Consider the following 118,909-nt stretch of genomic DNA (forward strand, 5'->3'; position numbering starts at 1 on the left):
CACTCTGCTGAAAATGGGATTTAAACTGCCTCCTGATCACAGGCACAGCCTTCTAACTTGTTGAGCCGCATGCCAACCCCACACCCCCACTGACTAATGAAGTTCTGAGAAACTGCGCTGTCAACAGGGTGAGAAGTGTTATAATGTGGTTTGCTGTTGCTTCCCCCCAGTACTTCCAGGCCCAATTCTCGTGATGGACTTCATCCAGGTGACTGTCACATCCAGGCAGCACATTTTCCATCCTGCCGTAACCGAAACCTTAACCTTTTGCCCTATCATATGTAATCTGTTTACCATGTCTTTGCAACTCCCTGCATGTTATACTGTGTGATTTATCTAATCTGATCTGTGTTCCTATCTGTAGATCTCCCCCGGGCGACTGCATGTCATGAACTGCCTTATATGGAGAGACCACAATGAGGAACTCATGTGATGCACAGTGAGGGGCGTGGCCTCCAGTTAACTTAATTACTCAGGGGGTACAAAAAGTAACTGAGCGACTGTCTCTTGTTTTTCTCTTGGTAAAGATACAGCAGCAGAGGAATTCACTTTGGAGAAATGGAATGATCTGTGGATAACTGGGATTTACTGCTGACTCGTATGTACTTCAGTTCAACTATTTTTGAAAAAAAAATGTTTATGGCTGTTTATGGTGTGCTGATTCGATGTCACTGAAGATAAAAGTAATCTGAGAAGGTCACTGACAGCAATATGAAGTATGTGTAATTTCATTACAAGTTTGTATTACATGTGGGCAGCATTTCTGGTAAGGCCTACAAAAGTGGCAAATTCTGCTTTTGGTCTGTATAGATATCAATAGAGTGAATTCTGCAGCTCTCTGTGTCTCTCTCTGCTTTTCCCATCAAGCTCCTGGTGTGTATATATATACAGTACTGTGTAAAAGTCTTAGGCAGTCCAAGCTAAAGGCAGTTAAAGCTGTTTATCCGGGCAGCAAGTGTACTTTGTCTTAGGACAAAAAACACAATTCAATATTAGAACATGTGCAAATTAAGAGTAACGCAATAAAAACTAGTAATAATTTCTTCTGTTTTCTAAAAAGTTACCGATATCTAGTTGGATGGCTAGATGAACACCACTTCAGTTCCCAAACTTCTCCTCAGGGGCTCCTCAGCCATTCCATGATTTTGTTAAATTTCACCACAGCTCAATTAAATAATTAAATATATTGGTTTAAAAAGTCAGTGACAGATTGACTAGCTGTATGAGGTGTGATAGTGGCCAAGTCAAACAATACATGGCTGTACTGGACGGTCACTGCAAATACTAGGATGATTTTAGCACAGGTTCTGAAATGGCTAAGCTGACACACTTTATTGATTATGATTGTCTTGGAGAATGCATGCAGTGCTCATGCAAAAGCAGTGGAGGTAAGCTTTAAACAGATTTTTAAACATACTAGATAATCTTAAAATTGCTAGTCAAAATAAAAATGTTTTAGCGATCGGCCTGACCTTAATGTGTCTGATTAGCGATGTAAGAATTGGATGTGCATAACATGCGGTGTGGGTATTAATATCACACAACGTCTAGCCCTATAATATACTACAGTCATTTTACGAATTCAGTATAAAACTCTTTTCGTGTCATGATGCCATTCAACACCAGGACCAGTTTTTACGCCAGTGGAAAACCAACACCTGGAAGTACAGTACTTTTGGTACTTTCCTGAAGATGCTCCACAGGAAGCGACCCAGAACTGCTACTTGCTGATGAAATTAGCTCTGAATGGTGGCTGTCATTCCAGAAATTTCTGCCTAAGTAATAATGACATCCACATTCCATGCTCTTGAGGCAGGTCCGGTCCGCAAAGTGTCTGACCAGTTGGTCCGTGCCATGCGGGGTGATCTGTGTCTAATGAAGGATGTGAACATCTCCCAGGGTCAAACTGTTGTGCCGCTCAGTGAGGACTCGGGGGCTGTTGCCATTTGGCCACTGTTCACCACTGAGTTCTGCTGGATGGAGGCCATGCTGAGTTCATTATGGCAGAAGCTTCTGCTCAGCTTTTAGCTCCGTCTTTCAACAAGTGAAGACCAGAGTTTTTGTTTCCGGTCCAGGCTTTGGCTTGAGCCGGCACCCCAGCGGCTGATGGCCTTGTTTACTTCTGTTGCGATAGTTTCAGCTTCATCGTTACTGGTGGATCCCTGTGAGACGTCCGTGTTAATGCAGATCAGCCCGTTTCACAATAGTGGCCCAGTCAGGGCAAGCTGCACACTTCACTCTTGTTTTCTTCTCATTTCTTTTGGGAAGTCGGACTGACTACTGCCTCCATGGAGATGGATCTCACGGGCCCTTCAGGGGCCTCCAAGAGGTTGAGCCTGCGTGACGGCGGAGGCGCCACAGTGCCCTATGGGTCCCTGGAGAATGAAGTCCCGCCTCCACCGGTGGCAGGCGTCAGCACACCGAAACGCTCCTACATCATGGTGGTGGTGCTCTGCTATGTCAACCTGCTCAACTACATGGACCGCTACACCATTGCTGGTGAGGCCCGTGCCGACATGCCAGCCAGCCTGTAGGTGGCACCACCGCTCTGCCGTCACACCAGGCTGGCTTTCCTTTTCTTTGTTTTGAGGCATCCTTGACAGCATCCAGAAGTATTTCAACATCAACGATAGCTCTGCTGGACTTCTGCAGACAGGTGAGGCCGGTGCTGGAAAGAACCCTGTGGATCAGGGTTCGAGTTCCAGGGCTGACAGAATGACGCTGCTATTAAGCCCCTGAGCAAGGCCCTTAACCCCCAATTCCAGGGGCGCTGCATGCTGCCTGTGCTGTGACCCCCAATCTTGGTGTCTGTGTTTCTCACAGAGAGGAATACAGGGTGGGCAGAAAGACAATCTCCCTGTAGATGAATGAAATATTCAGTGTTCAGTAATCTGAGCCCTGTTTGCCCTGCCATGAAGGACTGTAAAAACAGCAATTTCTATCACTGATTGCAAACCTGTAGCTGCAGAATTGCGCCTGAACCATGGAGCAATGCCCCTGTTGCCAGCTCTGTTTTAGCAATTTGCTAATCCAACATAATTGCGACATGTAATTGCGAATGGCAGCTGCGGTGGCAAAGACTTGCCACACTCTTTGGTCTTCCTGCAGTTTTTATCTGCAGCTTCCTGGTGTTGGCACCTGTGTTCGGCTATCTTGGCGACCGTTACGACAGGAAGCTGATCATCAGTGTGGGCCAGGCACTGTGGATTCTCACCAGCCTGGGAAGCTCCTTCATTACAGAGAAGGTGAGGTGAAGCCTGCAGCCCATGAAACATGCTTCTCGTCAGACTGCAACCGCAGCATATGTTGGCTTTGCTCTCCCTTCATTTATACAGCCTTGTCACTCAGCTGGAATACTATATCTCTTTTTGTCTATGTATTAATGTCCTTGCCATGTTTATGTCAGGTGTATAGAGTATCAGTCAAAAGTTTGGACATGCCAAGCCATATAACCTGACCTGGACACCTGACCTAAACCCCTGTACAGATGTCTAACCAAAGAGTGAAGAAAAAGCAGCCAATGAGTGCTTAGCATATATGTGTGACCCCCTTCAGGACGGCTGGAATAGCATCCCAGGAGGTCACCTCATAAAACTGGCATAGAGGAGACAGTAGGGTCAGCCAGTCCCTGGCCAATTGGGGTTAAGGGCCTTGCTCAAGGGCCCAGTGGTGTCCTTTTTCTAAAATGTAGAGAATAGTACAAATTAATCTTTCTATGTGTTGGTGTGTCAAAACTTTTGGTAGGTACCATATGAGTCAACATTTATGTTCTGTTTGTTACTTTCTCATTTTTCACTATGGCCAACATTGTCAGCCATGTTCAAATACACTGTGAAACAAAATGACATTCCCATAGTGCAATATACATCACAGGACAGACATTACAGACAGAGTTATGGAATAATTTGCATAGTGAAAAAAATTCCTGTAAAATTATTCATAGTTTAACTTCTACCTGTATTTACCAATGACCTCTTTCTTGCCTCACTGAATGACTCCATGCATCATTTATTTGAAGTTGAAAAGATACTTTGCCGTGACTTTGCGGCACGATCAGGCAGTGTGTGCGCGTTAGCGTTTAGCTCCGTAATGGCAGCGGGGGTATCTTGGCAGTACTTCTGGGTGCTGCTCCTCACGCGAGCTTTCGTTGGCATCGGGGAAGCCAGTTACTGCACCATCGCTCCCACCATCATTGGGGACCTCTTCATCGGAGCTGAACGCACCCTCATGATTTCTCTTTTCTACATCTTCATTCCCGTGGGATGGTGAGTGTATTTGCCATTCTTGTCTTGTGGCAATTCTGATAATTTGTTAATGATTTGGAGCATGTGCATTGGCAGCTGTGAGCTGGGTTTTCTCTCTGTCTCCTCAGCGGTCTGGGATATATAATCGGTCATTCTATTGCCACTGCCACAGGGGACTGGCACTGGGCACTACGGGTAAGATACTCACATGGAATACTTGTTTTCTTACTTGCGTATAAGTCTTATAATTGTTTTAGCTGCAAACTTCACCTTATTATTCAGATCTTCTGATAGGTGGTATAACCTTTATTTAATGTTTAATGTAATTACAGTAAAAATATCAGTCATTTAATGCTGAAAAAGCTTTATAAATTATAGCTAAATACTTCATTGTCGCAATGATAGATTTTGCCATAATGTTTGATGATTGTAGTCTTAAGTAATTGTTAGCATTACTCAAGGTTTTGAGGCTAAAATATTTATATTTATATGCCATGCAGTTCCTTCAGTAATCTCTAATCCCTCATGCTCCCAGGCGGTAGGAAGCCTGCAGGGTGGAGGAGGGGGGGCAGCGTTACTCACCTGTCAGTCTCGTTCCAGTTGAATCCCATTCTAGGCCTGTTAGGCCTCATCCTGATCCTGGTGTTCCTCTCGAACCCGGCCCGGGGAGCTGCGGAAGCCCCGACCACGAAGATGACGCACACGTCCTATGGGGAGGACGTCAAATACCTCTTAAAGAAGTCAGTAGAGAGTCACATGCTTGTCCTGCGCTGGTCCCAGCTTCCTGATTGCTCTATTATGCCTGTACTGGGCTCAAAGCTAACTGCATGTTTTGCAGTCGCAGCTTTGTCCTCTCCTCGCTGGGGGTGACGGCCATGACCTTCGTGACCGGGGCCCTGGCCTTCTGGACTCCCATCTTTCTGCAGAGGGCACGGGAGGCAATGCATGGCGGCCAGCCCTGTGCGGAGCCCAGCTGTGTCTCCTCAGACAGGTATCCGCCACAGCCATGCCGCTCTGATGGTCCGCTTTCCGCTTCTCACTCTCACATGGCCCTCTGCTACCTCCTCAGCTACGTGTTTGGCGCCATCACCGTGGTAACGGGCATCCTGGGGGTGCTCATCGGATCCATCGCCTCCCGGAAGCTGAAAGGCCGTGTGCCGCACGTGGACCCGTTGATCTGCGCTGTGGGCTTGCTCAGCTCCTCGCCCTGCTTCTTCCTCGCCATCGTGCTGGCCTACATCAGCATCCCGGCTGCTTATGTGAGCACTGCCTGCCGACCACCATCTTGTCTTCGGCTTCACGCCAGTGTGTTTATTGCATGTGCTTACCTGCTCAGTGATTGGCCAGCATGCTGGCCGTCTGATCGTAGCTGCATTTAAGAGCCTGAAGTTGGGGTACATATAAATGTAAACATGTAAAAACTGTTGAAATCCAGCACTGGTTGGACTTGCAATCTAGAACAACGTTATCTTTACTAATAAAAGAACATTTATTCTTTGTTATTTGCAATACGTAGCAGTCTCTGTGGATCTGGGTGTGTGACGTGAGCTCTGGGATTCTGGGTTAGGGTTATGTGGTCCTGGATCTCCGCAGCTTCTTCATCTCTGCTCATCCCATCAGGTGTTCATCGCCATTGGGGAGACCTTACTTTCCCTGAGCTGGCCGATTCTGGCTGACATCCTGCTGGTACGCTCCGTTCCACTCCTCTGAGTCAGAGTGCTCTTTTTTTAATCATCCTTTCATCTGATGGACGGCAAGACCGCAGATGGTCCACTGTGAAGACTTGCCTCCCCCAAAAGCTCTGCCAAGTAGATAAATGTAGATGTGAAACTTTGCTCTTTGGCATGTCTGTCAGGCACCCAAAAGCTCCTCCATCAGTTGCCGCACCCACTGCGGTTAACTACATATCCATTATAGCGCACCATTCTGTTTCATTTATAGTACATCCCCATTTCAAATCCACTGGAAGTTACCTATTAAATGCAGTGTTGAAAATTTGCCCTTTTGCATGTTTCTCGTTCCTTGGCAGTACGTGGTGGTGCCTACGCGAAGGGCCACAGCAGAAGCCTTGCAGATCACGGTCTGCCACCTCTTCGGCGATGCAGGAAGTCCTTACCTCCTGGGACTTGTACGTTTCTGTGGTAGAATTACTGCTGTCCTATGATTTAATATAGATTGCAGCTGACGACCAGCAAACCAGTAACCAATATGCTAATACGGTCTATCTGTGCTTAGTGTAAAGCAATAAGAGCTGTACCTCAGTAATTAATGGTGCTAGGGCACACTCTGCATGCTAACCACCTGCTCTCTCCTGCCCAGCTGTCTGACTGGATAAAGATGTATCAGCCTGACTCGTTCACCTGGCGGTTCCGCAGCCTGGAGTACAGCTTCATGCTCTGTCCCTTTGTGGGTGTCTTGGGCGGCCTCTTCTTCCTGCTCACCTCTCTGCATGTCACCAAGGACCGGAAGGCTGCAGAGCTGCTGGTCACAGGTAAGGATCCCTCTGTTCCGATTGGCCAGTCCCACCTCCTACACTATCCCACACCTCACTCTGACTGGTCAGTCCCACCCACTACAAGCCCAGCTGCACAGCTCCGTTCTGTGATTGATCAGTCTCACCCACTACATCCTCACACACCCGGTTGCACAACTTCTATGCTTGTTACTGTGATTGGCCAATCCCACCCATTACACTCTTCTGCCGCGGCTGCACAGTTGCATGCCGTGATTGGCCAATCCCACCTGTTAAACCTTCCTACTCCAGCTGCACAGATACATGCTGTGATTAAATAATTCTGCCCACTACATCCTCCCACAACGAGTGCACGGATGCATGCTGTGATTGGCCAATCCTGGCCACTGCAGACTCCCACCCCCTCAAACATCTTATGTCTTTGTTCCATTTCACTATATGACTTGATGTGACCCACCCCCCCCACCACTACTCTTATGAGAAGCTCTTTATTGCAGCCCTGACTTGGGCTGCACCGTGCCCTGCTCACTGGTGCTAGCTTCGCCTTTCCATTCCGCAGTCAGCTGCTGACACACCTTCCTCTCTGCCAGCATTAGTTCTGGAGCCAGAAATTATTTTATGAGGGTCTGACAAGCCGACTGATAGGCTTCGAGGGGGGTTTAAGTTAGTAAGTTTGGTACATGGCTACATGCCTGATCGGTAGCAAATAAATCCATTATTTTATATATGCCTACATGTCTGGCTGGCTTGAGGCTCTGCTTCTTTCTTAAACTGGGGCTGCGTCTGGTATCGGGGCATCTAAACGGACATGTCTTTGTCTTTCAGGACGGACTCCTCCTCCCCCTAACCTTCAGCCTGGAGCACCCAGCTGACCAGGTGACTGCCAGACAGTGGACCTCAGACTAGTGCACCCCCGTGTGGCTTCAGTGACTGAGCTGCAGGGCAGCACTACCGTAACCCCCCCCCCCCCCCCCCCCCAGCCGATAATCAGTGTGAAACGCTGTATCACCCTTCACTTTATGGATTTCTAGTGTGTGTGTGTTTTTTTATAATGTTGGTTTAATCATATCTGTGGTGCAGGTCCATCATGCCTCAGAACTGATGGTCCTGCACCGTCTGAATGATTTTGGGAGGTTCTCAAAAAAGATGAGAGCTGTCCTCATTGCTATGTAGCATTTGTTTAACGTCTCGGTGTGAGAAATGTGAGCAGGGGCAGGAGAGCATGTCACTCCTATCCTGCTGCTCTGCAAACCACAAGTGGAGCGGAAGCATGATTTCGGTAAAAACGAGGGGCAGGTTTTGGTAACTCAAAGCTGAAACAGCCCACCTGCTCTGGCCTCTGTCCCAGGTGCTGTTCTGGCCCATTTTACCTTGCATGCTTCATCATCATTGAATATTTACCTCAGCTACAGCTTCAGCATTTAAAATGTCATTTATTCTTTTTAAAATAAACTCATACAGTGGCAGAATCCCTGCCATATTTATTGTCTTATTGCTATTTGATTTACATTTGAAGAGTATTTTATTTGCAGTATATTTCTTTAGCAGGCACTCTTATCTAAAGCAATCTGAATTTTTTTGAGAGAACAGGGCCAGTCAATTCCTGGAGCTATTGGGGGTTAAGGCCCTTCCTGACGGGCCCGATTGCAGAATCACTCTTCAGAGGCTGGGATTTGAACGCGCGCCCTTCTGATCACTGACACAGCATCCACACCCCCATACCATCCCCCATATTCAGTTATTTGTACTCTTGGTGAAAATGAACACAAAATACCACCAAGAACAAACACTGTTACTGTTATGTGTAAGCATAAGATACATTTAAAGCTCGTATTTTACTCATGATATACTGGAACTGACAAAATAACTAAAAAACTTACCCCAAAGTTTCACAATTATTAGTACCAGTTTTCTGTAGTCAGATTAGTCACTACTCCAACAGAAAAATGGAAAAATTGAATATCTAGAAAAAGTATATGATGTACAGCTAATTATATACAGTATATATTCATAGTGGCTTTTTGGGCGTCTTGGTAATCCCAGGGCAGATGGTCGATTTGCTGACCCTGTTCAACACTTTTTTATTCAAGCTGGGTGCAAAAATGACTTGTGCCAGGAAAGTAAGGTCAGCACTGCCACCGGGACCTGCATATATTACAATTAATCCTGATATCCAGGATCACACACGAGGCACAGTGATGATGGACCAAGCATCCCTACCGTTTACACGTGGAGGCACTGCTGAAGAGCAGCCACAAGGTGGCAGTGTTCTGCAGTAGAATATCACCTAGAGACAGCGTGTGTATGTTGTCGACATTTGTGCCGCCGAGCGGAAAATGACTGCAGCGTTCTATCTGCTAGCGGGACCTGCGGGCAGATAATGGTGATGTGAATCACTGACTTCCGGCTGTTTTCCTCCCACTTAAGTACACTGTTGAAAATACTGCATGCCAGGATAATGTGTAATAATCCAAATGTAAAAATTAATAAAGCTTATAATGTGGACCATATAATGATTTTAAGATGGAAGAACACTTGACGGGGTCTATTATAAGAAATGAAATGGTGTTGAAATATTAAAACGGCATAATTGTCATTTAAACATTTATAAACAGTGAGTTATTATTCATTGTGGCCCTGTGGGTGGCGCTGTTGAGTTCTGGGTTCGAGACCCCATAGTGATTGTTCATGATCTGGGATAGTCTCTGAGCTCACTGCTGCCCTGTCCTGGATTAATGTTTGTAGGAAATGTGTGGATACAATTCATATCCATTATTTTGCGGAGCGGGATTTGAGTACCAGCTACCATCACAGCTAGGGCATGGTCATTATTAGCACCTTTTTTATTCTTGCATTTGATGAGTCCACAAGGGACTTGTCTCTGAGCTTTTCATGTTAAGAATATTTCTATTTTATTCAGAATTTTTGAGAAAGCAGGGTCAGACCGAGGAACTGAACTTGAGGGTTTTGCTCGGGGGCCCAATAATGACATCACTCTGGTGATTCTGGGATTTGAATCCTAACCCCAGTCCAAACCCACTGAGCCACTGAGTCACACACCATGCAGCCTACATTACCTTCATAGGGGGCTTCAAAGTTTTTATTAAAGTTTTTTTTTTAAGAAATCGATGCCACCCACCCTTGAGATGTGTCGCGACTGGGCATGTGAAGGGGCCCATTGATGCTGGCCCAAACGGGCCCCAAACCACACTGTCGCCTGGTTGTCCGACGTGGAGCAGTTTGGAATTCCTGTAATTGTCATTCACTGACAAAAATGCTAAACTGTTCCGTCGTGGTTATGACATGTGAGGGATGCCAAGACTGATGCTGTGTTATCGTCATGTCGCCAATTGCTCTGTTTTTGTTTTCGAAGTCTTTTACAGCCCTCTCGCCCGTGTGCCTGTTTTCGTAACCTTGAGCATGGAACTTTCCAGGCCTTAAGTGAGGACCATGGAGGCCCACTGTGTATTCCCCTCCCCTCCGCCCCCCATAATGGTTTAATCCGCCATTAGCAGACAATAGGCATTGTCGCCTACTGCAAGCTATTTTACCGGCATGCATGTTTGTTTCCCCCTGGCTCTGCTGCCAGGAAGACCCCACAATGGCCAATAAATTAAAAAGGTGGACCCCTGGAAACAGCTGAGTGGCGGCTGTGAAGGCAGGCCAGTCCATGCTTTTTAAGGGTGAGGGGGTGTTGTTTCCTAGCGGACGCTGCATTCAATACCAAGATGCATGAAAGGGCTGAGAAAAAGGTGAAACTTCACGTTTACTTGGGAAGCACATTAAGGGACACAGATACACGCACACAAGGTACGTTATTGTTTTCTGTGGTAGAACATTCTGGGTTCCGCACCTCACTCAGAGGTTATCAGGGCCGATGCCCATCCTGGAATTCAAACTTAGCTTCAGACCTTCTAATTGCAGATCCAATGCCCTGAGGCAGCCCACGCTGATGGCGTGTCCAAGTGTCTTTCCAATGTGAATTTCCAAGCCATCTTTCCTATATACTTGGATGTAAACCTTCGGAAGGCCTACATCCCTTGCAGTGCGTGTTCTCCAACGCCGCCCTCCAGACGTGAGGCTGTGCACGTGTCCTCACGGGCCGCAGCCCCGCCCTCTCCTGATAATGGCCCCCCCTCCATTACGATTCCCACTATCAGCACCCCCCTCTGGCACTGGGCCTCTCCCCACCTTATCTCCGACCCACTGCGATGACGACATGTTTACATCAGAGGCTTTTTTACACCCTTTAAAGGGCCGTTTGCGTCACTGAACATATTTTCCTAGAAATGAGTATTATGGGCTGTACCAGAAAGGCTTGCTATCTCACTGCCTCTGCTGCCTCAGGAAGTGCCCGGCTCAGCCCTCCTAGACAGGCAGCTGGCACCCGTGACCCGGCAGGTCACATGCTGAAATCCCCAGTGACACCACTGTCACAGGAATTTCCTGGCTCTGCAGATGTGTGGACGGACTGGTCATTTCTATTCCTCCCTAAATAAATGCACCCACTCAAATGATATATTTTGAAAAATTTGCTTTGTAGGGGAATATTAATGGAAAAACGCATCTCCTCCTATGAACCCAAGACACCCCATTGACCCCGAGGGCACCTCTGAACTTGAGGTATTTATATCAGCCCCAGCACCATTTCAAAGGTGAGAGGAGGTGCCACCGATCTGGAGTGGCTGCCACCAGCTGCTATTCCTGTGCTGCTTAACATTTGATGCGAGCACGCTGATTAATTTGTCGCGTTACGAGTGCTAATGAGTCCCAGATTAACTAAGGGCCGCCCTGCTTGACGCTCAAGGGCCCTCAAGTGCACTTAAAATGCAAACGGTTTAGGAGAGCGGGGAATTAACGTGAGGCAGCTGCAGTGCAAAGAGCTTCCTGTCTCCTTACAGCACTCCACTATACAGCATCACACTTCCTGTCATGGTGTTTGTCCAAGAACAGCTACTTCCTTATGCAGTTTGACACTCAAAGGCCCGGAGACTTTCAGTCTAATAAACACCATAAATGGACCCCTAGCCGTCTGCTCACCAGCCAGTTGTCCAGTGTGTGTCCTTCGCAAGGTCTATGTGCTCTGTGTTATGTGCTCTGTGTTTTGTAGCTGTGGGACATGGCACTGGAGGCGTGCGAGATCCTTTTTGGATTTCTCTCTGAGGTAAACACGCATTCCTATGGAGCAAATGCTTATGAGCAGAGCCAGTTGGTTTAAGTTTTTTATGTGAACAATGTGCTGGGTGCTTGCACATGTGAGGTCACTTGCTCTTTCCCCCCGAGATGCTGGTTTGTTGCTATAGCAGTATAAAGACAAAGGTGTCCAGGTGATCACTGGAGGTCTAGCTGCTTTTCAGAGCTGTGTTCCAGGGTGCTCCATGATCATGTGACCAAAGCGTCAGCCTCCATCCAACTTGTCCTTAAAGCATTCCGGTGTCGGCCTTCCATTCCTACTCTGTCTCCCTGGGAATAGGAAAGAATGCGCACCGCAGTCGTGGCACGGCAGAAGGTCGAATATCCTGAGCGAGGGCTGAGCCGGACTGGAGCCGAGTCTGCCTGACGAGGGAGCGCGAGCACGAGCACGCCCCCTGGTGCACCATGCAGCACAGTGCCCCCAGATGTATTAACAGTAACAACCAATATCAATAATAACCTGTCAGAAGCACTTTGGATTTCATAGCAAATCTCTGTTTTGTTTCAAGGCAAATATGAATACGTGGAAAATCCTCTGTGAATGATGCTCAGAATCCAGTTCCAGATTCATATTGCTTGTTTAATAACTCATAAACTGGGTCATCTCTGCCTGCTGTCCAAATTCTGCCCTCAATAATAACTCATTCCTTAGGCCAGGATATAAATACCCAGATGAGCGCTCTGAATGGGGGAAACATCAATCCACTCCTGCTTAAGTGCCTGGCAACACAGCACCTCTACTTAGAGGATATGGTGTCTTATTCGGGGGAGGGGAACCGATCGTCATGGTGACAACTGGAAACAAGAACAGCTGACTATGTCTTGATCTTGCCCCCCTGAGACAGGAAAAATCTGGAAAATCTCTGTCTTCTAGGTGTCTTCATAAGCTCCTTGCTGCTGTCTTTATTACTGGGGCCCGTTAACTACCTGTGATGATCCGTTCCTTAAAGCTGATGGACATGCTCACTTGGGTTTACTTCGGCCGAAAGTGATCAGGCCCAAAAATAAGCCTGCTGGAGGTGGGGGGCGCAAATGACATGCACGCCTCACGGCTCCAGACACTGCCGGCTCCAATAACAGCCTTGCTATTGGGGGGGGGGCAGCTGAGGCAGGGGGTGCAGTCTGAGTCCTTTTGAGACCTTCCACAACACAGACAAACACTGCCAACTCCCCCCAAGTTAGGCTACCCCCCATATGTTGGGCTCATCATTATGTCACTCCCACTGTTGGGCCTGTAAGTAAGGCCCTTAACCCCAAATTGTTCTCGGGGTCCAGGCTGACTCCGTATTATGACCTTCACCCAAGCCTGGTGATGAATAAACTGTCTCTATTTAATGATGTGACTTGTGTCAGCATAGCGGTGAGGCGGTGAGCGATCTAAACAGACCTCCAGAGGCAATGTGTGAAGCAAAATCATACTGGTGAGATGCTGTAACAGTGTACAATGATTGAAAGTTTCCGGGTTGTTGTATTCCTCTCCTCCCTAGTCTGTTTTTGGATAATGCATCACTGCCCGATCACACCTCACATTGCAGCTGTCTTTACACAGCACAGAGGCTTGGTGGGAGGTGAGGGTTCCAAATGATCCCACCTCTGCTACCTGTGGCCAGGGTTTGCACATTTCCTATTGACTACTCTAGTTTCCTGCTGCAGTCCAAAAGCGTACAGTGATTTGGATTGGTGTCTCTACATTTCCTGTAGTGTGTCACCATGTGTGTGATGTGTGTGTGTCCTGTGATAGACCTGTATCCCATCCAGGGTGCCCCTTTCACTGTGCCATGTGTGTTCGCCCGCTTCACCTTTCAGTGCTCGTTGCAAATTCAGCAATGCCTGGGCACACATAGTTTATCAAGGTGATTTATCAAAGTGAGGCCTCAGGCCTCATTTCACCCATATGCTCCATGCTCTACAGTGACTGCCATCTGTGTTGGTGCTGTTAAACATTCTCGGGGTCTCCGTGGCCATGCTGGTTCTGTGTTGATGGGTTGTTTTCCCCCCAAACTGGTGTCCTAAGATTTAGCAGAGGAAGAAGGGCCCACCCAACCAATCCTCACATCAGGCCGTTACCTCTGCTCTCGAGGGTCACTCAATCTGTCCGTGGAGGAGATGAATAATTTGGTTGCGTTGGCAACAACCCCCCAAAGGCAGACCCCAAGGCAAGCATTCCATAGAGCGGACAAACATGAAGGCAGGAAGGATGGAGGGGCGGAGTTCCTCTCTATAAATAGGGATGCAGTGACTGTGACTGTCTGCTCCGTCGAGAGCAGAAGTTGGACAATAATGGGAATAATGAGGGGAAACACATGCCTCAGCTAGTTGCCATGTTGTTTAAGGGGACAAATATCCCACCCATGCATCTGAAACCGGGAATGGTCATAGAACCATCCCACCCATGCGTCTGAAACCGCTCACAGGAATGTTCAGTACCTGTAAAGGGCAATATGCATGATGAGCTTGAAACATAGCTGCCTGCAGGGGTGCAATATGCCCCCTGCATGATGCCTGCTGAAGATTTCAGACGGGGGCAGAGTTAATGTGCAGCTAATATTATTAGGAACAATTATTTTAAAAGTATGGTCATGGGGACAAATACATTTCCCAAAGGGGTGATTCAATACAAAACTGATTGTTTGTCATCAGAAATGGAACCTTCACTAAATGCAGCTATAGGGGGTGGCTCCTTTTCAGGGGGGTCCTTGAGGAGGACGAGCTGGGCTATACTGTATGTACAATTCAGGACAGACAGGAAGAGGGAATGTTCTGGGAAAGCAGTCCTGATGAGCCCTACTGTCAGTCTTAAAGTGAATGTTGTAAAGGTCCAACCATCCCGTGATTGTCATGCACAAAGAGAGAAGTACTGCTGCCTGGGTATGGACAGCACATGCTGCCTAGATACCGGGGGTGGAGGGGAGTCACAGCTGATCCTGGGAGGGTGGTGCTGCCCCCGCTTATCGCTTGGCAGGCCCCGCAGGCCACAGCGGCACAAAGATAAGGCTGCTATCGTTCAGGCTGGGGTGCGTCCTGGCTGCTTGTCACTTCAGGAAGGAAGTCGGCATCCCCAAGAGGCCTGGACAGGCATGGCCAGCATGATAAAGCCCCGCTCCCCCCCCTAGGCCGGGAGATGGCGTCACCGGGGGGGGGACTCACGTGTCTTTTCACTGAATCACAGCCTGTCCACCTTGCTGACTCTGTCCAACAGCCACCATCTCTGCTGCCCCGCTGCCACCACCCATCGCATCAGGTGCCAGCAGTCCCTGTGCCTCTGAGCAGGAGTTCACTGGTTCAAATCTCAGAGTGATGTCACCGTTGGGCCCTTGAGCAAGGCCCAGGTGCTCCAGTGCCTGGCTGACCCTGCTTCCTCACATAACCGTCACTGGACTAGCACCTGCTAAGTGACTAACATACACGCACGCAGCTGCCTGCTGACATACAAACCAACCTGTTGCCACTTCCTCTGGTTTCTTGATGACATCATGGTACCTGTTCTCTTGTCATTAATTAAGTGGATCCTTATTGCCTCCCACATCACTCAAAGTCTGGCAGGCCCATAAAGCAGGGTGGAGGGGGGGTACCCTTGACACAACAGTGCCCCCCTGGGAGTCGTGAGCACCCCCGTCAGCCTGCTTGATGTGGGGGGGCTGGAGTGCAGAATTAGATAATTAGGCTATATTTGTTTTATACTAGTAATGTGAGTCGGACAAGACAAAGCATTGACAGAGAGCTGCTGCCACTGGTTGCCAGGTCTGTCTTCAATGTCAGTCATCCACTCAATCAGCGCCGTCACTGTGGGTCTCTGATGGCTGATCCGAGTCCGTCTCCAGGCTGAAACAAGGATGGGCAATGAATGGCTGGGACGACCAAGAACCATGCTGCGATGGGGGGGTCATAGGGTCCACACAGCTGTGTCCCCTGCCAGATCAATAGGAACTGTTGTGCAACCCCCCCGCCTCCCCACCGTGGTACAAGCACATGATGCAAGCTGGCAAGCAAACAAGAGGCCGTGCCTTTGCATCCCAATCGCCAGCAAGTGGGATTGCCGCTTGTGAACACGCTCTGTGTGGCTTCCTGGCTCAAACCCTGGAGGCTTAGTTTGATACCTGTTTCATTTAAAAAATTACAGGCAGTTTTATCCCATTCACAGATCCCTTAGTGGATATTATTTAGGAATCCTAGCACCAGTACAGCCACATTTAGAGAAGCTAGTAGAAGCAAAAATGAACAACAGCACCCATCGCAGGCTGTGCCCGACCAATCCCAGCCGGTAGGTACTCCGCGAGACGGGCTCCCCATCAGGGCCGCAAACATATGTGGCCACCATGCAGGGAGGTGAAGGCAGCCCCCATTTCATTTTTCTCGGGGAGGGGGACGGGGCCTCAACTGATAAATCCCCCCCCAACATACACATCTTATCAATCACAAGGAACAAACATACAGGGGCTGCCGATAGCCAGCAGGGAGCCCCAGAGTATTCTAGGAGTTTGGGGAGTGGGACTTCCCTTGACCCTCGTGGAACGTTTTCCTCATTCCTTAGCGAGGCGACAAACAAACAATGGAAATTCCAAGTTTCATAATCACCAGGGGAGTTAAATACCATAACCAGAGAGGCAGGGAAGGTTTTCCTGCCATCCTGACCGCATCACTCTGACCACGTCACTCTGACCGCGTCGTCCTGACCGCGTCACTCTGACCACGTCACTCTGACCGCGTCGCTCTGACCTCGTCGTCCTGACCGAATTGCCCTGACCGAATCGCGCTGACAACACATTTAGCAAGCAGGTACTCAAGGTTTCCAGCATCATATTTGGTTCTTGAACCTATTTTTTTTCTCCACCCCCCCCCCTGAAAAAAATATTTTGTATATTTTCTACACCCTGTTCCAAATTATTATGCAAATGATATTTTTCTAATTTATCTAAATATGTGATGTAAACAACAATCAGAATAATTCTCATGTTATCAACAATTAAGAGTGCAACTCAAATTTTATTGAACAAATCTCCTAATAATTATAGTATTTTTTTTTGTTAAATAAAACACTTGCAATGAACTGTTCCAAAGTATTATGCACAGTAAGCTTCAAAACACTTTATAAGTTGTAAGGAACTGAAAATTGTCATTTGTTGTGTTTGCAGCATATGTACTGAAATCAAAGCTATTTGAATCAAACTTTTACAACATATTAACTTTTTAAACGTTTTAACAGGTCACGTCACATTTTGACATAGGACCCCTTATTTGATAGCAGCTTCACAAATCTTGCATCCATTGAACTTGTGAGTATTTGGACAGTTTCTGCTTGAATTTGTTTGCAAGATGTCAGAATATCCTCCCAGAGCTGCTGTTTGGATGTAAACTGCCTCCCACCCTCATAGACCTTTTGCTTGAGGATGCTCCAAAGGTCCTCAATAGGACTGAGGTCAGGGGAGGATGGAGGCCACACCATGACTTTCTCTCCTTTTATCCCCATAGCAGCCATCTATTGCAGAGGTATTCTTTGCAGCATGAGATGGTGCATTGTCATGCATGAAGATGATTTTATTATGGAAGGCATAGTTCTTCCTTCTGTACCAGGGAAGAAAGTGGTCAGTCAGAAACTCCACATACTTTGCCAAGGTCATCTTCACACCTTCAGGGACCCTAACGGGGCCGACCAGCTCTCTTCCCATGATTCTGGCCCAAAACATGACTCCACCACCTCCTTGCTGACGTTGCAGCCTTGTTGGAACACGGTGGCCATCCACCAACCATCCACTACTCCATCCATCTGGACCATCCAGCGTCGCACGGCACTCATCAGTGAACAGAACTGTTTGAAAATTAGTCTTCATGTATTTCTCTGCCCACTACAGTTGTTTCTGCTTGTGAGCACTGGTTAGTGGTGGCCGAATAGAAGGTTTATGCACAGTTGCAAGACTCTGGAGGACTCTACACCTTGATGTCCGTGGTACTCCAGAGGCACCAGCAGCTTCAAATATCTGTTTGCTGCTACATAATGGCATTTTAGCAGCTGCTCTCTTGATCCGATGCATGGATCTGACAGAAATCTTCCTGAATTTGCCTTTATCTGCACGAACCCCTCTATGCTCTGAATCAGCCACAAATCTCTTGATAGTGCAATGATCACGCTTAAGTTTTCGTGAAATGTCTACTGTTTTCATACCTCGTCCAAGGCACTGACATATTTCACACTTTTCCGCAGCAGAGAGATCCATATTTCTTCTGGCGGCAGAACCCATCTAAGGGTGAAGTCCTAGGCTTCATTTGCGTTAGTACTGGTACACTGGAATGTGTAGGTTGTCACACATCCCATCTTGTTCACACACACATATAGAGGGGAGGGTGAAGCTTTGTGTCTGAGCACAGGATCAGCTGTCCAGCCAGCCCCCCTGGAGCATTTTGGGGGGGTGAATGTCATGAACCTTGCTCTAGAAGATGTTGCTGCTTTGCCGAACACGGGATTCAAACCGGCATCTGTCCAATCACTGCATCATTCAGCTTACCCCCCAAGCCACACACCCTGCTAAGAAGAGAGAAGGCTGCACTCGTTTAAGTGAGGAAGTAAGGCATTTGGGCCAAAGTACAGTGGGCCCCTGCGTTACAACAGCCGAAGCAGACTGGTCCAGAACTCAGGCCAGAGAGATGAGATGTCCCGCCCCGTATCTGTGGACAGAGCGAGTGGATTTATTGACATCTCTCCACCCCCATGTGGGAATGCCACCTCATTCAGGTTTTAATCAACCAGTGAAAGCAGCACTACCACCCCCTTCCTCCACCATATTGGAGAAAGTGCCTCTGGAAATCAATGCAGTCCTCGTGCTCTAAGAGGAAGCCACCTTCCAGGGAAGATCCAGACGGGGGGGTCTGGGGGCATTTTGAACCCGCCGTGAGCTGATGAACATCGCATAACTAACTGGGAAAGCAGCTGGAGATAGGACCCCCACCTCCGACCCCACCCATCCCCCTGCTCCCCGTCACACTATTGATGCCACTGAACCCATTAATGATGAAAAAGCAGGCCAGAGGGTTTTTTTTTAATGATATCACAAAGCAAAGATGAAAATTAATACATGTGCAAATTAAATATAAGACATTTGGGAAAATCCAAATAGCTCATTTTTAACACCGCAAGTTAGCATGATGACATAAATAATATTCCCTAAAATAAATGACAAATTATTAAATCTTGCAGGAACAATAAGGCAAAATTTGAACATCTCATAATTATATATTTGTTTTTTACTAACATGTGGATCAGTGTTTTGCAACTTCAAATAATCACAGGGTCCATTTGATCAACATCTTCAGGGTTACAAGCTACATCCCCATTACCCAGGGACTGATAGGATTGAGCGGCATTGCGGAGATACAGAATGCCAGATTACAGGGGTACCCATTATTTCTGCTGTTAAAAACAGATAACCTGTTTACAAAGTGCCCACAAAAGACCCTCTTTTACTACAGAATTTTAAAAATGGACACACTATTTACTGAGATTTTTGAGAAAGCAAAGGCAGGTTATCAGGGCTACTCAACAAATTTTCCATTGGAGGCAAAATGAATGGATCCTGAATAGAATTTCCTTAATATGAGCTTTGGGTTGAATTCCCCTATGACTTTTTAAAAACCACAGTGAAACGATAACATATAATGGACCGGAAAGACCTGGCATCCTGGCTCTCCACAAGGTCATGTGATTTAAACATTAACCCTTTCAGCCCCACTCAGTGACACCATCTTATGGGCTGTAAGACAATGACAATGCTCTGTTCTGTATTACAATCATACCAGGCAGTTAGAGCTTGTTTGATAGGACTTAGGAGCATGGGAGACATGGGAGAGGGGTTCTCCTACAATTGTATAGGTTTTGCATTTGAGTGGTGGACAATGTGCTTGCATTTGTAATGGTGGCTTGGTGGTTAGAATTGTCACTTCACCCCAGTGAGGCTAGGGTTCAAGTCCCCCAACCCGAGTTCTATGTTTGTGGAGTTTGCATGTTGCCATCGTGGGCTTTCCTTTGGTTTTCCCCCACCAGTTCAAAAAACATGCTGAAGTGAATTGGAAATGCCACATTTTGAGTGTCTGTCCAGTGATGGGTTGGTGCCCTGTTCTTTTTTGTGCTCACAGCTTCCGGCATACGTTCCAGACTCCCACGGCCCTGCATCTGACAAGCAAGTATAGAAAATGTATACATATTTCACCATGCAGGGAATACATGTGCGATTTTCCTTACAAAAAACACCTAATAAGGGTTCTTCTTTTTCTTCTCGATTTAATACGTTTTGCGCGTAGTCAATATTTATTTTTTATTTTTCCTAACAAGTGCTGTCCAGGGTGCTGAAAATTCAAACAAATCCTTTCAACCCACCCCGTTACAATGTCAAGAACACCACAGAAAACGTCGCTTCTTTAAGAAAAATAAGGCGGCAATCAACTTCATAAATAACAGCGAATACCGCTGACAGAAGAAGGTGTGCGACGTCACTTACTACCTTTCCTACCGCTTTATCGGTGTCTAGTGTTTGATGTGAACGATCGGAGTGTTTGTTGACAAATGAAGCCGAAGGATCAAGTTTTCCAGAGAGGAGATCGAATGTCATTTGGGTAACCGCAGCTTCTGTTTACTAAAAGCCCAATCTCTGCTGCGGTATTTTAAGTGTTTGCATTGTCGGTCTAAAATCATATGCCAGGATCATTGTGGATTCCGCATCACACACCCATAGTTACTCACTACCGCAAGAAACACGGGGCCCCAACTTAAAGAATGTCCGAATAATACACTCCAACAGAATCCAGTATGACACATGCAGTGTCTCGAATAAAGGAAATAACCAGCGCAAATAAAGCCATAGTTAATAGTAACATGTAAGCACAGTGTAAGCGGGGATTCTCGTCCTGCACTCACGTATAATGCTATCAGCCCCCCATTAATCACTGCTCACCTTGATTGTGAGGGGCGATTTTAAATCAAAAACAAAAGGAAGACATTGCTGAAGCGACCATCTTAAACAAATCCGCCAGATTGAATCATCCTGCATTGTAAGACGACAAAATGCAATTGCAGATATAATGAAAAAGTTACTCAATCGAGTCAGGCTGTACTTCAGTCGAGTGTTTTAAACCAATTACCCGGACTGGTATGCAAGATGTGAATTCCAGTAAAAACGATCGAGACCGGAATGATATGCGAATTATGGTTCATATGGATAAAAGAGGGAATATCTCGAGATATTATATTTCTCAGAATCAACGGTTTAATAACACTGCAACCTCGATGCTAGACTCAAGGGATACTTTCGGGAATTTAAGTTGTGATAATACAATGACATTATAATATATAGCCATAGGACACTACATTCTGATAATACAATGACATTACAATTTATACCCTTTAAAACCATGGGCGCCGTTAGGTTCGATCACTTGTGCCGAATATTTTAAGCCGAGCCCCGAGTATTTTAGCCCTCTAAATAAATGAATACACAGATAGACAGATAGACAGACAGACGATAGATAGATAGACATACAGACAGATAGATAGATAGATAGATAGATAGATAGATAGATAGATAGATAGATAGATAGATAGATAGATAGATAGATAGATAGATAGATAGATAGATAGATAGGAGCCAGGCCAGATGTAAATGATGTAAACGGATGTAAAGCCAGCCCCTGATATTTTCAACGACTAGAAATGCCCCTGCTCTTGACACTAAATTCTGGTAATACAACGACATCATAACATATAGGCTATAGGCTATCCCGCACACTAAATGCTGAAAATACGATGGCATCATAACATACATTCTGGACACCAAATCTGGATAAGATATCTTAAATACTAGGCTACCTCAAAGAAAGATAACCGGGTTTGAAAACAAATGTATGGTAAATGTCAAGAAACATATTTAATTAATACGGACTGAGCACTGCCGTACAGTTTTCATTGAATCATTGCATTTGTGTATTTCCACGGAAGATTCGTGAATTGTATTCTTCTCGGATTATATTGTCAAATGCGGCCAAATAGCGCCACACAGCAAACACACGTTAACTTTTCTTCTGCATCGTACGTCGCATAGTGAAATCTGGGGTGAATCAGAGAGGTTACAGCTCAGGGCTGTGAGCACAAAAGGGTCCGCATATAGCGCACTGCACGCGCTATAGATTCCTGTGCGGACGGGGTGGCAGCATGTTTTCCGTAGTTTTTTTATTTATTTATTTATTTCGTTAAAAAACTTTTGGAAAATCATGAACATGCTTAATTCATTTTTAAACGTTTGAATGTTTTAATAGGAATACATGCATGCCTGCATCTTGCCAGTGCATTTCTGTAATGAAACCAGCTCTTTCTCGCCCGTTTTAATCGCTCTCCGGTTCACGCCCAGCGCAGCCTCCTCGCCGCTTCCCCTTGGAGGGGGCAAACGGCGTGATTCTCGGCAAGACGTCTGCCAGTGGTCGTATTTTCACCGCACTCGCACAAACCCGCAGCGGCGATCCCGGCCACGCCAAGTGCCGTTTCCAGAGATCGCCCCGACTTAGGGGAGGAGTCTACCGGCACAGGCACACCCCTCCGCGGCGAAGAGAAAGCTTAGCGACGGACATCGCGCTGCTGGCGCAACATGACCGCGGACCATCGGCGCGCACTGGACACTTAACGCACGGAGAATTGCGCGTTATCGCCGGCTGCGGCTGCGTGTGTCCCCCTGGCCGGGAGGGTGGCTCACTCCGTTCTGTCTCCCCGTTTCTTGCCGTTGCGTGGCGTCCTTCCCGTCGCGCTGGATCTTTCGTGTAAGAAGATGTGCGTGGAGAGCGACGGCTGTGAGCTAGAGGGCTGCGGCAGCTCGGACGAGGTGCGCACCCTGTCCGGCAGCATGAGCCCGACGCTCCGCTCCAGCCCCGATCTGCAGTCTTGTAAACCGGGGCAGAAATTCCGGGCAGCGCTGCTCAAGTGCAAGTCTCCGGTAGCGGCAGCCGGGATACTCAGCTTCGGAAATGTGCTTAATTACATGGACAGATACACAGTGGCAGGTAAGAGTGCCGTCCCTCCATCCATAACCGCAAGTCTTTATGCCTTTATGATGAATGCGGGCCGGCTAAGGACAGGTGTCTGTGCTTATAAGACGTGATTTACTCATTTAAAATTTATGATCTCTTTCGTATTAACATCCCATTCTTAACCAGTAAATCGCCCTGTTTACAGCTGTTGCCCGAAACAGACATTTATAAACTCCCCGGTTCGATTTTAAATTTATAGCCTATTCTTTACATGCTTCTGGTTCTGATATGTTAGATTTTTTATTTCTTTATTATTACTAATAATTTCAATTTCACACTTATTTGACTTACAGATTAACGGTAGCGGTGTGCAACGCTGTTCGATATTACTTTTCAAAATAAATCTGTAATATCCATTACAGTAACATTTGTCAATAACCCGGACCCAGCTGCTGCAGTGCAATGGGCTTAACGTCCCCTAGGCATTAACACGAAAAACTGCAGTACAAGCTAACTACCAATTATATTAACTAATGTGCCCTCTATGTTCCTTTTACGGTATAGCAATTATGCTTGCCATGTATAATAAGCATTATTTGTGTGTAATTAAAGCGTAATCACGTCTATATTGAACATTTACGGCATTTCGTTATATATTTAAGCACTCTTACTACCAGTACGCGAAGTATCGCAAACTTCACTGGTGGTCTGTACTGTCTGAACGTCATACGACAAGAAGCCTGTAGTCGTTATATGGATTATAAACGGTTATCATTAATTCTGATTAATTCTGACAGATAAAGATTACATTTAAACTAATGAAAAGAGTATAAACAACGATCGTTTTAATTAAGGAGATGTGGCTGGTTTTTTATTATTATTTGAGACAGCATGCACTGTACAGAGCGACACTGTTAAACTCGTCTCTCTGCAAGCTCTTCCACTGGGACAGTCTGAGGTCCGTATGACAGGTGCAAAAGAAATAATTAACTGGAAATACTTCACCAGTAAACAAAGACTACATTGACCTAAAAGAAACAGCATGAGCTGTTCCCAAAAGTAAATGAAAACGAGTTATTTCCTTTTACACACATTTCCGTGGCTCTGTGCAAAGTTTACACTTAATAATTGGTATAATATGTTTTCAGTATTTGCATATTCATGAATTTTGAAGGTACTCTGCCAGTGAGAAAAATCGCCCACCTGAAGCAGTTCATCTGCAGTGATATCTGGTCGGACGACTCCGTTTCCATAGAAACTAGGCTACTGTTAACCATCAGTTCAGTGAAAAGTTATTTGATCTTTATAGAAGAAGAGGCGTTATAAATTTTGTAAATTAGTGCGCGTTAATATATATTGAATTGCATCAAAAATTAATTGTTATGCTTGTCAAGGCGGTATTTTTGGGGTGGGCTGGTTGTCTAAAGGTACACTTATATGATACCTGTGGTGTTGTTTAGTGGAAAACTGTAAGCCTTGGGTCGGATGGTTGTGTATAATACAGTTAATAAGGTATGATAATGAGTATGCATAAGGTATGGTGGTTGTGTATAAGAGGTAAAATACGGTATGGTATTGCATATTGAGTAGTTTGGTTGGTTTAATAAAGTATTATATGCATTGTGGTGGATATGCATGGGTGGTCTTCTATACCAGGGTTACTAAGGTAGAATGCATTTAACGCGGACTGAGTGAAGCCCCGTGCACTGCTGCAGGTTTTTGTCTTGCGCGCCGACACGCGCCTTACACGCGCTGCGGGGACTCAGCTGCAGTGAAGTGTTTTAAACGCTGCTCATGATTTCCTTGTTCTCCCGTTACCGTTACACGCACACACACCGACGGCGCAAATGTCTTGGTTTGCCTGCACTCCTTATTACAAATAATGACGTTTTTTTATGGCTCCCATCTTTTTTTTAACCGTCTGGAAATCAAAACATGCAAAAAATGCGGCAGCTGAGTAGCAGTTTAAAACGGTAGAAAAGATATTTGTGGAGTGCGAGAGTGAATTAAACATGCGGCGCCGGCAGAGTGTCGGGTTACAGTTACAAAGATAGACGCAGTGGTGTGCTTCAGCCTGTCGTAATACCTCTTTTTAGATCCTCTACCACTACGTTGCTGTGTTTGTTGTTGTATCTGTGTTGTTTAATTGAAACGATTCTACATCGACAGGAAGTAGGGCGCGATCTTAATTTTAGTTAATCGGTTGATGCCAATGGACCGCGATCGCTCTTGCTTTAGCCTGGAAAACAGCCCATGACTGCATTTCTGCACAACCAGGTGTATCGAGGCGTTTTACTAGGTGCAGAAAGCCCAGCGGTGAGAGGAAGCCCACAATGGGGGGGGGCTTGTGGTCAGTAGGATCCCCGCTGACACGCGCATGCATAATGCAAGCCTGCAAGTCCGTGCTGTGCAGCGGGGAACCAGTACCGGGCGTCCCTCAGTTCGGCCTCCGTGTCAGTGGAACCAGCATTCCTGTTGGATGGAGGCATGGCCGGCCGGCCAATCAGTAGCGACTTGCGCGTTTGCAGTGAGCTGGAAGCTGGTTTGTGGGAACCCCCTGTCCTTGTGTTGCCTAACAACCCATCTCCCTTATAAAATGGATTTTCTTTTGTAGGAAAGATCGAGCTAGCTGATACAGGCTGTGTAGGGTGAGTGGATGTATTGTAATGTAATGCCTTAAGATGCCTCCTTCAGTGAGCCGTCCTACTGGAGCTCTCCTGGCCCCTAGTGGCCATGTGGGAGGCCCAAGCAACCCTCACCTGGCTGTGGTCTGTCTCTGGGGCCTGTGAGGGGCTTATCAGAGAGCTGCAGCCGTGCCCTCAGCTTGCATTTGGAAGCCTGAAACCCTCCATGAGGATACAGCCCACATGGTGCTGGGTTGTTTTTTTTTTTCCCCACACAGTAAAACAGTTATACTAACAGACTTTGTCTGTTTCTCCACAGCAGAATTAGCATGGAATCAGGGCCTGCCACAGACCTCACACCATCGCACGTTTGGTTGGTTAGTAAAGAGGCAGCTTAATCATCGTATTGATGGAAAAAGCCAGACTGTAATCCTGTATTGGTGCCTTTTGCAGCCATTTACACCTGCCTAACCACCAAAATAATCATTTGACTTATTTTACTAGCTAGAAATTGATAATTGTCCTGTATTAGACCGAACCCTCTTTACATTACCTGAATCTTGTCATGTTGCACTTCTGGTCCTTGAATAGTCTTATTGGGTTCTTGCTTGGTTAGTTACTCTGTAGCTCCTGCACTACTTGCACTCGTCCCTGAGCATTCAGTAGAAGCTCAGCCTAGCTGCACTTATGCCTAGTCGACTTTTTCACAGAATGTGTGTTTGTTATGTGCTATTTGCAACATTTGTATGTAGCTTTGGACAAAAGCGTTTCCTAAATATGTAAAATGGTTTGAACACTGTAGCCAAAATACCAAACAGAAACAGAAAATATGTTTTCAGTATCCCTCCCCCCCTCCTTAATGTACTGTAATTTCAGGCTGTGCTTAGCTGAGAGCCTTCATTCCACGCTAGGGAAGACTGTGCAGTTGTACTTTCTGATTCTCGCTCCGCTCCACCACTTTGTAAATAGAATTTGTGGGAAGGAAGCTGTTTTTTTTTGGTGCCATATGAAGTTAGGACTTCAGGGCAGGAAATTGCGCTGTGTGAGGCATGCCGAGGTTCTGGCTATGCGAGGTGGAGGCCGCGCTGATGATCAGCTTTGGTCCTGCTGTGTCGTAACTCAGATGCCGGTTGATCATAAAGCTTTTCACATGTGCGTGTGTCCAGTCTGGCGTGGAAGCGACAAGGGACGGGGTTTGGGGGAAAAAAATGTCACGTTCAGGATGCTGAGGCGTTACCGCTTCACAGCTCACACAGATGGAAAATAATTACCCTCGACGATTCAGACTGTGACCTTTAGACTCTTTGGCAGTCTGGGTACAGAATGTATGTCTTCCACGTAACTCAGGAATCCACCTGAAGCTAGGAGACCAGGAGATAGGCCTAGGTTTGATTTTAACAGCAGTTAACACACCTTACTGTAATTTAATTCATGAAAAGCTAACTGCACCAAAGGAGCACACAGTTCTGATAGCTGGTGCCTCACGTGCAGCTCTCCCAACCAGCATCCCGTGCTGATGCGTCCTAGCAGATAATGGGCTGTGCTTTCTACGCTCGCAATAGCCTAGATTGTCTCAATTCTTCCCACAGACAGGGATACTTATGTGGAGCTTATGCTAACGTGGGGATTAGGCCTAAAATGGCAGTGAGGGAGCTCTTTAATGATTCGATGGATTTTGTTACTGCGGATTTGAGTCGTATTAAATCCCATCTTTGGTGGCTGGATTACATGCATGCACATTGTGATTGCATGCAAAATGTAATCCGGATTTAACAGTATCCTCTCTGGGGTGGCTGTACATTATCTTGTATTTAAGGTTTTTGGGGACCCCTGCTACTGGGGTTACCTTGATGATTTGGAGCTCTTAGCGAGGAGGGGGGAGGAATCACTGGAGGGTTAAGCAGACACACTACTAAGGAATGTCATGTGTGGACTTTTTGGGAGGCATGGAATAGAATGGTGATACTTTTTTAACCACTATGTGAAATTGTCTTTTTACCTACCCCATGTCTTCCTCTCAATAAGACACATATACAGGTGAGAAAAAGCGTGTGTGTGTGTGTGTGTGTGTGTGTGGGGGGGGGGGGGTGCTACAGCACAGGGTCAGCCAGTGTACAGTGCCCTTGGAGATGAGGATTAAGGGTTATGCTCAGGGACCTAAGAACAGCATAGTCTGTTCGCCCCAGGATTCAAACCAGGAACCTTCTGATCATCAAGTTTTAAACTGCCAGCACAGATAACACAGTCCTTTAACACTGTTGGTGGAAGCCTTACTTATTTCAGGGGTTTGTGGCTCCTGCCCCAGCAGACGTGGCTGGTTGATCCAGTTGGACGCCTTTGTTCTGCCTTTGTCCTGCCTTTGTCCCACTCTGCGCCTCTGTGCTCAACCCTGACCCCTCTATTAGCCGAGATCCCATCCCCCCACAGGTCATTGTCCTCAACCAATATGGAAGTTATAGATGATCATCCTTTTTCTACCCTGCTATGGGTTGTAGCCAAAAGAAGGTACTTATAATAATCAGTCTCTCACAGATTTCACTTGCACAAGACAGCAGAGCAGAGTAAGCAGACATGTCGCGCGTCAAAGTGCTTCCCACACCGAGCTTGTACAAATTGGCAGCCGGCTACCAAATTAAAGCGAAAGGCCGACTTAAGTCACTTTATGGTCTGTTTTTTTTATTATGCTCATATTAAAGGCTCCAGAACATCAACAAAAGATTTTAATTGATGGAAAGAAGGCACTGCAATTCATTTTATGGAGCTGCCTGGTCTCAAGTGTTACTTTTTTCTCTCGCTTTAAGAGCTTTAATTTCATTTAGCTCTCTTTTCCGTGTGTTAAGGAAGCTGCCCACCTCATTTTGTGGTTGGCGAGAGGGAATTCACTTCCCAGCCCTATAATGCTATTGTAGTGTAACTATAATATTTTTGTTCCCGTAGTTTAAAAATGGAAATTTCCTTCATCGAGGCGCAGTTTTATTTTCACCCTGCCCCCCCATTTTTTTTTTAACCAGTTTGTGGTTGGAGTCGTTGTTTGACTCCATTTATTGATACATTTCTCGGGCAAATTCTATAGAAGACTTTCCACTGCCTCTTCCTCTGCCAGGACTCGAATCAGGCCCTGCTTTTTTAGAACGTGCTGCTGATTGTCCCCTGTAATAGGAGCCGTTGGAATTAGACGGTACCTCTGCCCTCCCCGAAATGTCTTTCATGTGGTCTCACCAGCAATTATTCTGTTAGCCGCAGTATATCCTTGACAACCGCTGCTGCTGGACCCCAGCCCCTGGGAGTTGGGCTCGTCGCTCCTGTTTTTGACACCGTGGTGGGAGTGACTCTGCAAACCCCCAACATCGCGGTAACTGGCTTGTTTGTCTCATGTTGGCAGGGCTCCGATCATAAATCCACGCCATCTCCTTATACACGTCCTCTGCGACTATGAAGCCGGAATCACAAGGGCTTACTGTGGGTATTTTTGCCCTGTATTTTAAGGGGTGGCGTGTGGATGGGGGGGGGGGGGGGGGGGGGTGGAGTGAGGGAGTCGGCAGATTTGGAAACGGGCATTTTGTCCCACTTTTGAAAAGACAGGGGGCAGTTAAAAAAATCTAAAATACCTCACCGTTCCAAAACGGTGCTTGTGTGTAATGTGACCTGGGTCCTTCTCACTCTGTTTATTTTAACGTGCCTGTCATTGGAAGAGCCCAAAGTGTCTGCTGATGCTCGGCAAACATGGGGTTGTGGATACATAAAAGCAAGCGTGTTTCATCCTGCTGTGTAAGTTCTTGTGGACCAACATGGCAACCAGTTCACAAAGAGGGCTTTGCGAGTCTATTCTGTATCTGTATTCGGGTTCTTTTATAAATAGCCTTTGTATCATGGGCACCAAGAGAGGTGCAGCTTCAAGTCCTCAGGCCTCCAGAGTTGAGGCCAGTTGGGTTGTACAGGCTGTGCTTTGGTAAAGGGAGCAGCAGTGGCGGGCTTTGGTGGACCAGTCCATACCCTCCTGCCCTCTAGGAGATGGGCGCTTGCTCCCCAGGAACAGAGGTCCAGGGAGATGACATCTACTGGAAGAATCTCCTCCAGTCTCACCCGATCTTCAAAGTAATTTCCTACTCAGCTTAAACAAATTGTTATTGAAAAGCCCACTTCAGGCTGGCTGTAGACCTCCGCAGGTCCTGCTAAAAGTATTTGGGTTTTTCACCCATGGCGTCTGCCGTCAATGCCAATGGCATCTCTTGTGGTTGACAGCCCTCTCAGAATTTACTGGATTATCCTGTTTACCTCTGCAGTGGTGGTTCCACCAGCTTGCTGAGCAACTGAACTGAAAGAAAAACACAGGTTAAGGGAAAGAACCCTTCAGAGGGCTTAATGACTTTATACTGCCCACGACTGCTGGCCCATCCTCTCCTAAGCATGACCAGGGCTCATTTCCACGTGGTTGTATGGTGTCTCTTGAGTGTCTGAGTGCCAGTGCTCAGTTTGCTTTGCTCCAGTGTTCATCCAGTGCAGCACTGCACAACATAGGCATGCAGATATGTTCCTCTGCCCTTCGTGATGATGAACCGACAGCAAGAAGCAAGCAAATCTGTGGTCAAGATTCATATTTGGTCATATGGACTAGAGACCATATTCAGTGCATCTCACAGAAAGTACCAAGTGACTTGGTGGACATTCTAGTCACTGTAGAGGCCCTGTTGCCTTAATTTTTAGTTCCTCCCCTGGAACAAATGCAGGAGAATGTCCAGCCATACGTATGAGCAGAACCATAAAACTACACACTGTGTTGATTGCATACTGCTGACACACAGTTGAAGAAAGATGCATCATCTCAATCGAAATGGTCCATGTAGGAACAAGGATTCCACAAGCGATGTGCACATTTCAACATGCAAATACTGAAGATGGGCTCTCATCACATTAATTAGGAGAAGCATTTGTCAGTGTGGTGAATATTAGCTGTGGGAAAAATGAAGCTTCGAAACCCAGTGTGGGTGTTGCGAGCATAAACATTGTAGCTTGTCTGAACCCAAAGGGAACCAGAACCGTGGCTAATATGATGTGGCTCAGAAAAACAGTTCACCAAATATGCTCCCTCACTTCCTCAATCAGCAGTGAGCACTTCCATGGTGAGAGAGACAAATTAGACTGAACTGTAAAGGTCCTTAAAATAACAAGTGGACTTTTCTGACGTTAAGGCCATGATTGACAACACCATTCCTTACTGGCAGCAACCAGCACCTACACACGACGATAAGTTACCTTTTAACATGTTGCAACAGTTTTCTTGTCAAGGGAAATCCAGATGTAATCGAAGGAGGAGCGTTATCAGGAGAGCAATATATCACTTATCAAACTTCTTTGACAAACCTGTCTTTTATTCCTTCAGAAGAGATAGTGCAAGTAAACTATGACTTGGTTACATAAGCTGTTTATCCCCAGTAAGACCTCGGCTCGTGGGGGCGGCGGCCAAACTGATTCAGTCACGTACCTCACAAAACAATAATAATCAAGTTTGATACAGGTAATGCTTATGAGCCAAACATGTTCTGGGAAATTAGCCTGTAAGGAGAAATCGTGTAAGTAGGGTACACAGTTGCCATCAATTTCAATGGGATTTTTTTAATGCACTAGATATATTGAGAGGAGATCATTGAGATCATGCAGGAGATTTACCAAGAATGACTGAAATGAAGGGTGGAATATAGCCAAGAACAGGTGGAGCGCCAGGGGAAAATTTGACAGCTCTTCAGATCTTAGATTGTGTGAAAATCTGCTACATATTTACTCCTAACTTGGTATAGGGCAGGACCATTTACATCATAGTCCTCAAGGTCCAAGCACTGCTGATTTTCCAGCCTTCCTTTACCTGCGAGCCGGGTGTGAAACCTCTGTGCCCAATCAGAATCAGTAATTATTAAACTGATTACCTGGGAAAACTGAAAACAAGGCCTAGATTCGGAACTGAGGGCCAGATTTGAAGAGCCCTGATAAAGGGTGTTAAATAATTGCGCTTGTATACATGAAAACTCATACTCAAGTGAAAGACTCATACTTTGAGAGACACCTGTATATTCTTTCTTCTGCACTGATGCAAAAACTTCTGGATTCCCTGTTATCACAAGCTCAGTAAACTGACCTCCCACCAAATCATGTGATTTTTTTATTTGTGACCCATCTGAACTAGTAGTAAGGTACATTCTTAGGCACATATGCAAGGTACAGCTGGACTTGAAGCAACTTTTGACTGTCATTTGCTATGATGTAGTTCATGATCCCCTGCGCTGTGATGGACTGACATCCCATTCTGACTGCCCCCTGCTCCCTGACTGCCTCCCAGGAGAAGCTGCTTGCCCCCCCCCCCCCCCCCCAGGGCTCTGTACTGTATAAGACAAAATTAGATGGATGATTGATCGCTAAAACAAACTACCATACCTGAATATCACATGACAACAAACAAAACTTTTTTCCTTTCATGTTCCATTCTTCTCATTTACATCTACAAAAGGACTTTGTCATGATTGGTTGTCCCTGTGAGACGCAGACAACAAAAATCGGCCCCATGAGTATAATCCTTTACTGTACAAGTACATCGGAATTTGTGTCTTTGCCTACCCCATCTTGCTCCTCTTCATAGCTTGGGGGGAGGGGTAGTGTTTGGTGCCCCTGGAGTTGGCAGTTAAGGGCTTCGCCCTGTTGAGGCCAGGGCTCAAACCAGCAACCTTCTGATTACTGAGCCCGCTGAGCCACTCTCTGCCTCTAGGACGCATGAACACACGTACATGCTTCCAAACAGTCCACAAATATCCCAAATTGATCTTTAAAAAGCTCAAATGTTATGTCAGATTTAAAATTCACGCTCATACCTCCTGTCCCAGTCAAATAAAATAAAATAATAATAACAACAAAATGCATTTTTTTAAGGAAAACAAACAGTCTGTCATACTGTCAACATTATGTATGCACAATAGAAAAAGCGGTGATGCTTTATAATTCCTGCTTGAATGGGGTAACTGTTCCTTGGGAGGGAAGTGTAAGATGCTTGTGAGATTCAATCAGCCGGTCAGATAAAAGAAAACAAAATCTATTCTTTAGCACCTTTGAGAGGGAAACAAACCTGAGAAGGAATTCCTACCGTTCCAGGCCCGACCTTTGTGTTGTTCTGTTTTGTTTATGAAAGGAGCGGCTAAATGACAGCTTTCCTCGTTACATTTGCTACATCGCTATGGCGATTAAGAGTCAGGTGTTACCGTGGAATTCCTCGGAGTCATACACTCGGATGTGTGCATTCCTCTGATTTTTTCCCAGACCCCCATGTCCGCCAAGCTCTTTGCAGGCGGTAGCCCCAAAAAGCCACTTTAAGCAATTTTCCTGTCGCATCACAAGCTGTTCGCGGCGCTCTGGAACACTCTGGGCGGGAGGTAGGGCCTGTGTCATGAGGAATGGACTTCTGAACGTTTCCACGGCGATGGCTGTGTAGGTGAGAGAGAGAGAGGTTTCCCCGGCTTGACAGAAACTCACCGCGTACGGGAGCCTCCTAGCACAGGCAGCTGTGGCATGCGGAGGTAGAAAAGCCAGAGAAGGAGGCTTGTCTTCCCACGCCCAGTGTCTGAGCCGTGGCTAGGACATGCCGTTAAGGCAAAACAAACTAGCGGAGAAGATTGGGGTCAAACCTGATGGACATGCATTCAAAACACATTTTTCGTTTTAATCCCACGAGAGTGGAGGCCTCACAGCACACTGGGCATTAGGCGCTGGGCATTGATCCTTAACGAGCAGGCAGGTGAGTCAGCGCTGGATTATGCGTTTAAGTTGAACAGCCTGACAGCTCTGAATTTACAGGCGTGATCTAAGCCATAAGATAATTAGCAGGTGACATGACTCTCATATAGTATCGACTGCAGCGGCCCCGGGTTCGAGCAAATATCAAGAGGCCTGTTGGAAATCCCGCTCGTGTTGTAGGTACCTGTGAAAAATGTTTCCCAAATATTCCTCTGGACACTTTTTAATGTGAAGAACCTTCCAAAAGTAAAATTCAAGGACGATATTTCCATTTTTGTCTCCTGGAAACCCCTTACAAAGGAGGTGCACAGCGCAAAAACACGTAGATCGTTAGTTAATTCATGAAGAAATCGACAGATAGATGTGGGAACATTTGTTAGGCTGGCAAGTTAGAACAATATGAAAGACCTGAAAGTAGAGGTTACTAAACGGGGGACTGCAGAATCCCAGAGGAAGCTGGGATGGGACGAGAAGGCATGGTGACATGGCAGCCAAATGCCACGCCGGTTACGCTGTCATGTGACAGCAAGCCTTTTATAAAGAAATGTCAGCTATGAGGTCGGCCTCGGTGTGAGACACGCCTCCCCCCCTCAACACAGGCACACACACACACACACCCTGCCCATGTTAACCGACTACTGGTGGAGGAAACCAAACTGGACGTGTAACTTCATTTCTGAAGCGGTCCGGAGAAGAACCAGGACAGATGCGATCGCTGTGTTTGACAGGGGGGCTGGGAGGGAGGAGGCTGCCATTAAGGGGTTTGCTCTGGGTGGGGGCGGAGGTGATTGCTCGCTCCAGTCATGCATACACTTCCGGTATCAGAGAACGAAGCCCTTCTTTGGAAAATCCACTCCTGTTCAACGATAGCCGTACCTCAGTCAAGATGGCTGCACCGTCTGAAAGCTTTATTAGCCTTGAAACGCCACTCTTGTATGGCACCTGTTGTCATGCAGCATCTTCTGTTCCAGCTCTCATTCTCTCTCCCTTTTCCCCTCCCACTATGAGGATGGGGAGGCTATAAATCTGAACTGTCTGCTTCAAAGATTTCTTTGTTACTGGAGGCCTTCTGTCACAATGTCAGGTGGTAACTCTGTCCAAACAGACGACAAGTGATTGGAATGGATGGAAAAAGATCAGCTGATAGCACTGGCCTCAGCAAATTTTGGCGAATACCATTATACTGAATACATGAGAGGGAGGATGACAAGAAACCTAACTGAAGGAAAGATCCATGCAACAACAGCAATCCCACGGCATGTAATGTGGCCGAATCAGCTTCGCTGTATCCCACAGCGGGCCGGGGGGCAGTGCAGGGGCTCGTCTTCCCCTCCCGTGCTGGTCCTGAGTGTCTAGAATATAGATGTGAGCTCCCGTTTGGAATGGAGAGTAGCAATCGACCAAAAAACGTGGTAGGTTTATGGTGCATATGGCTTGGCACAGTCAAGTGTAGGAAGTCTGCAGGGTCAAGAGTGGAATGGGAAAGATTTCCCCACGTAACAGGAGGCCACAGCGCCCCCGGGAACGGCTCAGCTCTTTGGTCGGGATCCCGTCACACAGTCACGCATTCCTGTGGCCAGTCTGTGGTAAGGGTTCCCCCCTCCCCCCACGCAAGGCCTGCTGGGAAATGGCAATCTGGGGCCCACGGCCTCTGGTCTTTCCTTTTTTCGCGGCAGACATAGTATGGGGGGTTGGGGGGGGGCTTCTCAGCGACGGCGCTCTGCCGTTTTCCTGCGTCAGCACGAGGCGGTTTACCGCTCCCATAATGGCATCCCAAGGATTAGAATTAGCTGTGCCGGGATGGCAGCAGGAAGGAGGAGGCCGTAGCCAGCGGAGGCGCTGCGCTGCACGAGTCCACATGTCTACGTTTTTGGCTCGACTCAGCACTTCTGACCTGAGGCTGACTTTCCCTTGTAAGTCTGCCTTCCTCTTAATAGTCCCCCCAAGTTGAATCTAACGTTTCCCTTTTATCCCGGTTAAACCAACACTTTGAGGATCACCCGCTCTCTTGAGGTCAGGAAACGGAATCTGTATTCACGCATTCCGGCTGATACCCACCCATCAAGACTTTGGGGGCCCTGGGGGGGGCTTTTGCTCCCATTTTTGTTTGTGTTTCCAAGCTCATTTATCACTGAGAATAGTGCGACAGGGCCACGTGTGACTAATTTTACAAGGAGGCATTTTTGATTGAACTTATCCTGTGCAGAAGACAGGCTTGTGGTTCCCTTCTTCTTGGACCAGCTCGGACTTTCCACGGCACAGGGATATTATTCTCAGTGTAATTCAGCCCACAGCCCTTGTCCCTATAGTAGCATGCCAGACACCCCTTTAAAAAAAACCAATGGAGCCAGACCAGGCACTGGCAGGGTGTGTGATTCTGCCGCTCGGAAAAGTTCAGCGACTGCCGAGGCTGGACAAGCTTCCTTGACAGGATGCGGTTCAGAGACAGGGGCTCCTCTCAGAGCCCAAGGACACAGCTGCCGGGTACCGTGCTTTGACGAGGGTTATCAGGAAGGGCCTGTTTGTGGGAGGCCTCTGTGTAGCTCAGTGTGGGATAATGTAATAGGGTGCCAGCTTTGTTCACACTGAGTCATCCAGGGTTATAGTGGGAGGTTCCCGCTAGCAATGTATCGCTACCTTATCTCTCTGGTTTTTTGTTTGGTTTTGTTTTGGCCTAAACGACACATCTGCATCTAACTTGTATTTTTACATTATGTGTGTAAAACAGAGCTTGAGTGAATTTTCCAGATGTGTCTGTGACTGCGGCACTCCTTCAAAGGCGACAGGGGCACCAAGGGGGGGCGGGTGGGCAATATGTCCTGCATGGGAGCCCCTGTGTCTGTTAGTGCTTCCTCCCACAGTGGGAGGAAGTCAATCCCCAGTCCTAACCTTGCACTAAAGCAGCGGGCTGGGCTTGTCACAGGGCCATTTCTGGTGACATTTCAGTGAGGCGTCACCCAAGCCTAAATTTTGAAAGGCAAACTGCGAGTTAAAGTGTTTGTTGAGCTCCTGAAGGTGATGAGCCTTTATGTGTGGACAGATTTCACTTGACCTTAATTAAACTGGTGTTTGTCAGGGACAACACTGTCAGTTTATGTCGCGTCCCGGATACTTTAGATGGGTTGTTGGAACAACAGTGAGGATCTCTGGCTTGGACAGGGGTTGGGTTAGCTGTGTGGTAACGCACAGAGTAAATGTGCGGGTTCTGTGATGCCATGACAGCCTGCCAAGCCTGAACACAGAGGAGAGAGGGAGGGATGTACAATGAGGGAGAGAGAGTGAGAAAGAGAGAGAGAAACACGGAAGGAGGAGGATGTAAGAGAAGAATTATGGGAGAGGAGGGATGAGTAGGAAAGGAAACGCAGGTGCCATCCTTTGGGGGGGGGGGTAGGTTTTGGGTGGAGGGAGGGTAGTTACACACCGCAACCGACATAGAAAACATGGCTGCTGTGAGGATTCTGTCTTTCCCGGCGATCCGGCCAAACGGAGGATCATCCCGCTGTGGGGGACAGCCATGGAATTATCTGGAATTATCCAGAGTGATCCAATCGGCTCTCTTTACACATGTAACATCCTGTTTAATGGCAGCTGTTTACTGTGGGCTCCTGCTATGCTGTCACCCCCATACCCCCCCTCCCAAGTGTCTGTTTGGCATGAAACTCCGTCAATAACGATGAAGATACAGTAGTGCAGTATTGAGTGATGGTTACATGCACACACATGTCCTGAACACTTCTGCCTGCGTGTGTGTGTTAGTGAGCACACTTGTGGGTGGGCGGGGACAGGTGGCAGAGCCGTCAGGGGGATGCTGTGCCATCTGGCACAGGGGTCTTCCGCCTAGTGGGGGGACAGCCGAGCTTCATGGTCCATGGCACCAGGCCTCACCAGCTGGTTAGGTTGATGCACTCGCACCACAGAGAGGGGCTGCTGGATCCCCCTTCCTGTCCCCCCAGCCTAAGTGCCCTTTTTGGCATGTGATCTCCCATCTCCCATCTGGGTGGGGTGGTCTCAGGTGGATGTCTCAAGGCCAACAATGGTAAGGGGTGAGACTGCGTATCGGCAAAAATCTGGTGATACCATGCATATCGTAATACACAATCACTGTATCACTACATATAAAGATACTGTAAGCAATGTGATTTATCATGATTTTTTAAATCTTTATTTTAGGAATAGCATAAATAACATACCATCATACCATGGCCATAAAAGCCAAAAAACATCCGACATCATTGCACTAATTTTTATGTAGCTCAAGAAAAGGAACAAACATTTTCCTATATTAGAAAGAAAATTAAGACAAAGTGCTTGCAGGATACATGACACAATTTTATCTCCTTAGTACCTTCTTTATTGTGGGAACCAGAATGAGTCCCTACTTCAGCTCTGTATGCTTTCGGAGCCGATCTAACTATTTGGGATTTAGCCATTGGTGATAACGTTACTAGTCAGTTAGGTTTGCTAATGCTAACGGTAGCAGTGTGCCCTTACGCTGCTTCCTATCTCGGATACCTTCATCGTCACTGTACACATACAAAGATATTGTTTGGAGCAAGCAAAGAAACCAGTAGCACATCATTGATATTACACAAGAAGAGTGACATTGGAGAGCTCTGGGCTGCCATCTTCGTTAACAGTTCTCAGTTTATGATGGGTATTTCTCAATACCAAGAATGCAAAGATCATACTTGTGGTCTTGGTAAGAGCAGTCTTCTTGTGTTCTTGATATTTGGGGCGGGGCAGGAACGACATCAGGGGATTTTTAGCATCCTATGTACTTCTGTTCTTAGTATTGGATGTGGTTTTCTACAGTGGAAGGTGATGTAAGAATGGGTACGGTCAAGTATGCATATTGAGAAATCGATATTTTCTTACACCCCTAGTGGGAGGCGGACTGGATATAAAAACTCTCCCCATGCCCAGTACAGGGGCACTAAGAGCAGGCAGAATTGACACCCTTAGCGGCGAAGGCCTCCATGTGGCAGCATCCCGGGACACAAGCACAGCTCACCCCTCCTAGTGTCGTACTGTGAGTGACAGACCCCATGTTGCATGAGGTGGATACCCCTTCTTGGGGGTCACACTCTACCCCAGCAAGCGCTATGTCCCAGGCACGTCTTTAGGCTTAGCGAGCTTCTGATTGTTTCGTTTGTCCCTGATGGACTGTGCGGGCGATGCTGTTTGGTGGCCCTGGGGCGTGGCAGCGCTCTGGAATGCACCTGCATGTCGCATTTCTCATCGTCGCATTTGGGAGATCTGCCTGAACTTGTGTGCATCTCAAAGGAGCCGTGAAGTCATTGCCTGATGGCATCATCGTTTATGTGACGATACTGATTGTCCTGAAACTTACCTTACTGAACAAAAACATACTGGAAAATACCTTTGATAATGGTCCATTCATCCTTTCTTTGTAGCCACTTATCCTATTCAGGGTTGCGGGGGGTCTGGAGCCTATGAGGGCATGGCAAGGAACAACTCAGGATGGATCACCTACCTATCGCAGGGCACACACACACACACACTCACTCACACACCATTCACTCACACATGCACACTTATGGTCAATTTGGTAAGTCCAATTAAGCACAGTATGTTTTTGGACTGTGAGGGAAGACCGGAGTACCCGGAGGAAACCCCACGACGACATGGGGAGAACATGCAAACTCCGCACACACGGCCCCATAGGTGTGAGGCGATACTGCTAGCCACCCGCCCCAGCCCTTTGATAATGGTAAATAATAAAAATAGTTATTAAAAATAATTCAGAAGTAATGATGCTTAATTAGTGTTAATAAACTTTTGGTTAAATCGAGCCACAGATGGTAAATTCACAGGAAAAAAGACCTGTAATGATGCTATTAATTAATCAGCTTATTAGACAGGTTGTTTACTGGGCATTAACTGAGCAATCATGCTTGTAATTTGTGATGAATTTTACCAAGACAAGATAACGTAACTCTCCCCCCAGGGTTGGAGTGGGGGAAGAGTTGTCACTGATCGCTGTGACTGATCTCCACGCTTTCACTATAATGCTGGGGGTCACTCCTGGGGAGGGTCACATGGGGGCTAATCCCCCTGTACAGGAGGCACCCATGATGACATCTATGTTAAAGACCTGCCTCATGAGAAGCCCCCCCCCACCCCCTCACCCCCCGGGGCAACAGATCTGATGAGGTGGGGAGAGGACGGCAGCAGGCACCTGGGGATGAGGCAGGTCGGCCTGAGCCGGGCCGGGGGGCAGCTCAGGGCTGGAATTCCTGTCTGACAATCGAGCCGGCCTTCCCTGTGGCTCTGAGACACAAAGGCCATCAGGTATTTCACTGATTGGCATCCTATGAAGTGCCTCAGAGGCCTTTTCCCGCAATGCATTTCTGCATGAACAAATCTTTCCCACTGGCTATCCAATTTGCTATTGATTGATAGCATTCTTGATGACTGTCATGATAGCTGACTGCCACCGTCATGCCTGTTTGTTCCCTGTTCATCTATCACATAATGAAATACAGTTGATCCCTCCCAAAAACGGCATTTACCTCATACGCCGTCACATCTCATTACTATGTTTATCGCTAATTAATTTTTTGAAGTAACTTTTTTTAAGAAGACACAAGTAACGACAAGTAAGAAGTAACGACGTGTTGCTATTTTGTTGGCCCCCACTCGGAACAGTTAGCATAATCGATGGCTTTGCGTTCCTTACAGGTGGAACGTTGGCTAGCATCAGCTAGCATTGTAATGATCTTTTATTTGACATTGGCATAAGTATGAGCATAAGTACACTAGAATGCTTCTCTTTGCTTCTCTTTGCTTACTCCATCTTGCTCTCCATGAGACACACAGACACATATACAGCTGTGAGTAAGCTTGGGGGGTCACAGTGCAGGGTCAGCCAGCATGTGGTGCCCCTGGAGCTGGGGGTTAAAGGCCCTACTTAAGGGCCCACGGCCATGTGACTATTCTGCTGAGGGATGACCTTCCGATTACAGGCACAGAAGCTCAGCCCTGTTAGCATGGCCAGCAGCCGCCTCCCCACACTTATTTACGCGGTGGAGTATAAATACAGTCCCCGTGAACGGGTGCTCCCCTTTTCCTCTCAGAGTCCTACGGTGTAATTAAGACTGTATTTTGGGAGTGAGCTCAGGCGGCGCCCTCCAGGGGCGGGGCAGGGTGCCTGACAGAGACAGCTTTCTGCCCTCGGCTGGGCCGGCACACCGAGTCTCGCGCTGTTAGCCAAGGCCTGAGCCAGCCTGTGGTGCGTCTGCCATAAACATCCTGTACATTGAACTTTAATTAAATAAATGACCCGGGGAATTCCTGCGGTCTTCAGAAGAAAATCACCAAAAAATTACATTTACTGTTATTTTTTTGTCTGTTTTCTCTTTTTCCACTTTTATGGAAGTGCACATTGTAATGCATTTTTACTGGGTAATTTCTGTAGCATTAGCCATTGCATTAGCATGATCTATAATGCAACGCGTAGCATGCGTATTTGCAGCAGTCGCAGTCGCTGTGCGGGCCTAGTGAAGTCACAAGCCGCCATCAGTGACACTGTCCCTCTTCCTGCCACCAGGTGTTCTCCTCGACATCCAGAAGCATTTCACTGTCACCGACAGCGAGGCCGGTTTGCTCCAGACAGGTAAGGCCACATCACCGGCGTTACCCTGGCAGGACTGTTCAGCAATCTTAAAAGAGGGTGGGGGGGTCACTCTTTTTTTAACAGAGAAGGGTGCGTGAGATGGGGATGGACCCAGCTTCACCGTCACCCCTCTTAAACCTCACCGACAAGGGGGGCTGGGGATGTTTCTAATCCCACACAATGCAGCCCAGACCTGGGCGGCACCAGGACATGAAAACAGTAATAAATATGCACATGTGGCTAAGCCGAGGGCGCCCCAATCATTATGTAACAATTACAGTCTGGGTAATTACACAACAGAGCTTAAAAATGGCTTTTCACATAATGCACTTAGTCAGGTTCACGCTTCACAAATGCTGACGTGATACTAAGAATATTCAGGGTTTATTTTAAACCTAAATGGTGCAGCATGATAGTTCTGAGGTGTGTTTTTATTACACGTGGGTTCAGGGGCGTGTGCAGACTCTGCGCCAAGGGTGGGGGGCCAGTGCCTGCGGGAGTAACACCTCAGGTGGGGTGATATTTTCAGTGTGTGTACAGCCCTTCTGTGGGTTATTCACTTCACACGTCCTGTTTTGACCTTTCCTATTCTCGTCCCCGGTGAGTAATTGTGACCGTGCAACAACAAGGAAAAAGGACCCTTTTTTTGTAAAAAGAAAAAAAAAGCATGAAAAAGAGAGAGAAGGGAAAATATGCTTACGGTCAGTTTGAGCGGCCAGCACAGAAAGGCAGTGACCTTAAGCGGCCGTGGCGAGTCCCCATATGGACCTTGGCCTCATGTGGACAAACGCTGGCCTGGGGACTCAACCCACGAAGCAGGAGGCATAACGCTGTTTAACCACCCAGCCCGTAACCGGGACAAACCTGCGACCCGCTCCGTTTACAAAGCAAATTCCTTGGCGTGGTCCCGCCATCCTGCGGTAAAGCTGACATCATACAGGATGTGCGCGGGGCCCGGACATACCTCTGCAAACCGCCTTTCAGCTGTGGCTTTATGTGTAGTGCATACTGTCTCAGTGTATGCAGGCATGAGAACTTATGTATATACATATTTATTACATATGTTGTATATTCACCGAGATCCGTTGCTGGTTAACCGGCCACAGATGGCGCCCAAATGGACGTGTTGTCCTAATGTGCTGAAACTCAAATTATGTAAATATGAGTCAAAACACAACAGGACACACACACGGAACCACAGAGTCCTTGTACACTAAAATGGCCCCATGATGTCCCCCCCGATGCCCCCCCCAGTGAGATGTTTCGCACCCGTGACCCCCAGCACTACCCTGTCTCACACTTCCTGGAGGAATTTAGGAAGCTGGGGATGGTTTTATACCATATTATACCAGAAAATCTTCGCTCCAGAATCAGGTGACAGCCTGCAAGTTCCCAAGCCCCCACCTGATCTCAGTATCTGCAGCAGCACCACAGGTGTGAGCCTGGTGGCTATGATGCAGCAGGTGGGTCTTGACCCCCATCCCTTCCCCGAATGAAGCACTCTCCCCATTTGGCTGTTCACTCGTCTCACTCAGACATCACTGCTCCTCTACCAGCCTGACATGACCCCTCCCCCGCCCCACCACAGGCATCAGTCACCCAGGAGGTCGGCGGCCCAAGTCCTGCCACCTAGGTGTAAATTTCCTTGGTGTGTTTTGGCTGCCGTCACTGGGCTCGCGCCATGGTGTGCTTTTAGTGATGGCCTGTGTAGGACGCAGGGAGACTTCAGCCTCCCATCCCAAGCTCCATAGAGCCCAACCTCGGAGCTCTGATCTGCTATTTTCTTTTCGGTCTGCCAATATAGACGAGTTTCTCTCCAGCCTGACCGCAGACAGTCGATGGTTTTCACGCCTCCCTCATTTCCTTTAAGGGCGAGAATGATATCCTGCTCATTTTCACCCCGTTGCCCATGAATCTAAGGTCCACCACCCAGGGGAATTATGGGAAAAGGTTTTGGGAAGAAAGGACCACTTTGACCTGTCAAGACCAAGCCAGACCTGTTCAGAATCACGGGCAGATTGGGTGTCCATCCTCTTAGCTAGACTCTATAACACTATGAACTATGAAGTATATAACTCTATAATTATGAATCAAGATGGCGACCCGGAGTTCTTTACTCTTTTGTTGTGTAATATCCTTTTAACAATGATGTGCTGCTGTTTTCTTTGCTTCCAGTGGTGGCTACAGGCTTCTCCAAACAATTTATCTTATCTTATCCGAGATTTGATGTATGTTATCTAACATGTATATGACATAGAAATGGCTGAGTTAGGTGCTAAGGGGGGGGCTTCTGCCTTGAGGGCATATCACTCATAGCTTCCATCTTTCATATATGTGAGGGCCTTACTGAATAAAAAATTCCTGGATGAAATTCAATTATACAGTGACTGTGTTGGGAGCAGACAATAGGTGGGGGCAGGTGGGGGGGCTCACTGGGGTCGCGTTACTTTCCTGGGGGCCCTCAGGAGTCCACACAATCCCTGGAGTTGGCAGAGGCCTTCTGAAAGTGTGCACTGATCTCCCTCTGACCGTGTCTGCTGGGGGGGGGGGGGGTTACTTCTGATAGAGATGAGGAGGTAGTCTGCCATGTATGCCCCGCCTCCTCGCTCTGCGTCTGTCCACCGGGGTCTGAAACGTGACACCCCATCCGGCAGTGGTGTGTACGAGCCCATTCTGGAGTTTCCTGAGCTACGAGGGAATTCAGAGAATCCCGACAGCGGAGATTTGAGAGCATCACCGGAGTTTGAACTCTCTGCCGAGTCAGGCCCCACTTTTCCGTGGCCTAGTTCAGAAATGGCTGGATTTCAGTGTCAGCTTAAGCCCTAACTATGGTTCCCTCACGCCGTGACGGATTTTCAGTGTCTGTCGTGTTCAGAAGGCCCCAGCCCCTGTCTCGCTGCTACATGTCCCCATGCAACTCGCTGTTGGCAGCTCCTTTGCACCCCTCACCGTAGTGTCTGCAGGATTACATACGGGCCCGCATCTCTCACTGTAGCCAAATTCCTCCTACTCAGCGGGAAAAAAACAGCCAACTCCGTAGGATTCATGTTTTAACGGAACCATGAGTAGTGCCAGCGGATCAATGTCCTGGGTTTCCCGCTGCTTCCAGTCTCTGCAGGAACGGCACACAGATGAGCTGAGCAGGTAACGAGAGTAACAGGTGCAACATAATGGATGGATTAAAACCCGAGGGGCTAACCCCCACCACCCCGGCATATTTTCACAAACCCATGTGGCTCACGTGAAGAATCACACATTATTTCCAGTGCCCGGTGGCCCTATATCCGGGCCGTACCTTCCAGGAAATGATGCGACATTATTTGGACGGTCGCCCGCTGATATGCCAGGGAACACAAACCGAAGACATTTTACGACAAACTCTGTCTGCCATATACGGAAATCCTGCTTCTATTTCAATAATATTAAAGAAAGCAGCAAATTTTTCTTTGTTTGTTTTAAAATCATATCATTAAAAGCAAGAAAATGTTATCATACAAAGGAAAAAGTGAACAGACAATATAATTTGCTTATACAGTGCACGTATTTCTATACTGCTGTAATGCCAGTTAAATTAACTAGTCTGTGCCTGACTGGTTAAAAGTCTCTCTAGACTCTAAGACACCCCCACCTTCCCGTCTCTGTCCATCAGAAAAGGTCAACATAATCCAACTGTCGAGGTCAGTTAAAATACAGTTTCTGTGCAGTGAGGCGTCAATAAACGCAGCCTGAAACACAAACCTTATATATGTATCATCATTAGCGTCATTAGCCACTTTCTGAGTCCTGCTTCTTCTTGATGCTGAGTGATACTTCTTAAACGTATCACTAAACTTCTTTAAAAAGGCCCCATTTAGTGACATTCTGCAAGGAATCACACACTACAAAAGGTTTTAGAGGAGGTAAGGAAGTAGTCTGTCAGACTAATGACAGAAGTGTTCCTGAACCCAGAAGAAAGGTCGTTGCTTTAAACCTCTTCAATAAATACTCAAACGTGAACATTTTCAGCTTTATAAGTACTTTTGGATTCAGTAAGCATGTTCCTCTTTTCTGCCGTGCTTGCATTTTGTTCCCTGCTATTTTTGCAGTTTTTTAAACGGAAGCCGAACCCACATACACAGAAAACATTAAATGAGAAATACTACATTTCCTCTCCTCGCTCTATGTCCTCTAAGCACAGGGCATTACCCTCTGCCGGTGAGTGACTCCCAGCTGCTGGGAAGTGACAGTGACTTTTCAGGGCCCAGCTTCCGGTCGTTCTGGTGGAGGCCGTTGTCACGGTGACCGTTCCTGTGGGTCGCCTTTTTGGGGAGACGCCCGACCGCTTGTGCATTTGCTTGTCCGCTTGTAGGCATGCTGAGGCATATGGCACTTCTGTGTTTAGCAGCACAGAAATGGAATCTTATCTCACGTGCTGTCAAGTCAGAAGCCATGCTTCTGTTTCCATCATGATAAAAACAAGCTCTCTTCGTTATATTAGATGTGGGAGCTTTAGATTTTTCTAAAATAAAGGGGCTGTGTATGATTTTAAATATATCTGCATCTGAAGAACCTACAAACGTAAAAGTTTATATACTTAAGACAGTAGAGGAAGACCCATATTTTGTAGAAAGGTCTTTGTTCTGCTCCTGTCCGGGCCCCTGTGGTCTGTGCTCTCACCCTGGCTTTCAACACCCGGGAGCTGTTTGCCCCCCCCAGACTCAGAGGGCCCTTGCAATAAATGCTATGATGAAAGCTCAGCGTCGGGGACCTGGGTTAATGGCAGGCGAGGCCCCAAGGTGCTGAAAAGGCAGAGCCGGCAAGCTCAGTTTTGCTCTCCAGATGATCTCCAAGCAGAGACAGTTAGATGTGTGGTGGTGAAAACCACGGCCGCGGGGATGCAGCGAGATCCCACCAGAATGCTTATCAAAGCAGGAACACCACCACGACAGGCGGGAGCATCTGCTGCGGTTTCCTTCACGGCGGTATCGCACAGAACACGGGGGTGTCTCGGCCCCTTCCTCGAGGGGGTACTGGCAGAGGAATGTCTGAAGTGGCTTGGGAAGAGGACGGCCCCTCTGATCATAACACAGTGCTTTTGGGAGAGTGAATAACCTGTCCAAGAGCCCCTTTCGTCACCCAGTGGCCAGACATGAGTCCTGTAACCCAGCACCTGTGGTGTCACAACAAAGGCGGTGGGATGTTTCTGAGACAGGCACCCTAAAGAGTATAATGGCACCCACACAAGAGTATTATTTACAGAACACTCCAGCCGGGCTGTATTTGCATGCCACTTTTCCCAGAGGGAATGGTTTTTCTCTGGGTCATTTGAGCTTGAGGTAAAGAAGTGGCAACAACTTCACTTGACATGAAAAATCTCATACCCAGAATACTTTGGGTTAGGCTGCCACATATCTTGTTTGCAGAATATAGCTTTTTCTCTGTACAGTAAAAATGTCCTTGACTGCAGCTCCTGGGGACATGCCGGGCTCCGAGCTTGGTCTGTTCGTGGCTCTCTTGCCATCGGGGACTTGTGGACGCCCTGGAAGCCTTTTCAGACTCATTATGCCCTTTTTGTGTCAGTGGCTTCTCATCCAGGACATGTGTCTAAACAGGGACCGCCCTCCTCTTTGTTTTTTTCAGCTAAAAAAATCTACATGGAAAGCATTCTGTTTCCCCCTATTATAGCTAATTTTAGACTGCCCCAGTCCCCCGAGCCCAGCTCTCGTCTGTGCAAATGGCAGGATGGGCCAGTTCAACTGGCTATCCGTGAAGGGGACGTAGAATCCTTCCCCTGCCTCTCAGCGATGCTGGCAGGATGAAGGGGCAATGCAGCCCCCCCTCCTGTGAGTGTTTAATTGCTTTGGCTCGCAGCCGGGAGAGAGGCGGCCCCACCTGCTGCCACGCGTGGGCGCCAAGCGTATGGTGGACCCCAGGACCTTCTTCCCGCAGCCGTGGTGCTGCATGCACGCCCTTGTTGGTTACATTGGAGGCGTGCTTATCACATTAGCACAATTAAGGTGGTCTCAGATCGTCGCTAACAAGTGTGACCTAGATGACGAAAATCGAAGTGCTCGTCGCCGTCATGGTGCATCGGCATTTGCATTCCTCTGCCTGACAGCGCAGACGGTCCCAGGGGGTCCTGTCCACGTGTCGCCAGAACACTGCTCCCCGTTGTCCTCCTGGCCCTGGCCATCCTATTTTCCAGTGAAAAACAGATCCCATGATTCATTTCCAATTGAAGTCTCCCTGCTCCGGATGCTCCCTCCTCATGAGCAGAAATGATACCTTCTTGAGCAGAAATGAAAGGACCATGTTTTTTTTCCAGTAACCCAAAGTCTGCTGACTCTGGTGCAGAGGGATCCCGTGAATCACGCTGGCCTGAAATCGTACCACTTGCTCACCATTCTGGCTGGGAAGCGAAACACTGCTACCAAGCCATTCTACTAAAAAGTCAAGTGTTTCCTAGCCTACTGGCTTTGTTCACTTTGCATGAATGAAGTAGCATGCTGATCAAGGAGAGCTGAACCTCCACGTGCACACCTCAGGTGTATTATGGCTAGTTTAGTGTCTAACAGCTTCTGTAATTAAGTAGAAGTGAGCCTATCAAGTTCTATGTAACGTCCAGGGGCAGACGGGCAGGCAGGAAGTGGGGAAGGACAAGGCAGGTAGGCAGGATTTCAGGAAAATGGGGTTTAATTAGGGAAGACAGGGCAGACGGCGACGAACATCAATGACGGATCTGGGGAACCTAACTCGGATGCAGACTAAATACACCAAGACAAGCCGAAATAATAGGAAACAGGTGATGACAATCGGGGAAGCACACGTGGATGATCGGGGGGCGTGGCACACACGAGGACTGGACGCGCAGGTCATGACATTCTAAGCTTTTGTTTTAAGTTGTTCACCAATTAGCAGCCCACAGATGGTTCTCCTGATGGTAAAGTTTTGGGGCTCTCAGCTCTGATCTTGATGGTTTAGCTGCCCAGTCATATAAATCGAATAGCAAGAGTCTAGCCAGAAAACAAGGGCCTTGTTGTGCGGTTCCCCAGCGGAGTGTAAGAAGAGTAAGAGCATAGCCCAGTAACTTGAAGGCTTTTTAGGTAACAGGACATCGCGGATTGGCTGCTTTGCACCTTTGACTGCATCCGCTCTTTCTCCTCTGCTAGTTTCCATGGCAACCAGGTGAAGCGTAAGCCTACCAGAGAGCTCAGCACAAAGGGGCCACATTGACGGTGTTAAATGGAAGTGCAGGACGATCTTCCGGCATCATCCAGCAGAGTCGCAAGCCTGAAAAGGTTCTTTTGTTCACTGATAGACTCGTTGGCATTTGCTGTTAAGTGCTCTCCTTGGCTGCTATTCATCAGGGCGGCCTGTGTGATACCTCAGAGCCCATGTCAGTACTAGATGAATGGGTCAGTCAGAAGGCTGAGCAGTAATCGGAGTTCACGATTCACATTGCTAAACCCCTTGAAAGCCCCCTATTAAAAGCATCTCTAATGGGGTACCATTTCCCTGTGGATTTGCATGCAGGTTTCCTTCTCAAGGAGATTGAAGGTTCACTTGCTCATCACTTGGGTTCCGGGACTAGGCGCAGTAGATGGATTCCTGAAGTCAACTAACTGCCGTATGAAAATGGTTCATTGTCTTGCAAAAAAAGCACTTCTATGTACAATAAGAGCCTCCATTTTAGCAATTGTTCAGTCACGATTGCAGATCCCACAGAGCATGCGGTGTAATGCTTAGTGGCCCGGTTGGGACGCTGGATCATCGCAGGGTACTGGCAGGAATGCACGAACAAAGCCTCCACTTCATGTTAGAAGAATTAGCATGCCCTCCCAGGTGCTTGCATACCAGGGGATGAGTAATGGAGATGGCTTCTAAAATTCCAGGCCTTCTAATTCTTGCTTCTGGGAAATTAGCGAGGCGTATCAATGTGGGACAGCAACGGCCTGGGGCTCGCCCACGTCATTGCCACATGCAGTCCCTGGAACCGCATCTGTGTGAGAGCAAGCATGAAGCTCTCTAGCTGTCTAGCTCTTTGTGTTTTTGGCCTGCTAACATGCAGGATGGCCAAAGGTTTGGGGCACATGGTCATGCTTAACACTGGCACTGTTCACATGCAGTGTACCGCTCATCACACGGCGATATGGTAAATTTGGCCAAGTTGTCCTGTTCGTAGGGAGACAAATGCATGTAGACATAGGGACACTGTTTCATGGAAAATGTATTTGCTTAGAGAAAGAGGAAGTACAAATTCCAGAGAAGTTTTAGACAATCAGCCGTGAAACTGAAAATGCCGAAGGATCAAAAACAAAAGCCCGCAAGAAATGTGTTGACAGGATGCAGATTTAAGTGTGGGCCACACGCATCATGCAAATCTGCATTCTGCTACGGATTAATGCGTGTTTGGAGTAATTATGTTGGTTCTAACATGTTCCTGAGACCGGTCAGTTGGAATGCTGCTCAGGATCCTTTTATCTCCCCATTGATTTTCTCACGTCCTCAGATCTTCCAGGTCGGCCTGTCATCGGAAGGCACGCACACACCACCCACAACATCGTAAGCAGAAGGCTGCCATCTAACCCGGTTTGTAAAACATCTGGTAGCAGACATTCGAAGGAACTTGCGATGACAGGTGGCCGCTGAGGTTGTGGTGTGACAGAACAGCTTGCTGTCTGTCCCCAGCTTTGATAACTAGAATGATGACCCGCAACCCCCACCCAAGTGAGACTCAGGAGTCTGCTGTTTCCACAGGCACAGAAGCTCCACTTGGGTAAATTTAGGTCAACTTTCCTGTATTCATCAGTTCGGTGTCGTTATTTCAGAATGAAAACCATGCAGCTTCGTTGTTTTGCTTAACTTCCAAAAAGGGGAAACTGAAATGCAGGAATCTTCGAAGCTACTCCGATGTAGTTCACATCAATCAGCTCCTAAAAATTCAGGAGTAAAGAACTAAGGAGATGCATCTGTCCCACCGGCGAGTTGGGGTGACCCTGTTTTTTTTAGCTTTTGGTTGGTGGGCGGAGCAAAGCAGAAGCGTGACCTAAAAGGAAAGCTTATCTGGGACAGCCGCGGTGATTTCCCAGGCAGCCCGCGAGACTGGCAGGTTGGGATGGTGCACTAAAAGAACCCGGCCAACCGGCGAGGCATGTTCAGACCTGTCTCTGGGACCTTGGCGGCCAAAAATCAATCCGGAATGCAGTCTTGCCTCCAGCTGACTGTGCCACCAGCGCCAAAGGCCCAAACGGAGCGTGAGTCCTTGTATCGCAGCCGCAAGGTGTCTGCAGAGTGAAGTGGCATGATGGCACAGCAGCTTGGTTCTGCAGTCTTCGTGTGGGCTTATGAGGCTGCTACAAGTTACTCAAAATAAGCATGACAGTCAAGTAAAACCCTAAGACCTGTCCGGCTCCATCTCTGTTAATTTCAGGGATTTGGTTTTTGCAGAAGAAGATCTCACGGATTTTTTAATTACACCAAACTAACTAGTCCGGTGATGTTCCGGCTTCGGCGAGGAGTTGGCATTCCTGAAAGACCTGTTAGCGGTGGACGGTTTCGCTTGCTCGGGACTTGCCGGGCGTAAACGTAGCCGGAGGTTCTGGAGCTTTGTCAGTCCTGCGGGATCGAGTCTAAAAAGGGAGGAGATGCTGCAGATGGATATTAAGCTACCTGCTTGTGATGATGTGTCTCCTTTTCTGCCAGGAACTCGCCCTAGCGATACTGAGAACCGAGAAGTGCATCGATGGGCAGAGTCATGTAACCCGCATCGATGGGCATAAACGCTTATGTAACCCGCATGAAGAGCATGCGGGTGCATTGGCTAACTTTCAACCTGCCGCATTTTAGCTAAACGCAGGTCCTCACATATCGAGGGTGGAAATTTACCTGCTCACTCACTGTTACATCCAGCAGGATATGAGGAAAAGCAGACAGTAACCATAACTACTGGGAGGGGGTGCAGGACTCTGTGGGTTAGGCCTCTGACCTGTGATCAGACATTCACCGGTTCACGTCTCATTCCCGGCAGACTAGTTACAAATCCAATTGGGCCCTTCAGCAAGGCCGTTAACCCCCGGATTTGTAAATAAATGGCTTGACAATGTGCAGAGACCCCAAGCTTTGCTGTCACCTCTAGATGGTTATGTCTCAAAGAAAGTAAGATGGAATATGCAAAAAGAAATATACCTGTATAGCCTCATTTTCATATGCTGACATTATGTAGATATCAAGCTCTCAGAAACTTTTGTTGAGGCCTGAATGTACTAGCAATTTCGCTAAATGGTGCCATGAGATGTTCCCCACTAGGACTGTGCTATGTGTGATATTAATATCAACATTAGAAATTATGCACATGCATTATCACATTGCAAGGGCTGCCGCAGCTGGGCTGAGATTAGGCTTGGGCGGTATTTCATTTTTCATACTGTCATGCCATTCGGACCACTGTACACGTTATTTTATAGTACAGTCTCAGTATTATGAAGTCTTGTCGTGGCACAGGGTTTCCCTACGATAAAATTTGCAGAACAGAGATCATCTATAAATATGGTTAAAACATTTTTGCTCTGAAAAAAATTCTTGGAAAGCTTTCTAATTTTAATGATTGTTCCTGTTCAAGATTATATAGTATATGTTACAAAAAAAAGTGCAAAGTTTGCTACTTTTGCTTAAGCCTGCACTCTCTGAGCCAGTCACAGTCATTTTCATACTTGCTGCTGGACTCACAGTGTGGCTTGTTTGAATGAAATTTAACAAAATGAGTAAGGAGGAGAAAGTGAACAAGAACTGGTAACTAAAAGACATTTGTATTCTGCTGAAAGGAAATACTTTGGATTCCATAGAGATGCTATTGAGGTAAAGCAAGTGATTTGTCAGCACAGCTCACTGCAACACTACCAACTGTAATGGACTCTACTGCCAGATAATAAGCTATATTTGGCTGTAGTTTATTTTAGGTCAGTTTAGAAGTCCTTTTTTGCTTTATAAATATCATAATGTTTGTCTGAAAAAATCGGGATATTTGAAAATTTTCCAATATTGTACAGCACTATCCCTACTTCACGCAAATATTTTCTTCTTTAAAGGTTCCTCATTACTCATTAGTGACTCCCAATCAAGGTACAGTTTTTATTGTTAGAAGTAGCTGAAAGTTATTTCCTGAAGATCTCTACCAGATTGTTGTGAGGGAATAAAATGCCATTGTTCAATGGTTAACCATTAATGGAGAGAACAAGGGGCAAAGTTTAACCTTGCTGTCGAAAGAAAGGAATAAGCAAGAAATGAGAATGTGCCTGAGAGAGAGAGATAGGGGAAGAATTAGGCTGTTTTGATCCGAGACAAGAAACCAGTGACTAAAGTGATGATCAAAGGAGCTCACTTTTGAGTCTGTGCACACTCACATAAGCAAACAAAGTGATTATTTTGTCTTATGATCGTGTGCAGTTGATTACTCCCTGCTGTGGCCCCCTTTACTGAAAGATAAGCACCCACTCCCATTTATGATTGTCTAAGTCAAATGTATGCAAACTTTCCCTTTTATTTATGCAGGGCTGTTCACAGTATGGGGGAGATGTCTTCGCACTGTCAATCGGCTGATCTCATTCGAAAGAAGTGAGCAGCAACTAGTCAATTCAATGTAACAAAACTCTTGGCTGTGTGTCTGTAGCTGCTTTAATTTTTGGAACGTTATTGTCATCAATCCCTGCGGCGGACTGGCATCCCATCCAGGGTATACCCTGCCCCATGCCCTGCTTGGAATAGGTTCCAGCTTCCCCACACAACTGCAGATAAACAATCCAATGACGTATGGACTGATGGATGCCAGCCATCGATTAGAGTTATATGTGTGTGTTTTTTCCCACACTTTCTTAGTCGGCTGGACTGTTGACCAAGATATGAGTGAACTCTCATTACTTCGTTAGAAATTTTGGGGTCGATAGGGATGATTGTCTCATAACAATCAAAACCATTTCTTCTTTCGTGGAAACCCATCACAGCATAAACATATTGGACAGGAATAAGTAACCAAACAAAATGCAAGACTTTTGGCATTTTTAGATTTTTGATTGCAGCCACAGATTTTTACAAAATTCAGTTTCCCTTTCTGGGGACCAAAAAAACAGTTCCCACAACGTCAAAAAAGTAATAATAGATACTTCTATTGATCCCCCTGGGGAAATTCTCTTTTCACCTCTTCCATCATACTCTACATGAGAGCTTGGCCGTGAAGAGCAGCCACCTGTTGCGGTGCCCAGGGAGCTGGGGGGTTAAAGGCCTTGCTCAAGGACCCACAGATGTGCTGAGGCTGGGCTAGAACCAGCGCCATTCTGATCACAGGCACAGGAGTTTAGCTGAACAGGTTTTTAATCACATTTTGGGGGGACATTTGGTCCCCACAATGTAATAGCTACATACACACACACACAAAGATCTTTTTGGGGACTCTCCATTCATTTATATGGGGAAAACTTTAATCCCAACATGACAACCCTAACCCCTACCCAGTCCTAACCTTAACCATAAATAACCAAAAAAAAATACAATACTTTTACCCCTTTTACTTTCTTTGATTGTATTCACAGAACCTGAAAAATGGTCCCTACAATGTAATATAAGCCCAATGCGCACATACACACAAACACATACAAACACACATATAGATATATGCATGAATGTATGTATGTGTGTGTGTGTGTGTGTGTGTGTGTGTACATATACATATATATGTTTTGTCTGCATGGTTGGCTATATGTGAAGAATACTTATGTTGAACTGCTGCCCAGTAGAGAAGAGCAGGAGGCTGTAAAGGCCCCGACGAGGCAATCGGGCAGCGGCAGCAGCTGAGAAATGTGTCTCAAAGCAGCCGGAAGCCATGCCTCCTGAATTGGCGGCCGGCACCTTGACGTGAGGTTATGATTAACGCAGTGTTTGTCTTTGATCAGCAGCACATGTGTTTTTGTGCAGAGACGGCTTGGAGGCAGTGAAAGTCTCCCCTCTGTGGCCCAGGCTTTATTCCAAGCAGTGGCCATGTCGTTAATTTAACTGCTGCGTTATGCAAGTTCTGCTGTCAAATCCAGAAGGCCGCCATCTTCTAGAACGTTCCTCAGTGGAACTGAAGCTGGAACATTTGCTGGGACACATAAGTCTTTATCACTGTCATCTACTGCCATATCAAGGCATGTGAGACGCAGTGCGACCTGTATCGTCCCATAGTCCTCTTCCTTAAAGATGCTTTCTCATTGGCTGATGCTGAAGACTAATATACTTGTAAATATGAGGACTGTGTTTATGACCTTTTTACTTGATTCAGAACTAAGAGTGTGTCATTACCAGTTGAAGGCAATGGGAGGGCTTCTTTGCTTGGATGAGAACTGGATTGGGTTACAAGGAATAAGGCAGAAAGGTTGGTGTAGTCCTGAATTGGGCCTCCGTATTTGGCTGATGATTCCTGCACTTCATTTTGGGTTCAGACAAGGCCCATCTGCAGAATGGCAGGTATGGGAGAGCCTTTTAGCAGAAACCCGAACTGAACTTGCCGTACTCTGGCTGGATGTCGTGCACCATGACGTCTTTGAATGCCCAGTAATTGTGTCTTTGTCTCATAAGGCCTCAGGAATTACACACTCCCTGTTCCTGATCCTCTGCACACTTGAGTTGTACGCTGCTGTCAGGTGGGGACCTCAGTTGACACAGCATGATTGAATCAGAATAAACAGAATAATACACTCCCAACAGACCTCAGGCACACTTCCATGAGGCGCTTATTAACATGGTGAAATTTAAACAAAGCAAACATGTCCAGGGTATCGGTCAGGTGTGTCCAATCTGTGACCAATCTGGGTCACAATGAAGTCAACAGACATGCTTTACTATGTTTTAGCTCAGATTATTAAACAATGGTGAGTTTATTAATAACAACAATGGTGAGTGTATTAATAGACGTCAATAATGAGGAGCGGCCTGGTCGGGCGCAGCCCGAACAAGGCACGTGGGTCCCCCCTCCAATGGGCTCACCACCCATGGGAGGGGCCATAGGGGTCGGGTGCGAGGTGATCTGGGCGGCGGCCAAAGGCGGGGACCTTGGCGGTCCGATCCTCGGCTGCAGAAGCTGGCTCTAGGGACATGGAATGTCACCTCTCTGATGGGGAAAGAGCCTGAGCTGGTGCGCGAGGTTGTGAAGTTCCGGCTAGATATAGTCGGACTCACCTCGACGCACGGCTTGGGCTCTGGAACCAGTCTCCTTGAGGGGGGTTGGACCCTTTTCCACTCTGGAGTTGCCCGCGGGGAGAGGCGCCGAGCGGGCGTGGGCATACTTATTGCCCCCAGGCTGGGCGCCTGTACATTGGGGTTTACCGCAGTGGACGAGAGGGTAGCCTCCCTTCGCCTTCGGGTGGGGGGACGGGTCCTGACTGTTGTTTGCGCTTATGCGCCAAACAGCAGTTCGGAATACCCACCCTTTTTGGAGTCCTTGGAAGGGGTGTTGGAGAGCGCTCCTCCTGGGGACTCCCTTGTTCTGCTGGGGGACTTCAATGCTCACGTGGGCAGCGACAGTGAGACCTGGAGGGGCGTGATTGGGAGGAACGGCCCCCCCGATCTGAACCCGAGCGGTGTTTTGTTATTGGACTTCTGTGCTCGTCACGGACTGTCCATAATGAACACCATGTTCAGGCATAAGGGTGTCCATATGTGCACTTGGCACCAGGACACCCTAGGCCGCAGTTCGATGATCGACTTTGTAGTCGTGTCGTCGGACTTGCGGCCGCATGTTTTGGACACTCGGGTGAAGAGAGGGGCGGAACTGTCAACCGATCACTACCTGGTGGTGGGTTGGCTCCGCTGGTGGGGGAGGAAGCCGGCCAGGCCTGGCAGGCCCAAGCGCATAGTGAGGGTCTGCTGGGAACGTCTGGCGGAACCCCCTGTCAGGGAGAGTTTCAACTCCTACCTCCAGCAGAACTTCTCCCATATCCCGGGGGAGGCGGGGGACATTGAGTCCGAATGGGCCATGTTCCGTGCCTCCATTGTGGAGGCGGCTGACCGGAGCTGCGGCCGCAAGGTGGTCGGTGCCTGTCGCGGCGGTAATCCCCGAACCCGCTGGTGGACACCGGTGGTAAGGGATGCCGTCAAGCTGAAGAAGGAGTCTTATCGGGCCTTTCTGGCCTGTGGGACTCCAGACGCAGCTGACGGCTACCGGCAGGCCAAGCGGAATGCGGCTTTGGCGGTCGCTGAGGCAAAAACTCGGGTGTGGGAGGAGTTTGGTGAGGCCATGGAGAACGACTTCCGGACGGCTTCGAGGAGATTCTGGTCCACCATCCGGCGGCTCCGGGCGGGAAAGCGGTGCAGCATCGACACTATTTATGGTGGGGATGGTGCGCTGCTGACCTCAGCTCGGGACGTTTTGGGTCGGTGGAGGGAGTACTTCAAAGACCTCCTCAATCCCACCGACACGCCTTCCAATATGGAAGCAGAGTGTGGGGACTTGGGGGTGGACTCGCCTATCTCGGGGGTGGAGGTCGCTGAGGTGGTCAAAAAGCTCCTCGGTGGCCGGGCCCCGGGGGTGGACGAGATTCGCCCAGAGTTCCTCAAGGCTCTGGATGCTGCGGGGCTGTCCTGGTTGACACGCATCTGCAGCATCGCGTGGACATCGGGGGCAGTACCTCTGGACTGGCAGACCGGGGTGGTGGTCCCCCTCTTTAAGAAGGGGGACCGGAGGGTGTGCTCCAACTACAGGGGGATCACACTCCTCAGCCTCCCTGGTAAGGTCTATTCGGGGGTCCTGGAAAGGAGGGTCCGCCGGATTGTCGAACCTCGGATTCAGGAGGAGCAGTGTGGTTTTCGCCCTGGCCGTGGAACAGTGGACCAGCTCTATACTCTCAGCAGGGTTCTGGAGGGTTCATGGGAGTTTGCCCGACCAGTCTACATGTGTTTTGTGGACTTGGAAAAGGCATTCGACCGTGTCCCTCGTGGGGTCCTGTGGGGAGTGCTCCGGGAGTATGGGGTACCGGGCTCCCTTTTAAGGGCGGTTCGGTCCCTGTATGACCGGTGCCAGAGTTTGGTCCGCATGGGCGGCAATAAGTCGGACTCGTTTCCGGTGAGGGTTGGACTCCGTCAGGGCTGCCCTTTGTCACCGATTCTGTTCATAGTTTTTATGGACAGAATTTCTAGGCGCAGCCAGGGCGTTGAGGGCGTCCGGTTCGGTGACCTCAGGATTAGGTCTCTGCTTTTTGCGGATGATGTGGTTCTGTTGGCCTCATCGAGCCGTGACCTTCAGCTCTCACTGGAGCAGTTCGCAGCCGAGTGCGAAGCGGCTGGGATGAGAATCAGCACCTCCAAATCCGAGACCATGGTTCTCAGCCGGAAAAGGGCAGAGTGCTCTCTCCGGGTTGGGGATGGGGTCCTCCCCCAAGTGGAGGAGTTTAAGTATCTCGGGATCTTGTTCACGAGTGGGGGAATGATGGAGCGGGAGATCGACAGGCGGATCGGTGCGGCGTCAGCAGTCATGCGGGCGCTGCATCGGTCTGTCATGGTGAAGAGAGAGCTGAGCCAAAAGGCGAAGCTCTCGATTTACCAGTCGATCTACGTTCCTACCCTCACCTATGGTCATGAGCTTTGGGTAGTGACCGAAAGAACGAGATCGCGGGTACAAGCGGCCGAAATGAGTTTCCTCCGCAGGGTGGCTGGGCTCTCCCTTAGAGATAGGGTGAGGAGCTCAGTCATTCGGGAGGGACTCAGAGTAGAGCCGCTGCTCCTCCGCATCGAGAGGAGCCAGATGAGGTGGCTCGGGCATCTGATCAGGATGCCTCCGGGACGCCTCCCTGGGGAGGTATTCCGGGCATGTCCCACTGGGAGGAGGCCCCGGGGAAGACCCAGGACACGCTGGAGAGACTATGTCTCTCGGCTGGCCTGGGAACGCCTCGGGGTCCCCCCAGAGGAGCTAGACGAAGTGGCCGGGGAGAGGGAAGTTTGGGTCTCCCTGCTGAGGCTGCTGCCCCCGCGACCCGACTCCGGATTAAGCGGGAGATAATGGATGGATGGATGGATGGAATAATGAGGAGCGTCTGGAGCAGTTCGGCCTTTGCAGTGGGGGAAACTAATCGCCGCCATGGGCCAGTTTTATTTAAAAGGACATCTGGCGTGGTTGTTTCAACTAATATCACCCGTGTGAGGCAGCACTCAGAATGTCCCCACCTTCATTATGGAAAGCACACATGTACGCTCGAATGATTGCAGAAGCGGCCACTTATCTCTCAGGAACTCCCAGATATTTCCGTGGTACTCGGCAGAGGCGGAGATAGGCGTAGAGTGGCAGCTCTGTGGAAAAGCCGCCCGGATGCTGCCTGGAAAACATAGAATGTGGAGAATGTCAGAAACGCATCCCCATTCCTGGGTGTGTGAGCAGCAATCTGGGTTTCCACGGAATTACTTCTCCCCCTACACTTCAGCCCGGGGCACATCCAGGAATGCTTATTTTTTGCCAGTAAGTCGGTTTCCAGGGTTGATGGACAGGGTCGATGCTCTTGTCCAGCACTTGTATGCTTCAGATGTGAACGTGGCACATTGGGCTCATAATACGGAACTAATACAAAACAATAAACAGCGACATGCGAAAGGGCTCAGTAGGAAAACGTGAAGCAAATGAACTTGTTGGCTGCAAACGAAAGAAAATGACTGAAGGGAAGTACCGAACAGAAGCTTCTTTTTCACGTTTGCATTTTTGGCACCAGTATTTGTCCGATATGCCGGACTTGTTTCAGATAGATGCATCTCGGACCTCTGCAAGAGTCTGCATGATATATGTGTTGGTCCTGGTCCATCAGCATGCATTACAGTAATCAGGAGTTAATGCATTATTCATACGTGATCGATGGATGCAGCGCTTACCGACTACTGCAGCCTGTCCCATTATGACATCAGCCACGGAGATTGGAGGTGGGGGTCCCCCAGAAGCCATAAGGTCGCCTTCCTCTGCCTCTGTCCTGTTCATTCAGTTCAAAGTGGGGTGTTACACAGCAACGACCCCCACATCTCCCGAAGGGAAAAATAAAACTGTTCGCAAAAGTCAATAAACAAAGAAAAATTATCAAATCTCTGTGTCAGGCTACAGCGAGACCTATCCTAGTGCTGTTTTTTCCCCCTCCCCCAAGCTAATTCTGAGCAATAAATAATTCACACCTCTGTGTGTTTATATCCTGGGCTCATATCGCTGTAACAGGCATTTTCTCCTCACGCAAATCAGCACTTTTTTTGGGGGGTGGGGGGGTGGGGAAGGTACTGCGAAGCAGAGTTTGATTTGGCAGCCTGACTCACTGCGTTATGGTGCAGACACCCAGCTGCTCCGCACAGTGGATTTGGCAGCCTGATTCACTGTGTTATGGTGCAGACACCCAGCTGCTCCGCACAGTGGATTTGGCAGCCTGACTCGCTGCGTTATGGTGCAGACACCCAGCTGCTCCGCACAGTGGATTTGGCAGCCTGACTCGCTGCGTTATGGTGCAGACACCCAGCTGCTCCGCACAGTGGATTTGGCAGCCTGACTCACTGCGTTATGGTGCAGACACCCAGCTGCTCCGCACAGTGGATTTGGCAGCCTGACTCGCTGCGTTATGGTGCAGACACCCAGCTGCTCCGCACAGTGGATTTGGCAGCCTGACTCGCTGCGTTATGGTGCAGACACCCAGCTGCTCCGCACAGTGGATTTGGCAGCCTGACTCGCTGCGTTATGGTGAAGACACCCAGCTGCTCCGCACAGTGGATTTGGCAGCCTGATTCACTGTGTTATGGTGAAGACACTCAGGTGCTCCGCACAGTGGATTTGGCAGCCTGACTCGCTGCGTTATGGTGCAGACACCCAGCTGCTCCGCACAGTGGATTTGGCAGCCTGACTCGCTGCGTTATGGTGCAGACACCCAGCTGCTCCGCACAGTGGATTTGGCAGCCTGACTCGCTGCGTTATGGTGCAGACACCCAGCTGCTCCGCACAGTGGATTTGGCAGCCTGACTCGCTGCGTTATGGTGCAGACACCCAGCTGCTCCGCACAGTGGATTTGGCAGCCTGATTCACTGTGTTATGGTGAAGACACTCAGGTGCTCCGCACAGTGGATTTGGCAGCCTGATTCACTGTGTTATGGTGAAGACACTCAGGTGCTCCGCACAGTGGATTTGGCAGCCTGACTCACTGCGTTATGGTGCAGACACCCAGCTGCTCCGCACAGTGGATTTGGCAGCCTGATTCACTGTGTTATGGTGAAGACACTCAGGTGCTCCGCACAGTGGATTTGGCAGCCTGACTCACTGCGTTATGGTGCAGACACCCAGCTGCTCCGCACAGTGGATTTGGCAGCCTGACTCGCTGCGTTATGGTGCAGACACCCAGCTGCTCCGCACAGTGGATTTGGCAGCCTGACTCACTGCGTTATGGTGCAGACACCCAGCTGCTCCGCACAGTGGATTTGGCAGCCTGACTCGCTGCGTTATGGTGCAGACACCCAGCTGCTCCGCACAGTAGATTTGGCAGCCTGACTCGCTGCGTTATGGTGCAGACACCCAGCTGCTCCGCACAGTAGATTTGTTTTTCTGTTTCAAACGAGATGTCGCGGTTTATCAACAGCTCTATTATAAAAGCTTTAACAATTACAGGAAACTGACAGAACTTTCCTACCCCAGGTTGGGGCACAGAACAAGTATTTGGAGTTTCCATAGAGACAATCAATTTAAATCTAATCATTCTCTTTTAGAAGCCTGACCCTATAGCAGAGCAGTGCAAAAAGTGATGCTGTATCAAGGCTGAGGTGTCCTCAGGGCCGAGGGAGGGGTGCGGCCCACCTGACAGGCCTGCTTTAGGGACGGGGGGCTTTTAACACATCAATGGCCCGTTAGGCTCACAAACAGCAGCCTTTTGCAAACAGAACACTTCTGTGATCAGTAATATAGCAGTTTTACTCCCTGTTCCTTGGAATCTGCTGACTGCTTGGCAAGGAGGAGGTGTTGAAATATATATGATACCAGGGAAAATGAAAGTTAAAGAGGGTGGGGTATTTTTTTCACCCCTCCACCCACCCCTGGCACGCAGGTATCAGTCCAGAATAATAAGCAGCAGAGACTGATGAACATAGCGGCTTCGAGTCAGCATCGTACCATCCCTTAGGATGCCTGTGACCGGCTGCCATATTGTTTTAAATCTGTACACCGTCCCTTTAATATGGCTGCTAAAAGTCAATTCATATTTCACTTTCTGCATGTGTTTACAGTCTGCACACAGTAAATTCATCATTAGGGCTGTGCACACGTAGCCCAGATTTTTATGTCTGGTGGACATTATGCGTGTCACTATGCTTCAACTTCACGTGTGCAAGAAAAGGGTGTTTACAGTAGGTGGCAGCACTGATGTTCAACAAAGAAAGAGTGGAAGAAAAATAGTTGTTGTTGTTGTTGTAGCAGTTATGGTGAGCAGCGGTATGAGGAGGTGCAGAGGTACCCGCATCTCTAATTTTTCTTACTATCCAGGCATTATACCCCCATGAAACATATTTTCAAAAGCCATGCTCTTCCAACATTTTAAAATGTTGGTGATGAAATTCACCTGGGTGGGGGATTAAGGTGATTAATGTTGCAAAACATCTGCCCTCACCTGGGGCGCGAAGCGGGATTTCTTGCTTAGACGGATAACTTCTCCGAATTAAGGTAGCCTGGGCTAAATGTCAATGAACAAAGTCCATTTAAACTGGGTGCCTTAAATCTCATAATTTATCCAGCTAACCAAGGAATCTGGCTTCGTGATACAGATCCCTGATCTAGCGGAATGTCAGTGCTGTACTCCACGGATAAAGAAACACAAGAAACGCCTTGTATTTATATTTATAACTTATTATATTAATACTTGTAATGTCTTTATTTTGCTTTCACTATTTCATTATTACAAAATTGATCGCCATGCATTTCACTGCAGCTCATAGTCTGACTGCATTTTTTGATTTGGCAACTAAAATTCTTGAATCCTTAAAGCATGAACTAGGCTTTATGCCTGTGGCCAGCCTGCCCTCCCTCATTAATGCTGCCATATTGCTTCCAGTCTGGAGTGTGCCATCTCTTTAAAACAGCCTCCCCCCACCTTCTTTCCCCAGTATTCATCTGCAGCTTCATGGTGGCAGCACCCATCTTTGGCTACCTTGGTGATCGTTTCAACCGGAAGATCATCCTCAGCTGTGGGATCTTCTTTTGGTCTGTGGTGACACTCTCTAGTTCCTTCATCACCAAAGAGGTATGTGCGCCCCCCGCCCTCCTAAACCAAACCTCTGTATTTTGAACGACAGAAATACAAACTGAATTACATGTTCCATCCCAACATCCCGGTCGCAATTACCCATCCATCCATCTTGCAGCCACTTATCTTGGCCAAACTGGCAGCCTGTCGCGATTCATGACAGGCCCGAACACCAGGGACACCCAGTAGTGACTGTAACACAGAGGGACATGGAGGAACACGAGTGACAGATTAAACCGTCAAAAAAAGCACGAGAGAATGAGCAGGGCACATGGAGCCTCCTCCTGTTCACAAACCCAGCCATTAAAGATCGCCATTGGGTCGACAGTGGTTACTTAGGGATAACTCCAGCGTTTTGAACGTGAAAAAAGTGTCTTCAAGGTCCTCAGACAGGGGATTTAATTATCACCGCAGCAGTGGAGGTTGACACCATCTCCTGTGACCATTTCTTCCCTGGAATCCTTTAGGGATACAGGGTCTCCCATCAGACAACCCCATCAGACAAGATGGGGGGGGTGGGGGTTTAGTGTCAGGGTTGTGCTCGTCCAGCACCTGCTCTTTGGCCGGGTGAGGGGCAAAGTCAGGGTCACGTGTGGTGGCCGGCTGGAGAGGGGTGTTGGGTCTGACCCTGTTAAAATTCTAATCCTGACCCCGTCCAAAAAAAAAAAACACAGGGGTATTGTTCAGAGACTCCACAAAGGTTGCCGTGATCGCTTTTGCCGGGGAGGGGGGCTGGGAGAATGGGACGTGCCTTGCACGAGAAAAAGGAGGTAGAGGGCAGGATGGTTCCCAACAGGGACGTGGTGACATTTTTACACCCTTATCAAAGATGCGCCCTATTCTTATGCCGGGGCTGGCAGAGGGAGCGGGCAGAGGGAACGACGTCGGTGACGCAAAGAGGGGGCCGTCTGGAACCCCCCTAAGACCCCCCTTCCATTGTGCGTCCATAACAATGGCCGGCAAGTCGGAGGGTCAGGCCATTTCGTTAATATCACACCCTGTTGTGACACAGACGCTATGAGAGCGAGGAGTAAGCGCTGCTGAAACAGGCGATTGCATCCTGCTTTCAGAAACGATCGATGCCATAGACAGAAGGCGACATCTGATGGCACAATTGACATATTCCAGAGACTGAGCATTGTTCACACCTTCTTCCCTCCAGAGTGGGATGTGTTTGGCCTTCTTCCCTAGAGAGCTTATTAGGTACAATTACTAATCAAAGCGCTATTCTGTCTGTGAAGTGCCAGATCGCCGGTGACCGTGCAGAGGGCGGCGTGGCTTGGAGAGGCCCGTTGGCTGGGGGCGTGGCCTGACTCTGGGAGGTTCCCCATCGCCCCCACACGCAGAACAGCCTAGGTCATGGTGAAAAGCCACACATCTTGAGTGAGATCAAGAGGGGACAGTGTGTGACTCTGTGACTCTGATCGGGGTTGTGGGTTCAAACCTCAGGGTCGCCAGAGTGATGTCATCAGATAAATATATAAATAAATAAAGATGAGGTCACCCCCCCAGCCCCACCTGGACCATCTGATCCGGGGGGTCCTTCAAAAGTCTAGCTACAGCCTCTTACATAATATTGTTATGATGATGACGATGCTGACGATGTCGGTCTATAAAGGACAGACTCCTACATCATGCGAGATTAATAAATGCTAATGAAGAGAGAAGTCACTCTCCACTGTGGGTGTTTGGGTGGTGAGCTGCTGTTCATTATCAGTCACCCAGCCATGCACAGCTCAGTGATGAAGTGCCCTTTAGGATCGCATAAATAACAATAAATAAAGGTATATTTCATTAAAAAGCGTCTCCGTGGAGCATCTCTCCCTTAGGGTGCTAGAGTGTGTGCCCTGTGATAGACTGTCATCCCACCCTGTGCTTCCTGGGAGGGGCTCAGACTGTCTGTGATCCTGTAAGCGGTTAAAGAAACAAACAGACACTTTAACATGTAGTATGTTTGGCCAACAAATCACGAACGACTGAACTCGCGAAATGGATTGAATTCACTTCACATGTGGCAGTTTGAATGGAAACGAGCGACATGGATAGAGAGGCAGGTCCCCCCCCCCCCCCCCCCCCGCCTCTATGTAAATGAGAAGGGCTGTCGCAGTGGCTTTCCGCTTCAATTAACAATCTGATGTTTTCATTTTGCTGGAATAAGGAGCATCGCTGTTGCTGAATCCCGTTTCAGGGTCGGAAATGTGCTCAAAATATCTCAGTGCCCTGCCGGAGGAAGAATGTTCTAGATGATTATGAGCTCGAGCCTCATAAAATTGACCCAAGAGGAAAACATATCTGTAGACCAGTGCTGCCGTTCTCGCTTCCTGGCCTCCAGGTCCTCATGAATCCCCCAGAGACCCACTAGCAAGTAGGACTGTTGCTAAAGATCCAAGGGTGGGGGGATTGTTTTCTTATAATGCCCAGGTACGATCATGTGTAAGAATATGGGCAGGTAGCTGAGTGAGGGATCGAGGCCAGCGGCCATCTTAAACACCCCCCCTCACAAACATGTCACCATGGGGACCGAGAACACTGCGTACAGGTGAAGCGGACAGGTGCCTGAGCGAAAAGAGGGAGCCAGTGGCTATCCGAAACACCCCGAACTTGTCACTTCCTTGCAGAGAACCATGTTGGACAGGCATTCGAAAGCGTAAAACGTGGCGTGCATTTTCACGCATTATTAAGCATCGGTGTGATCACCACACGGGAGGACGCAGGTGTGTCTGTGAGCAGCCTGGCGCACATTTAGCGGGACGATCTGAATGCAGAGCCAAAGGTCACCGCTGATGAGCTCATTGGGATGCCGGTCGTAGCTCCGTCGTCCTGGTCTGCTGGCGTCCCCTGCTTCCTGACTTTTAGGTTAGGTCACCCAGTTTGTAACTAATTTATACGCCAGCATTACTGGAATCTGTCGTCGGTTCATGCAGTTAGCAATCGTACAGGACACAGAGCTTCATTTAGCTCAGGAAGCAGTGGTGTTCACCACCAATCAAACCACACATTTGCATAAGCCCAATGAGGTTCGGTGGCCCCCTGTTGGTCACAAACAGTCACTATGCTGGGGGGAATGTGGGGGCCCCAAAATGACTTTTGGAGTTGGGCCCCAGAAACAACAAATCCCACCCGAAGTATAGATAATGGTAAAGAATACTCCTCTGTACTGTCCTACCTTTCATATTATGCTCCATATCATACTCTTAAAACTCCAGGACTGGCTGATCATATTTTTTTTATTTATTATTTTATTTACCTTTATTTAACCAGGCAAGACAGATTAAGAACATGTTTCTTATTTACAACTGTGGCCTGGAAGAGATAATGAGTACTGAACCCCCTCCCCCGCCTCTCCCCACAGTACTACTGGCTGTTCATCCTGTCGAGAGGCCTGGTCGGCATCGGGGAGTCCAGCTACTCCTCCATCTCTCCGACCATCATCGGGGATCTCTTCACCAACAACACACGCACCATGATGCTCTCTGTCTTCTACTTGGCAATCCCTCTGGGCAGGTATGGTATCCTGGGTCCAGGGCTAGGGATTCCTGAGGGAGGATCTCTCTGTAAAGTTACAGCATGCAGTGGGGTTAATATCTCGCTTCTGTAAGCCTGAACAAAGTCATTTAGGTGCTTAAGGACACGTAGCGAAATTAAGAACTGGGGCTGAAGAGAGAGGCCGAGCCTCAGGCCCAGAGCTGCTCTCTGACACGTAAAAGTGCAGGATACGTCCTACTGCCAGCAGCAATGTCCCTGGAGATAAGGGCTCCTAAGCCTTAACAAATGGGAGATGAGCAATTTTTTAGGATGAGTAGCGACAGAAGCTATGGCTGGCTGAACCCTGCTGTCGGTCATTCTCCCCAGCGCCTTGTCACCAGAGCCATGTTGGGTTGTTTCGTACTGTAATTAAGTGTAAAAGCACCCTCACCTCTGCCTGTCCTCCCGCCTGCCCAGCTCATCTGTTCCCATCTTTTCTAGTTCCCATGGTCTCAGCACAAAAACTTGCAGATCATGCTTCTCATATAGTGGTAGGCAGATTGTCCTACAAAGAAGGTGCGTATAGTCAAAATTCTCCCACCTGCCCTCTTCTGCTCCCTGAAGTTTCAGATGTCCACAGTCCACTGATTCCAACACCACATCAGCACATGAGGACGGTTAATATGTCGGATAAAAAAAACTGATGTCGGTCATTATCTCTTGCAAACCCATCATCAGGAGCTTGTTATTAGGAGCGACGGCAGATTGGAGGGTGTCAGAGTACAGGCAGGAAGCAACGGTTGTGCCTCAAAGGAGTTCTGGAATGCCAAGGGGAAATTTTCCGACCGAACGGCGCTCCGATTGGGGCGAAACAATAGGAGCTGAGAGACTAGGCCCCACAGAGAAATTGCCAAAACATCCTTCATACCCTTCTGCGTATTTATCTCGGTCAAGCTGTTTCCAGGAAGTGACCTCAGGACTGAAATGTGGTGCAGAGGAAATGGTCTCCCAGGCTAATAAACACCCCCACCCCCGTACCACTAAGGGGGGGGGGGAATGGAAATGTTTTTCCAATGTCTGTTATTCAGGGTTCGGCATCCCAAACACAGAGTGCATGTAGACTGATAAGGTGAGCTTATCTTTGGCTAATATAATATCTGCTCAAGAGTGTTTATTATTTTTGGATGTCCTTACAATGTAAAACAATGTTCTTTTGGTGAAACGCAGCTCAACCCGACAATGTTAAGGTCACCTATTGCGTGCCCACATGGAACATTCCGGCCAACGCTGCCACAGAATTGTATTGGAACGTGCCTACTGTTTGACTTCGCTGACCGATTCATCTGATTGGCTTGTTCCAATGGATTGGCCATTAAAGTTAGGAGGCAGGCCGCTGTTAGCGTCTGGGAATGAAGGAAGGGTTGGCAGCTTGGAATGCAGAGAAACACCCTTCGGACCGGAACACACAGAGACGTCAGTCTGCCCGCCAGACTCATTGTTTGCTCTGAGTCATCTGATACATGGCGGCAAGCTGATAATGCTGACCACCTGCCCTTGGCTAGCTAACTGAGCCGCCACGTTTGGGGATTTTAAGACAGGTGAGATGGTGCATTGCGGAATGGGGTTACCGTATACGAATCCGCTCTGGGGTGCAGTCAGGGAGGCCGAAGCAGGCCACAGGTGTGGGACTCACCTCACCAGGCTCTGGAAACCCACCCCAAAAAAGAAGACGCGTGTGAAAAATGAATATGGCCTGATTTCTTCAGGTTGATACAGGAACGCTTGGCAAGATTCATATCCATTATTGTTTCCATTACAGTTTCAGAACCTCTTATCTCAGTTTCAGTGTGAAATCTCCCCCTTGTAGACAAATGATATAGCAGTACATCCATCCATCCATCCATTATCCTACTGGGTCGCAGGGGGTCCGGAGCCTATCCCGGAAGCAATGGACACGAGGCAGGGGAACAACCCAGGATGGGGGGCCAGCCCATCGCAGGGCACACTGACACACCATGCACTCACACATGCACTCCTATGGGCAATTTAGCAACTCCAATTAGCCTCAGCATGTTTTTGGACTGTGGGGGGAAACCGGAGTACCCAGAGGAAACCCCACGACGACATGGGGAGAACATGCAAACTCCACACACATGTAACCCAGGCGGAGACTCAAACCTGGGACCCAGAGGTGTGAGGCAACAGTGGTAACCACTGCAACACCATGCAGTACTGCCTGTAGCAGTACAGTTATAGAAATACAGTTTCCCAAGGACATGAAATGGAAATATATAGTGGACGTATAAAGATAATGAGCAGGTATGCAGGTATGCAGGTCAAACATTGGCTTGCGTTTGCCATTAGACAAGCAGACAGATATCGACTGACGAATCACAGCTCACCTGCCTAATTATGGCCATGTGATGCTCGCTGACTGGCGTAAACAGAGGGGAGCAGTGCCGCACCGGAAAGCAACATTTAATTTCCCCGTCTTTGAGAATCATCGTGACAAGGAGCTGAAATGCGGCCGTTCCCCGACGTACCTCACCAAAACTGCTGAAGGAGAAATCACTCCTCCGGCTGGCCTCGGGTGTTGATACCCCTGTTCGTGACATGTGTGTGATTATGACTGTAAACAGGATTAAGCTCCTTAATCACAATTACGACAGGATCCACCAAGTCCTGATCAAACGCTTTCAGCATCCAGCTGTTTTTAGAACTTAGAGACATTTAATGGCTAAAATAAGAAGAGAGTGGAGCCGCCGTAGGCAGTGACGGCCTTGTTCGGCTTCTCAGAACCCTCAGGAGCAGGGAATTGTGGGAAGAATGTCATAGTCAGTGATGTTCAACTGTGGGCCAAATTGCAGAAGGCAGCCATCTGCGGTCTGCGCACAGTGCCGTTGTCTGCATAGAAAGCTGGTGTTTCTTGCAGCCCAGAGCCAGCCGGCTAGAGATGCATCAAAATGGAAAAGGCCTGGCCAGGCAGGGGGTTAGCTAACCATGCTCTCTCTTTCCGTCTCTTTCTCCTCTGCAGTGGACTAGGCTACATCTTGGGTTCCAGTGCAAAGGAGGCAGCCGGGGACTGGCATTGGGCACTGAGGGTGAGAGCCGTCAGTGGTGGGCGGTGTCTGGGGGGGTGGGCAGTGGGGGTCAGGAGGCTCACATGTTGCCATGTTGAGAGCATGATATTCTGCAGCAGCAGGGGGGAAATCTGAGCCACGTGATTCTGGGGTGGGGGCAACTTGATACGTCTGGTAGCTCAGCAGCCAAAACACGCATCAGGTTACAGTTCCTGCACGCCGAGTGCGTCTGGCATGGAGCCGACGCAGATCCTCCACACCGCAGGAATAACTGGGGCTCTCATCTCTCTGTGGCCTCCACCCCCCACCCCACCGGGGGAGGCTGTGCCTGGTACTGGCAGCGGGGGATGAGTGGCTTGCTTGTAGAGGAGCAGCACCTAGCAACAGTGGGGAGATGAACTGTCCTATAAACACAGCCCCTAGCGTCCTGAGCAGCTGGCTGTGAACTTCTGTTGTACCCTAGGCAAGGCAGTGTCTGTCCCTGATCTGAGGATTTGGTAACCATAGATGATCTGGGCAGTACAATGTGGCCAATCAGAATGTAAGATGTTCTTAAAGGGCAGTTTTCACGTCAGGCTTCCTGATCAATGTCCTTCGTGTGACCAACTGACCAAAGAGTCTCCTTGTCCCTAGGTATCTCCCGTCTTGGGCATCACCGCCGGCACACTCATTCTTTTCTTTGTACCTGAGCCCAAACGAGGGAGCGGTGATCACGCGGTAGGGCGTCTCAAGACGCCCTGGACGTGCGACATGAAGGCTCTCGCCAAGAAGTAACCACCATTTTATTGACCTGCTTTACTTATTATGTACTGTTGACTAATTCTTTGTAAAGACCTTCATATAGTTATGAGCCCACTCTGGATAGGAATGTGGTGCTCCCTATAGACGAGTGTTCACACAGCCCCCCCTATTTGTGCCCCCCCCAGCCGCAGCTACGTGTTCTCGTCTCTGGCCTCTGCCGCCGTGTCCTTTGCCACCGGGGCCTTTGGGGTCTGGATCCCGCAGTACCTCTTCAGGGCACAGGTGGTGCAGAAGAGCGTGGTGCCCTGCACCCAGGAGCCGTGCAGCAGCAAGGACAGGTGGGCATGGCCGATGAGCCCTCATTCCATCTGACTGGTCGGCCCGTGTTCCAGTGTCAATGTCATTAACCTCCACCGTTTCCCCCAAACAGCCTGATCTTCGGCGCCATCACCTGTGTGACAGGGCTCCTGGGGGTCCTGATTGGGGCGGCCACCACCCGGCTGTGCCGGCAGAAGACGGAGCGTGCTGACCCACTGGTGTGTGCCGTCAGCATGCTGGGCTCAGCTATCTTCATCTGCCTCATCTTCGTTGTGGCTAAGAAGAGCATCGTGGGAGCTTACGTGAGTTCCGTGGGGACCGTCTTCCTCGTTTAAAGCTATTCACCTTGCTGCTTCATGGTGGCGCTCACGGCGAGGCCCTCGGGCTAATGCCGGGCAACACGCCCAGTTTCACTCCAGTATCCTCAGCATTAGGTGTGACATTTGTTTCTGAGGGAGGTGGAATGCAACCAAAACAAGCTGACCTGTCCAATTGACTCACTTCTGGAGAAGAGCGCAGTTCTGAGGTGATGGGATAAAAATCACATTTGTATGGTTTTGAGACTTGAGGCCATTTAATGCAAGAAATAAACAATAGACAAGGCTTATTGAGGTGTGGATGGGTGAGGTAATCAAGCCGAAAGCAGCTCACCTTAAAGACCTGGCCTAAGAGCCCTTAATCATCGCCGTGCTGGAACAGAGCCTGCTCCTCTGTTCATCCTATGTTTGTAAACACATTTGGTTCTGGGAAGCTCTCTTCTGCTCGTAAAGCCGTACGGCAGACAGCCACACCTGACTGCTCTCAGAAAGAGCTATTTCTGTTGTTATTCTCCCGGGGTGCATCCGTGGCGGGGGGAGGTTGGTGTCTGTTCAGGATAGTTGCATCGAGCAGAAGGCTGGGCGGGGAGGGGGAGTCTCGTCCGGGCCCGCGCCGCTTTCCAACTGGATGCCTCAGTCAGTGGCGATTGCTGCCGTGACAACGTGCCCAAAACTTAGGCCCCCCATCGGCGGGGTTAGTTGCCAAGACCGAGGCTGTAGGATTGGATCACAGGGGATCTGCTTTTGTACCCTAGGGCATTTTTAAGATCTCTTTAGAACCCTGAGCTTTATAAACAGATCAGGTGTTAAATAATAAGCTGTGTGGGTAACTGGATAGAGTCTCTAAGTAACTGAATCCTTACGAATAAGGTCAATATAATCATATCGACCCGTGTTAGATACACCATGTAAAACCTGGATTTGAGGTCCTGGACAGTGGGTGCCGTTCCAGTCCTCATCTGCAGCTAGTTGCCACGTCGGACGACCTGTTGGATCTCAGTGTGTTAGACTGACAGCTGGTGGCGCTTGGCCCCCACCCCCCTGCCGCAAGGAGACTCCAGCCAGAAGCCGCCGTCTGCTGGGGGGGTCATTTCAGAGTCAGCAGACGCAGACTCGACAACGGGGCTCACTCCAACACCAAGACCCATGCAGCAAGATTCCACCGCAACCCAATACACGCGGATCTGTTACAGAAAACATCCCGTCACCTGCTGGAGAGAGCAGCTGGAGGTTAAGCGATCCCAGGAAGTGCCCGGCCGGCGCGGGAATACTCCATGCGCGTTTCCAACCTGCCATGTGGCAACCAAACGCTGGACCCTCAGTAGCACTTTGGAATTCACTCACACGGCGACATACTTGAAGTGCTTCTTGATTGATGGTTAAAGGCTTGGGGAAAGCTGTGCATGAAATTGGAAAAGAGGGAAATTTGCAAAGTGCAAAGGAAGCATGAGGAATGAAAAGCAGACGACTGGCAGACAGTATCTGCATGTGAGACAGAGAGGCAAGGTCCTCTTCCCCCGTCAAAGTGCGCAAATTAAAAGTTTCGCCAATTCCTGCTGGATATTTTCCTAAGAGGATGGTTTAGTGGTTGCAAAAAATATTATGTAATATAACCACGTTGCCTTTTTCCAGAAACTCTGAGAATGTTTAAATGTCACATTCACTTTAGCTGTAATAGTCAGCATTGGTGCACCTTTTTTGCTAATTTTATTTACAGTTTACAGTTAAAAAGAGGAATGGCCATGTACTTGGTTTAAAAAGCACATAGAGCTGCTAGTAATTTAGCTGAACTGGATTAGTGTGAAGCTACTCTTTCTCATCCTGGTTTAATGTCCCTCTCTCCTCTTTTATGTTCCTTCTTCTAGATCTGCATTTTTATCGGTGAGACCCTGCTCTTTCTGAATTGGGCCATAACGGCGGACATTTTGATGGTGAGTAGCCAGGCTTGTCCATACATCACAGAAAGTGTTTGCGTGGTACACAGATATGCTTTTTTATCAAGTGACTTTTTGGAGAATATAAGTATTCCCTAAACCAAGCATAATACATGAGCTCACATGAGTACAAGAAAACAGAAAGGCTCTTTTGAAGTGGCACTGTTTGCGGAACTTGAGTGCTCTTCTGTAACTGATTCCTGGGGTTAACCTGTGAGGGATGTCTTTGATTTACACCTTAATATCTCCCCGTCTCTCCCCCTGTTACCCCCACCTCCCGCAGTACGTTGTCATCCCAACGCGGAGGGCCACAGCCGTAGCGTTCCAGGGCTTCACCTCGCACATCCTGGGAGATGCCGGAAGCCCGTACCTGATTGGTCTGGTAAGGAAAGCCCTTGGTTAAAGGCCCAGGCTTCAGGGTCTGGGTTTGACCCTGGTCTGCATGGCTTTCCCCTGGCCCCTCCCCCTCTTCTCGGTTCAGGGACCAGGCTCACGGTGATGATGTCACTGAGCTCTGGCCCCTTGTTGCTTTGGCGGGTAGTGAATGCATGGGGAGCCAGTGCCAGCGTTGGCATGGATATGGTGGACGTGCTGCCAGCATGGGGGGAGGGGCATGAACCTGGGCTTTTGTGGGGAAAAACACATATTTATAGGGGGCATCTGCTACCAGGAAACAGGCCCCAGAAGGTCCCTCTGCATCCACATCATGGGCTCTCAGACAATGGCTGGGCTCCACTTCTGGCCCAGCAGGGATGCACTGTGTAGGGGGTGCTGTTCCGTATTGTAGCCGCAGGTGACAGGCTGATTTGGTGCCATTTGGTGCCAACGGTGTCGCTGTTACTGTCTGACGGCTTCTCAGGCTGCAGCTTTCGTCATTCTGGCTTTACAGTCTCACAGAGTCTACGATGAGACGAACAGATGTCCAATCAACAGGCCGTAGCAGCGTGCCCAGGCTGTCGTCATAGCTGGTCTTGTTGAAAATGACCTTTCTTTCTGCACTGCTGCAGAGAATGTGAAATAAAATCCCCCACCCCCAAAAACCAGTGTTGCTGTCAGGGTTCACTGAGTCAGGTGCCTCTCCCCCCCAGATCCAGTAAACGGGAGCCTGGAGACACTTACAGGACTCGCTACCATGATCTTGCCCGAACCGTGGCCAAGCATCAGAGATGTTGACCGTTACAATGTGAGGGGGTTTTTAACGGGCCTCTGAGATGTACGTCACTGGCGGTAAAGTCGTGACTACCCTCCTCGCCCCAGGCCTCAGAGCAAATATGGGACACATCGCTTAGCGACAGCGAAGGTGCGAGCAAAAAGATCAGACACACAGCTACCTCACCGAAAATAGGGGGCACCATATTCAGCCTGGGCGCTGCCTACGAGGTGGGCAGAGTGATCCAGCATCAGGTGCAGGTCACTGGCCTGACAGCTCACTGCAGAGTGCTGATGATGGCAGTAACCTCGGAGGAACATGCCACGTCATGATGGGAAGATCTAGACCTTTCACTGCGTGGGGCTACTGTGCTCTCGCTTATGTGTCAGCAGGAAAGGGTGAGCTAAAGCCCCCCCTGGCACAGGTTGTGAAACGCAGGGGCCCCCGCCCAGCCAGGCTGGAGGATACGGCGTCGGCTTCTTCACGCCTATCCTGGCGATGTGCTTTTTGGCTTTCGCCAGTACTACCTTTGCATGTGTACACAGCTGCCACACCTGGCCCACCCACTGTTGCCCAGGGAGATGCATGTGTCCTCATTCTCAATCTGACATCACCTCACGGAGGCCTGAGTCACCGGTGTCACTCCAACCTGTGTCGCGTGGCCCTGTTCAGAGTCACCCTTGTCAGGACGGGGTGTAGATATGGTGCCACGCGTCTGAGTAACACTGTGCAGGAAAGGGGGTCCACACCCAGGCCACACCCTGCCGTGACCACGATCAACAGTGCATGCGTACACAAACACACACACACAAACACACACACAGCTCTCTACTGCATCAGAGCTTGGACAATGGCTACATGTTCTAGAAACTTATCGTGCTTATTGTTTAATGTCCTGAGCGATATTTACACACGACATAGCTGATCCTGCAAAACGGCGTACGTGTTTTTCCCAGATAAGCAGGCATTTGCTCCCTCTCTACATCATGTGGGCGGTCTTTTTGCCGCTCTGGTAAATAAGCCACTACCCTCTCTCAAAGCAGGGGGCTCCCCTGAGGAGATGCGGCCTCATGTAACATGGGGAGAACATGCGAACTCCATACACACAGAGGCAACCGAACCCCTGACTTCCCACTGAGTCCCTGTGCCACCCAAACACCTCTGACGTTGTATGTTAATGGATTATTCCAGATCTCGGACGGCCTACAGAAGAGCTACCCTGGGTCAGACCTCTGGAAGTTCCTGAGCTTGGGTTATGCCCTCATGCTCTGCCCCTTCGTCATCGTCCTCGGGGGCATGTTCTTCCTCGCTACAGCCCTCTTCTTCCTGGACGACAGAGAGAAAGCGGAGAGACAGTAAGTCACCCCAGCCACCGCAGCACAGCGCCCCCTTTAGGATGGTTACAACCTCACCCTGCCACTACACTTTAATCCAAGCCATTTCTTTTTATTCTATCATATAGTTGTTTTGTAGTGTTGTTTACAGCATTCTGACTTCTGAAATACATCCATATTTCAATAACTGCTCTTGCATGAGTTTACATTACAGAGTCATGTGCAGGGTAATGGAATGTAGTAAGAATAATGGTATAGCAGAAGTGTAACCTTGGTACAGCGCCTCCTGGCACCCTGTGCAGAACAGCAGCTTATGTAGAGATGCCTGGATGGGTGGATAGAGGTGGATGGACAGTCATGTTGTCTTAAATCAACACCCTACATTAGCGTGGAAAGCTTGTTTTTAACAGGACAGCTCCGACATTCCCTTAAAAGGCGAACATGAACTCTCGTAACAAAAACTGTTTCTCTTGGATGCTTTTATCAAGCTCATTTCCTCCCTGCCTCTCGAAATGACTTCCTTCCCGTTTGATGGCGGAGACTTTTTTAGACATGGGGGCAGCGTAATGGCCTTTCATCGGTAGCATTTTCCCGTCCTTTAAGCAAACAGCCACCGGGTCGTGGTTGACATCTGTCCCCAATCGTGTCACTTCTGAACACTCTGGTGACAAGCCAGATTGTGATCGGTCACCAATAACTTCAGAAAAACAGCCAGACAGATTCAGCTGCACTGAACCAGTGGGGTCGGACCGGGAGGGTTCTGAGAGTCCAAATGGGCAGCACCATTGCGGGGGCAGCATTCCACACTTTTGGGAAGACGAGCAATAATGTGGAGGCGTAATGGGTACAAATAGGACCTTCTGTAAAACCAAAGTTATAAATATCCAGAGAATCACCCAATGGACCCATCGGCCTTCTGTCCTTGGGGGAGGGGGGGGGGTTGGTATTTTGCTGAGTGGGACAGTAATAAAGTTGGCCTGCGGTGTGTGACAGAGCAGTGAGTGGGGGGGAATTGTCCCAGTTCCCAAGGCCGTGGGTGCCATGCACACGAGGGAGCCCCCACCTGGGGCCATGCGAAGTAGGATGCCTGGTGGGAGTAGCATCGGTGAGTCAGCCTCCATGCTGGGCTCCATCCAAGCTGCTCACTGTCTATGTGGAACCTGTGATGATGCAGTCGCAGCATGCAGGATGCTGCCGGAAAGGATTTGCTCATGTCTGCTTCCTCCTTCCCCAGGCTGAGCCAGGCCACCACGTCGCCCTCCTCCATCAAGGTATGATCAGGTGAGTGTCGCCAGATCTCCTGATACCTCACAGCGCCATACAAAATGAACAGTGCCAGGTCGCCTTAATGCTCATCACATGTCGCATCAGCCCTGACCATGCCAGCCAGCTCAGTGATGTGCAAATCCACCAACTAGGTCGGTTCCGGGTGGCACCAAGGTGATTAAGCCCCCACGGATTGGGATGGTCACGCTTCTCACTTGGGTCTGGGCAGAGTTTCTATGCCGGTCATAATACAGATTAACCTACAAAAGCTGGCAATAACAAAGCCTCCCCCGGTCAGGCCTCTCTGGGGCACAGGGACGATGGTGTTAGTATCTGCAACAGAGCGATGTCAATGAAGCATGTTCCAGGCCACGCGTTCTCTCATCCCTCCTTCCAGCTCAGGGCTTCACCCCGGTTATTAGATCCTCCTTAGAGCTACCAGGCAGCCTCCACACCTGGGGGGGCGCAGGCCTCCGAGCGTGACGGGTATGCAGGCCAGGAGGGAGCTTAACCCTAGGTGGGAGTCTTTTGTGTTTACTGTGAAATGAGTGATCAGATGTAATGAAATGGCAGCGACCCCCCTACGTGACCTTAGGTGACCACTCCAGCAGAGAATTACAGTGAGGATGTCATATCTGAGCAGTCTATGCTGAAAGTGCCCCCCCTTCCCCATCACCAGCCAAATAACCCAGATCAGAGTCAAGTGGCCAGCCTGTTGCAGGGCCTCGGAGTGGGGTTTGGCCCCACCCCCAGTGACAGTGTGGCGGGAAGAGCAGAAGCTGCTCTCCTGGTGGCAGCTGACAGGCCGTCGTGACACCGCATGGTCCCTTTCTCGGGCATTCAGGCTGCCTCCCTCTCCCCATGTGACGGGGCAGGTGCAAGGCCCCCGTCTGTCTGCAGCCTGCCAAGAAAACGCGCTGACCAGGGGCGGGGGTGGGGGTTCAAAATGGTCGTCATCGTCAGTCCTCCATCTGTGTCGCTAGAGAGCGGTTTTATTTTGGAAATGAAGTTGCTCGTTGGCGGGGTGGGGGCACTTGACCTTGCGTGATCGGCACAGTGACCCCACAGCGTGCGGGAGCAGATGGCAGGAGCAGAACTAACATTCATCTGTCTGGTTTTGTTCTGCTTTTTTGCTCCAAGTACAGACCAACAACACCCCCCCCCCCCCCACCTTCCACACAATCACCAAGGCGGAAAGGAAACCTCACACTTACCGTAATTTGAATCCTGTAATCCGGTATTAAGGATAATTAAGCCCATCTTTTTATATCGAACATGGATACGGTTGTGTGTCAGTCATGGGAAGGGGGGGGGGCGGGGGCAGGGTGGCAGCGTGTCTGTAATTAATCTTTAGCTGGAGTGACGAGTAGCTGATACGTGGTTTAGCAGCATGAAATGGCAGCTTGTTTCTTCTGAACACGTTCACTGTATGCAGATCGTAGCAGGGAGGGCTGCCCCTATTGTCAAAGTAACATAATTGGCTGATTTCTGGGTGGTGTGGGGCAGGGGGCAGTATCAGGAAGAGCACAGAGGGGGAGGGAGAGCGTCCGTCATACTGAAATGTGAGCGATGAAGTGGGCGTGTTGGATCATCAAGAGCAGCTAGCAGATGGCAAGATGGTCTCCAGTGGTAATTAAGGAGACTTCCTGAGGGGCGGCCAGACCCTAACCCTTTCCCCATGGCTCTATCCTCCAGGTCTCACCGTGAAAGGAGCAAAGGGAAAGGAGCGCGACAGCCGGCCGAGGATGGAGCACCCCCCCCCACCTCCTCACAGGGTCACTGCTGACCTCATTTGTAAAAAACCTGCCTTTTTCCGACACTCCATAACTGGAAGGACGGCACCCCCGTCCAAAGAGGTCTCCATGTTACCGGAGACCCGCAGCCCTCCCACTGAATCAGAATCCCCCCCCCCCCCCCCCCCGCCCGAAGGTGCCATGCTACTGAAGAATGAGGTCATCATCTGCGTTGCCCGCCAGCACCAACCAAGTGCCATATCATTGCATCCCCCCGCTAGACCTGCACACACACGCCCAGCTGCCTGGATGTTGCTTGAAAGGAGCGGAATGGAATACCCTGCCGCTCCTGTAGGGGGCACCGGTGGACTGTTGGGCGCGACCTCACCCCGCTGCCATCACGACATCCTGCCCGCGTTTTCAGCACTTACACGTATGCAGGGCTCGATTTACGTTAACACTATGTGACTCTGTGCTATTTTCCTATTTGCTGTTTTATATATATATATATATATATATATATATATATATATATGAAACTGGAAGTGTAGATTGTTACCTGTGAATGTTTCTGAGGGCAGGTACAGGCCATCTCAGATCTGTATGAAAGAACACTGGAACATATGAAGTGACTGTTTTAAGCGTCAACCGTTTCTTTCTACCGCGTATGAAGCTCCTTCCTCAACACTAAAGCCGGTAATGTGACCACGCAGTGGAGAGGCGCGGCCCGGTCACATGTGGACCCCAAATTCTGCCATAATGTCTCATCCCATCATCTAATTTTGGCACAGTCCGGACCATCATGGGAACCACATGGGCCAATTTCTGCAGCAGCCAGTTGCTTCGCTGGAATTGTGCTAAGCTGGGTTTATACCCCCGGCTGGGTTGATTAATTTGCAAAGTTAATTAGTTTGTTGAATCTGACTCTTGGGAACTGTTTCCTGAAATAATAGGTGTCTCCTCCTGAAATCTGACTGGGTGCTTCTGGGTTTTTCCTCATCAGCGCAGTTTAACTTTGTCCTAGATCAAATCCCAAAGAAGTAAATGGAGCATTAAGACAACATTCCTGTAATGGCATCAATCTGATGTGGAGAAATCGAAGGGAGGAAAGATCTGGATGGGGTCAGATTCACGGAGAGCAAGGCTGTGATGCCAAGATCTGCGGAGCGTAATGACCCTTGCCGTTTGATGTCCCATCAGCCCTTGCTAGCGCCCCATGAAGGCAGCTTTCCCCCAGGTTTTCAGGAATCCTGGAGAAACGGCGTCGTGGCTGAACGCAGCCTGAGTGTAAAGCATGTGAAGCAGGTATCACAGAGAGCCGCACAACAAACCTTCCTTTGTCCCAGCAATGTGTTTACATGGCCGAATCATGTTTGTAAGCTTTTCTTGTGATTCTTTATCAGATTTTTTTTACAGATATGAGTTTTATATATAAACAAGATAGAGATGTATAGGTATATAATGCAGCAATTTTAATATATTGTAAAGGATAGCTTGGATGCAATGTATTTATACGTTTGTTACCACAATGAAGAATTACCCACAACAGGAAGTTTAAAGCATTTGTTGTATTTTTACTTATTACTTGGATTTAAGAAACAACTTCTGGTAAAGTTCATTTAGTGTGCTGATTAACCAATATCATGGCATGTTATTACATCATGGAGAGACTTACCTTGGCTGTGCACATGCCTCTCTCCATAGATCATTCGGTTGTCTAGGTGGGGGAAGAATCTACGATTTGATTGGCTCTTAGAGTAAATCGGATGCTGATTGGATGGTGGGCTGGCACGGCCACAGTAAGCTGTAATGTGATAAGCTATGAGCCAGGTTCAATGCCAAAATCAGAATGTCACCCTTTGCTGTTTTTCTTTTCTTAAATAATTACAATCAAATTGCACCTGAATTTCATGGGAATATTGTGATTTTAATGAGATTTTCATTCTTGTCATACAAGAATCATGTAAAAAGTGCCACACTATTTCTGATATCAAGCAGAAAATAGAGGCTGTTTTATTTTTTAGAGCAAGTGTGATTAAAAAAATATATTATCTTGGAATAACTGTGATGCTCCCACAAAGAGGGATATAAAAATGTATACCTACATGTAAATGATAAAAAATAAACTTATTTAATCGCACCAAAGCGAGTCTCGAGTCTCTTCTTCTAACAACAGCAAGACGAACTCATCCAGATGTACCTGCGTGAGCTGGAGCAGGGCCACTGTCTTGGGGCGACAACTGGGGAAGTCAGCCCAGATTTGGGGGGGGGGGGGGGCAGGAGGGAGGGGTTTGTGTGTCATGGGGACCGGGTTTATAGGTAATGATGGGGGCAGTTAGAAGGAAACCAAGCCTAATGTTTGAGCTGTGGCCTGGAAGTCCTTGAGAAACCATCAATGCAGCCCGGCCAGGAGACTGACTGGCTGTGAGGATCAGCCAATCATGGGGAAGCTTTACAGACCACCCCCCTGGCTCCATCAGGAGGTGCACCATCAAAGCAGTGTTTTTACCCAAGTAAATTTATCAGGAAAGCTGAGACTAGGGAGGTGGGCATATATAAGGATTCCTTTATGAAATACCTGAATGGAGAAGCGGGGCTGGGAGGTGCCGCATTGATGAAGGCCACCCCCTGGGTCTGACAAAGGCTCAATTTTATCAGGGCTTGGAAACGTAGGCCTGCTATGAAGGGTCCGGTGATGAAGCCCCACATTGTCTGCAGCCACCGGTGCGAGAGGAGAGCCGGGGATGGTACTCAGGATGCCGCCACCGGCCGGAGATATGGGCCGGGGAGCAAGAAGTGACGACATTGTGGTCACGCCTCTGTGCCTGCCATCAGAAGGTCGCTGGTTCCAGCTCTTCCAGCTCAGAAAAAGGCCCTTAACCCCCTGAAATGGCGTAGGGACATTGTTTATATGCCATTACGCCCAGTGACACATCCTCACTGTACAGATAACGTTACAGTTACACATGAGCCTGTTCCTGTGTCACGAAAATGCTCAGGATACCAAAACTCGGCGGGGAGATCTGCAGTGTCTTTCTGAAAGTGAGGTGTCGATTGTGTGTGGGGGTGCCTTTTAGCCCCACCCTCCTTCAGCTTGACAAACGTGCCCCCACCCAGCAAACGCAGAGTGAATATGCCTCATTGATGTGCTAGCGTACAGAACCCACTGGGATGCTGCAGTAAAGCTGGAAATTCACTGTTTTTCTTAATTAAAATAGAAAAACGGGGGTGTTTTTTTCCATATAAATCTTTTAACAAAACAAGCACTTTCATTGGCTGACACAGTACACTACACAGCACTCAGTAACACAGACCACACAGACATGGCGCTCTGGGGGGGTTCTGGTCAATGCAGCCATTCAACAGCTCACACATACACACACACACATGCACACATACAGGTTTGTAAATATCTTTGTGGAGACTCTCCAATCATTTCTATGGGCATAGCGCTAACCCCAACTGTGACAACTCTAACCCCCATTCAGCCCTAACCATAACTTCCTTTTTCATTGAAACGGTTACATTTAGAGTAATTATATGACAGTTTATGTACTTGCTGTTTTTACATGACACTATTCCACAGGTTCAGCTTCATTGTTCACCTCATACTGACTGGTGACTGGCTATTAAACAGTGTCCTCAGGACTTAGCGAGCAGACGACCATGTAGAGAGCCAGCTGGTGACGGTGTGATAGAAGCATTTATCCTGCCTGGCTAGAGGAGGCAGATCGATTAAAGGAATCAGCAGAAACCCAGAAAGAACACAGAAAAAGGAAGGTGACGGTAAGATAAGAGGGCAGCATTTACTTAAGAGAGTGAATCTAAGATTTGGACAGCTAGATGTAAATGGGAGATTTAAAGGGCCAGGTTATCTGTTGCGTCTCCTTTTCAGAAACTTCAGCTAAGGAGCCTTTAAACATGCTGGCGATGTCAGTGGGTCCGGGCCACGGAGCCGGTGGTACCAGTTGAGGCCTGAGAGGGAGGGAGGGAGGGAGGGAGGGGAGGGGTGCAGATTATGCGGGGAGCCGGAGAAGCTCTCCAAGGGTGGATTCAGTCAGAACCAGATAGCTTTCCAGTCACGTGCTGAGAATCAACGCTGAAACGCACTGTAGCTCAGGGCTGGGATCAGCATAGATCTGGGGGTTAGACTGTCGAAGGTCACAGAAAATAGCCTTTGGGGTAAAACTGAGTACCTGTGACTGCAGAGGCCTCAAAAGGCTGAAAGATCGAGAGGCTAGCAGCTTCTATCTCTCTCTGCAAACATTCCTCTGTAATTTACACACAACGGCAAGAGAAAGAATTGGCAAAGGTGATTAAAGTGACAGGCCTGTGTAAGCAGTCATGAGTGAACTGGTCCTTCACATAAAATCCAAGGAGCTCATGTCCTTGAGACTTTTTCAAACAAGGGAGATCCTTACATTTTTTAGGGATGGGGGGGCTGTGCGGCAGAGGCAGACCATCTGCACACTTTAAATGGGGGCCGCACTGCATCCGCCTTCACGCATCTCCATTGCTAAACGCAACTGCCTCTCCCCGCACAGATACCCATATGCTGGCGGTGCTGAGAGCTTCTTTGTGTCGCCTCACAGAGCCTAAATTGAATGGACCCTGTGTTACCTACAAACATGAACCAAAGGCCTAGATTCACCAACCTACCCTGGTTAAGTGCAGTCCATGCGGTTATGCCCCTCTCCACCTTCATCTTCACCACGATGAGCTTTCTAAAAGCAGCAGAAGGGGGCAGGAAGATGGGTACCCTGCTATGGATACTACCCCCCCCCCCCCCAACTCTCTCCATCCTGAAACCTTTAACAAATCATTACATTCATGTGCATATGAATGAGATGCAGATACTGTCTCCATAACAGGCACCGCAGAGACGCTGCTGTCGCACCTCCTCTGTGAAATTCTCACATTCATGCCACCCCCTACCCCTCCCCCTGCCCCAGCAGAGGATTTAGGCTACTCCAGATTCCAGCAATAGCATCTTCCTGACAGCAGCAAAAGGCAGCTCTAACCTACCGTCAAGACGCCCTCATTTCATATCTGCATGTCATTCTAAATCGATCTTAATTTAGCTGCTGCCTTGGGTTTCACATGGAAGAGACTCATTGTTCTGGTTCTGAATGGTTATGGATCGAGTTACAAAATGCTCAAGTGATACAGGAAGAATGTGCAGGAGAGAAGTCCCTTGATTTTGCAAAGGGTCACTGTGGAGGAGCTGGATCTTCACGATCAGGATGACCTCCTGAAGACAGAAGGAAGATGCCAATTATTGACCATGAGAAGGCAGATCTTGAGATGCGGGACGATTTGGCTCCAACGCGGCCCTCCATTAAAGCTCGGTTAAAAACCCATTCTTATTCTTTGGCTTTTAATTCAATTTAGGAGCTATCTTAGTATCTTAATGCTGTATGTGTTTGTCCTCTTCACTATTCTGATTTGTACAACACCTTCCGTCAGTTCTGGCTGCCTGAAATGTGCTATAGAAATAAACTGAACTTGCACTTGAATCATTCATTTACTTTCACAAAAGCAGCATGGTACATATAAATAGCTTTTGAGGAAGACTCACAGGCACAGGTGCCATGCATGCCAGATGCCCTTCTCCCCTGGCTGTCACACTGCCCCCTACTGGGTTTAAGTGAGTGTGACACTGTGCTGAACCCTGGAGATTACAGGGAGGAGAGACGACAAAGATGGAAACGGAAGCACCTGTGATGGAAAGCTGTGCGTAGTAACCTAATGACGTCTGGGCCTGCTCACACAGCACAGCAATGGTAAACATTCATATTGTGCCACATCTGGTACACATCACACGTTATAAAATATGGCAGAGCTGTTAATACTGACTGGAAAATGATTTTGGCCTGCAAACAGGCCCTATCAAGGGTTCACTTTTTTTGGCATTTGAAAGAGCCACACAGGACAGCCACAGCGAAGGAATAGCAAATACGTTTGTGGGATACAGCAGCACGTTGCAGGAAAGCCTGGCGCATCAGAAATCTCCACATAGCAGGTGCCACGTTCAAGGTACCATGGACCTGAGAGGCAATCGAGTTTTACATGGAAACTCATTGCGCATCCCACTCTCCCCAGCGAAATGCAGGAGAACAATAGCCTTGGGTGTTTTTTTAAAGAGGAAATTCGAATTAATACCACATGGACCTCAGCTTTCCAAAATGATCCATGCTTATATAATGTTCTAGGAGCAGATGACAGTACATCTTGGAAGGTATTTAACCTGAGGGAACTCAGTGCCGCAGTCAAAGTGCACTGAAAGAGATACCAGGACCTTGCCTCTGTGCCCCCCCCCCCCCCCAGTTTCAAGAAGTAAGATCAGACACATCACACTGGTCTTAAAAAAAGCAATGGAGACTGAATCCAGTGTGACACTACGATTCATTGACACTTCGCCGGAGTTGAGGCCAGAATGGAGAAGGCGTGAAGCACGATGGAATTGGACCGCTTGCGGACTGAATGTTCTGGAATTAATTTAAAGATATCCCTGCACTGGATACAGGGCAAACTTGGTAACACTTCACTGAAAGCAGTCATCATCATGCATAATAGATATCTTTGTAATTCATTATAATGCATGCATAAAATATAAACACAGCTATCACTATTTATAAAAAGGCAAAACAAATTATAGCCAGGTTTATTAAGCATTATGAATGGTTTATGAAGCTTTCATCTAAATGCACTGTAAATGCATTATGAAGGTATAGAAGAGAGATTCATAGAGCAGTCATAATGCATAATAAACATGGCTATGATTATAATGTGTTATATATTTTTAGAAATAGTTATTGCCACCTGTATAATAGTTTATTAACGCATTATAATGCATTATGAAGGCATCTATAATGTAATACACATGATTGACTTAAATAAAGTGTTACCGCAAAATGTAAGTGTACCTGGTAGTGTCCCACTGCAGGCTGCTTTGGGAGTCGATGCCGTCTATGGCTGTCAGACCAGAGATGGTGAATGTGTCGGTCCCTAGTAAAGGGGACCCTCCCTGAGGAGCAGCCACATTCTCATTAGACACATCCACCAGCAGCACCTGGCTTCCTTCAGTCCTTGAGAAGCTTCAGTCACTGTCATTCTTCTGCTGGACTGAGATGTTCTTCTAAAACCATCTCCAAAATCCCTTGACAGTCTGAAAGGGATGGATAGCAGTGCAAAGGACCTTCTCGTGGCCACATGAAGCAAGGTTTCTTCTAGCCACTGCCATGGCCTGCTGGTCCGCAATGGAGGAATACAACGTGTTATTATGCAAGGATTCAACCATGATCTGAGCAGGAAAGGATGTTAAAGGTGCAGCTTCTTCTAAATGTTGTTCCTTTGCTGTTCTATAAAACTCTGGGTAAGGCATGGTGCATGATGGGTAAAAAACATATAATTTCTCAGGCTCATTTCCAGGCCCCTCCCACGGGTTTCCACGCTCACGTCATCTGTTCAGCAGGCCCACTCGTCAGCAGCAGCCAATCTAGCCCTCTCGCGGGGAACAGAGTCCCTTCCGTGTCGTCATAACGTGTGACAGAGTCACCCCCTTGCACAGGGTGTGACCAAAGGACACCTGGGGCACAGGACTGCGAGGCCACATCTGCGTCCCACTGTCATGGAGACCTGCCGGATGTGAAGCAGCACGCATGGAGCCATTCCTGTCGTCAGATTTACACTTACTCAGTAACAGTAACGAGAGTATTACGCACTGTTCACATTGCAGACTGTCCACATCACACACTTCACATAACACACTGGTTTCAGATTTCAGATACTGATCTTTCTCACCAAAGATCTTGGAGAACCAAGTGATTCTGAGAAGTTCATAATCTAAATTCTGGTCTTTAACATCCATCACTCTTACCACCACTTATGTTGTACTGGGTCACAGTCACCCTGTGGTTTATCCCAGAAAGCACAAGGCATAAGACAGGGGACAATCTGGACAGGATGCCAATCCATCACAGGGCAATGGGCAAGGGACACCCTGGACGGGATGCCAGTCCTTCACAGGGCACAGGGCAGGGAACACCCTGGATGGGATGCCAGTCTGTCACAGGGCACAGGGCAGGGAACACCCTGGATGGGATGCCAGTCAATCACATGGCACACAAACACAAATGCCCATCTAAAGTACAAAGGTAACATGATACAGAACTTCACATGCTTTTGTTTAGGGTAAACACAATAAAATACTTTTAGGGAGTGTTGAAGGATTCACTCTTAAGGTTTTAATATTTCACTGCAAAGCTCATTAACCTCCAGTTTCCACTGTACATGTTCCCACTCGTCAGCTAATATTTATCCAGCTCCGGCGACCTGTGAAACCTAAATCAGCAACATGCTGCAGTCACATAACAGCAGCAGAGGCAAAGCGGGCAAAAGGTCATAAAACAGCAGGACACTGTTCAAACATCAATGTCTGCTCTACAGTAAACAGCCACCCTGTCGCAGAATGGGCCGACCCACAGGCAATAATGCAGAGGTGAGGCCGATGGTGGCCAACTGTCTACATCTGCTGAGCCCGTGGGCGTAGCAGACATTCAGGTGAATGGATGGATGGATAGATAGACAGACAAATAGACAGATACAGCTGTGGAAAAAAATTAAGAGACCACGGCACATTTTTTTGTTTCAGTCATTTCTCAATTTATGGGTGTATGTCTGTGAATAAAATATATATTGCAGCCTGTATCTTCTCTGTTTCTCATTAATGAAGGGCTTCTTCTTCGCTTTAAGGGACTTTCCAAGTCTTTTTGCAGGTCACTTGATGTCATCCTCTGATTCATGAGAAACTGTCGGATAAGTTCCCAGATAACGTGCTTCACATTATTCCTGTGTACTACTATCTTCAAAATTTTGAACCTGGAAGCAGCCTGCCGCTCAGGGTAGCCTTCTGACAGCAGAACTGCCATTAAAGAAATATTTAAAAATACAGATTTGTTTAGAAATAAAGAGTTGACTCTTTATTTTATCTCCAATGTGCTAGATAGATATTCTTCCAGAAGGAAACTGAAGGTGTACAGTAGCACAAAAAATATATCTAGACAGTAATAAGACATTTAGACATCCATAAACAGTAACAGTGCATAATAAATGCAAATAAACAGTAGCAGTGCTGAGTGACAGGGAAAGTGTTGTGCAGAATTCTGTAGTAACTGCTCAGTAATAGATAGAATTGCACAGTGGGTTGCATGGTGAATGAATGAATACTCTGTGACGCAACACACTGGAAAGAGAGCGAACAGGTCGCAGCTGAGCTAACAAGTCGATCACGCAATGCGATGGAAACAGGTGGACAGGCAAACGAAACAGACGGCTTCTGGGCCGCCAGCTCCACAGGCTCCAGCCCTTTGCGGCAGGGATTCAGGACGCCGGCGTCTTTACCCCAGATCTCACAGACTGGGGGCCTTGCTAGAGTGCTGCCCCTGTATTGATCCAAAGGGAAGGAATGAGAGCAGGCTTCCTGTTTGCAGAGTAGAAAGAGCACGACTCAATTGCTGGAAGTGAACAATAGGGTCAAGGTGGCAAAACAGAGGAGGAAGAAACGGGGATCGCCTGGAGATATGTTTTTGGAAAGCGGACATGTTATTTCATGCAGCAGGCACTCTTATCTAAGGTGGTATATAGCTCCCCCCATTGTGTAAAGCTAGATAAAGTGCTATAGCCTGCCGGGTCACATGACTGCCCTGCCCAGCCAAACCACCCAGACAGACCCAGTGTCACCTCAGAAAGCAAACCAAAGTGCACAGCCATCCAGAGAGGGTGACAAGATGGGAAAGGCATGTCCCTCCATTCCACCCACACCCACTGAAGGGGGGGGGTGCATTACCAAGGGCTCAGGAATGTGTCGGTGCTGGAGGTAAACAGGTAACAGCCGCAGAAGGGAAACGGCCTTGACCGGCGGCCATTGTTGTGGGGGTTTTGTTTGTTTTCCGGCATGCTGGGGGGTGACAGCACTCCATTGCACACACACGCACACACAGGCACACAAACACGCACATTGAAACATCGCTTACCTGCACATGCGTCACCTTTCCTCAGCTGTCCTGAGCTCACCATTATTTCACCTTACACCTTCTGCCTGATATGCCTGTCTTTACACCAAGTCCTGATATGCGCAGTTCCATAGCAACCATGACAAATGCACAGATCTGTGACGTAGGCCGACAGCTGTCACGGCGTCTGCATTGCCATGGTGATGGACGGGGTCTGGATTCCTCATACTCTCATGCTACAGGGTTGCCAATTCTCACACTTCTGGCGTGACACACTTTCATACTCTCATGCTCATGTAAGAAATCTTACAGCAGATCTATATTATTCCATTATAAACCTAAAATTAGCTAAATCAAAAGTGTTGGGGTAGTTTGCAAAACCTACAGGGTAAGGTAATAAAGCTGTTACATACATGTAAATGTGTGTCCAGTGTCTTGAATTCCAAATCACACACCAGCTAGCTGATCAAAGTTAACTATGCAGATGCTAAGCAGTCTGATAGCAGGAGAGGGGCCGGAGGTGGGTACCACCCCTCAGCGTTGCCCCCAGGAGACCTCGCGGATTACACCCGCTGGGATAATCCTGGATCCTGGTATGTTCCTCCAGCAGGAATACCATGGTGTGTACACCTTGCCACGAGCGACACTGACAACCAGGTGGACAGAAGAGCCAGGAAATCTTGGCATGCCATGCTGAACACCTTTGGGAGGATAACGACTCGAGGAAGATCACCAGACACCATTTAAAATACAATGAGCCAAAACAAGAGAAACAAAAAAAAACAACCAAAAAGACCAAAAAATCACTAAAACAGCAACATTTATATCATGACTAACCCAACCGAAAAAAAAAAAAAAACACATTTTGAAATAAAATGAAAATTAAATTACACTTTTTAAAAAAAAGTGAGGCACTGATAACCTAGTAAACTGGGAGACATGCAGGACCTGGTACATCTGCCCCATAACATGGGCTGAGGAGCGTTAATGACCGGCTGTGATTTATGCCCTCATCTCCAAACTGAATCCCATGCTGTTAATCTGCCGGCCTTCCCTGGCAGCCCTGCCGAGGGCCGCTGCTCTCCAAGCAAACAGGACGCTCTTTCTGCCATCCGCCAGCGTCTCTGTTGGTCAGTTGCAGTTATTTTTACGCTTCTCTCTCGCCGGGACAAAGGCCGCACTTTCAGCAGGCGAGAGCATTTCTGTAAAGCTGTTTGCTCGGGTTAGGCGTACACCCCGGCTCATAAATGACCCCTGTGTCTGCCCGACATCCTTGACAGCATTCCCGCGAGTCAAATTCCTCCTGGCTGCCTCACGGCTTCCTGACGGAAAGAGCAGTTTGATTAAATCAACTGTAAAAAGGTGTGTGCATGCGCACCGAATGACCAGCTTCATAGATGTGGGATTCTGTCCGGATGTAAATCATTCTAATTAATCACAGTTTAGAATACTGATCAGTCCAGAGTAGCCACTCGGACTGGAAGTTCATAAACTGTACAATAACCAGCTTGCGGCAAAAATGATAATGTCATCTCCAAAGAAAGGCTTGCTCAGTCAGAGCCCAGCAGTGCAGGACAGGGCTGCTATTCTGTATGTAGGTTCCACATCTCCAAATGTCAGATTTCACCCCTGAGGAAACCTGACCCGAAGACGACCGACAGAGAGAGCAGAGGGCGAACTCCACCTCGATACTATCTAACAGATGCAAGTCCAACGGCACCACCTAGTGGCCATATCAGAGCACTGCAATATGAAAGACAATTAAAATACAACCACCAACAGGGGCATCGTTGCGACTACAGAGAAACGTTCATTCTGGGAATACTGGAGTGTTTTGGGTTTTCAGAGATGTAACCCACCATCACCACAAGTCAGCACAGTCATTTGGCGTCGGGACTTTCACAGCTGACACAAACAGCATGGCGGGTGTGAAGCCACAGAGACTGTGCTCCGCAGGCATGAGAAACTTTTAATAAACGAGATTAAAGGCTTTGAAGCGTATATCCATTTCGGATCTTCACCCACATTTGCTGAGGAAGGGGGGGGGAGTGAAGTTGACTGTGTGACTTCCCTCCCCAGGTCTATAAAAGCTGCATGAATGGCCACCCACCATAGCCAGCGAATAAACAGAAGCTTTAAAGAAACAGCCTGGGCCACATCGTTAATGAGAGTGCCTCTGGGCGACCCCCCCCCCTCGCTGTGGTGGGGCTCTCCTTCATCCCACATAAAAACCAGCACTGATAATAAATCCCTTCCTCAGTTTAAAAACCCACCGACAAACTGCAAACATGGCACTTTACAGCAACAATGAGGCTCCCATTGAAAGTAAAACCTCATCAGACAGCAGAAAAGTGAGCTTATTAGCACCATACTGTATACCACTATATAACAAGAAAGCCAGTCTTTCTGTTTTTATTTTCATTAGTTTCTTTCAGGAAAGTACATTTAAGAAAGAAAAGCCTACACTAAGGCCCATACTTAAGCTTGCAACACAAACTTGTAAAACAGGACCAGGGAAACCAGAGTAGGGGGTTAAAATAGCCATTCACAGCATTTTAAACAGCTGTCAAAGTTCACAGAATATTACAGTGAGGTGCTGATACTGTCAATTTCCAAAAACAATGTATAAAATCAGTCAGGAAGTCCAAGTCATTGGGAGGTGTCCATTTGAGTTCCCTCTGAAAGCACAGAAATGACATGGTTTACACGAGCATCTTTACATAATTACCATGACAGCCCCTCAGAAAAGGACCCCTGACAGCACACTCACGGGTCTCGTTGAATAGGAAGGAGTCTTGGTACTCCTTCATGTACTGTGAGGAGCGAGACTCATCCAGGAAGAGTGAGTACACCCGCTTGATGTCCTCCACCTGCACCTCGGTGCCCTGTGGGGTGGGGGAGAAAGGGTCACTTTCAGCTGACATCCCCAGGAAGGACCCCTGGCCTGAATTTAAAACTGAGAGGTCTGGAGTATTGTTCATAAGGGCAACGTGAATTGCTAGGAAAGGGAGGGAGGTGAATCTGGCGAGCCGGGAAATGGACCCACCCCGTGATATCCCTGCAGCGGGGGACAAGCTGCCCGCTCACTTTCAGGACATTAAGCATTCTACATGGTTGGAACAGGGGGTATTATTTCATGCCAGGAACTGTACAAACACACAAACCATACAAGGTAATATGAAAAGACACAATGAACTTCTGGTTCTGGAGCAATAGGTAGAATAGAGGTGAAGAACACAAGCAGAACAGGATGGCGTACGAGTAGAATTGGAGGGGGAGAAAGGGTCATTTCAGGGTCGGGGGATGAGTTGAAGTATGGGTATGAGTATGAGAAGGGACAGAGCTACAGGTACGGGTAGGAGTACAAGTAGAAGCAAGGGTATGAGTACAAGTAGAGGCAGAGCTACAGGTACAAATAGGGGTACAAGATGAGCATGGCACCCACCCTGCGCTTGCGGCACACGAGGCCAGCAGTGCTGATCAGCTGGATTGCATAGCGGAGCGAAGTCTCCAACCCAATGCGGGTCAGGACCGTGTGGGCCTCCTCGCTCAACTCCACGTCCTCCTCCTCACATCTGGGGGGGGCAAAAACAAGTGATGGGGTCACAATGGAGCCTGAGCCCAAACCCAAAACACTGTCTTTATTGTCAGATTCTAATCACAGAGATAAATGCAGGGCAGAAGCATGTTGCCACAGGAGGCGGTGTGCTTTGGAAGTTACCGGATCTTAAGGATCTGCCGGGTCTCCTTCTCAGTGTAGGGCGAGGTAGCGATGATCAGCAGGCGGTCCAGCATGTCAATGGGGATCCCATGAGGGCTCTGGTAGTTTGTTCCGCGGATCCTGCAATTTGGAGGGGTCAGGAGGAATTGTTCGAGAACGTGGCGGCCGACCGGGCAAGGGGTGTAATTCGGGAGCAGGGAGTACCTGGTGATGCCTCGGTTGGTGGCCATGATAAGTACGGGTGACAGGTCACTCTCCAGGGCACGGTTCAGGAAGGAGAAGCACTCCATGTCCAGCATGTGCACCTCGTCGATGAAGAGGACCTGTAATAATAATAATAATTAATAATAATTCAGAAGACCTGAAATCATCAAGGTGAAAAGTGATCACACAGAGTTATGCCTGGTAGAGGTTAATACTACATTCCATTTACCTTGGAGGTTGGAGCTCGGAACTGGGAACACTAACGTCACACACGAGTTAACAGCGTTCCAGTAGAGCAAGACAGAAAGCCATTTAACAATACCAGGGACCCATTTCAAACAGCCAGATTTCTTGCTCAGGATAACAGGATAACCTGTCGGATTTAACTCAACCCAGTTTAAATGGCCTTTATCTTCGTCCACTTATATTTAGCCCAGACCACCTTAAATCTGACACGTTGTCCACTTAAGCAAAAAATCCTGCTTAATGAAACGGGCCCCAGTTCTAGTCTGGTTAATTGTTAGCCATATCAGCGTATAACAACACATTACACAATATTTTGTGCATAGAAACACCGTAGCAACCTGTCCACAGATAGAGGTTGGACAGTCATTTGTTTAATGAGCCACAAATAAGACGGAAGTGCTAAAAAAACAGTATAAAACTACTACTTTAACTTCTGTTGATAAAGCCATCTTGAATTCTGAGCTCAGAGTTGTGTTGAGTTCATGAGTTGGAATTCTAACTTCAGGGGGCGTTCCAGCTGAAATTTCCGGCTAGGAACACGGAATTTATGAGTTTCCAGTTCAAATGGAACGCAGTGTTACTACAGGCAGCTCTCCACTGAAAACTGAAGTAGATCCAGACTTATACAAAAATCTTTAATACTTGAAGTTTACAGAAGCACTAATGCAAAAAAGGCAACACATGCCTGTAAGTAAACATACACTCTCTTTTCATTAATTTAATATGTGTTCTTTAGTAAGTATTGCTAGTATGAATGGTCAGGGAAGGTAAATCTGACTTTCATAAAGGTTTGTGGAACAGATTACTTATGTCACCTGAGAACTACCTGTACATCAGTACTTTGACTTCAGAATCAAAAATATTTGAGGAATGCAATGGATTTACATTCCATGCGATACAAAAAAAAAATGTAACAAAAAGTTAAATAATGCAGAATACTGTATGCCTGTGTTTGGCCACAGTATAAAACTAGTGGAATTTCTATTGACCTAAATTTTACAATTTACAATTTTGCAAACTAGAAACTCCCAAATTTCAAAAATACGTTTCAGAAAAAAAATATTTAAAATATTTACTTGACCTACTTTTTGTGGCAAGCTGAAAAAGAAGTAATTTACAAAACAGCAAAGAAAACAGAATTTACAAATCAATGGACATATAAGACATATAATCCTTCTAAGGCTATAAGAGCTAGTTCTGCTCCATTTGAAGTAAAAGACATAGATCTTAATACTGTGGGCTGATACAGATTATTCGTATGACATCCATTAATGGGAACACATCCTGTTCGCACTTTTACTTTGGGAATTTAGGCAAAGTGTCCATAGGGGGCTGCGGACTGACCCCTGGGATGATCTCTGCTTTCCCTTCCTCTCTCCACTCAGAAACTTTAGCGTTGATCTGTTCCCGGACCTCCGATTTGATCTCGCCAGTGTCACCTGCCACAAACAGCACCCACACAGGTTAGCAGATGGAGCCTCTGCTTCGTCGTAACGGTGACCAAAGGCGGATGCAGGGCGGACCTGAGAAGAGAGCTAGGAAGCCCTGTGTTCGACTGTTGATGACGTCGATCTCGTGGAGCGACACCGTGTGCACGACCTCCTTGCGCTTCTGCAGCTCCCCTTCTGGGCACTGGACAAACTGTGTCTGCAACACGGCAATGATGTTAGTGGACGAGGCACAGTCTGGGGGCAAGCAGGAGTGAGGACAAGCTGAAGTAGACCTACCTGTGCACCCATGGCATCGTAGTCACGGGCTCGGGTGAAGGAGCGGCCCAGCTTTGTGATCTTCCCAGTGGCTTTGTCAATCGTGATCACGTCTCTGTGGAAGACAGAAGCCAGAATCAACAGCTGACTATGATCAGGGTCATGATGGATCAAGCCAGTGGTAAGAAAGATCTGGAAACATACCCTGCTTGCACCCGCTCCTTACTGAGACTCTCAATCATTTTGCTGCCCAGGTCATAAATGGTTTCCATTTCTGTTGTTTTTAGGGTCAATTTGCCCACCTTTGCCCCCTACGAGACAAAATAAGTAACAAAACATTCAATCGTGGTGCAGCAGTTCCATACAGTTTCATCCGCTGCAATCTTTACAAGTAGGGAAGGAAAACTGGCAATAAGAGAGGAAGAAAAATAAAATCCATCATACAGCCAAAAGTCCTCCTCCTACAGCCAAAGGCCATATTAGGGTTTGGTCATCCACCCTACACAGATCAACAAGCCACCAAGCTCATCTAGAGACCCAGTAAAAAGCCAGCCAACTCAGAGACCAAGCAACAGAAAGCCCAGCTCACCGTTCCGGTAGCGGGCCTGTCAATCTGGATCTCTACGACTTCTCCCTCGATAATCTCTGTCTCCTCCCTGTAAAGACAACACGTCATCTGCACAACCGCTTCAAGAACCTAAAGGAAGAACATTCCTAATTCCATTACAGCATTTTAGTCCCTCAAGACTGCAAGTTCTGCACTCTGCCCATGGTAAACGTGTTGAAAGTGTCTTGGGACGCAAGAGGAGCCCAGTAAGTTATGGCTGAATCTTTCCACCCCAACGACTGAATTCCAAAGACCCCCTTCAGGTAAATGAGTACCACATGCCACAAGAAAGGTTTCTTCCCCACGGCAATCAAATTCACTCACATGGTTCAGACCTCCACGGGACAAGCGCACTAATTTCCCCAGCATCTCATTTACTTATTCATATGAATGAGTTCTTTGTGAACCAGATTATCTATCAGCTTTTTAATTGCTCTATTGCACAGCTTCAATCTGTGATATTTATCACCGATATTTCCAAATGATACGACTGTTTATTGTAATGTGATATACCTGTTTAGTGTTGTTATTTTTAAAGTCTTGTGACTGCACTAATATACCATTGCAAATTTTTCACACACACATGTACTTAGCAATAATAAAACTGATTCTGGACAGCACAGAGGGTACGAGAAAAAACAGATGCTGTATAAACAGGTGCACTATGGGGCAGCTTAATACTGATGTGATGGCACCCACTTGATCCGAACTCCAATGGCTTTCCGGAAAGCCTGGCTCAGGGCCTCCGTCTTGCTCATCTCCAGGGAGAAAATCTCACTGCCGGCGAGCGCTGTGAAGGGTGTGTCTGGGCCAAGGGACTGAGCAATGCCTGCAGAGCCAATGGGGAGTAGCCATCAGCACCAGCTACAGGTAAAAGGCCCGAAATGACAGTAGGGGGTGGCAGTAATACCCATGGCAATAGCGGTCTTCCCAGTGCCCGGCTGGCCGGCAATGAGAACGGCCCGGCCGGCGATGTGCCCGTCTTTGATCATCTCGAGAATGAGACCTGCTGCCCTACGGGAAGCCAACTGGCCGACCATCCCCTGGGACACCTGCAAGGAGAGGCCAGCCATCAAAGGCAGGCACTAGGAGTAGACCATGAGAAGCGAACAGCCAATCGGTTCATGGAGAGGGGAGCTTACCTGACGAGGTTCTAAGGCATCGTCCAATCCGAGGCCACGAATATGAGAGTGTGCACCTGGGCAGACCAATCAACGAACAGGTCTTAACATCATACTTAACATTTAATGCTAAAATCCCAGCTAATGGAGTGATGCATAGACATAGCAAGGCCAATATCAACTTCCTTTTTAAGTATTGTACAATCACAAGTACAGGTGACAAAGGACTATGTTCAGAAAAGACACTACATAAAGTATGAAAAAAAAACTTCAACCTGTAAATGAAAGGATAAAATTCTCCAGTGCTCACCAATTCTCTCAATTCTGGTGATATCACGCACCTCTGGAACCTTGGTTGCTGCCATCTATATTAAAATCAACAATGACAATATCAGTTACACTTTTATTTTTAGGAAACTAGCTTTAGGCTCAAAAACAAAGTGTCGATGCTGTCAGTTTCAATTATCTGGTGAACTTTACCAGTGACCAATTCAGCTATTACAACCACCTATTTACATCTGCTAGTTTAAAAACATTCTAAAGTGAACAATATAAATGTTTAAAGTGAATTACGGCCTGATTACCTATTAAATTTGCAGTATGTATAAAGCTTTGGGTTGATATATTGAGTGTGAGCAACGTTGCTATAGTGACGGTTACATGCCACAACAAAGAAACATGTTAGGTTTTACTTTAAAAGAGAAGGTAAAATAATACAGTGCTAAAATGCGAAAAATGTTAATTACCAAGACAACTCACAACCGGATAAACTAATTCATAGCTAAATTAAGTAGTAATCACACCACTAACCCCGACCACATTAAATAAATCGCGATTCCGCTGATATAAACATATATAGTGAAGACCACGCTATATATTGACTTTGAAGACAGGGAACATACACCTATGAACCAAGCAGTTTTATAGCCAGTGTAATTAACTTATTTTAATTTAATGACAAGTCATGAGCTAAATGCGTTGCCAATAGCTAATTACGTGATGTACGAATTCGTAAATAAAAACTGCGTTTTAATCAGCAAGATATGACATATGAATGATTAAGGAAATTATTCAGAAAATGTATGATTAAGTGTGTAAGACAAGAAAACTTTTTATGAACATTTATTTGGCTGCTAATGTTGCTAATTTCATTCATCGCTTGACTGCATTCTTTACGATAAATTGTCAAGAAATACATACTGGAAATAAACCTGCAAAATGGATTAACACAGGGCAATTCCACGTCTTCTACTGAAAAACACCAGAAGGAAACATATATAAATAAAGCATTTATTATTGCATTGCACAGCGTGGCCTCACCTGAGCTGCCATACTTTTGAAAATGCGGCGGCCGTTCCACAGCTCGTACGTCCGAAATCGTTCCGAGTAGAAACGGCATTCAGTCGTCAACCGTTCCGAACGTTAAAAGTTCCGGATATAAAATATTCCGGAAGTCAAAGGTTACTGATAAAATGTACCGGATGTAGAAGTTTCCGGCCATCTGAACTCTTTTTAAGGTCTGACAGATATCCATAGAAAGAACTAACCCCAGTAAACAAACCCTTAGTTAAGCAAAGGCGCTTTTTAGGCTTTTTAGACAGTTTGTTCTCCACCATGGTGTAACTAATGGTGTAATTTAGGATTGGACACTCTCAGAATTAATAATTACTGAAGTCCAGTAGTCGAGGATAGTTATTATCTGTGCACTGTCATCGCTCATAAAAGTTTATATACATTTTTACACTACCAAATAAATGTTTTGATGTACATAAGAGAATTATTGTTATACGTATATTGTGATCCAAGAGACTATTATACCCTTTATAACGGGGGCTGCAAATAATGGTTCCCCAAAGCCCTCAACCTACAGAAGGATGAGCTCACACCCCCTGGCCCAACCTGACCCCCCTGCAGCAGCTGAGGATGAAGACGCACTGGGAGAGGAAGGTATGGGTGTGGCAGGTACCTTGGGGAATGTGACATGCCGGCGACGCTGGCCTCTGCGGCACCTGCTGGACTTGGGGATCACAGGGGATGGTTGACATCGCGGGTCTAGTATGAGAGACTAATTATGTAGGCTACTGCCATGCCTTGCACGGCGCCATTGGTACAGTATATGTAACGGTGCTATTTCATGTGTATATTCACATATTTTGTGTTGTAAATAACAAGCGTTATTGCCTGGTAATGTTTACTGTGCAGTGCATCTGTTTTGCTAGTGTGCACCGTGATTGTGAGTGTCTGTGCTGCTGCTAGTCAGCTTTGGCAGTGCTGTAATAATAGAGACAAACTCCTTACTTTTAATAAATAGTATGCCTGTTTCAGGGTGGTCCTTAAAAATCAACTTATGCAATTTCTTGCTCTGACCCCATAGTTTTGTTCTTTGACATCAGAAAGTGTTTTTAAAAATTTACTGGACGATTTTTGAACAAATTTAGGGGTTTAGGGGTCAAATACCCTGAAAACAAGATTTTGAAGACTTTAAGTTAATAGTGTGAATCTTACCTTTGGCACATCGCATTGGTATAACCTGCTTTGTGTTGCTATGCTCAAGCTTCTTTTAATTCTTTATTAATTTTGGAATAAACAGTTAAACATTCTTTGCAGTGTTTACAGTAGCCATATTGTTGTCTGCATCATTATTGCATACTTTCTAATTGCATATGACTCAGTGAATCCAGCTCTGTCAAAGGTAGCCAGAAGCAAGTTTGCAGGACACCTGTGGTACCTCAGTGAGGAACTCATTGGGCTGGCTTTCTTTGACGCAGCAGTCAGTTCTGAATAAAAATGAGCAATGGTTAAAAACATAAATGAAAAGGACGTGATGAACCTGCAAAATGAATCCAAGTTAAGCTGCAACAGTGCACTAACATGAAAACTGAGGACTTTGTTACCAAATGAACTGTTATTCTTTCAGCATTTGCAACTGCTTGTTGGCTTCCTGGAGCTTGACGTAGCCTTATGGAATGAAAACACAGATTATCAGCCCTGCTTGAATGTTGTACATGACATACATGTTGTCAGTGACACAGCTGAATGGGCAATATCACTCATTGAGGAGTACACTGCCATACTGACAAAGAAAGAAGCTCAAAAACAATATCTGTTGCCGGTCGTGAAACAGCATCGCGAACAATTCCCTGACTGTTCTAAACATAAACTTTCCAACAACTGACTGCAAAACTGTATTGATACGGATTACGGATTCAATGACTTGCAACATTCTCAACAATATTTAATAATTTTCAAGTTTGTTTTGGTTGTCTTTAGAAATACTGTGTTCAGTTGAATGGAAACAGTTGGTGGAATGGAAAGTGAATGACATTATTAAGAGCCGTAGCGCACATTTTCACAAGTAACTGACAATAAATTCACTATTTTTGAGCACTGCTTCATATTCAGTGGTTTCAACACAATCAACTGCTGTAGTGTTGTTAAGTTATATAAAAACAGGTAAAAATAACATTAGATAGATCTATATTTCACCTTTACTCAGAATTTCGGCTTTGTTCTGCTTGAGCAACCCCTAAATAGGCGCCAGTATCACTCAAACTTTGCAGAAATACTTCCTTTGTTGCCCATCACAATATTAGAGGGTGATACCTAAGGAATCTTGCAGTTTTATTTTTGATGCATACTTAAGGACCACCCTAAAAATGTCACCCACAATGCAGGTCCCACTGCAATAATTTAAAGCATAGGTGTTCAAATTACGGTCCTCAAAGTCTGAGCACTGCTGCTTTTCCAGCCTGCTTTACCCATGCCCAATCAGAATCAGTCATTATTAAATTAACTACCTGGGAAAACAGAAAACAAGGCCAGAATTTGGAATCAAGGTCCGGATTTGAAGAGTCCAGATTTAAAGGCTCTGCCCTCTGTTCAATAGGCGCATCATGCTCATCAACAAGTTTACCTCAGGAAATAGGAATATATCAGTGATGCTCCTTTCATTTTGGGAAAGCCTCAGCCATTAACAGTACCCACTTTTCAGGAGAATTCCTCCTGTGCCAGGCTTTCCCAGTAACTGTAAGTGCTATGTGCCAACAGCAGGGGGCCCTGTAGGGTAGCATATCACAGTAAGACACTCAAATTCCATTTATAATCTTTTATTAAGAAGTTTATCATCATTTAAGAAATTATTTAAAAAGAAAAAAAAATCATTAATCCGTTGTTTAATTGATAAATGTGATTGTTAGAGGGTCATTTACAGTAAAGAGAAAACTCAAGAAATAAATGTCTTTCACCCAAATTAATAAAAAGTTGTTGAATTTAATTTTATGAAATGCTAAATAACCCTTCGCATCCCCCTTGAATGTAATTTTTGTTTGTCTTTTAAATCACAGTATGCCGTTATCCGTTTTGTTTGTCAGACTGATTTAACAAGAATGCTAAAATAAAACAATGCATAAGAATGTATTTACAGTTGGCATATGGTTATGGCAGACTCATACCAGACCCAAAAGCCAGCATACAGGGTCTCGGTGAAGGAGACCTGGAACTTGTGTATTAGGGACATCGTGTCGGAGACCCCATAGAAGGACAGCGTGCCTGCGGAAAAATCTAGGAAGACCCCGATGCGGGACGAATACGGCGCTTTGATCTCCACCTGATCCTTGTTATGGCAGGCTGAGTAGCTGGAGTCGGAGCAGAACAAGCTCCAGGACTTGCGGTTGTACCCAATGCGTGATCCATCGCCATAGCCTGTCCGCTTGATTCCGCTGTAGGCTACGCCAATGGATGTCCCCTCCCCGCTCCATTCCACCTCCCAGTAGTAACAGCCCCCGGACAAGGGCTCCTTACACAGCACCTGGGGTAGACAGTCAAACCTCTGGGTGCTGTCGGGGTATGACTGAGGCTCCTTCTTTAGGGTTGCCTTCCGATTTCCCCTGGACAGGTACAGCTGTCTGTATGCCGTGCTTTGGTCCAGTGTGAGCTGGCAGGCATCTGCATTAGGAGACAGTTCATGTCACTGTCTAAATGCATCACATGGAGAGCGCATTTTCTCAGTAGCATTGTGCATGTTTGAATAACCCTCCACTTATTAATGAAGTCAGAATTATTTGTATAATTATCTCCTGCTTCCATAAAATCCATAAAATTTGCTGCTAATGAGGACTTGCTCAAGGAAAATGGATACATTGTTTTTCTGTAAGCTTTAGTCATTTTGCACCAAGTACACATCATATTTGCTTTAACTTGTACTTTCTAATTGCATACGACTCAGTGAATCCAGCTCTGTCAAATATTAATGTAAATTTAATGCTTTTCATTTAAAAAAATCATAGTTGTGCTGCTGGCAACATCATTTATCAAAATACTGTACCTACAAAATAAGGGATGACAAAACAAACAGAGCTCCCCGATGCTAGCAGGAAACAATGCGCTATCCTGCTTTTGTTGATTTTGTATAGACTGTCAGGAAACGTCCCTCCCTGGACTCTGCCGGGAATGTCAGATGCATTGTGATTAATTTCCAAACAATGCCAATGATTGTTATTGTATTAATCAGAAAGGGGGCCGGGTTAAGATATGTGAGCGCCAAGCTTCTGTGTCCTACGGCTACTGCCATGGATCAAAAAGCATCTGCTGCATTTTCCTCAACAAGTGAGGACAACGTTCAGAGTGTGAATTCTCCTAAACGCATGCTGGCAACTGGACAACAGAAACAAGTGAAGTTCAGCAAAGCAGACAAATAACAAACCCAAATCCCCATTTGTGTCAAATGTGGAAAACACCAAGTAAACCCTTAAGACCCGTAGAAAACGCTGAAAATCTAAGAAAAAACATGCTTTCTGCTTTGTGTGGCAGGTGAACTGCTACAAAAAAATTGCTACTATGAAGATTTGGATGCCATCCCTCCACCAGGTCTCCAGAGGCGGGAACACGGCGCAGGTAAACGTCACCTGCCTGATGGCTACGTTTCTATCCACCTCAGCCGGTCAGAGCTGATGAGATACTTGCAAGATGTCACGGCCAGATGGAGCATATCGCGAATCTGGAATACCAGAAGTGCCACAACACTATTAACTATACTATGCGTGAATCGATCATTCGGGTTCTCATTCATTTGTATGCGAAAGACACTCCAGCTTTTCCGGAAAAGTTCCTTCCTTCGTTCTTCTGTCCTGAGGCACCTGCGTAACGGTCTGCAGCAGCTGCGAGTGTCCAGCTGTCTTCCTGTCGACATTCCTCACCACCACTGCCCCCGCATTTTGAGGATGTACTACGTAACACCCCACGGAAGGACTGACTCATTAGTTAACCAATGAATTCAGTCTGCAAGTCTGTGTTGTAGATCTATAGGCAGCATTAAATGTTCACTTTAGATCAATATAGTTAGATGAATGGCCCAAACACAGTTAGGCAGGGCATATAACCTGGTTCAATGGTATGGACAATTCCATAAAATGTATAAAACAAACCATATGAATCCTTGCCTGCCTGGGCCAGGACAACTGGTTACGTGCTAATTCTGCCTGTAGACTAACCGTACTCAGGAATGTAGCATGGAAGGCAACTCCCTTCTTGAGGTCACATTTTTCAGTGGGCAAAGTGCCAGATCATAGGCCTACATGTCTTTCATGGCCTTTATCTCTCGTTTTGAGATCCTAAGCAGAGATAGCATGTAAAATCCTCATATGAGTGACTTTAACAGCACCATAAAAGCGAATATCGATGTTTCCATTGGCAGCCTTACTGGCCAGTTCTCCTCCACCTTTCATTATTCATCACACCATGACACAGAAACACTAATCAGCAGTAAAGACTCACATTTTAGGAAGTCATCTCTCTGCCGAGGCTCCTGGGAAGGCGTTTTGTAGAGGCTCACATCGTTTGCTGCAGAAATAGACAAGCAATGAAGATCAAGCCGGTGCCATCAAAGAAACTCTCAATGCTGTTTTTTTATTGAATCATTTTGAGGCTTCTGATATTTTCGATCATTTGAATATTTTCAAGACTAGCCAAACACTCAGAAAAACAATCCTTTGCACTCCTCATGGGAAAAGATTATAGGCATTTATATCGGAGCTTGATTGAGATGCCTTTGTTGAAAGGCTCTGATAGTGTAACGTGGCTCGGCTCACTATTGTCAGAAAGCCCTTTGTATGCACAGCATGGGTCAACATTCAGCCTGACTTTCTGTATAATCAGCTAAGGCAAACAAGGAAGGACAACTGATAACCGCAACAGTGTGGAGCACTAAGCTACCCGACCTCAGATGCTGATTAACTGCTTAGCTGTACCCTGAAAGCAATGACTGTGTGCAACATTCACCGACCCAAGATTACAGCCAAAATGACTGGGTAGGACCAAAGGGGAATCTTCCCATGGTATTCCCCTGGAATTACCACAGCTAAACTGCTATGCTAGCATGAAGGATCTCTACTTCCTTGATCAAGCTTTGGATTTTTTAACAAGTAAACTAAATTTCCACTCAGGGCCATGTGTTCAGAGATGTAATTGACCCTTTGTCACTCACATTTCATTGTGCGTCTTCTTTTTCGATCATCCAGCTGGCAAAAGGGCATCTTGTTCACTGTGAATCGAGAAAAAAACATTGTGTGAAAAACCTGACAAATCATGTGTTTATGTTGAAGAGTTATACTCAAAAATGATGAGCCAATGGAACATTTGAGTGATGAATGAAGAGCCAGCCCCTCACGCACCGGTCTTTGCGACCTTGACAAGTTCCTCATTGGTGTACTCGTTCAGGTGCACCTTCATCTCAGAGACCGTTTTGGTGACCGGGCCGAAGGAGAAGTATGGATTTACAGTCACGGTGGGTAACTCCTCTGCCTCCGTCTGGGCGATGAGCATCTGGAAGCTCTGACACAAGCAAAATAGCCCAGCGTCAGCCAAAACGTATCATAAATAAAAGCCATTAGTTTTTTTTCAGCCATTAGCGTTTCATTCTTAATGTGACAGAATGCCTGTGATTGGTCAGAAAACTCCCTGCAGCAGCAACACTCTCTGCCCATTAACATCCTGTTTACTTGATAGCAATTTGAGACACTGGTGGTGCCATGGCATTTAAAAGAGAGTAAGGGCCAAATACAGGAAAGGAACGCCTCTCCCCATACTCAAAAGACTTGGCAAACCCTTTTAGGAAGCTCATCTGGCAGGAAGTTCTGAGCTTTGAAAGTCACCCCTGGAAGAACTTTGCCAGTTTTACAATGACTGGTGGGACATTAGGCAGAGTATCCTAAGAAATGACACTTTATTTATCTTTTGTACAAGTGTTAGTTTTCACATATCCCATCTTGCTCTCCTCTGAAGCATACAAACACACGCATAGAGGTGAAAGTGAAGTGTCCCGATGTATTTTCGCTGAAGGGACAAATGGAGATGTAGCTGCTCTACCAAGCACAGGATTTGAATCATGATTTTCTAATCAAACCACTGAGTCACACAGCTCCCCCTGGTGGAGGATGCTGTTAGGAGGTCACCTGAATGAAGTGGATGTGGTCTTCGGTGCGGGAGAGCTGCGTCAGCTCAGCATCCCGCTTCTTCAGGTCGGCGATCTCTTGCGTAAGGCGCTCCATGTGGCCCTCTGCACTGGTAGTGGCCGCCTTCTTGTTTGAGGAGATCAGCTTGGACATCTCTGCTTGCATCCTCTCGATGGAGTGGAGCATGTCGCCAAATAGCTTCTCGCTTTCTTGCAAGGCCCTCTGGGCAGAACTCTATGAAGAAGAGCAGGAACATGGGATTGATAGCGTGCTAGATGACCTACACTAACCATGGTCTGATGCAGTCAGTAGTGTCATAAACAAATCACCCTGCCCATTCTTTAATGGGAGATCAACTCAATTAACCTGTTATGATTACCAATTAGCAGAAGTTATCTAACCACATGAATAGAGTCAGGCATGCCTTCAGAGCTTGCAGAGCTTGTCGGAGCTCCTCCATTTGCTTAACCCTCTCGTGGATCTTCTGCTGAACTTCGGCCTGGGTGGCTCCTAGCAGGTTCTGAGGAAAGCAGAAAGGGGTCTTTGAAAGCGAGTTGTTGAAATCTCATGAAGCAACAATTAATTCACAGCATGAAAGAGGCAAAGTCTCAGCGATATCAGCCACTTCATGACCACACCTCCTTTGTAAACCTGCCCATGATTTTCTCAGCTGCATCCTAACAGAAGTGACCAAATATGCTCTCTGATGTCCTAAAACATTTTTTATAAAAGTTTTTACCTGGGAGAGCACAGTGCTTTTACGACAAAGCCACGCTCTAAGACCTTTCAGATGTCCAGTGTCAAAATAATGCATAGTATAGCACGTTACTATGCAACCAAAAATCACACAGAAGAATAACTGACACACCCAATGCAGTTTATAACACTACAACTAATAGGACCCCATAAAACACTGCTCTGATTTTCTGACCATAAGCTGGTTTCTTTTCAAAAGCACTCACCTTGGTTAAACTGATGAGAAATAAAACTTGTGCGATTATATGTAATAAACCCTTTAGAAAACACAGCAGGTACAATAGGCGTGATTAATGTGGACTAAAAATGTCATAAGGAAGGCATTAGCATTGTTAAGGCATTGTTATCTCTTGTGCGCTTACTGCGTTTCTCCGCACACCCCCTGCCACCATACCTGCTTCTCCTGCCTCTCCTGCTCGGCAGACACCATATCGTGGCCTTTGTGCTCCTTGACGGTGCAGAGGACGCAGATGCACATCTGGTCGGTGCGGCAGTAGAGCTCCAGCCCCTTCTGGTGCTGCGGGCAGATCTGCCGGTCCAGGTGCCCAGTCTCGTCCACCAGCTTGTGCCGCTTGAAGGTGGCCGACTCGAAGTGTGGCTTCAGGTGCTTCTCACAGTAGTGAGCCAGGCACATCAGGCAGGACTTCACTGCCTTGTGTTTCTTCCCGATGCAGATGTCGCAGCCCACGTCCTGTGGACCGGCGTAGTTGTAGTCCGGCTCCGGGGGCGGCGGTGGATACGACTCCCGGGGTCCACCGGAATACCGGGACACCCGACGGGGGTTGGGCCTCTTGCTGTAGGACACCTTGCACTGGGGGCAGACGTATGAACCCGTTTGTTCGGCATGGTCCCAGTAGGTGTTCAGGCAGACAGAGCAGAAAACATGTCCACAGGAAATCGACACAGGATCCCGGAGGTCCTCCTTGCAGAGATAACAGATTTCCTGATCCGATGCCATCGCTGCACGCACGTTCGCCTATCTGATACCCCGCTCAAGCCGCTGGCAGGTCAAGTGGAGACTGACGCAACACGGTCGCTGCAGCAATTTATACCCAGTACATAGGGAGGGTTTTATGATAAACAGGTTTAGCAGAAACTAGTGAAAGAAAGGGGTGTGTCTCACCTGGGCCAAAGGAATAGTCCAGTTCCGTCACGAGATCATAAATCCAACGAGAGGCAGGAATGATGAAAGTATGTGAACTGATGATGAGTTTGTCTTTGAAAGTAAGAGCTGAACGGACAGTAAGACACAGCTAGCATGCAGGTTGTCAGCAAGAATCGGAGGTGCCGATGTTATCATTAATAAAATCAATTTAGTGGTGCTTTGCAGAAAGATCATGCCAGTACATTTAAAGCAACATACAAGGCAAATAGCAGATTACAAACATGACTGTCGAGGTGTCGATTAGGCATAAGTGTGGCTAAGCTGAGCTTCCAATGAACACGCAGGTATGAGTGTAAGTAGTATAGGAGCAAGAGCTACACAACGACTTCCAAACAAAGCAAGAAGTTAATTAAACTACTATTCAATTAGCAGAAAATGCAACATTAAGAGCATTCTGGGGGCATGGAGTAGAATAGGATAGTAGAGGGATTCCTGGAACAGATGTGTCTTGAGGCCAGTGGGGCTTTCCATGAAAAGCATGTGCAAACCAGCAGGGGGTCCGCACATAGGATCATCTTAACTGTGAGGGTCCAGCTTCACAGGTGCAGGAACGCTTTCAACCAGGCAAAGCTAATGCCTTCAGGGCAGGTTTCATGCTCCCTGTGACAATGGAAGACCATCAGAGAGGAGCACACTGTTGTTGATGCGGCCATATGAGTTAGCATAAAGCACCGGGGACCAGCTGAGCACTTAGGGAGCTGCACGTTGCCAAATGCTGACCTCCTCTCACTCCAGACCCTCAAAAAAGCAGCCAGACAAATCCACAGCCCCGCTGACTGCAGGCTGTACTTTTTGAGCGAACAAGGGGAAACATTCAAGTTATTCGTTAACCCAGTCTCTACTAGAATCATTTATCGCGCTTTCGGTAATTTGGTTATATGTTACAAAGGGTCTTCCTGCTGTATCAGTAATGGCAGAATCACCTTTCATTTCCTCTCCTGTTCCTACAGTATTTTGCTTCACTTCCCCTTTTCAGTTAATTGTGACATCATTAATCTCATCTGAGATTTAAGTTGTTATTTTCATGCAGTCAGTTACACTAGTGAGGTACACTGTGCAATATCAGACAGTGTAAGTTGCACTGTTTAATCTCTAAGAGCAGCCTGGTATTTTCATATATAATTCTGCACATCCAGTACATAACGAGAAACTGCTGAAGTTGGTTTCCTATTTGGTTTATCTATGAATATTCCTCAATGAATGACTATTGACTGCAGTGGCATAATCCAGGCAGGAATGTGGCAGGGCCAGACAAGCGGGATTACACACGGCTTGCAGAAGGTTTCACGTTGCCGTTTTGTGGGTGTGTTACACTGACTGGGATCGAATGTGCAGGAATGCCTAGGCCACACACTCACATGCTCGCACGCTGCACCTCAGGCTAAGGAAATATTTTATGTGATCCGTATCCCGAAACTACTGCACACTTTTGAGTCGTGTTGTCTATTTTTTGAGAACCTTATGTTAGCTAGTTAAGAAATTATGGCAGCAGGCAGGAGAACATTCACAACAAACTAAACGTTCATTTTCAGAGCCCTGTAAAAAAAAAAAAAATGCCAGTATTACAAGAAGAGCATGTTTCCTTTGGAGACAACCGCAGGAATGCGAAGCATAATTTCCTCACAACTGGGAAAGCCAGACTGACCTTGGAGATCTGACTGAAAGATAATTTAATATCTATAGCCAAAAACTCTCCTGTTTGCTGTCTTCTGTGCCACTTTTTTCAAATAGCTTGGATGTTGTTATTGTACTTTTGGCGATCCTAAAAACACAAATAATTACCCCCTGAATGTTGAATCAACACAACTTCAATGGCAGGAAGTCACAACCCAAGACCACAGATGCTTTAATAGCTACAGGAGCCTTTTATCTGAGAGTGGGTGAGAAAGCCAGCAGCTCAAGGCACTGGGGAACAGGGCTGGCTGATACTTCAAGGGCTTTCCCTGTAGTCTGCTGCCCCTTTGGGGGCGTGGGTGGGGGGACTGAGCAGGCCTGCTAGCCGTACACAGTAACTGAATCGAGCCTGCCAGGTAGCACACTGACTGTAATGGCTTGGATTTACCAAAAACGGCGTACAGGCAGCATGCAGTGCCATGTGAGAAAGCCAATCAGTGCTTCATATGGACTTAAAAACCAACACAAGTCAAGCAAATCATTTACCTTAATGGTATCCACATAGTTTGCTTCTTTATTTCTGGTCTTTCAACAAACATTGTAGTTAACAAGACCCATTTATACCTATGTGGGCCGATTAAAAGATTACGCAGCTACATCGGCTGAAGGTTCATGCTTAACGACACAGTGGTCTCGTCTTGTTTTGATTTTTATATGCGGTGCAATGGGCTGTGACTACGCGTGCTTGCTGTTTACACTGTTTACCAAACGCTCACCACTGGCTCTCATGGAGGTCGGACTCTCGCAGCCTGGCACAGGGCCCAGTTCCCCTGCTCTCTCCCACTGTGTACCTTCCCAGCTCAACAAAGGTAGCCATTGTTTCAAGAGGAACACTTGTAAATACCTCGTCTGCCTGCGTCGGCCAATCGCGTCTGCAGCTGGGACCCCAGCCCCTTCCCCAATATCTACTTCCCTCAGATGCCGTCCCATTAAACTAATGTCCGCAAGGTGCTGTACATTCATTCCACTGAATTTAACAACTGTATAAAATCCACCTGTCTCCTCCAGATGAAGGAAGACCTTACAACTTAGAAGAGATGGATCTCCCCATTAATTATTTACAATGGCAATATGTTTTGCAACAATCTTTAATTATACAGGTTGCCATGTTAAAAGTGACTTAATGTAAATGTTAAGTCAGTTTGTATGTGCATAAACGTGGGTATTTGCTGTTCTTTCTGTGGTTTTGCAGTCAGTCTGAAGGCAGTGATCAGGTTAATCGGTACCAGATCGCTGAACAAAAAGTCTCCTACGGCAGCTTGTCAACACTGGGTGGGGGGACTTATCAGAAACCTGACTTCCTTATAAGGAGAAAGGCGAAACTCTGTATATGATGAAAGACATGCAGAGCAGTCAGGGCAGTCAGATATCGGCATGTAACACACAGACCAGCCAGATACCGGTACGTAACCACCCAGCATGACAGCATACAGTTGAAACCAAAAGTTTACATACACTGTATAAAAAGACATATAACTTTTTTTTTCTTACTGTCTGATATGAAATCATACAAAACCCTTTCAGTGTTAGGCCTGTTCGGATTCCCAAAATAATTTATATTTGCTAAATGTCAAGATAATGTGTGAGAGAATTTTTCAGAGATTTTTTTAGTACTTTCTTCAAAGTCAAAAGTTTACATACATTTGCTTAGTATTTGGTAGAATTGCCTTTAAACTAAATGACTTGACGCAAACGCTTTGGGTATCCGTCCACAAGCTTCTCACAACAGTTTAATGGAATTTTGGCCCATTCCTCCTGACAGAACTGGTGTAATTGAGTCAGGTTTGTAGGCCGCCTTGCTCTCACACGTCTTTTCAGCTCTGACCACAAATTTTCTATGGGATTGAGATCAGGGCTTTGTGATGGCCACTCCAAAACATTGACTTTGTTGCCCTTAAGCCACTTTGTAACCAATTTTGCAGTATGCTTAGGGTCATTGTCCATTTGGAAGACCCATTTGCGCCCAAGCTTTAACTTCCTGGCTGATGTCTTGAGATGCTGCTTCAATATTTCAACATACTGTTCTTTCTTCATGATGCCATCTATTTTGTGAAGTGCACCAGTCCCTCCTGCAGCAAAACACCCCCACAACATGATGCTGCCACCTCCGTACTTCACAGTTGGGATGGTGTTCTCAGGCTTGAAGGCTTCCCCCTTTTTCCTCCAAATATGACGATGGTCATTATGGCCAAACAGTTCAATTTTTGTTTCGTCAGACCACAGGACATGTCTCCAGAAATTAGGGTCTTTGTCCCTGTGTGTATTTGCAAAGTGTAATCTGGCTTTTTTATGTCGCTTTTGGAGTAATGGCTTTTTCCTCGCTGAGTAGCCTTTCAGCGCATGTCGGTACAGGACTCGTTTCACTGTGGATAGTGATACACTCTTACCAGCTTCAGCCAGCATCCTCACAAGGTCTTTTGCTTTTGTTCTGGGATTGATACGCACATTCCGCACCAAAACATGTTCATCTCTTGGACTCAGGAGCCGTCTTCTTCCTGAGCGGTATGATGGCTGGACATTCCCATGTTGTTTATACTTGCGTATAATTGTTTGAACAGATGAACGTTGCACCTTCATATATCTGGAAATTGCTCCCAAGGTTGAACCAGTCTTGTGGAGGTCCACAAATCTCTTCCTGATGTCTTGGCTGATTTGTTTAGACTTTCCCATGGTGTCACAAAAGGAAGCAGTGTGTTGAGGTGTGCCTTTACATACATCCACAGGTGTGCCTCCAATCAACTCAAGTGGTGTCAGTTAACCTATCAGACGCTTCCAAAGCTATGACATCATCATCTGGGCTTTCCCAATTAGTTTTAAGACATAGTAACCTTAGTGTATGTAAACTTTTGACTTTGAAGAGAGTACTAAAAAAATCTCTAAAAAATGTTCTCACACTTTTTCTTGAAATTTAGCAAAAATAAATTATTTTGGGAATCCGAACGGGCCTAAAACTGAAAGGGTTTTGTATGATTTAATATCAGACAGTAAGAAAAAAAAGTTATATGTCTTTTTATACAGTGTATGTAAACTTTTGGTTTCAACTGTATGTGAGGACTGCCGCTGTTTGCCTGTCAGAAATATCACCAAATAGATCGCATTCCCCTTGAAGAGTCACATTCGGGGGCGGGGTGGTTGACAGAGCCCTCAGATTAAACTTTCAACGACTTGGAGAGTACCCATAATGCATCTGGGTGAAATCGAGCTACACATACGCGGGATGTGGAAAGTTCTCACCGGCCCCACCCACGGGCAGAGAGCCCTTGAAAGTAGCTCATATAGGAAGGGGCGGCTTCAGGCGAAACCCATTCACACCAACAAATAAACGCCATTAGAGAGGGTCACACCCACACCCGTGTCCGTTTCCATAGGAAGTCCAGCTCTTAGGAAACCGACCTTTGACCCTGGTGTGGACGTGCTGGGATAGAGTGTGGCTCAGTGTCGCTCTCACTCAGACACTCCAAAAACATTGCTGAGCACCTCTGTCAGTCTTGGATGGCAAACACGTGAATCAGGAGTTGGTATTCAGATGTTTCGGTGATGACAGAGTGCAGTAATTAGTGGGACTGGAATTCGGCATGGGACACACGCTCCTGAAATGCATGACGTGTGCCTATTTAACCCTCACCCCCAAACCGGTTCAGCAGGGTGCCATTCAAACACAGGGAGCCCGGTATCCCTGCCCCTGCCGCAGCTCGATAACAATCAGCCAGTCTCTGCCATCTACCTGCTCATTTGTCTGGGCAGCAGAAATGCAACCAGCAGCAATCAGCCATGTTGAGCAAACGCCACGTAGCACCTGTACACACACCAGCCCCCCAACCCTGACTGTCAAAGGTGCTGTCAGATGGAAAGAAACAAATCACCAAAACACAAGAGGCAAGAAAAAACTATAGCAGCAGACTTAAGAACTTTGAACTTGTGATAAATAAATGGAAAACTGAGTGTGAATATATACACTGTGATACATTGCTGTAATCACGCCCGGCAGGCAGAGTCGGCATTTCGCAGTACGGACGCGTGTCTTTCCAGCTTTGCACCCCCGCCCATACTCTGAGTCCTGTCTTACAACTCATTCATCTGCCAGCAGCCGGCCCCACCCCCTCTCTGCCTTAGGTCCGCCCCAGTTTCAGTTGCCGTCGCTCTGCCTGTTTTATCTGAGCCTGAGTTTTGCTCTGCTCAGGCAGTCAGAGGCGAGAGCTCTGCTTGTCCGCTGCTAGCCACTGGAGCTCAGCACGCTGCTAAGGAACTGCTACGCCGCACTGCGTTGATACGCTACACTGCGCTACACTAAACATGGCCGACCCCCTGTCCCCTGACCACTTCAGCTGCCCGCTCTGCGTGGGCATTCTCAAGGACCCCGTGGCTATTCCCTGTGGACACAGCTTCTGCATGGACTGCATCAGCAACTACTGGGACGAGGCCGACTACACGGGCATCTATGTCTGTCCCCAGTGCCGCATCACCTTCACACAGAGGCCCGTGCTGCGGCCCAACACCATGCTCACCAAGGTGGCCGAAAGGCTGAAAAAGGGGTCTAGCCCCCCCACGGAGGTCAACAGCTACGCGGGCCCCGGGGATGTGCCCTGCGACTTCTGCATCGGCAAGAAGTTCAAAGCGGTGAAGTCATGCCTGAATTGCCTGGCGTCGTACTGTGAGAAGCACCTGAAGCCGCATTACGAGTCGACCACCTTCAAGCGGCACAAGCTGGTGGACGAGCTGGGCAACCTGGACCGCAAGATCTGCCCGCAGCACCAGAAGAGCCTGGAACTATTCTGCCGGACCGACCAGATGTGCATCTGCGCCCTCTGCACCGTCAGCGAGCACAGGGGTCACGACATCGTCTCGGCCGAGGCGGAGAGGAGCGAGAAGCAGGTGAGGAGCATTCCGGAAAGCGACTTCGTTGCCATTATTATTACGGTGTGGGAATCCCACAGGGTTTCAGGACAGCAAACGTCCTGGGCTGATACAATGGGTAAAAAATGCAGGTGAAAACTGACACTGAGTGACAAAATGACAGGAACTGTGTGATTAAGCTTCTTGGAAAATGAGAAGGCATACAACATCAGGAATAAGAACGCAAAAGCCAGCCTGCAATTTTACATTGTTTTTGGACAGTGGTAGATTATTCATGTTTTAGATTTCAAACATATATTACTGTAGAGTCAGAAGGCAAGGCATCTAAGAGCACTACTAATGGTTAACTTACCAAACTCAGTGAGTATTTCTGATCACATATTTTTCAAGCAACACACCCTTTTGTTTTGTGTTAGATAAAAGGTGGAACAGATGCTTGAGGAGGATTAAATGAGCCAAGACACAGGAATGTTACTTGCGGCAGATCTGTAGTAGTTTTTTTGAGGTTAAAGAATGTGTGTGCCTTGAACTTTGCACCCAGGGAATGATGCAATGTTCCCCAGCAGATGTTGTTGGAGATAAGGGTCCCAGTGTGCCGATTCACTCTGAATCAGTGCGTGATATTCCTCAAAGTGAATTACTCAAAGCTGCTGCTCCGTATTCCCACATGGGAATAATCTTTTCCTCCACGACTCTGCTAAGAATTGCCACACCCAAACTGAACTGGAAAACATAAAACAAAGATGCGTGACTCGCCTCTGAATTCAAAGACTATTTCAGTATCGTGTATCTGCCGTTGAAGTTACTCAAAGTTAATACTATTTCGATACAGCACAACTCAAATGGCCTGGTTGTGTTTTGAAAAGCAGAGCCTGTCTCGCCAGCCTAAGACTCCTGAACTTCTCCTAGCTTATCCTGGTTAACCTTCAGCCATGCTAAAACTTTGTTTGACTTTCAAAGATGTGTGCACTTTGTAGCGGGTCCTGGGCCAGCCCACGTCGCTCTCACATTCCTGGCATGATTCGGATTCCTGGCTTCCTGTGAGATAAGGCAGCCCCCGGCCATGCAGGAGGCCTTAACACCCACTTACTGAAGCTACACTGCTCTACCCGCTCTGGCAATTTTCAAAACGCTGGTGTTTCCGTGAACCGCCAGTGAGGCTGAGGACTGAGGGCCAGCCACAGACGTTACCATGAGCCCGCATCTGATGGCCTTACAGCATGTTTCCTACACTGCTTCCTGGCAGGAATTTCCTGTCCTGAATTTCCTGAAGAAAATGGTGTTAGAAAGCATAATACAGATGTGATGGATGCACTGTAAAGGCTCACGAGGACTGTCTAATGTTCCTTATTTTGGCCGCTTTCCCCTTTTTTTTCCTGCGCAGAAACTCCTGGGTGCGTCCCAGGCGGAGATCCGGCAGAAATGCCAGGGGAGGATGAAGGAGCTGGAGGAGCTGCGTACTGCTGTGGACTCGCTGAAGGTACGTGACATCGGAGCACCGGCAGGAAGCGGCCAGCTCAGCATTTCAATCCCAGGATGCAGCTTTCAAACACCACACAGCCGTTTATGGGCAGACCTAGGAATTCTCCCGGAGGAGTGTATCTGCTCAAGACATTTATAGTAGATATAATGCCATGGGTGTATCTTTCATACATTTGGCTTTAGTAAATGATCTACAGCAGTGTTTCCCAGTCCCACAGCCAGTCCATGTTTTTGCTTCCTCCGAGCACCCTGCCATGCAGTCCACATTTGTGACCCATCACCACGAAATGAGTCTTAAGTCGCACTGGTAGAAATACACCCATAAGACTCATTTCGTGGTGATGGGTCACATTTTTGCTCCCTACATAGGGTCTATGGGTCCCCGAGGACTGGATTGGGAAACACTGATACATGGTATGAATGTACACCACAGTGAAGTTTCATATGAAAGAGGGTACAATTTGATCCATTCAACCAGTAAGTTCTACACCTGCGTTGCTATTATTAAGGTTCTTGATAGTGGTCATACGAAACAAAAGAACACACAAAAAGCAGGTATAGTATTTAAGGTACAATTTCAGATTGTAACAAAACACATAGAGCCACACATGCACCCATAAGCTTAGTTTGAGGTACAAGGTTTCATCGGGCCGGTGTTGGTGTGTTCAGCGGACACTCTGGCTTCCAAACAGAGTTCAGCCGAGAGAGCCATGGCAGAGAGCGAGAAGATGTTCCGGGAGATGATCAGCTCCATCGAGAGGATGCGCTCCGAAGTCACCAAGCTGATTGGCATCAACGAGAAGGCCGCTTTCAACCAGGCGGACGGGCTCGTGGAGAGGCTGGAGCAGGAGATCGAGGAGCTGAAGAAGAAAGAGCTGGGATTGAAGCAGCTGTACAGCACTGAGGACCACATACATTTCCTACAGGTAGAACCTTCAGAACCATGGCCCAGGGTTAACCCCGTTGACTGGCCTGAGAACATCCTCTCCTGATGCATTTCCACACCCCTGCTCCTCTTCATCTGCAGAACTTCAACTATCTTTGCACCCCGACCGACGATGGGGTCATACCCAAGGTGACTGTCAATCCAGACTTCTCCTTCAGCATGGCGCGGAAAGCAGTGGCCGAAATCAAAGAGCGCTTGGAGGAACTGGGCCGAGAAGAGCTGCTGAAGATCTCCAGATCAGGTTCATAATGCTGAACATTCATGTTTGCTGTGAAAATGTGCCTTTGTACTGAAGGATGGATGCGATCTTCCCACCTTACCGGTGGTTTCTGAACAAACACAGCACTTGTGCCTTATGTACAAAAAGATTCGCCAAAATGTGATGACAAATATTGTGATTCTTTTGTTCTGTACCACAGTAAACGAGATTCCAGTTTACACCATGGAAAACCGGAGCAAGGAGAGACCCATTAAAGGTAAAGCATGAGTTCAAATCATAATGGCCTAACATCAAGAAATGAGTAAATGCGGGTATTGTGGAGAGTAACATGGCAGATACAATGTGTCCAGACACCTGATATAGAGCACTTTGAGAGAAGGAGAGCAGGGAGATTGTGTGCTGGGTATTTATTTTAATTTTGCATTCCAAATCTAAGTAGAATCCTTTTGTATTTACAGTAGCTAGTCAAGTAACAGTGGACAGTGCACCGCCTCCAGAGCCCCGAAACAGGTCTGACTTTTTAAAATGTGAGTACCTCCACAAATGCTTCTTCCTATTTCGGAGATAGCGCCCTCTGTGCCAGATGTCTGTGTGTGCTCCCCCTGAAATACTCACTATTTGTTTTAGCAGTGTTGGGGGAAGTTTCCAACAAAAGTAATCCATTACAGAAATAGGTGGAAATTTCAGGTCCAGATAGAACAAATCCAGCCCAAAATTTAGTTTGAACCAACCAGTTGAACATAAAGTCACAGTCACAGAGTACTCAACTGCTCGGCTGTAACAAAATCTTGGTCTGGATTTCTTCTTTCTGCATCTGAAATTTCCACCTTTTTCTTTCTAACTTGCCAAACACTGTGTTTTAGTTACATTTATCCTTTTATATATACAGAGATTTAATGCCTTATTGAAGCACCTTAGTTTGTATTTGTGTTTTGTGTTTAATTTGTGTTTACCAGTCGCTGGAAGGACTTGCAGAGTAAGATGTTCATTGTACAGTGTAACTGACTGCTTTCTGCACATGAAACTCTTGAACATCCTGATTCTCTCTTGTCATCGGTGATGTTGAGAAACAGCGAAAGGACACACCTGATGTATAAGCGTGCTTCACGCTTTTGCATAGGGTTGTTCTCGCCACATCATCCCGCCCTGCTTCTCTTTGTCCAGATTTCTGCCAGCTCCGGCTGGACCCCAACACGGCCTACAAAGAGCTCTACCTGACTGAGAGCAACAGGAAGGTCATCCGGACGCGAGACCTGCAGCCGTACCCAGAGAGCTCCGAGAGGTTCGACAGCTTTGCACAGGTTCTCTGCAGGGAGGCGCTGTCTGGAAGCCGCTTCTACTGGGAGGTGGAGTGGAACGGAGAGTTCTCCATGGGGGTCACTTATAAGGGCATCAGCCGCAAAGGGAAGGGCTCCCTCTGTCTGCTGGGCTATAACAAAAAGTCTTGGAGCTTACTCTGCTCCGACTCAGGCTATTCCGCCTGGCACAACAGGGTGGACAAGACCATCAGCGCCCCGCACTCTCCCAGGATTGGGATCTACCTGGACCATGCCGCTGGCATTCTCTCCTTCTTCAGCATCGGCGAGACCATGACCCTCTTACACAGGTTCGAGACCACATTTACAGAGCCCGTCTACCCTGGGTTTGGAGTGGGAACCTCTGTCAAAATATGTCAGCTCAAATGATGGAAATCCATGCAGAAACAGCTTTAAAAAGTAAATCCCTTGTCCCTTCTCACCTTATTCTGGTGCTTTTTTTTATAGTTCGTCTCTTCCCGTTTATCTGTCAGAATCCTTCAGTAAAACAGTTTAAATTGAGTCTTGTATGTTTTTTTTAAATAATAAATTGTTTAAGAGCCTGAAAATGTGCTGGAAACTTTTATACAAGCTTGTTTAAAACATTCATCAGTATTCTTACTTGGAGTTCATGGTTTTTATGGAGTTTTTATGTCTTTACTGTATCCTTCAGTATATGAACTCGGTAAACAACAGGTTAAATCTACATAGCCAAAGAATCAATTGTATAATTCTAATTCAAAATGTATTTAAAACAAACAGTTGGTGTACTGGTAAATCAGCAATTGTTTTTGCCGTTTTCCTATATTGTCTCATAATCATCTCATAGCAAGGCTTATATACCAATTTTAGTTATGGAAAAAGTATGTGTTTACTAAGTTACCTTTTCATGATATCTACTGGATTGGTGTTTGCATTTTGTGTGTGTATGTGTTTTTTTTTTCTCAAAATAAAAGGAACCCGCCTCTTCACCTTGTTTGTTCAGTGTTGTTGTTGCTCCATAAACATGCAAACCATGCCACTGTTGTCATGACTATAGGCAGGATAATTACATGATAGCACGGTCAAGGTACAAGCTGTAATGAGGAGATGCCCGACTCACACTGTTCATGTGCTGAGGCATCAGAAACACTGATCTTCACTAGTCCCGTATATGCATTAGAGAGTGACACTAGACTTATATATACCCATACTACTTACTCATAATGTAACACATGGCCCAGAGAAAGCAAAGGAGATTACAGATAACCATGTTAAAGGTAAAGGCTATAAGACCATCTCCAAGCAGCTTTATGTTCCTGTGACCACAGTTAATATTATTAAAAAGTATAAGGTTCGTTGGACTGTAGCCAACTCCCAGGACTTGGACGCAAGAGAAAATGCAGCCCCAGGCTGATCAGAAGGATAGTGTGGTAGAAAAAGTGCCAAGGAAACCATCCAAAACCATTCAAGCTGCAGGATCAAGCTACATCACTTTCTGATCACACCATCCGTCGCATTTTGAACAACGATGAGCTCCATGGAAGAAGACCCAGGAGGGCTCTACTCTTGACAGAAAAATAAAGTGGAATTCACCAAAATGCTTGCTGAAAAGCCCCAATGTTTCTGGGAGAAAGTCATTTGGACTGAGACAAAACTGGAGCTCAGCCTCAGTCGCAGATCCTTAAACTCATTAAACTCGCCCATTTGCACCACACTGCACCCAGGACTGTTTTTCTTACAGAGAAAATGTTTACGGCAGCTAAATATACCATAACAGTAACCTTGAATTTCCAAATTTCTCATTCCCATTTACAGGCAAATGAACCTAACTTGAATGATAAACAATGATTTCCATATTAAGCCTTTTCCTCTCCATATAAACACATGTTAACATTGTATACCCCTCCACAAATCGTCACCTTACCATGGGGGATGGGTTTGTGTGTACCAGTGATCTTATGAGCCATGCAGTTGGGGTTAATTGCCCCTGAGAGGGTCTCCCATGGCAAATAGGTTCTAGATGAGGGACCAGACTAAGAGCAATTAGAAAACCCCTTATGGAACACAACAGCAAGGAACCAGAAACCACACCTGGAAAGGTGAGATCAGGGTCCTGCTCTGAAGATAGGGGTGGGGGTGGGCTTGTCTGCAAGCATTGGATGGTTAGGTGTTCATTCATGGGGCCCCGTCAGGCACAGCCTGAATGAGCCATGTGAAACCATTCTCCTGTAGGTCCACCATTTGAAGGAAGAGTGGAAAAGGTCCGATCTAACGGAGGTCGAAGGCAGAGGCCTAGGTGGACTGATCCTCAGCTACCAAAACTGGATTCAGGGACATGGAACGTAACCTCTCTGGTGGGAAAGGAGCCCGAGCTGGTGCGGGAAGTAGAGAGATACCAACTAGATATAGTCGGGTTCACCTCAAGGCACGGCCTGGGCCCTGGAGAAGGGCTAGACTCTATTCCCCCATGAGCTGCCCTGGATGAGAGATGTTAGACAGGTATGGGTCTACTCATAGCCCCCCAGTCTGGCACATACATGTTGGAGTTCACCCCAGAGATTGAGAGGATTACCTCACTTTGACTTCAAGTTCGGGGACAGGCTGTGTATGCACCAAACATCAGTTCAAAGTATCCAGACTTCATGGAGGCAATGGGTGTGGTGCTGGAAGACTGTTCTGCTGGGGGACTTTAAAGCTTACTTGGGTAACAATAGCGAAACCTGGAAGGATGATACAAAGGAACGGCCTGCCCGATCTGAACCCGAGCAGTGGTCTGTAATTGGACTTCTATGCTAATCACTATTTATCCATAATGAACACCATATTCAAAAAAAAAGATTTTCGTAAATGCACCTGGCACCAGAGCGCCGTAGGCCACAGCTCAATGATCGATTTTGTAGTTGTATCATGGGATCTGTGACCAAATGCTTTGGACCCTCAAATAAAGAGAGGAAC

At 47.5% G+C, this 118,909-nt stretch overlaps 5 protein-coding genes and 1 long non-coding RNA gene across 9 annotated transcripts; 4 read left to right on the plus strand and 2 right to left on the minus strand.

Moving 5' to 3' along the window:
• Window positions 1-454: 454 nt before the first annotated feature.
• spns3 (spinster homolog 3 (Drosophila)) lies at window positions 455-8,197 on the plus strand. Its single transcript, XM_049018122.1, has 13 exons — window positions 455-598; window positions 2,269-2,499; window positions 2,591-2,656; window positions 3,109-3,245; window positions 4,114-4,265; window positions 4,373-4,439; window positions 4,845-4,984; window positions 5,083-5,235; window positions 5,314-5,503; window positions 5,865-5,930; window positions 6,274-6,372; window positions 6,564-6,735; window positions 7,543-8,197. The coding sequence occupies exons 2-13, from the start codon at window positions 2,289-2,291 to the stop codon at window positions 7,587-7,589; spliced, it is 1,500 nt and encodes a 499-aa protein (XP_048874079.1). The 5' UTR covers window positions 455-598; window positions 2,269-2,288; the 3' UTR covers window positions 7,590-8,197.
• Window positions 8,198-11,261: 3,064 nt separating this feature from the next.
• Window positions 11,262-17,208, plus strand: LOC125745016 (uncharacterized). Its single transcript, XR_007398544.1, has 3 exons — window positions 11,262-11,372; window positions 11,828-11,881; window positions 17,114-17,208. It is a non-coding gene; the product is annotated as an uncharacterized LOC125745016 (long non-coding RNA).
• A 4,987-nt stretch (window positions 17,209-22,195) lies between these two features.
• spns2 (spinster homolog 2 (Drosophila)) lies at window positions 22,196-79,660 on the plus strand. Its single transcript, XM_049016286.1, has 13 exons — window positions 22,196-22,941; window positions 40,876-40,941; window positions 62,038-62,174; window positions 65,530-65,681; window positions 68,677-68,743; window positions 69,356-69,492; window positions 69,649-69,801; window positions 69,894-70,083; window positions 71,964-72,029; window positions 72,316-72,414; window positions 74,374-74,537; window positions 75,751-75,797; window positions 77,478-79,660. Exons 1-12 carry the CDS (start codon window positions 22,710-22,712, stop codon window positions 75,791-75,793), a joined length of 1,506 nt encoding a protein of 501 aa, XP_048872243.1. The 5' UTR covers window positions 22,196-22,709; the 3' UTR covers window positions 75,794-75,797; window positions 77,478-79,660.
• Window positions 79,661-89,924: 10,264 nt separating this feature from the next.
• ruvbl2 (RuvB-like AAA ATPase 2) lies at window positions 89,925-96,599 on the minus strand. Its single transcript, XM_049017654.1, has 15 exons — window positions 96,454-96,599; window positions 95,444-95,498; window positions 95,155-95,210; window positions 94,923-95,064; window positions 94,712-94,841; window positions 93,995-94,061; window positions 93,610-93,716; window positions 93,427-93,520; window positions 93,223-93,346; window positions 93,044-93,138; window positions 91,454-91,572; window positions 91,250-91,369; window positions 90,974-91,103; window positions 90,299-90,413; window positions 89,925-90,206 (listed from the first exon to the last, which is right to left on the minus strand). Exons 1-15 carry the CDS (start codon window positions 96,463-96,465, stop codon window positions 90,178-90,180), a joined length of 1,395 nt encoding a protein of 464 aa, XP_048873611.1. The 5' UTR covers window positions 96,466-96,599; the 3' UTR covers window positions 89,925-90,177.
• A 2,624-nt stretch (window positions 96,600-99,223) lies between these two features.
• On the minus strand, window positions 99,224-105,374 carry ftr83 (finTRIM family, member 83). 3 transcript variants are annotated; one of them, XM_049017652.1, is made up of 8 exons: window positions 104,731-105,374; window positions 104,005-104,100; window positions 103,581-103,814; window positions 102,801-102,960; window positions 102,614-102,670; window positions 101,905-101,970; window positions 101,037-101,128; window positions 99,942-100,077 (listed from the first exon to the last, which is right to left on the minus strand). In XM_049017652.1, the coding sequence occupies exons 1-7, from the start codon at window positions 105,292-105,294 to the stop codon at window positions 101,073-101,075; spliced, it is 1,233 nt and encodes a 410-aa protein (XP_048873609.1). In that variant the 5' UTR covers window positions 105,295-105,374; the 3' UTR covers window positions 99,942-100,077; window positions 101,037-101,072. The 3 variants fall into 3 exon arrangements, with proteins under 3 accessions (XP_048873608.1, XP_048873609.1, XP_048873610.1); XM_049017653.1 differs by having other exon boundaries at window positions 99,943-100,077; window positions 101,041-101,128; XM_049017651.1 differs by lacking the exon at window positions 101,037-101,128 and having other exon boundaries at window positions 99,224-100,077; window positions 104,731-105,373.
• Window positions 105,375-111,327: 5,953 nt separating this feature from the next.
• On the plus strand, window positions 111,328-116,943 carry ftr82 (finTRIM family, member 82). 2 transcript variants are annotated; one of them, XM_049017650.1, is made up of 7 exons: window positions 111,328-112,047; window positions 113,414-113,509; window positions 114,204-114,437; window positions 114,539-114,698; window positions 114,877-114,933; window positions 115,139-115,204; window positions 115,842-116,943. In XM_049017650.1, exons 1-7 carry the CDS (start codon window positions 111,469-111,471, stop codon window positions 116,360-116,362), a joined length of 1,713 nt encoding a protein of 570 aa, XP_048873607.1. In that variant the 5' UTR covers window positions 111,328-111,468; the 3' UTR covers window positions 116,363-116,943. The 2 variants fall into 2 exon arrangements, with proteins under 2 accessions (XP_048873607.1, XP_048873606.1); XM_049017649.1 differs by having other exon boundaries at window positions 111,329-112,047; window positions 115,136-115,204.
• Window positions 116,944-118,909: the final 1,966 nt, after the last annotated feature.

Source organism: Brienomyrus brachyistius, chromosome 6 (assembly GCF_023856365.1).
Source record: "Brienomyrus brachyistius isolate T26 chromosome 6, BBRACH_0.4, whole genome shotgun sequence".
Lineage (NCBI taxonomy): Eukaryota > Metazoa > Chordata > Actinopteri > Osteoglossiformes > Mormyridae > Brienomyrus > Brienomyrus brachyistius.

Bases quoted from the DNA above. Each gene is read 5' to 3' on its own strand.
- ftr82 (XM_049017649.1), top strand. From the start codon at position 111,469: ATGGCCGACCCCCTGTCCCCTGACCACTTCAGCTGCCCGCTCTGCGTG. The intron at 113,510-114,203 runs GTACGTGACATC...GCTTCCAAACAG, and splicing joins CTGCTGTGGACTCGCTGAAG to AGTTCAGCCGAGAGAGCCAT. The intron at 114,934-115,135 runs GTAAAGCATGAG...TTGTATTTACAG, and splicing joins CAAGGAGAGACCCATTAAAG to TAGCTAGTCAAGTAACAGTG.
- ruvbl2 (XM_049017654.1), bottom strand. The intron at 94,062-94,711 runs GTGGGTGCCATC...TTGTCTTTACAG, and splicing joins GCCATTGGAGTTCGGATCAA to GGAGGAGACAGAGATTATCG. The intron at 91,104-91,249 runs GTAACTTCCAAA...TGCCCCCCCCAG, and splicing joins CGGCAGATCCTTAAGATCCG to ATGTGAGGAGGAGGACGTGG.
- ftr83 (XM_049017651.1), bottom strand. From the start codon at position 105,294: ATGGCATCGGATCAGGAAATCTGTTATCTCTGCAAGGAGGACCTCCGG. The intron at 102,961-103,580 runs GTGACCTCCTAA...TGCTTGTGTCAG, and splicing joins ACCACATCCACTTCATTCAG to AGCTTCCAGATGCTCATCGC. The intron at 100,078-101,904 runs GTGAGTCTTTAC...CTCCTAATGCAG, and splicing joins GAGAGATGACTTCCTAAAAT to ATGCCTGCCAGCTCACACTG.
- spns3 (XM_049018122.1), top strand. From the start codon at position 2,289: ATGGAGATGGATCTCACGGGCCCTTCAGGGGCCTCCAAGAGGTTGAGC. The intron at 2,657-3,108 runs GTGAGGCCGGTG...GTCTTCCTGCAG, and splicing joins TGCTGGACTTCTGCAGACAG to TTTTTATCTGCAGCTTCCTG. The intron at 3,246-4,113 runs GTGAGGTGAAGC...GTATCTTGGCAG, and splicing joins GCTCCTTCATTACAGAGAAG to TACTTCTGGGTGCTGCTCCT.
- spns2 (XM_049016286.1), top strand. From the start codon at position 22,710: ATGTGCGTGGAGAGCGACGGCTGTGAGCTAGAGGGCTGCGGCAGCTCG. The intron at 65,682-68,676 runs GTATGGTATCCT...TCTCCTCTGCAG, and splicing joins TTGGCAATCCCTCTGGGCAG to TGGACTAGGCTACATCTTGG. The intron at 72,030-72,315 runs GTGAGTAGCCAG...CACCTCCCGCAG, and splicing joins TAACGGCGGACATTTTGATG to TACGTTGTCATCCCAACGCG.